The sequence below is a fragment of the Mytilus trossulus genome, chromosome 13 (assembly GCF_036588685.1).
Source record: "Mytilus trossulus isolate FHL-02 chromosome 13, PNRI_Mtr1.1.1.hap1, whole genome shotgun sequence".
Classification (NCBI taxonomy): domain Eukaryota; kingdom Metazoa; phylum Mollusca; class Bivalvia; order Mytilida; family Mytilidae; genus Mytilus; species Mytilus trossulus.
The window spans coordinates 30,354,380-30,498,558 of NC_086385.1; the positions used below are offsets into that span (position 1 = coordinate 30,354,380).

General features: G+C 32.7%; 2 protein-coding genes across 3 annotated transcripts; one reads left to right on the forward strand and one right to left on the reverse strand.

Moving 5' to 3' along the window:
• Positions 1–12,440: 12,440 nt before the first annotated feature.
• Positions 12,441–29,143, forward strand: LOC134694231 (chitin synthase chs-2-like). The gene is made up of 11 exons (XM_063555230.1): positions 12,441–12,552; positions 13,825–13,918; positions 16,152–16,329; positions 16,961–17,192; positions 18,029–18,229; positions 19,114–19,511; positions 20,546–20,710; positions 22,072–22,268; positions 23,478–23,593; positions 28,410–28,585; positions 28,784–29,143. The coding sequence occupies exons 1-11, from the start codon at positions 12,441–12,443 to the stop codon at positions 29,141–29,143; spliced, it is 2,229 nt and encodes a 742-aa protein (XP_063411300.1).
• Positions 29,144–55,213: 26,070 nt separating this feature from the next.
• Positions 55,214–97,336, reverse strand: LOC134695408 (uncharacterized). 2 transcript variants are annotated; one of them, XM_063556646.1, is made up of 3 exons: positions 97,086–97,336; positions 73,968–74,367; positions 55,214–58,138 (listed from the first exon to the last, which is right to left on the reverse strand). In XM_063556646.1, exons 1-3 carry the CDS (start codon positions 97,173–97,175, stop codon positions 57,372–57,374), a joined length of 1,257 nt encoding a protein of 418 aa, XP_063412716.1. In that variant the 5' UTR covers positions 97,176–97,336; the 3' UTR covers positions 55,214–57,371. The 2 variants fall into 2 exon arrangements, with proteins under 2 accessions (XP_063412716.1, XP_063412717.1); XM_063556647.1 differs by lacking the exon at positions 97,086–97,336 and adding an exon at positions 83,068–83,230.
• Between the last annotated feature and the right edge of the window lie 46,843 nt (positions 97,337–144,179).

Sequence of the window (144,179 nt, forward strand, 5' to 3'; positions counted from 1 at the left end):
TTAAGTTTCAAAAGTAAGCAATTTATTAGACTCTTTATCATGTCGACTTTTACGTAAAACAGTTGACTTCTTGTGTAACAGTTCATTCAAATATTTTTGGAAGTTATCTTCCGAGGTCGACATTTTGCCATGCATTCACTCGTAATAACATATCGGTATTAAATGTCTTAAATGAAAAAATATGTGTTTACTATAGTTTTGACTAGTGATAAAATTCACTGTGTGAAACTGCTTATTTTATTTTGTTAATCTTGTTATTACTAATTTTTAATGAAAAAATTACCTTTGGTAGTGTCTTTTTAATGACGTGACAACTAGACGGGTTACATAAAGAGGTTAGCATAAATGTACCTGTTAATTACCCCGACCATACGCGTACGGTCCGACCATACGCGTATGGTCGGACCATATGAGTATATACCCATATGGTCATGACCATACGCGTATGGTCCAAATACTCATATGGTCCGGAACATAGACAAACTTATCGAATCACTCAAATATCTAAAAATATTCAACTCGTGACCAAAAAACACTGATAATTATCCAATGCGTTACATGCATTTGTAACTTGGTGTGTTTTGCGGTCACTCGTTGTTTATTTTTTTCTGTTTGAAGTCTTCGATTAGATGCTCTATAATTGTATAATTATATAATATTATGATATAGAATAGAAAAACAATAGAAACATTACCAGATGAACAGGATTTTAAACTACGTAATGTTTACGTTTTAACAAATGTGCAGCACAGTTTTGTTTAAAAAAAACAACACATTTATTTATTAAATGTATCTACTCGGCTCTGCTTCACAACATATGCTTGCCTACATAAAAAGTGAATCTGTTTTATTCCCATCTTAATTTTAAGATGAGAGTGAATATCAAGCAAAATAACAATCTGAGGAGTTTAAAGCCGTCCCGCTAATGGAAGATATTCTCATTATGATCATGGATTTCTATATTCTGGAAACCATTGAACTTTCCTTTTGTACAGGTAAACCCGATTGACGTCATTTGGAATGTATCTCCCTCATGCAAAACTATGATTCCTTTCACGGATTTGGCTATACTTTTTGGACCTTTTGGATTATAGCTCTTCATCATTTATATAAGCTTTGGATATCAAATATTTTGGCCACAAGCATCACTGAAGAGACATGTATTGACGAAATGTGCATCTGGTGCAAGAAAATTGGTACCGTTAATTTTATTTTCATGTTTCGGCTTCAAACATTAAATCGCATATTTAAAAACTTTGTGGATTTCAGAATGTAATGTAATGATGAATAGTCGAAATAGAGATCAACAAACTAAAGAATGACCAATTACAATATCGCAATATAGTCTCACGATGTTTGATAAGCCAATGAAATCAACGCATTCGAAACAGAGTTACGGCTCAGCGTTTCGCATCATATGGCTCAGCCTAATAGGAAAATATTTCTCATGTGAAAAATATAACATGCCACTATCATTTGAATGATTAAATAAAAATATAGAGAAAATAGTCGGTCATCATATTGATAATTCATTAACATTTCGTTGGTATAAATATTTCAACTATATATCTGAATAGATATTTAAAAACGGTTACCTCTTTTATTCATAAAATACATAACGAATCCACCAAATTCAGGGATATTATTATCAAACTAATCCTTTTAATGTAAAATAAAGGCAACAGTAGTATACCGCTGTTCAAAACTCATAAATCCATGGACAAAAAACAAAATCGGGGTAACAAACTAAAACCGAGGGAAACGCATTGAATATAAGAGGAGAACAACGACATAACACCGAAACGTAACACACACAGAGAAACGGACCAAGCATCAGACAAAACACCACGAGAATAACAAATATAACATGAAAACCAAATACATGAATTTGGGATAGACAAGTACCGTGCCACGGCTCATCTCAATATCTCAAAAAATAAGAGAATACACAAACGACTCAACGTTAAAATGCAACACACACATAAACGAACAATAGTGTGATTCTATGAATTGAAAACTTAATTTTAAAACTATTTAAAATTCACTAAAGAATAATACACAGAATATTTGGCACACATAAATTCTTATTCAAAATTAAAACCAAACAAAATAAAATAAATGTACTTTCTGCAATGAAGATAGTTATCAAATATACCAGGATTATAATTTTATACGCCAGACGCGCGTTTCGTCTACATAAGACTCATCAGTGACGCTCAGATCAAACTAGTTAAAAAGCTAAATAAATACAAAGTTGAAGAGCATTGAGGATCCAAAATTCCAAAAAGTTGTGCCAAATACGGCTAAACCGAAACCGAAGATATTGGACACACATTTAGGACATGCTATTAAATAGTAGATCTCTTGATAAGACTCATGGACTGGATGTATAACCAAACACTGATAATGATTCCATTTAACATACTTTTAGATATAATTTTATTCGAAAACTTTGAAAAAAACAGAAAATAATAAAATAAAAATCTAATTATACTTTTATCAAAATTCTTCATCTACAGAACAAAACTGTGTGAAAATCAAGGCTAAAAAACTATCTTAAAGATAATATGAATACTAGAAAAGAATAATACCACACATATGTATGCCAAAATTTAAATCACATTAAACATTTGTTTTATTAAAGAAACATAATTTATCAACAAGATCTTAAATAAGTTGTGAATCAATCGACTAAAGAAACATATATTTATATAACATATTTGTCTATGATTGAAACACAAATAATTTTAGCCTTATACAATAATTAAAGCAACGAATAAACAATAAATACAACCATCTATTGTTTATTATGACTTTGTTTGTAATATTTCAGATAAACCAAATACTCCGCTTGACAGTAAGGTGGTACCCAATACCTTTATTATAATTACTTTTGCTCGTTAATTTTTTTTTTTTAATTTTGACAAAATTTTCATTTTTACTCTTTGAAATAAATATACGCATTTCAATAAACTTAGACCAATCACTTTCTTTGAATAAAACAATGGTTGGATACATAGCAGTTTGACACTAATTTTGATCATTAAGAAGCTTAAAAGATTTCCTTAACTATACATCTTGATTAAATCGTTTAACTGATTTTACCGAGTTATCTCCCTCTGGTACCACCTTAAAACATGGGATCATGTGTAAGAAAAAATAGGAAAACAGAGGACGAAACAACAAGTAAAGAGTGAGTTTATTATTGGTTCATTATACACTAAAACCCCGTTATGTCTATTCTTTCATATATCTGTAAACTTATTTCATGTATCATTGGCCATTTATTCGTTGTTGTCAAAATCAAGAAATAATCAATCAGTCCACTTTCAAAGCTGTACAAAACCATTAACTATAAGGAAATATATATAAGCACATTGCCTGGTCTACCTTACGCAAACAAAACAATGATTTTATTTAATTGTTGTATTTTGATTTTTATTCGTCCTTAATGATTTAATGTTAGTTTAACTGATATATGTAAGGCCGTGTTCACATTGACCTAAATCCGGTGTTGTGTTAGTGTAACTCACACGTAAACTAAACACAATTGCGTTCCCATTGATAAAACTCAATGTTTACATGTAGTGTAAATCATGTTTTACCTACACACAGTCGATAGTCAATGTAGGCCTTGTGTAGGTTAAGTGTACACAAAACTAGGCATTAAGGACATTAGTTTTATCGTGTATATATTTAAGGAGGAAACTATTTTTGATAATTATTAGTTGAAACTATTTTTGAGTAAAATTGATATTTTTGATAATTATTAGTTGTCCAAATTTTACAGATTTTTTTTGTTAGAAAAAAATAACGTACTTTATTAACCCCTAATCAAGACTCAAAACAGCATAATTGCCGAACCCATAAGGCAGCAACCAATTGATTTTCGGGGTGTGTGTGTGGGGGGGGGGGGGCTATTATAGTCGAGTATAAAACATAAAGGCTAGGGGGTAGGGTGGTGAGCTATGGATTTTGTTTTGGAAAGAAAAAATGTTTCCAGTTTTTGGCCCTGAAAAAAAATTTGTTTGTTTCACCCTACTGAGCTGCCACTATATACATTGTATAATGCTAAAATTGATTTCGACTTGTCACCAAAATTTGTCCTGAAAAAAATCAATAGCTCACGCCCCCTCCCCCTCCACAAAAAAATGAAGTAAATAGTTGCTGCCTAATTCATTTGAAAAGGTCTTCCCGAATCGACCTGACGTACACAGAAATATTCCCCACTGGTCTTTACTCAAAAAACGATTCACGCACAAATGCATGACTTAAAACAGTGTGAGGTAAATGCTATGTTTGTCTAGTATCTCAGTTCTGTTAAATAACACGTAAAATAAATTAAAAAAACGTTACCCTATTCCTTTACCAAATACTCCTCGGAGAAGAAATACCATTTGAAACGAACAGAAAAAATAAAAATGTAGTGATCCCTAATATCTCAATCCTTTTTCCCGGCTGTAAGCACGCTGTTGCAGCTAACGTTTTCTAATGCGTTATCCAGACATCTCTAGTATATTCAAACTACTGCAAATTATACAAAAATGGCTTTCATAAAGTAACAACCACTTGACTTTAAAAAAAGGTGGAGGGTTATTTTTTTTTATCTGAGTCAGATTTTTTTTCGCGCGTACGTTTTTATTCCTTTTTTTCCGATGCTGGTGATGAAATACTTTTTCTTCAATATTTAACACTATAATAAAATTAACGGTACCAATTTTCTTGCACCAGATGCGCATATAATGTATGGGGAAACACTTGATTCAGAATATTTTTTTTATCATCTGTATGACCTTTTTTTTTTTTTTATCAATTTGGGGATCGATATATTTCCATTCCCATCCCCCACTCCCCTTTTGAAGTCAAATGGTTGTTCCCTTACCGCTAGAAAAATTTTCCAAAAATTTTGAATTCAGTTCTACGTAATGAACATTTAAATGACATATAGTTTACAAGTGGGAACAAATCTTATGTACAGGTAGCTAAACAAGGTGTATAGATGTGAACAAATGTAATGTGAAACCAGTGTACACTACACTAAACTAATTGTAAACATGTTTACTCTACACGGCGTTTGGTGTGAACACGGCCTAATAGCTACAGTTTAATGTTGTGTTTCTGTTGTTGTGCTGACATGAATTGTCTCTGATATGGTTATACTTATGAATTTACTGTTTACAAATATTTCATTTTTTTTTAAATAATAAGGCTTTCTACCTCAGGCATAGATTACCTTAGATGTATTTGGCAAAAATTTTAGGAATTTTGGTCCTGAATGCTCTTCAACTTCGTACTTTATTGGCCTTTGTTTTAACATTTTGGATTCGATGAGTCTTTTGTAGACGAAACGCGCGTCTGGCGTATATACTAAGTTTTGTCCTGGTGTCTATGAATAGTTTATTGTGTCGTAGTTCTCTTATATTTGATAGGTTTCCCTCAGTTTTAGTTTGTAATCCGGATTTTTTTTTCTCAATCGAATTACGAATTATGAACAGCGGTATAATACCGTTGCATTTATTTCTACCATCCCCACAACATTTGAACTATGACCATTGTTTCAAAAATGTGCGTTAATTTTGTCCAGAGATTTTAATTGATTGAGAAACTTCTTAATTAGCACAAACAGTTTTAGTTTATACTGTGAGCACTTAATTTTATCTTTGTGTTGTAGCGATAAATATGTCAAATGCATCGTAAAGCAGATACAGAAAACACATACACTGTTTTCACCCGAAAAAGGTTTGAAAATAGTTTTTGCAATATTCCTGTTTGTGCTTGTGATTGGATCTGGATTTGTTGCCAAAATCACTCTTCATATTTTGTTATGGCACATCAATCCACCAATGATATCCAACAGTTCAGACATGAACAAACTTTGTGGTCTTTTGGAACCTAACTGCTCCTCCTGTGGAAATGGGAATACAACTACATGTCTTGCACAATCGGAATCATCTCCTGTGATAGACGAAACATGGATCTGGGCTTTATATTTGGTAATAATTGCACCCTATGTATTTACATTTCTCTCAACATTGATGAGAATCATCTTTAAGACAAACAAGGAATTGAAATGGAAGCTATTAGTTGGTGTGAGTATGAATTTAAAATACTTAGACATTAAGAATGTACGTACAGGTCTGACAAAAACAAACAAAATAAGTTTTGTATTAAGCTGATTTACTTAAGATGGATATAGGGTGGAGCATGCAGGGTTGATAAATAATTACATTCGTTTTTGTCGTTTGATTAGCTATGTGATTAAGGACTTTCCGATTGATTTTTTTCTCGGAGTTCAGTATTTTTGTGATTTGACTTTTAACTATGAACAGGTTTTCAGTTATTGGGATCAATACTCTTTGATCTATAACAAATATTCTGTATTTTTGCTAGTTTTTATATGAGCTCAGGGCCAATCTGAAGAAAATGATGTTTACAGTTTGCCACTTATGTTGAGCTATTACTGTACGGTCTCACCTATGTACGTATGTTAAACCCTCCACATTGGCGATGTGCATGTGATCACGTATTAGCTTTTAATCAAGGTATTGTGTTGTGTAGGTCCAGATAAAAGCATGTTAAACAGTTATTTCCAATATCCGCATTACATTTTATGGTAAACTTTACTTCTCTGAAATTTTTGTTTCTTTTGTTAAGATAATCCGTTGACCTCTTCATATGAAGAGTTGATTTTTTCCCCAGTTGTTTGATATTTCGGTTTACAGCGAAGTCTCGGTATTCAAAGAATTTAGGGCCTCGGAGTTCGAGTGATTTAAGAAGTTACTACTGTAATAACTAGCCAATCAACACTGAGGTTGTGAGTTCAAACCCCATACTTGCGGGTGCAATCAAATCAACGAAATTAAAAACCTTCTACAACAGTGATATACAAAGCATTAACTGTGTCAAATATTGTTTTAAATATTAAGGTTTAATTCTACATTTTGACTACTAATTATTACTTTATTGTTTTTTGTTCATCCACTCAGAATCGACTCGACTCGTCTTATCTAGTTTTTATTTTATTTCTATTAATCAAAATTTGTTTTTTTTCTCTTTGTATTATACATTTATACACCTAGTTGTATCTATATGGTGTTGTTTTGTGATGTTTTTGAAGTACACTAAAAGTCAGTACTTGAAGCATCATCGTGCATGCTTTCTATTATTACAATCTTTCATATAAATGGGTTAGATTTGTTATCATGTAGTGGTTCTGTTATATGGGTCAGTATAGATAATGCCCCCTAAAAGATGAACTGAGTAAATTTAGTACGTAAGCAAGCCATGTCTGTGTAGTGATATTGGACATGTTTATTTTTAACAAATTTCAACACTGAAATTAACAATGTGTGCTGATTTGAAGAGCAGACATTGGGGCCCACAGTCTGAATTATGTCTTTTACATGTATATGCTAAGAACTAAATTTTCCATGAACGTGTTGTGTGAAAAAAGAAGAATGTTAATCTAGAGAAGCCGCACCACAAAGGATTTTCGGGTTATGATAAGTCAATGAAAACTGAATCTGTCGTCGTATCCTTATTTTTGTTAACAAAATGTCTCCGTTTCGAAACGGGCCATCATATATATCAAATATATATAAGATTCTCAGGAAGAGGCTATCATTACAGTCTACATGTATCTGAAATGTATTGCGCATATTGACGCTACTGAACTAAGTAAATTCGTGATAAGCAACTAAACTTTTAATTGACACACAAAAAACAACCCACAAAGCTGCAAGAGTAAATTGTTAATACTGTTTTTGTTACATCAGCTGTTTCATAGTTATGTTTATGTTTAAAAATATATTTTTTGGGGGAAATGATGATGAAACCATATGTTTCTAAACGTATACTTAATCTACTGATTGAAAAAAAGAATTAAAGGACATATCTAAAGAATGGTTTTTAACCCAACAAAATAATTGCTATTGTGGTTATATATATTATTATACATAATTCAGATACTAAAACATATCTTTCATAAGTTTTACTAGTATAACTTCAATTATTCGTAAACACTCTTTTGCTACACGCGTATTTACAACGTTATGCGTTGTTTTACATACTGATCCACTGCATCCTTGCATTGTAATTGTCATTATGCTCGTTAGGCAGTTTTCGAGCATCCGTCTATAGTCCATTGTGAGAGATTGGCCAAATGTCCCCAAAGAAATATTCAAAATGAAAGTCGTTGGAAATTGCCGGGATTATTCCAGTTTCTTTGGAAAGATATGCATATCATTCTTTACACGTGGCATTCGTCATATTTCTCATGTAATAAATACCCTGTGATAAGTCTTATTCGATAGGTCATATTCGGGGGAAAAGGGACCTGGATTGTATTTACGACAAATTGTATTTATCCGTCGATATCTGTGAAACAGATATTCTTTAACGGTCAACTTACTCGTGATTACGTCCTCAAAAGCTTCGAAGGAATAATTTTAACTCTTTGAACTATTAGTTTGAAATATCCTTTTTATCAGTAACGCCGATCACAGAAATAATGATATAAAATAATGTAATGGAATATCATTTTAAAAAGAAGAGGTATAGTCAATATTCAGACACTAATGCTACATAGGAAAAAGGAAAATTTAAAATAAGGAAGCTGAAATCATCTTATATTGTCGATTTCTAGATTTAAGTTATGAAAATGAGACAGGCTTACCTGTATCTTAACTGTGTTGTCCTTTATTTCAAGTTGGACGGCATAGATGCGTAAACATTGTCACCAAACTATGAATAATTTAGTGAACGAGGACATAATTTATAACAGAACGTGAAGTTAATGGATAATTCTTGCTTGTTATTATCATTCATAAGAAGCTCATGCATAAAGAAAGCCACATATTCAGAAGGGAAAAATTTGCAAGAAGATATCCACAGTTTGCTGTTATGGAGATATTGATTGTTTATTAAAAACAACACGGCCTGAAAATGTTACAAGAATGTTGTCAATCAAGTAATCAAGCATCTTGACTATCTTAGTTTCAGAGAACTTTTTGTCGAATCAAAGCAATATTTTACAAGTTATGATTAATTCCTCCCTAAGACAGGATACTTGTATATACGTTGGTCATTCCCTTTTTTTATGAAACAAAGTAGGACAACTTGTGTCCGTTAAGTCATAATTGAGAAAAAAACATTGTTTATCTAATTCAAAGTTTTAATACTATTGCGAGAGGAAATAGACAACGACTTTGTGAACTCTGACAGATCTATAGAAATTGTAAATGAAGGTATCCATAAAAATATTGCGAAACCACATTATTACTAATATAAAAAAGCATTGTGTAATATTTTATTTTTTTTTATTTTCAGGTTCTTTTTATTGAGACATTACATTCGCTTGGTCTATCAGTTCTAGCCTTTATTGTCTTGCCTTCTTTTGACCCTGCGTCCGCTTCAGTTGTATGCCTTGCAACGGCATTTTGTCCTTCTGTTTTTTATATGTTTGATAAAGTAGTCCGTAGATGCTACAGTTTTAAAGGTTTTGAATCTTTAACAAAGATTAGATGTCTTCAGTTGGTATTATCTTTTGCAGGATTAGCTCTTCAATTTACTGGATATGTGTTAATCATATTGTACATTAAGATTATTTGGATTAAATATTGTTTTGCCTTTGCCGCAATATGTGTTTCAGTTAAACACTGGGAAAATTATATAAGTATGACACCAACGCAAGTGGAAGATAAGAAAAAGAAGAAAAAGAAAAAAGAAAAAGAAAAAAAGAAAAAAGAAAATGAATATTGTCCACCATACAAATTTAAAAGCACTTTTCATAAGCAGAGAACTAAAGTAACGTGTTTGGTTAACTTGTGGAAGATAATTTTTACTTTTGCTGCAGTTAATATCATATTTTTAACTAGAAGCAATAACCCGAAAGACGGGATTCAGTCACTTTTTGACATAGGTAACGCTCTTTTGAAATCAATCTATGGTGAACAACAATTTGGAGATAACGTAACATGCAGAGCAAATATACCGTTCCTTGTAGCTGTTATAAATATAATTTGCGATTACATTTGTTATAAAGCTGCCAAAACGTCTTGTGCAATTTTCTGTCAGCGGTTTGGTTTTGGACCCCCGATTATTGTTCTGCCACTTCTATCTTGTGTAGCATTTATAAGTCTGATGCATAAACCCGATATTATACAAATAGAATCGTGCGATCTTTTTTTCTCCGACTGGTGTATTAAAGGAAATTATTCTTTGTTATCATCGTGTCGGGATTTGGTCATTGCTTTTATTGTTTTGAACATTTCTATTTTGTTTACAACAAGACATGTCTGGTATGTCAATGGAAAAAAAATGGGAGAAACAGACCGGTAAGTAAAACAAAACTACTTTATTGAACAATGGTTCAAAAATGTCGTTGATTATCTAACAATATTGTAATGAATTATTTTTTAACAATTCAATATTTGATAAAAAATGAAATTTCTAGTTTGAGTGCTTTAATCGTCAAATGTTGTTTTTTCATCTCTAAAGCAAAAACTAAACGTACTCTCAATGATTCTTATTTGTTATTTGTATATATAACATAGTAGACTCGGGAAATATAAACATTGTGTTTTCTTTTATAAAGATTATTTGTGTCGCAATTTTACTGCGGAGTATTTCTCGACTTATCTCTCCTTCTTAATAGAAGAAGACATGATGACGAATATGACATTATACATAAAAAGGTACGTACTATGTTCTGCATACAGTATATATCATTGTTTAAAGGTGATTTTGTATTTCCTTTTTATCATAGATCAAATTTATTCGTTCAGTGTATGCTCATTTATATAACTACTTTGGAACATTCCCCATTTCTATTCTTAATTTTAGTCCAATGCATAGTACTGCACTGATCTCTGCATTCAAAAACATACCGATGTTGGTATATAATTCCGATTTATGCATTCCAAAAAGAAACTTATTTGAAATCAGCAATGGTGACACAAACGTTATGAATTTATCTCACTGGTACTTGTTTATTATCCAGAAAGAGGATAACAAATGGTTTTTTTTCTTTTCAATTTTATTCAAATTAGTTACCGATTAATTAATCATAAAATGTACATATTATGCTTGGTCAACAATCACTTATTACAACCCAGCTATTTAAACACATTTATTGTAGGGATCTGACACTCAACAAAAGGAAAAAAAGAAACGTATAAATCTATACGCCTGCTGTGCAACAATGTGGCATGAAGATGAAACAGAAATGACACAACTTTTGCACTCAATATTTAAGTAATGCTTATTTATTTCTAAACATTGTGTTTTGATTAATTTTTTTATTGTAAAAAATCCACTCAGGTACATATATTTGACTGCAATACATAACATTGTCCCTGTTTTGCTTACAAGTATTTGACCAACCGTTCTATTTTCAGTTTTGAAGGCCAGTTGCAAGTCGTACTTACGATTGTTTTTTTTTAGAACATAATCAAGAATTTTAAATCTTTGTTCGTAGAAACAGTTTATGCATTTTAATCTGATTAAAAAAAGACAAACTACACTGAAAATTCTTAATTCGTGCTATTCATTATTTTTCACCTACCAAAATTTCCAGACAAAAATGACTCAAACATATTTTTCTATTGAAAAGTCTTTTAAATTTGACACTGCATTGTAACAACTGGAATATCTGTTCGGAATACTCATTAGATTTTGACTTCGATTTTTGGTGTTTTTAACGCCATTTTTTAGCACCAGATTGGGGCAATTCCGTGACGGTCGATTCGTAGAAAATCACCGATCTTTGTTAAAAAAAACCTGACATTCCTATAAAAACTGACATTCCTATTAAATAAAGATTGAAGTGGAATGCACCAGCACAAGCGGGATTCGAACTCACAACCTCAGTGCTGACTGGCTAGTGATTACAGTAGTAACTACTTATATCACACGGCCACCGATGCCTCCGATAAACATAAGAAAAGACATTTAAAATAACAACTCATGTTCTGATCGGGGATTCCTTCTTTGATTTGTATGTACTTGTTAGTGTTTATAGAAACATCTACAATAACAGACATTGTATGATTATTGATAGTACCTATTCTTAAATATTGCTAAGTTTTCAATAAATGTATTAACCTTTGTATGCAAATTTTTCCTCCATTACGTTGAATCACACAGGTTTCCGTAAACTTTGACATAACAATTCAAAAAATTTGACGTCACAATAAAAAAGTTATTGTTGCTTGACGTCAAAATGTTATTAGGAGGCGATCTCAGGTGATTTGGAGAGAAAACTCAGCTAAATACAAAAAGTGTAAATACGTTTATTATAGGTTGTCTTGCCTGAATATCAATTCATTACCCGACTTGTTCTTCAACGTAACGTTCAATTTTCAATACGATAAATATGTGTTGTTCAACTGTTAACACAGTAGGTTTTTTTAAGACTGGATAAGAAAAAGTTTGAGAATGACATGTTAGAGAAAACAGCGATAAAAGCTAAAGAAAAGAGAGCAGAAAAAGATGGAAAAAACGATGAAAAGAAATATAAATGGATGGATGATATCGAAACTTTTAATTTGGAAGGTATGTAGTCATCCAACAAGCCATCAAACAGTTTAAATGACAAATGTTATATGTGTTGATGGTGCACCAAAAATGGCTCTCACTAGATAAAAATAAAAAGAAAATACAATAACAAAAAAGAAGAAATTAAAATAATTCATTTGATTTGAAATGCTAGTAATCTATACACAAACAGTATATATCACTATAACAGAAATCCACACATAAGTTACTTTTTTTTAAATTGCCTATACATGCATAATTATGTGTATTTCTTTGTTATAATCCTGGTACTTTTGATAACTATTCGACATTGACTAGATGTATAGGGGAGGTTGAGATTACATAAACCATGTTTGTCACGGTCGTTTTTATTTGCGTCTGGACAAAGTCAGGAGCATCTGGTCTTTGTTAGTCTTTTTTATTTTTTTTTATCAATTTTAGTGCATTCATATGTCTTATAGTTAAGTATGACGTCCACTTTCAAAGAACTTTTGTATATTTTTATTAAAGGGGCCGGCTGTGGGTTTTTCTCGGTGCGTTGAAGAAAAATTGATGGCCTTCAACTGGTATCTGCTCTTTGGGGGAGAAATTGTCTCATTAACATATTTTCTATTTCCATTCTTAATTTCATATAGAAAAAGCTTTTACATGTTTTAGTTCTGGAAGTAAAACCAAGACATATAATGGTTTTGATATTTTTTACGTAATATATCATAACAAAAACCTTGTTGTTTTATTTCAATCAATTGTGTAAATGAATTAAAATATTATAACTTGCTTTAAATCTTGTATATTCAGTTCCTTTAAGTGGTAATCTCTTACTTTTCCGTTGAGGAAAAAGTAAAATCACAAAAATACTGAACTCCGAGGACAATTAAAAAAGGAAAGTCCCTAATTAGATGGGCAAAATCAAAAGCTTCAACACATCAAACAAACAGATAACAACTTTCATATTTCTGACTAGGTACAGGCATTTTCTGTTGAAGATCATTGTGGATTCATCCTGATTTTTTTTGCTAGCTTATCCTCTCAATTGTACGACAGTCACATAAAATTCAATAAAATTTATTGATTTAATTTAAAAAAAAATTGAACTGTGAAATTAAATTTTAATTGAGACATTCCATGACCAAATCTCCCAACATTTTAGATATCTTGTTAAAATGCGATAATTTTTAAAGACTGAGTTTTGGTATTTTTATTCAAGTGTTTGAGGATAACTATTATATCTTTGACAGTTCATCATCAAAATGTTTTCTGTTTATATTATTTTTCTGTTAATCGTAACAGCTCATATTTTCTTTGATGATGCTTTCGACGAGAATAAACTGGGACATGTCAACAGTTTTGTAAAGACTTTGATAGATGTTTTTCAAGAAGTGAGGTAATCGTTTATACTAATTGACAATTATATTATTACATTTTGTTTTAAGTATAAGAGAAAATTGTACCTTAAAGTATCGCTAAATTTGATGGCGTTTATAATCTGAAAGATCAAGAGCCAAATTCCAAAGTTTTGTATGCAATCAACTTATCAAAATTTAAAAGTTTATCATTCGAACATTTAGAAGCTTATATACAAACTTTTAAGTTAAATGACAAAAATACTGAACTCCGAGGAAATTCCCAAAAGAACGTCTCTAATAAAATGGCAAGTGTTCAACTACATCAAACGAATATATTCAAATTGTCATATTCCTGACTTGGTACAGACATTTTCTAATGTAGAAATTGGAGGATTACACCTGGTTTTAAAGATAGCTAAAGTTCTCACTTTTATGACAGTCGCTCAAATTTCATAATATCAGCTAAACAAGATCCACTATTAGTGTTTTTATATGAATATATAAATCGAAGGAAATCTCTAGAATAAAATAACTATAATGAATATAACTCCGATTCCAGCAAAAAGAACAAGGTCCACTTTTGGTAAGCGTGGCATTGATTTTCAAGTTTATTATTTAACATGATAAAGGTCACATATATGAAATTACATGATGCTTATACCCAAATCACAATAAGCAGTGATCGCACTACGATCTCTGAAAAAAATGAACTCAGGTCGTAAAAGAAGCAAAGCAAGAGCGCAGTAAGGTCATGGTAAGGTCGCAACAGTTGCTGTACTATCGTAGCGTGAACGCCGTTACTACTATCCCACTACGACCATACCGTTTTCATTGTAACCTATCAATGCCTCTGCGTTTATACTACGCTGGTCAAGACCATAGTATGATACGTTTACGCTCATGCCGTCCTGGTCACGCTCGTCTTAGAACCTGACTACGTTCATTCTACGACTACTTCTAGTTCTAACTTTTTGTCATTGTCACATAAAATACATAAAAGCTCTCGAGCTTTTGTTTGTCTGTTTGAATAATGTAATTCATGTCCCTAATTTCCAACAGTTCAACCATGTTTGACACATCTGTACTATTCCAACTATAGTTCAATAAAATATCGCCATGAAATCTTGATGGATCAGCTATACGGTGTGATTCAGGTTTTAATTGGTTGATCCGATATTTCTACTGGATCAGGATATGTATCAGAGGCATCCCAGACTCTATCTCTGCCCTACCACTATCACAACGAGTTCTGGTAGATTTTGGTGACATGTCTGTGTTGTTTTAGAGAATTATATGTTTTAATGACAATTAGAATTAATGAAACATTATTCACACCTTGTTGACATTATTGTTTAGAAAGTTGTTAGATCGAGGTGTGAACATGGCTAGATCGTAGAATGTTCTTGGTAAAAGCGCGCTTAAATTGCAGAACACGTGTGATAAAATCGTGTTGCAATCACTCAAATCTTGGTATGGTCAAAGTGAAAACGCATGAGCGTATTAAGATCGTGATAATCGTAGTGGGGTCGCAGAAAAAGCATAGCGAGAAACGTGGTATAATTGTAGCCGCATTGTTGTAGAAACTTAATGAGGGCGTAATCATGGTAATGTCATCATAAAAACAACGAAAATGTTCATGCCGCTAATACCGCGACCTCGTCACGATCTGAATATATTTTAGATCCCGTTGAGCGTGATGCGATCTTGTGCGATAGTGTGACTGGGGACTAACACTCTCCTCATAATAGTACATTTTGTCTTTCATTGTGCTTATATATTTTCTCTGTATGCAATTTGTGCTTCTGTTATGTTAGGTGTTCATTTGTTTTTGTAGTGATTCAGACTATTACACAATGTTTTCTGCTATACCTCTAAGGTTATTGGAATTTTCAGCTATTTTGTCTTTTTGGTTTGGTCACTCATCCTTGTGAATATAATGGGGTTTTATGCACCTGCCATACAAGTGAGAGGTTAAACTACCTATATAAAACCAGATGTAACTTTACCTACGCGAATGCATATACAAATTCAGGAAAATGATAGTTGTTATCCAATAGTTTGATGTGTTTAAGATTTTAATTTTTCCATTGATTAGGGACTTTTCGTCTTTCCTCTGATTTCAGTTTTGTGATATACTTTTGGAATTTCAATCACTTTAAAGTTGATTAACTGATGTTGAGCGTTTCCGATAAAGATGAAACAAGACATGCACTACGGACCAATGGAATTTAAATCGTTCTGTTTTATATTTTTGTATATTTTTTTCAAAAGAGGTCAATTTAAAATGGAAAACAGTCACCTACCTCGTGACTCGTCCGATGATAATCTAGAAGAGTATTTCAGAACTCCGTATGGAGGTAGAATGCACTGGAAGCTACCATACGGGAACACAATAATTGTTCATCTAAAGGACAAACAGAAAATAAGACGGAAAAAACGTTGGAGTCAGGTATTACAATTAATGTGATTTTAACTTAAAGAGAAAAGCTAACAATAACTTTAAGTAATTGTGCTTAGTTAATCAAGGTAATACATATCTCTCTACCCATTATAATATACAACCAAATTATGTCTCCTTTACCTGACGTTCATAGGGACTTTTGAATTGAATTGAAAAGTTGATTAGTATTATAATTTCAACTTTTAGTGTCTAATAAAGCTAACAGTAGTATACCGCTATTCGAAATTTATAAATCGATTGAGAAAAAAAAACCAAATCCGGGTTACAACCTAAACCTGAGGGAAACGCATCAAATATAAGAGGAAAATTACGACACAATAGAAACACAACATTAAAATGTAACTTACAGAAACGAACTATAATATAACAATGGCAAATTCCCTGACTTTATGCAAAACATTTTAAGAATATCAAATTATGGGTTAAACCTGGTTTTGTGGCATGCTAAACCTTCCGCTTTAATGGTAATGTTCAATATAAAATTAAATTGACAACATTATATGACAGGACTACATTACAAATAAATGTGGGGGAAATATAGGACAGAGAAACACACGAATATAGTCAATATGGAAATGAATAAAGAACAGTCTCAACATATTTACTATAATCATTTCAGATTATGTATCTATATTACATTCTTGATTGGTGTTTGACAAAAGATTTCGAGGGAACGAAAGGTTCAAAGGAAGAAACTAGACATATTAAAAAAGAAGCAAAGAAATCATATATATTGGTATTGGATGGAGATGTCGACTTTGAACCAGAGGCTGTGTTGAGTTTAATGAGACGAATGAAAAAATCTAACCTTGTAGGTGCAGCGTGTGGGAGAATCCATCCCATTGGTTCTGGTAAAAGTTTAATCGTTTCTATCTTCAACAAAGTCCTTTTATATCTTCTTTTTTTACAATAATGTTTTATCATTAAAGTTTAAGCGCTGTGCATTTTTCTCTCTTTTTGAAATGCATCTTATGCATGAAGATGAATAACAAATACACGGATCTCAAAGGAAAATCTAAATGTACCGTCCTTTATGAACGGCAAATACAAAAGCTCAAATATATCAAACGAATGAGAAACAACTTTCATATTCCTGATCATGACTGGTTACCGGTATTTCTTTATGTAAAGCAAGGTAGATTAAGCCTTATGTTATAGCTAGCTTAACCTTTCACTTGACAGTAGAATATATTTCAATGATATTGACAACAGTGTGCATGATTAACATGATTAAGTTGTTGATAATTTCTAGCCTTTTGGACAATTTTCTCATACAACGGAACAGAACACCTATAACTGTATGTGAGAATAAGGAAGAGCTCTATCTATTTATAAAGTTATTCTATTTCTTTTTTATAATCAACTTTATTGTTCTCTATTTTTGTGCACACATAGTATGTCCAACACAAATGATTTGGGATAATGTAACAGTGCATGTATCTTATCTTAGTAATGGTATTTAATGTACTAGTGTTCGTTTATCCAAAGTCTGTTTCTCAAAAGTCTGCGTTTGTCTGCTCTATGGTCTGGTTTTTGTCTCTATGGCGCATTCCCCATTTCCCTTCTCAATTTTATGTTTGCCAAAATGTACAAATTGGTACAATTTATTCTAGAAGTACATATTTTCAAATTGTTTAACATTTTTTATGATTTAAAACCCCCACATGTATACACGTGTTTGTTTCAGGTCCTATGGTATGGTATCAGATGTTTGAGTATGCAGTGAGTCATTGGCTGCAGAAAGCAACAGAGCATGTCACCGGTTGTGTTTTATGCAGTCCTGGCTGTTTCAGTCTGTTTCGGGGTTCTGCAATATTGAAAAATAATGTTCTTGAGAAATATACCAAAGAAGCATCAACTGCAGCACAGCTTGTCCAATATGATCAAGGTAATATAAATGTATTAAATTGTAACACAAACATTCACATTATCCCCCTCTCAAATTTGTAATCAAGTAAAAAGTTAAACACATATTTTTCTATTTCTCTTTAACAAACAGTTAAATTAAAAATTAAAAAAAAACGAGGACAATTCAAAACGGAAAGTACCTAGTAATCAAATGGCAAAATCAAAAGCCAAAATATATCAAACGAAAACCATTGAACATTGCAGTAAAACAAAAGCAGTTAATTTTTATGCCCCACCTTCGACAGTAGAGGGACATGATGTCCTGTCTGTGCGTCCGTTTGTTCGTTATACTGTCCTTCTGTCAATCTGTCCTTTCGTCCTGCCTCAGGTTAAAGTTTTTAATCAAGGTAGTTTTTTTTATACAGTTGAGGTCCAATCAATTTGAAACTCAGTAGACATATGCCCTGTGATATGATATTTCTAATTTAAATGCCAAATAAGAGTTTTTACCCCAATTTCACGGTCCACTAAACACACAAAACGATAAGGGAGTGGGGCATCCGTGTACCATGAACACATTCTTGTTTAAAAATATATTTGATTTAATTGTATTACGATGTCACCATACATGGAATATCGTTACAGAATATTCAAAGTTAGACCATATTTAGAGATATGGAACGCCATGGCTGACTCATGTGTCATATTCTATTATATGCTGTGGATATTTCATAAGATGAAGGTGCTTTATTTTTTTTATTTTAAACAGCTATGGCGTTTCATACAGATATATATTATTAATGATACTTTCATATAGAGTAAAATGTCTGATATCATATCTATACATATTCATAGTATTATAACATTTGTCTTTATTGTCGTACATATGAAAGGGAAATTAGAATGAGTTTTTGTATTGACAAGGTGAAGACAGATGGCTATGCACTTTAGTGTTAAAACAAGGATGGAAGATAGAATATTGTGCAGAGTCAGATGCAAAGACGTTTGCTCCTGAAGGTTTTACTGATTTCTACAAACAACGACGACGATGGACACCGTCAACGTTAGCAAACATAATTGATCTGATTCTTGACTGGAAAAATTTAACAAAAAACAATGAAAATATATCAATGTTATACATCATTTATCAAGTTTGTCTTCTCATATCTACCTTGATAACACCAGGAACAATATTTATGCTCATTCTCGGCGGTATTATTGTTGGATTTGACGTTATCCCTCCTTGGCTAGCACTGGTTTTAAATATAGCCCCTGTTGGCATTTTTCTACTTATGTGCCTGTACACTTCAGAAGAAAGACAAGTAAGATTTTCTGTATACGTTTGATTATAAGTAAAAGCGGAAATGTAGAATAACCGTATAGTTTATATTAACTCCTTAAAATATATAAATGTTGGCCATGTTGGTATTTATCGTGATAATGCCAATTTCCATTGGAATGTTTGATATATGGTGAATATAGTTACTCTAAACATATTTGTCAAGGGCATATCCGTCTGCAAGGAGTCACTTGGGCTTGTGGTTTTTCAGGTAACATGATTGGGAACCTTTTTTTCACATACTCATGTCGTCTTATAAACGTGTGCGCGTAGTCGTCATAGTTGTATAACAATAATGTTTTAAGAAGGCTCCATTTTTCAGAAACTAGAAGTCATAATCAAATTATGTTGATATATATACTCATAAATGAATATGTTAGAAGTATATCCTTCCATACGAAGTTTCTCAACCTGATCATCATTTCTCTGAATGTTTTTATGATAAATCAACTTTTCAGTAACAGTTATTTATAAGTCAACACTATGGTGTAAAGAAGCATGGTCGAATGACACGTATGCCAGGGATAATGTAAATTTAACGTTGTTTTCATTTGTCAGCGACTAATTTTCTCAGAAATTTCAACGTAGATGTAAGGATTCAACAATACGGAATCCAAAAACCAGTAAATATATCATGACATTTTATAACACAATTCAAACAAGAAAACAAAAGTACCGATTTAAATGTAAAAGCAGTTTCTGTACACTTATTCACAGCCAACAGAAGTCACTCTTTTAAAGTAAATTTAAGCAGTTTGTTATTGTACTTATTTTTTGTTAATTTGTAATTTCGTTGTGAAATTATCCTCAATATATTTATCCTTTTATTTTTAATTGTAGTGTTATTTTTTATTCTAGTTGCTTATTTTGCAGGCATGTAGACAGGGTTACTTATTTCTAACACTTCTGATTACATCAATATTATTTGTTTAGCTTCCCTGAGTGTGAGAGTGTTAACAAATAATTCTACAACTGGATGTAGTTTTTTTTTTATATATATATATCTTTTTTATATAGATACAGTTTGCTGCAATTTTATCATCCATATATTCGCTTGTTATGGTGATTGTTTTGATTGGCGTGATACAAGAGGCAGTTGATGAGGGATGGTGTTCTATTACTGCTATATTCCTTCTTTTTGTGGCTGGAGTTTTTATAGTAGCCACGCTCCTACATCCTAAAGTAAGTACAAATGGTATTTTCTCATATCCTCAAAATATTTAAGTTACACGTATTCTATACATATATTTATCATATACTTAGACTAAATAACATATGATTTTTACCGTATGATAATAGCATTAAATTAAAGTATTGTCCATATTCTTCGAATTGGTGCTTAGCGGGCTGATATGAAAAGTTTATCACATGCTTCGATTGTTATCACATGCCTTTCCGTAACGTTATCACATGGCATTCCGGTGATACTCGGCAAATTCCGGAAATACACCTCAATGTTATGTTTTCAGTGATAAACATTACAAAGTAGTGTACAAAACAATTTTTCCAATACTGGAAAGTATATTGTGTAAAATAATAAAATTAAATTAAAAAACAAAATTAAAAAACAAAATTATTAGATAAATGCATTGTTTTAAGTTTTTCTGAAACATAATTTAGAAAGTTGCTTTAAAAAGTTGTCTTTTCCAAACAATGTTCATTACGTATATTAGTGATTTTTTTGTCGATTTTTCCATATTAAAATGTGTTTTTTCTCTCCGTTGAGGCATATCAGTGATAGAAAGATTTCATATTGAATATTTCAAAATGTTTCAAAAGGATCAATATATGAATCTGTTATTTTTCTCTACTGTTGAAGAATATGATAAAAAGATCATAACATGTCATTTTTCATATCGCATGTATTATCAGCCCTCGGTCAATATCAGCCCTCGAGCCATACGGCTTTTGGGCTGATATTGAACCTAGGGCTGATAATACATGCGATATGAAAAATGCCATGTTACAATCTGATAATATAGCTAATAGTTATTTTTGAATGACGATAATCTACCATTAACAAAATAATCTGTCCGTTTTTTATTTTTTAATACAACGTCAAATTTTAATGATATAAATATCAAATTTCAGCAGTATAACTGACGTGCCGTGTTCTTGTCATGTAGACTGGTAATTTCATTGATTTATTTCTTAACTTTGCCATGTAAGCGGGATCTTTGGCTAGCCATAAAACCAGGTACAATCCACTATTTTATTTTCTGAAAATGTGTTGTACCAAGCCAGGAATCTGACAGCTGTTAACAAATTGTACGTTTCTATGTATCATGTGTATGTAGATGTTTGCTTTTTGTGGCACTTCAATGTTTCTTTTATTCCGTTCTTTTCTCCTACGATTGAAGTGTTTCCCACGATTTGTCTGTAACACGGATCTTTTTTAATTTAATATATGACTTTGGAACAACGTTATGCGTCTAGTTCCATTATGAATGACACATATATGAGTCTTATGGAGACGAAACACGCTTCTAGCGTACTAAATTATAATCCTGGTGCCTTTGATAACCATATGCTGTTTTTTCTAGGAATGGTATTGCCTACTTCCAGGATTACTATATTTTGTTGGAATTCCATCAATGTCAATGCTTATGGTTTTTTATTCACTTGGCAATCTTCATAAGATATCATGGGGAACACGAGAAACTGAGAGTGATGTAACTGATAGAAATAAAAATCTGAAGGAAGAAAATGGATATTTCTGTAACTTTGGTAATTTCATTACGTGAGTATACATTCGTTGTTCTTTTGACAATACGAATTGTCTTCATAGACAGTCCAAACTGTTAACATCGGTTTGAATACAAATCTGCTGGCCAAGTATTTCAAAAGGGGACAGATACATTTTTATACACATTTTATGAGATACAATATGATGTGGTTTGAGTGTCAATGAGACAACTCTCCATCTCAGTCCCATTTTGTAAAAGAGAATGATTATATGTCAAAATGCGGCCTTCAACACGAAGCCTTAGGTCACATTATACAGCAAGCTATAAAGATCACAAAAAATGACAACTGTGAAATCATTCCAACAGGAAAACAAACGGTCTTGTCTAAATAAAATCGGAAAACGAAAAATATTAACGAACAACACCAACAAATTTCACTAACTGAACATCAGGGCCATTACTTTGGACAGACGCAAAGAAATGCAGCGGGTCTGAACGTTTTGATAAGGGCCAACCATCACCAAACCTGAAACATTAGTATAACATCACAACATACTGTGGATTCATTATTATTCGTTGAATACAAATTTTCGTGGATTTCGTGAGTACATCCACACCAGGAATTTAGATATTCAACGAATTGCAAATTTGCTGTTTGATTAAATGCATAACTTTTGATAACTACGAAATCAAGTAACTAAGAAAATGCAAGATTTTCTAAATCCACGAGAATAAGTACCCCAAAAAATAAATGAATCAACAGTAGTTAGACGAACTATAAACTATCAATTCAAATAGCTTATCTGAATCTAAAGGCATATAAATAATATTAAAAAAAAATGAACATACACTGTAAAAATTTGATCCATGACACAATCATCGAATAGGAGGCTCGTCTAGTTACAGCGACACCGGGCCTATTGGGTAAAATGGCGAATCTTAAAAGTAACGTATGTATTAAGACAACGATTTTTTTATTATGTCATTATAATCTAATAATAATAAGTTTAAAATCAGCATAGACAATATATATATATAACTGTCTGAAAAAAATGCTGTATATATTCTGATATTTATGATTATGAACTATGATCTATTCATTAGTTAACTTCCCTCAAGTGTACGGTACACAAATAATAATGTATTGAAATTTTTGTTCCAATATTGTGGATACTTAACATTTCATAAACAAAATATTAGTACATATTATACCTTAGCCTTTAGAAGTAAATTATGTTTCTTTTTTTTTTTATCAATTTAAGCTGTATGCTATGTGCGGATAACACCTACCAAAAAGCAGATTTCCTGAAGGCTATTGGACAGACTAGAGTACATCATATAGATCAATATAAAACCACATCCACTCAGACAGATCAAGGTAACTTTTAAAATTCGAATAGACCTTGACATCGTATCACATTTTTAAACCTGATAAATTACAACGAAATGAAAATAGTTCTCCCATTTCAACAGGTCGGGAACACGACATTATACGGAAATGCCTGAATAAGCATACTTATGTTCTCGCACAATTTTATGATCGTTGTAGTTTATTTACGTGTGACGTAATTAATTTTTATTTATGAGTTTGACCAATCCACTAAATGACTAACAATGCATGATAGACTAATACGTGTTTACAATCAACCAAGAACGATAAGTAGGTAGTAATATCCTTTAACTTTACTTTCGGATATATAGATGATATTCTTTCACTAAATAATTCAAAATTTGGTGACTATGTGGAACGCATCTATCCTATCGAACTAGAGATAAAGGATACTACAGATACAGTTAAGTTGGCCACATTTCTTGACTTTTTTCTTCTATAAATTGAAAATGAGGATCGGTTGAAAAAAAACTTTACGACAAAAGAGATGATTTCAGCTTTCCAAATGTGAACTTTTCATTTCCAAGTAGCAACATTCCATCAGCACCAGCATACGTGGTATATATCTCCAAATTGATACGATATTCCCGTGCATGCATTTTCTATTATGATTTTCTTATTATGACGTTTCACAAATAATATTGGATATGTTCCTTACGTCGTAACTACAATTCCATCCCTTTCATGCATGTGACCTACCGAATTAGACTATTTACCGGATTTGTCATCACATAAGCAACACGACGGGTGCCACATGTGAAGCAGAATCTACTTACCCTTCCGGAGCATTTGAGATCACCCCTAGTTTTCGGAGGGGATCGTGTTGCTTATTCTTTAGTTTTCTATGTTGTGTTATGTGTTCTATTGTTTGTCTGTTTGTCTTCTTTCATTTTTAGCCAAGCGTTGTCAGTTTATTGATTTATGAGTTTGACTGTCCCTTTGGTATCTTTTGTCCCTCTTTTACCATTGTAAAGTTAGCCGTCGATAACAGCTATGGGTCGTGAGGGCAGCAATTTTCGTATAGCTAGTGGAGGGAAATTTGTGATCCTTGAATTTTGTGTTCGTAAAAAAGGCGAAGAAATATTCCAATACGTGACAGTGTAAACACAATATAGAAGAAATTTATTTGCCATATTTCTGTATATAGAACTTCTAATCTATTCCCTTTGTTCTGAAAAAGTGAAGCAAACAACTGTAGTATCATTTTGTTTTTGTCTTTGTAATTTTTGTAACGGGCTCGGCCATTTGCCAAACTGAATAAAATCATAAATGATGTTATCTATGTTTATGTGCGACAAGGTGGGAATTCGATATGTTTTGTGAAAATTACAGCGTTGGATCTAAACCTATAATATTTCCTTCATTTATTGGATACATTTCTCTGCTTTTATATACATGTATTATATTTGGCCGTTGTTTTTTGTTTGCTTTTTTTTTAAATTGTTTTACACGAGTCATTTTGTGCCCTTTATAGCTTACTTATTAGCTATGGTCCTTTGACTACTTTCTTTACTAAATTATGCTAGATTATATCTTTGTTTGAAAGATGTTTCATTTGGCACTCATTCCTAATCTTCTTATTTCTATATCATGTAAATACAAAGCACATTTAAGAAGAAAAACAAATAATAGGTAATAAGGCACCCACTATGACCCAGAGGCTTTAAATATTGGAGCTATTTCACATACGTCAATAGGATAGCAGCCAAACGATAAAAACACCTCTGAGGTATATATTTGGATAAAACTAGTAACAGACGGACTTCATCGATCAATGAAACTATACAAAATATATTAAGCTATTTACCGTACCCCCTTTTATAACACTTTTGTAAAGCATACTAATTATAATGATGTTCCTACTTTTAGTTCACGTGCTGATTAAAATTTTACAAATCCAGTACAGATAGAAGTGTTGAAATGAAAGTTTTCATGTTTATCAAGACAGACATGTTTTTAAATGACATTATAACGGTTTAAAAGAACAAAAAAAAATCATACTGAACAGTGGTCTTTTTATTTAAAATTTCACATGCCGTGCAATTATTGCACAGGTACAATGCATATCAATGGAAAAAATACCTGTTCAACAATTTTACTAAGGCGAAAAAAAGTCGAAAAGTAAGGCCGTAAAAAATACTTTTTTAATCTGAGCATGCAAATTGAAATTACCTTGTGCTTGGGAACTAACTATGCAAATATACTCTGACGTAAAGAAATTCAGAGTTCTTGACCTGTTCAACTGTAGGTCAATATTTCGATAGTTTTGATGCTAACTAAGAATAGAAATCATGAAAGCTTGAGACAGACCCACCATTTATCAATAATGTTGATAAAAAATATCATATGATAAGTGTTTTGATATCCAACAAAACTATACCAATGTTACTGCAACAAAGTCTTTTTCAACAGTAAGAGTCATATGAAACGAGTAACCAGTAAAAATAATGTTAACCTTATTTGTCAACCAATGCAAACATATATCATAAACTAAGTCTTCTGTGCACGATTTTATAAAATTTTTCTCATAAATTTTATATAATCGTCTAAAGATATTTTAATCGGTCAGTGTTGCTGTAAAAATATAGCAGCTAATTAATTGTCGTGTTTTAGAGCTAAAGTGTGATGTTTGTCACCCGTTTGTAAACAATCAACAAAATAGCATGGATATTCAGATTAGCGCTTGCATAACAGATAAAATCTTGATGACGGAGAGATGTTTACCGTTGATTTTCTATTCGCACTTGTGTATTGCGATCACAAAATTTAACGCAAATGTCACGTTGCATACGAAAAACGTATCGTCGAATAGTTTTAAAAAGTAAAAAAAAAACTAAACTTCTTCTAAAATTATAGAATTTTCATGAGAAAAAAAGTACGTGTTAACAAGTTTTATGATAAAAAATAGCCATGTGGTTATAAAAAAACATGTACATCAGATGGTTTTTTTTAACTTGAAGTTAACCTTTTTCAAATGATTCATGTTGCCAAGATTTGGGATAATCTAAGCTCTAAAATGAAAACCGACGAGCTGTGATAAAAGGTTTAAAATTATCTCGACATCACCTGGTCATATATCTGAAAATAGCCTTTTTTAATGTTATGATTAAGAGATGTGGTATGATTGTTAACGTCACACCTATCCACCACAGTTCAAAGTGGAAGTAATTAACTATAAACAACTTTACGGCTTTCAACAATGAGAAAATCCAGATACTGTATAGTCCGTTTCGAAAGCTTGACAAAAAAATGAAGTGATTCAATTTAGAAAACTAATTGCCTAATTTATAACAAAACAATTTACGACACAAATATATATATAAACTTGAAATGAACAATCAACATACAAATATTACAGGCATATTAATATACCAACAACAACTACTGAGCTACATGTTCCTGACTTGGGACATGCACAAAATAAGGAACCTGAAAGTATTACTTTATCCACGGAAATTGAAACCCACAAAAATAAATTGAATCAACTGTATATATATGTTAAAATTATTTAATATGCAATTTGAAGTTGAACTAGTAATATTATTCATCAGAATACTTGATCACTTAATCAATTGGCTAAATAGTTGTAAACATCACAAAACGTCACATTAAACTTAGTAAAATACGCAGCCATATTATGACAGTTATACCTTTGTTATTTAGATATATCTTTTATCCACTCGCAAAGAGAAGAAGAGCAAGCATGAACATTTTGTACTAAAAAGTAAAAACACAAAAATACTGAACTCAAGGGAAAATCAATTAGGAAAGTCCATAATCACATGGCAAAATCAAATAGCAAAACGCATCAAAAAAGAATGGACAAGAACTGTTTTATTCCTGACTTGGTACAGGCATTTTCAAATGTAGAAAATGGTAGATTAAAGAAAGGAAAGAACAGCTTCAGCATCAAAACTTATTTCGTTTTGCTGACTTACAAAATATCAAAAACTCAACATTAACTTAATTAGAAGTACAACAAACACATGCATGAGAAATGAAGAAAATACCGTCATTTAATTAAAGCAGATAATGACTTGTTTGTACTAAATAACATAAATACAAGAACCGTCTTGTCATTAGGATAGGTTGTTAACGACTTCTGTGGAAAAGTTGATTTGTATTACGTTTACGAGCTGGAAAATTACGTCGACGTGAAAAATAATCACCATTCTAGGTTTTGTTCCCGCCTAACATTCAGAAAAGGCCAATCAGAATTCTCTTACTTTTAAAATTAAAAGAAAAGAGATTGATGATATAACCGAAAGTAATTGTTTAAAACAACAAAAGCCTAAACTTGGCCTTACACTTTACCGATGTAGCTTTGCTTTTGATTTGTTGTTTATCTTAGCGAAGTGAGTTTTGGTAAACATGGGTTATGATAAAAAAAAGTTATAAGAACAAACAAAAGACACACAACACCTCATATAATATAACATAAAAAGAAAGATTGAGCAAAGCTATTTGCAAGTTTTTCCAGCTTTTTGCCAAGTTCATGCCAAACAAGTTTAAGATAAGAGCAATGTTTTAATAACTGTTGCTTTGACTTTGCGTCTGTTTTGTTTGATGTTGTCTTACATTAGTTTTCCTATATTTTCCTTTTTTTTGATTGTTATATCGAGTGCACTAATATATATAGAGAAAATTTACCATGTGTGTGTATATTCAAATTGCACATTCAAGAACATTCTGATGTATTCATGTAATCTCAACCCATTGGATTGAAAACAGTAAGCAATTGTTCAATCTATTAATGTGTGATTCGGAAGTTTTCAAATAATACATTTTTTTTCATTCCACGCAGTGCATAATCAAGACATACCAAGTGATACCACAGAAGAAAGAAAATATCCAGTATTTGACGAATCAATTGATGAAATTCATAATACAGAGAAAGAATTTTGGGAAAATAGAATACAAAAATGTTTAAAACCACCAAAGGAAGATAAGGACCGCGCTGAAAACATAAAGCGAAAATTAGTAAGCTTGCGTAATCGCACATGTCTCTTTGTTTTTCTTCTAAATGCCATTCTAGTTACTTTAATGTATAGCCTTACTCAAGCAAACTCATTCTCAGATTCTTTATCAATTATATTCGTTTGCTACGGAAAGGATTTTAAAATTGCCCCTATAGCAATTTTGTTTACCGTTGTTTTTGGTTTTCTTTTGCTTGTCCAGTTTATCTGCATGGTGTACCATAGGTTTTCTACACTTGTGCACATAACTGCCAATACGCCTGTCTGGGAAAATGAGGAATCCAAACTTCGGAAAATATTTGAAAATGTTGGACAATATATGACAACAAATAACCAAGATCCCCCAAAAGAATCAGCAGCAGCGACAGATAAAAATAGAATAGTGGAAACGGTTTCATTTCAAGAGCCTAAAGTAAAAAGCATGAAACGAAAGGCAAAGGATTTAAAGAAGGCAAAAGATGAGTATATAGATATAGCGGCTGACATTTGGTTAGAGCAATTGAGACGAGAAAAAAAGCAAAAGTCGGAAGAAATTCCTGGTCCAAGTGTGAAACGTGAATAAACAAGAATGTTTCCATACAAAACTGATGTCCCACTCGCACTATCATTTTCTGTGATTAGTGGACCGTGAAATTGGGATAAAAACTCTAATTTGGCATTCAAAATAAAAAGATCGTATCACAGGAACATGCATACTAAGTTTCAAGTTGATTGGACTTCAACTTCATCAAAAACTACGTTGACCAAAAACTTTAACCGGAAATTTGCACATCATTTTCTATGTTCAGTGACCCTTGATGTGGGAGTCAAAACACTTATTTGGCATTCAAGTCAGAAATATCATATCATAGGGCACATGTGTACTGAGTTTCAAATTGATTTGACTTCAACTTCATCAAAAACTACCTTGACCAAACATTTTAACCTGAAGCAGGACGAACGGGCAGAAGGACAGACGGACGGAAGATGGAACGAACGGACGCACAGACCAGAAAACATAATGCCCCTCTTCTATCGGAGGTGGGGCATAAAAACGCGTATGTCTAACAAAAGAACTTAGCTTTAACTTTATTTTATAACAGCTACCCTTTTGCAATAATTCTCTTACATGTCTTATACCATCATTCAACATTTGTGATTACAGATACGAGTATGAGTTTTCATCAGAATTGATCAGCTTGGAAACATATATCAACGAAAACGACACGAATAAAATGATTGGAATTTACAACATTAAATAGCGTGCAATTTAGAATCGAACGTCTTTCATGATTCTTGCAAAACGAATACAATGAAGAACAGTATCATAAAAAAAAATTACGCTTCAGTTTAAGTTTTATTGTAACATAAATTGGATTTTTTCGTTTAATGTTTTTATGAAATAATTTGCTTAAAAAGTGTGGTGAGGGAAAACCATGGTATCTTATATGCAAATTATTGTTGTACCATACTTTGCTAATTAAATATGAAACTCAACTAGAATTCAAAGGGAAAAAGGCGGAGCTTCAGCCATGGTATAACATATTCATTTTCATGTTATTCCATGGCTGAAGCTCCACTTTTTTTTAAATGTATACGCCTCTTAAATATTAAGGAAACTGTTAAACGTACTAAAAGGTCAAGATCTTCATTTGTTTTCATTTCATAACAAAAAGCAATAAATTATGTGTACCCAAGTCTTAAGAAACCTTTATCAAACTATATAGGAATGTTACGAATTCCCCTCATTTGGAATTTACTAATTACTAAATGTTTCTTCTTTAAGTTGTGAAAAAAATGAAATGTGAATCTATCATTTCCTTTGCGAAGATCCAATTAAATTTCGATTTAAAAAAGGGGGTACCTTTAGAAAAAGGAATAAATATCGGCTACAAATATCTGCGAAAAAACATGATTTTTTTGCGATCAATTAGGGGAACGTACACTATCTACGCTCCCTTGATCCGCTACTGTTTGAATACAGTGTTTTGTCATCAAAATTGTGTTTAAATAATTAATATAATAATCGAATTAATAAAATAACGGAAGAAAGTAGTTTACGAAAACTATAAATGTATAAATATGCATTTTTCAATGAGATGAAATTCTGTAAAAAAATGAATAATTTGTATAATACTTGAAAACAAAACAAAAAACTATTTTTACCGTCATTAGAATAATTATTTAATCCTTGTCCGACGCTGTAATCCGATATTTGTGTTTACCTCAGTCTGGTGACATTATGAAATTACTTGCGCAAACAACCATACACGGGGGGCAAAACTAAATAAAAATCGGGAAAATCTGACATTTTCTTTCTTTTTTTGCAAATTCAGGGGTTCTATTACATGAATTACACAGAATATCATACACGAGGCACAAAAGTGACTTGTGCGAGCTTCCATTTCATTGGATAAAACTGTAACATGATCAATTTACAATATTAGTTGAAGGTCTTGAAGCTGTCAATCATTTTATTTATATTACAAGTTTTATATACCATGTGTCTTACTCATTAACATATTTAAACAAACTCATCCTTCGGATTCGTTTGTTTAGATATGTTAACTCGTAAAAACTATGGTATATATAGTACTTAGATGATGATAAGTTTGATATTTATATGTTTATATCAGTTTTAATTTGTTGTTTTTGTTAGAAATAGCTTATACATGTTATAGTAGAATTGGATTGGTATGGATATATTTTTTTTTATCAAACATTAACCTTTAACCATGATGACATTTAAGTTACGATTAGAGTTTTTCAGGTTTTATTTTTTGTTTTGTTGCTGCAATTTGATATCATTTCAATCGTCAACTAAACATTTCTCGTTTCAAGTTGTTACTCCGCAACAATACAGAATTAGACTTATTTCTTATATACAATGATTATTCTTCCAAAACTTGATTTCAATCGTAAATTATCCTAATTGGTAAGAAATCGTGTTGAATTTGATAATTTTGCAATATTCGAAAAAGTCATGGCCTTTGAACATCTTTTAAATGTAACTTTCTTTGAGGTCAAATGACATGTTTTAATCAATCTAATTTAAACAATGCAATGACAATTATTATTCTAATAACTATTATATTCATCTTTTAATTATTATTATTGAATTGGTGATGGTAGAAGAGTGTTATGAATAAAACTTAATCAGTATTATTTCAACTTAATTTATTTCCCTCGGTGCACTTCTTATTGTACAGTTCGAAAATTATAAGTTTCATAGCGTGCTAGTGACATAAAAAAAAAATGAAAACAACACGTTTAATAATTGCTTACGTGCGACGCGCATTACTGGATTTACCTTCATAAGGAACGCTCAAAGTCAAACATTTGAAATCCGAAGACGTATAAGTACCGAAACCGTTGAAGAGATATATATGTGTTAAGTAAATTCTAAATGGGGCCAGAGCGAATTGACCCCATACATATTGTATTACGACACAAATACACTGTGTAATGCATTTATCTTACGGACTTTCTTGACATGTAGTATTAAGCTTAGAGGCCTATCAAAGTTATCAAGTCTTCAATAGTTAGATAGTTACTCGATCGTCTGTTAAAAAACCTTTAAGATTTTTTTTTTCAACAGCCTTATATGAAAAAACACTATCTCAATACTGTTCCTCGTTACCAATCATTCCCTTAGAAATGTAAAAAAGAGAAAAATTAAAAAAAATATTTTACATAAATATTGATAACAGGAAACAGAAAAATAAAGGCAAAAGTAGTATACCGCTGTTCCAATCTCGTAAATCGATGGAAAAAAAGCAAAATCGGGGTAACAATTTTAACAATGTTAAATTGTTTTGAATTTTTTTGCTATTCAAAGTTTTTGTCTATCTTTTATAATTTTAGAGACCATAGACAAAACATTAGGAAGATTGCAAAATTCATCTCAGATCCAAGTCCTCATTTTATGACTGTATATGAGAGTCGCTTTGGTGGGGATGCCTTTTTTAATTTGTGTAATTTTTTAATATCTTAAGAAATTTATCTATATCTATGTTTTTGCAAAGGTTCACAATTTAAATTTTTGTTGGGGAAAAAGCCAGAAATTCTTCGCATTCTTATCAAAACAGTCTAGTGTGTAAGGGTATGGATGGTATGTCTTCATTTCTGTATTGTTTGTATTTAGACAATATGTCATTTTTCTATTTATACTTTTTTTATCCATTTGGGCTAAAAACTATTTACTTTTTGTCAACTGCTCTATTTGTTCTTTATTTTTAAAATCAAATTAATTTTTCTCTATTCTTTCCTTTTTAACCCGTTTTCCGTAGCATCTCTAATTCCTTATTCTGAAAACATCATCTAGACCCTAATATAATATTTTGAATATTTTATACTTGACGTTAATCAATGTTACATTGTTCATTGGCATAAAGGTCTTTGGTCGAGAAAGTCGATCTAATGTATTTTATTAACATTTTTGGAATTTCTTGTATAACGAATATTTAATGAAAAGCATCTTTATTTTATTTAAGGACTAGCAAGATGATTTTTTCTCAGACCACAATAATGTATTATGGACTTTCAATATTGATATCAATTGACACTGCCATTCTGTTCATTATTTGTTATCTCAAAAATATATTTCCGATACAGTGGGTAAAAACAAAGGCAGAAGCTTAAGGAAAAGCAGATGAAAATATATACAAGAAAATGTATTCAATGATCTTGATTAAACGCCCTAATGACACACCCAAAAATTTGCTTATATTCAAGTGTAGAAAGTGTGCGTGAAGGAATTGCAAGATTGGTATAGCATCGGATGTTTGAACTTCGTTTGGTAAAAGCGATGCTGTCTTATTTGATCATACTGTGAGTGGGGATAAAGTTCAGAAAAAATCATTCAATCAGAAATGCTTTTTTTATCTCATATGAATTTGGAATATATACAGAAAGACACTTGTTATTTTCTTGATAAAGGGTTGCTGCTCACAAGGAAGCTATTAAACCAAGTGTTTCAATTGGTATTGAAATCATCCCTTCGTATATTTTACGGACGCCATCACGAGTTGATTGACCGTTTTGGAATAACCGTTTCACAAATGATATCGAATATGTTCGTTACGTTGTATCTACAACCACCTTCCCTTTCATAAATGTGACCTACCAAATAAGACTATTCAACGGATTTGTTATAACATAAGCACACGACGGATGTCACATGTGGAGCAGGATCTACTTACCCTTCCGGAGCACTTAAGATCAACCCTAGTTTTTTGATAATGTTCATGTTGCTTATTTTTTGGTTTTCTATGTTGTGTTTGCTATTGTTGTCTGTTTGTCTTTTTTCATTTTAGGCCATGGCGTTGTCTGTTTATGTTCGATGTATGATTTTGACTGTCCCTTTGGTATCTTTCGTCCCCTCCCCCCTCCCATTTTGTTAAATAAAGAATGGGTCAATACATTTGATTAGGTATTCAGCTATTGTCTAGATGCTGATATATCTTTTCCGTACGGAGAAATGGCAAGTACAAATATACAAACAGAGAAAACATACAAAAGAATTTTCCTGCAAAAGTCGAAAAATGTTGATTGGATAGATAGCTATCGTAATGCTTTATAAAAAAAAACGAATGCATTAAAGAGATGATGTAAACACAAGATGTTAACGTATTTGGAGGATGCGGTGAAAAGTTTCCTACTCTTTGGAATGATGACTTCTGTTTCAACGATTTAAATAAAGTTTATAAATTTTACTTGGCATTTGAAAATTCTTAATGTGAAGACTATGTCACTGAAAAGGCATAACGGTTCTATCAGGACGGTTTTGACCTAATCCCAGTGAACCGAGGAGCTCCGAATATATAAAACATTTCACCAAAAAGGAACCTTTATCTCCTCCGTAGACTTTGCATCGCCTAAAGAACTAGCTTTATATCTGAAACATGTAGGAAGTGATGAAAGTTTGTACACTTGTTATTTGAAAGCAAAAGATAAGTTCTTCTCAAGCTCGTATTCACAACAAGAGATGTTGCAAACTCTTCATTCTGCATTTCCTTTCAAGTATCCAGGGTGTCAAATTCAGTTTAGTGCTTCGTTTATACCCCGCGCGTTTCGTTTATAAAAGACTACACAAAACATGTTTAAAGGTCAAATAAAGTACGAAGTTGAAGAACATTGAGAACCAAAAATTCCCCCAAACACAAAACAAAACTTAAGTATAAAAAAAAATCTTAATGGTTGCTAATGAAACAAAAATTACAACTGTCAATAGGATTTTTTTTTTTAATTGTAAAAATTTGCATTGAAGAACGTCACTTATCTACACAAATTAAATTGTATCCAAAAAATACACACATCTTTACTGAGTCCTCATACTTCTGTAATGCTTTGTCATGACTTGTTACAGATGTTTATGGACTTTCCGATATAGATTTTCCTCTGAGTTCAGTATTTTTGTGATTTTACTTTTTACACAGTGTCCATTAATGGCGGATAAAAAAAGGTCTTATTCTTAGCTGAGGAAAATAATTCATTCTGAGAATATTTTTATGGCGCTAGGGCCAGATCTTTTCGAAATGCAACACATTTGATTGACCTGGTTTGTTTTAGAAGAAGCCAATAGTACAGCAATCATTTCTAATAATTAAGCAAATGTCGGTTATCTCTAATGAATAAATCATTTTGTTGACCTCATGTTGTATTGATATACAATATAGCTACAGCTGTCATTGTACATTATACAAAAATATATATTGGTTTCAGTAAACAGGAATTGACGCAATACAAAAACAAAACCAAAAAAAATAGAGTAAAGACAAAGCCAATACACATTGTTCAAGAAGCATTAATTGCTTTTGATGCAATGTGATTCTAAATTTGGTACAAGATTTTGAAACTGGAGGGACAAATTAAAGTAAAAAGTATTTATTTTCAAACTTTTTTTGCCTTCATTGTTTTAACAGACATACTTTTTGGAAGTTTAAAGGACGCCATTGTTTGGAGCACCTGAGAAGGCAAAGTTCCTTAATGTTCGTGTTGATGCGTCTTGCAATTTCTATGCAGTTTTATAAGGCCATGTTCGGTTTTTTTTACCTTGATATTTTTAGGTTAGGATTCGGGTTAGAGTTAGGGTAAGGGATAGTGTTAGCGTTACAGATTGGGATAAGATTATGGTTCTGATAAGTGTTAGGGTTAGGGTTAGGGGAAGGGATATGAATAGGCCTGGTGATAAGGTTGGTGATAGGTTGCAGGGGCGGATCCAGCCATTTTAAAAAGGTGATGTTCCCAACCAAGAGCAAAAGGAGGGGTTCCAGCTATATGCTCCCATTCAAATGCATCGATCTGCCAAATAAAAGCGGGGGTTCCAACTCCCGGAACCCCCCACCCCCTGGATCCGCCAATGGGTAAGGGTTATTGTTAGGGATAAGGTTAGCCTAACCCTGTATTGTCTATTATGCTTTGAATTATGATTTTGAATGTATCAACCAAATAAAAGGGGTACGGGAAAAAATCGAATACTAATAACAACACAATGCAATGCAAATAGACCACTTTCGAGTTCATCCGTCACCGGCAAAAACTCGTCAATTATACACGCTTTTATGACGTCATTTACCAGATATAGGGGCTCGCCTGTATCCCTGCACTATTTACGTTCTTCAAGCGTCTTAGTGATCGTCTTTGTGCAGGATAAACTAGAAATAATGGTTGCTCTGTAGGTACTTACTGACATTTCCCTAATGACAGCAGTGTTGATTGTCAATTTTGAGAATTCAATTTGCCGAATAATTCGTACAATATAGAATTATAGTTTTCCAACCACTCGCTCAACATTGGAAGGAAGTGACGACGCCCCTAAACGCACAAATGACGACGATAAAGGCGCGTATAATTGACGAGTTTTTTCCAGTGACGGATGAACTCGAAAGTGGTCTATTGGATCGTCATCTATTGGCCGTTTCAGAATCTGAAGAATCATGGGTAATTTCATTATTGTTCCCCAAAAATAAAAATTATGTCACTTCATTTGTTGAATTTCCATTATTTATGACATGTTTAACCAATCACGACGTTTTGGTGTACAGTTTTGAAAATATTACCCAAGATGCTTTAGATTCTCAAACGGCGAATTTGTTTCATTAGTTGTTCTTAATAAAACAAAATATTGTTTTATAATGATATACAATGTTATACATGATAAGACAAATGATATACTCAAGATGTTACTTTCCACACATCCTGTTAACCACCAAAAGCTGTGTTCACGTCAACATGTGTGAATTAATCAGCGACCTTTTTCAAGTTAAATGACAAGAAAATAATACATGGTAAGCTTTTGAAAACACTTCAGTAAAATATTTTTTATAATTTGTATACAACAGGCAAAGAACACTGATGAGTCTTCTTGCCATTAAGGCGGGAGGTTTGGCATGCCGCAAAACCAGGTTCAACTCACCATTTTTATCTTAAAATGCCCTGTACCATATCAGGAAATGGTCATGGTTATATAATAGTTTTTATTGTGTGTGTAAACATTTTAATGGTGTGTTTCTGTTGTGTCGTAGTTCTCTTATATTTGATGCGTTTCCCTCAGTTTAAGTTTGTAACTCGGATTTGTTTCTTCTCTATCGATTAATGAATTTCGAACAGCGGTATACTACTGTTGCCTTTATTGTAGACGAAACGCACGTCTGGCGTAAATACAAAATTTAATCCTGGTATCTGTGAATATTTTATTCTCAACAAGCAACGTAGATTACGAATTATGTTTTATTCCTTGCGTGTAGTTATGACCGGTCGTCAATACTTTATTCTGTGCAATTGTCGTTAAACGAATGTCAAAGGTCAAAAGGACACATTTCACTTTAACAGTTACCATAAATACCCCCACCTACATATCACGCCGTCAAGGGTTTCCCATGAGTCAATTATTTGTTCTGCCACCTTCTTCGCCAAAACAATATATTTTCCGCCACTTTATTATTTTTTTCGCCAAGAAACTTAAATAATATATTTCTCGTTTACAATTTTCCTTTTTTTTTTCTAAGCAGTGGTTTTTAATCAAAACAAAGGCTTTTATCACTTGAAATTGATCCCTTATTTAATTAAGGTGTAGTCATTACAGTGAAGGGTTACTCTCATTCGAGGGGTTGTTCCCAACCTTTTGCATAGATTTCTTCATAACAGCAGTTTTCTTTCCTCGAACTGTATAAACATCGCCCAAATCTTGTTTACCGACTCGCCCTACCTTTTAAAAAGTGAAAAATCAAATCGAACAATCAGTCTGAAAACTCACATATTTACGAAAAAGGTTTAAACCCTCCCTGAATAAAATTCTGACAACTCGCCCTACTTTTAATCTTGCTTCCTCTAAGCATGTCAAAGTACTATTAATTTGTATCCAGTCGTCCCGGTGTAGTGGTATTTGTCGTGGCTTGATATGTGTTGAGTTCGAATCCCAGGATATACACTGGAATTTTCTCCGTGAATTTTGATAGATAGTCTTTTCCGTATAATCAATTGTAAGTTTTATAATGGATTTGACATTCCCGCCAAAATGTTACAGAACAAAGGAAAGCATGCATAACAAAGAAACTTCAACTGGGGTGATCTGGTAGGGGTGATCCGGTTCAGATCACCCCTGTTAGAACAAAGGAGCTGGGATGTAATTTTCTGGACTATCATGAAAAAAGGAGAGGAAACATTAGTTTGTATCGAACACATCCGTTTCAAAGTGGTTAATTAATCCTTTATGTGACATATGACAAAAGCCATTTAAAATTTCATGTCAAACAATACAAGCAACACATGTAATGATTAGTCCTTTGTTGTCGATAGCTATTAAATACAGCTGCATATTGATTTTCTGTCAAAATCTAAACGAGTTAAACGTGAATTCAGAGTATTGTCCGATCAGGTTAAGTCCGCAAACCCGAAAAAAAAATTCAAGATAGATGAAAATAAATCATTGTATATATTTCTTTCGCTAAAGTTTTCCGCAATTTATGGCATGGAATTGGTTGCAAATATTTAATATTTTTCATTTAAATGCAATTTTTCTTATTAAATTGGTATATTTCTTCATTTAAATGCAATAATTTTTTATTTGAAAGTTTTTTTTTTAATTTAAATGCATTATTCTATATTCAAACGGTATAGTTTTTAATTTAAATGCAATAAAAAGAAAATTCAAATGGTATTTTCATCCAAAGGCATTTGTTTATTCAGTTGGTATAAAATGTCATTTAAATGCAATATTTTTTATTCAATTGGTATAGTAGATTTTTTTTTATTTATATGCAATAATTGCATTATGGGAACTTCTTCGACGTTATAAGGTCAAATTTGCAACAACGTTTGTGATTGGTTGGTAATTGTTTGGATTTGTCCCCTTTCTTTTTAAACTTGAGTGGCCAAGAATTAAAAATGGCGAGAACATATCGCTCCTCTAACTTAATTTGACGTTCGTACACTGGCTGTTAATGCCAATAACGGCAAGGTCGACCATTGACCATTTGCTATTTGGTATCTGTATTGTTGGTTTGTTTGTGTAGTTTGAGATGACCCCTTGTTTTTGTCACTGTAGTGTAATCCTAGGTGTAAACCTAGTTTCCGCAAATGTCTACTAGTATGTAGTCCAAGTATATTTTATAAAGTATAAAATGTTGATTTTAAAAAAAGTATGAACTACTTATTTTATAAAAGTATAAAATATCAATTTTATAGAAGTATAAAGTCTCAATTTTATAGAAGTATAAAATATTGATTTCATAGAAGTATAAAATATTAATTTTATAAAAGTATAAAAGGAAATATTTTAAAATCATTACTATATCTCTTATTTATGAAGTATATCTAAAATGTTACGTTATTTATAAAACAAATGTCAATACTGTAATGTAAATAACATTTTCTCTGTAAAGTTTAAAAACAAATATAGAAATAATGCATGAAATTTAAACAGGTATTAACTCATTTACATTCTACCCTCTATCTGGGAACAGTAAATCTAACAGTCAATATATATATATATATGTTCCTGTCTCTATGCAAAACTAGAAAAACTAACAACCTAACTCATGGACCAAATAATGAACGAAAAACAAATATGTTACACAGCAACATGTTACAGGCACTTGAATTAGGACAGGTCACAGAATGTCCAATGTACAATTCCAAGTCTATAACCTTTATCTGTTAATTATGCTGTGATATAAGCCCATTAATTAATCACAGTTTCTTTTTCTAGAATCTACTTTTCCTAAATATGTCGCCGAATTAGGACGTGTACCTTTATATACACAAAATAGACATTCAATCGTATACTGTAAATTCAGAAATTATTGCGTGCATTTATTATTGCGATGTTGTCATTTTAGACTTAAATGCGACTCTAATTTTTTTTCGATTTTGAGAAAAATCCTGTTAAATTCATATTAAATATTTCATAATGCGAGTTTAAATTATTGCGTTTAAAACTCAGTCGCATTTTTCATAAGTAACGTTATAAGATGATTGCTGCAATATAAAGATGGATGAGTTGTGTAGTCATATTAGAAGTGGATATTTAAAGTTTATTCCTTCTTATATATTGTTCGACTCGTGTTGCTTAGTCTGTTGTGTTTGATATTATTGTTTGTAGACTGCTGATTGGAATTTGATCAAATAGGCATACATTTAATGAATTCCATTATCTTGAAACACATTTAATCTCTTAAATGATGAACATGTTGTTATATATTCAATGACTTCAATGTGTAACAATTCGCAATTAACATATTTGAATAGATTCGGCAACGTCCGTGTTGTTGCCTGTTCAAAACCATAGCATGCGTCAAATAAAAATAATTGATGCAAGTTATTCTTTATAGTAATTGAAACATGGGTAGGCATATTCGCGCGGACAAATATAATCACGAAGATAATGCCTATTCATGTTAAAACTACAATAAAGTATAGCTTTGCATCAATTATTTCTCAATCATATGCATGAAATATTGACATTAAATTCCTACGTGTAGACATTCATTTTATTTAATTGTTTCTCTCAAAATTATCAGATTTCTAGTATAACAAATATCTAAGGTATATCATTTTTAATATATTTCAGGTCTAACAAGATGCACTTTTCTCAAACCACTATAATGTATTATGGACTTTTAACACTGATGTCGATTGGCACTGGCATATTGTTCATCAATTATTATCTCGAAAATATCTTTCCCATACAGTGGATGAAAACAAAATTCACAGGAATTGCAGATAAAAATATATACAAGAAAATATATTCAATAACTTGGAATAAACGACCTGACGTCATATCAACAGGTCTGCTCAAATACAAATTTAGGAAGTGTAAGTTCAGGAATTGCAAGATTGGTGTAGCATCGGATAAAACTTCACTTAGCAAAAGCGATGCTGTGTTATTTTATCATACTAGCCTTAAAGGTAAGGTGCCAGCTAAGTCAGCAAATCAGAAATGGGTATTCATCTCTGTTGAATCTAAAGCATATACACACACAAACTTTAAAAAAAAAAGAATGAGACAATAAATTTGATTGGGTACTTAGCTATAGATCAGATGCTGATATATATTTTCCGTATGGACTACTGGCAAGAACGAAAATACAATCCGACAAAAAAATAAACAAACATTTTCCTTCAAAAGACGAAAAATGTTGCTTGGGTACAAAAGTGTAGTAAGCCATTGTAATGCTGTATCAAAAAGGTACACATACATTAAGAAGATGAATAAAACCATAGATGTTAACATATTTGGACGGTGCGGTAAAAAGTGTTCATCTCCTTGGAATGATGATTCCTGTTTCAACGATTTAAGTAAAGTTTATAAATTTTACTTGGCATTTGAAAATTCTCTATTTGAAGACTATGTCACTGAAAAGGCATACCGGTTCTATCAGGACGGTTTTGACCTAATCCCAGTGTACCGAGGAGCTCCGAATATAAGAAACATTTTACCAAAAGGTACCTTTATCTCCTCTTTAGACTTTTCATCGCCTAAAGAACTAGCTTTATATCTAAAACATGTCGGAAGTGATGAAAATTTGTACACTAGTTATTTGAAAGCAAAAGATAAGTTCTTCTCAAGCTCGTACTCACAGCAGGAGATGTTGCAAACTCTTCATTGTTCTGTTTGTGAAAAACTCAACTCAGGGTTTAAGCGAAGCATTAAATTGAATTTAACACACCGGATATATACTTGAAAAGGAATGCCATATTCCCACAGACATTTAACAATATGATATGCAATGTTATAACTCAAATTGATGCGTTGAGGCAACTGTATCACTATATATTTTACCAAGAAAAAATAAAGTTGGGGAAGAGAAAGCAATACATGATATACAACATGTACAAATTTGTGTTTGTAATGACCCTTAGCATTGACTTCTCCCCCTTAAAACAATCATATCTTGTTATAAACACAAAGATAGATTGAAAATAATCATACCAGCTTTGTTTTATTTACAATGAACAAAGGATACAGAACTATCATGTTTGAGGAATTGATCAATCGAACCATGTAAAAATACACCACACTGGTTCAAAAAGTTCTGGTAATCATTCATATAGGAACCAAAGGTTTACCTCTTGTTTCTTTATTCTTATAAGACATAATTCATGCAGGAATGTCTCAACAAGAATAATAACAAACACTACAATGACGCAATATTCCGTAAAGTTTTCCTTTATAGCTTATTAATTGAATAATACAAAAGATCTGTCAAACTGTGTTTTTTATTGTTGCTTTAAGGATACCAAAAAATTATACAGTTAGTGCTTTGAAAATGTTTACTTACATCTACGAATTGTTAATGAGCCAAAGTTGATTTATTTTACAAGAAAAATCATTTTCATTGTATAATTCCTATTGTCAACTTTTCTCTGACAGTCTTTCATATATATAGTATAAATATTTTCAATTTGGTATGATCATGATGATACTTTAGATCTTGTGTGTCGTATCATGATTTTCTTAAGAGAAAATTATTTCTGATAAGGAAGCAATTGAACCAAGTATTTGTTTTTGTAAATTGAAGTTTTCATGTACGTTTTGTTTTTTATTGTAAAGTTGTGAATTTAAAAAATATTAGTATTGTCGACTATGGCAGAATAAAAAGTACCATTTTCCCTTTGCTCCATCATTAATATAGCGTAGTATGCGGGTCGGAGCTGGAACTGCAGGAGAGTTTACAGCAGGGATTTAAACAATAAGCAAAACCATACCAATTAATTAGCCATAAAATGTACAGACATGAAATTTTGAAACGGTTCGAACGAGAAAACTAACTTACCTGAGACAGTGATGTAAAAACAAATTATACTGGAATGAACAATTGTAAAATTAGCTGAAAATAGCTTGATTCATCTGATTCACACGAAGTAAAACATGATTCATTGATAGTCTGATTGACACGAAGTAATACATGATTCATTTTTACGTCTGATTGACACTTAGCAAAACATGATTCATTGAATAGTCTGATTGACACGAAGATAAACATGATTCATTGGTTAGTCTGATTGACACAAATTAAACATGATTCATTGATTAGTTTGATTGACACAAAGTAAAACATGATTCATTGATTAGTTTGATTGACACAAGGTAAAAAAATATCTATAATACTAAAATTACGAGGTCCAATTTGTCAGCCGTCATCTCGTAAAAACGATGAATCAAAGAATTCAACTTTATATAAATACTAATATTCTACAATGGTGTTGATTAAAAATTACACCACTCCAGGCCCATTTGTTTTCCACGTAATTAATATTGCCAATAATTAAGAAGTTCCGGGTCGAGTCCGACACCGATACCAATAGTATATTCAACTGTTACCTATTACCTTATCTGTACGTTCCGCATCTGACAGGCGCACCACCAAACGGTGTATTTAGCCTCGGAATTTTTCTGTATACTGTTGAGTAAAAAATACTCCATTCCAGGCCCTTTTGTTTTGCAAATTAATAATATTACCAATAATTGATAGGTTCCAGGTCGACGGGTTCAAACAGAAAGATTTTGAAAGAAGAGAAAAATGTGCATCTTATAATTGGCATGACTCTATGAGATGACAATACCAAATACTAAAATAAGGCATACGCATAGTTATATACTTCAATTTAGTCACGGAACCGCGATATCACGGGTGTGTTCTAGTTCATTATAAAATTGAGAATGGAAATGAGGAATGTGTCAAAGAAACAACAACCCGACCATAGAAAAAACAACAGCAGGTCACCAACAGGTTTTCAATGTAGCGAGAAATTCCCGCACCCGAAGGCGTTCTTCAGCTGGCCCCTAAACAAATATATACTAGTTCAGTGATTATGAACGCCATACTAATTTCCAAATTGTACATAAAAAACTAAAATTAGAATAATACAAGACTAACAAAGGCCAGCGGCTCCTGACTCTGGACAGGCGCGAAAATGCGGCGGGATTAAACATGTTTGTGAGATCTCAACCCTCCCTCTATACCTCTAGCTAATGTAGAAACACATAACAGTACGCGCATCAAAATTCAGTTCAAGAGAAGTCCGAGTCTATTGTCAGAAGATGAAACCAAAGAAAATAAACAAAATGACAATAATTCATAAATAACAAATTACTACTAGCAGTTAACTGACATGACAGCTCCAGACTTCAATTTAACTAACTGAAAGATTATGATTTCATCATAAAACATCAGGCATAATCCTTTCCTTTGGGGATTTAGTATCATACCATCATAACACATATGAGAAGAATATAACCCGTGTCATGCCAACAATTGGTTTTTGAATAAATATTGACTGGTTGTTATTCATCGGGATGTGAACTACATTTCAGTAACTGCAAGTTCTCTCAGATTGCTACTTTGTCCTCTGTCTTTTTTTGTGTATTTGCGTTTCGTGCTAAACTTATATGTTTAGCCATTTCAAAATTATTATACAACGTGGTGTTATATGATGCTGTTAAACAACTGTTCAAGGCTAGTGTGACGAATAGACGCTCTCAAACAGTTTTAACCCCGCCATAATCCTGACTTGGTACAGGCATTTTTAAATGTAGAAAATGGTGGATAAAACCTGGTTGTATAGCGCTAAATGAAACCAAAGAAAATAAACAAAATGACAATAATTCATAAATAACAAATTACTACTAGCAGTTAACTGACATGACAGCTCCAGACTTCAATTTAACTGACTGAAAGATTATGATTTCATCATAAAACATCAGGCATAATCCTTTCCTTTGGGGATTTAGTATCATACCATCATAACACATATGAGAAGAATATAACCCGTGTCATGCCAACAATTGGTTTTTGAATAAATATTGACTGGTTGTTATTCATCGGGATGTGAACTAGATTTCAGTAACTGCAAGTTCTCTCAGATTGCTACTTTGTCCTCTGTCTTTTTTTGTGTATTTGCGTTTCGTGCTAAACTTATATGTTTAGCCATTTCAAAATTTTATACAACGTGGTGTTATATGATGCTGTTAAACAATTGTTCAAGGCTAGTGTGACGAATAGACGCTCTCAAACAGTTTTAACCCCGCCATAATCCTGACTTGGTACAGGCATTTTTAAATGTAGAAAATGGTGAATAAAACCTGGTTGTATAGCGCTTAACCTCTCACTTTGTACGACAGTCTCATCAAATTCCGTTATATTTACAATGATGCGTGAACTAAACCGACATAATATATAAAATAGTCAAAATATGGGTACATCAGTCATCATCGTGTGACAATTTAAAAAGAAACAATTTTTCGTGTCTGACGTCAGAATATTTATACGTCCCAAATTTTTGTCGTTCAATGTGTATACCAACATTTAAAAAATTCACATGGGCAACGCTTCCCAACAGGGTCAAAAAATAAAAAGTATATAAGAATTAATTTCAGAAATAGACCAACATTTAAAATAGTCCAAAAGATCTATAGAATTATTTTAGAATTTTTCTCCTTGAGAGCGCTTTCAGGTGCCTAGCATGTTGCCTTGTCTTATTCAATATATTCTGAAGAAGAAATGCAAAACATTGTTTAAACAAAACTGTGATTTGATATGATTATTTTCAAGTTCACATCACCGATTAACATATAAGTAAGTCGAAGTGACCAATCCTAAAGCTTTTTGTCATATTTACTTTTCGTTTATTGTTTTGGTATAATTTTGGTCGCTATGTGTCTGATTTTATAATGTCACGTAACACGGTAGGTAAAGTGTCCGGCTGAGATCTTATTTTTTCAGTTGATATTAAAGACGATCAGATCGATTAACTGCTCATTCGCAAATATAGTGGTTTTTTTCACGACTTCATCATATTCGGATACAATACATAATTTATACGTGTTTTCCGTTGCTCGATTTTTATATACATTAGACCGTTGGTTTTCCCGTTTGAATGGTTTACTACTAGTAATTTTTGAGCCCTTTATAGCTTATTACGTGGTGTGAGTCAAGGCTCCGTGTTGAACGCGGTACATAAACCTATAATGGTTTACTTTTATAAATTGTTATTTGGATGGAGAGTTGTCTCATTGGCACTCACACCACATCTTCCTATATCTAGTTTCGCACAGTCAAACTATCCTCAATTTCCTGGAGTTTTCCCAATAAATCACAAAACATATTGCAATATTGATCATATTTCACCATTTTCGATTTAATTCTATTTTTTCTACTGGAAACAGTTTACAATAACCATGCAGTATAACGATATATATATATGTCACGATATCACAGTAGCATGGGTTCGAATGTACATATACTTTTTAAAATCACTTAAAGTCCACATAGGCCAATGGCTTACAATCATAAAACATATAAACATAGAATGAAATTAAACAATAAATATACATTCTACAATGAAAAAATTCATAAGGGTTCCGCGGAACCCAGTGTCTCGCCTACTTTTGCTGTAACTCCAAGGCTCAACAAAAATGAGGAAAACAATCAATAAAAATATTCCTCTTGAAACTATCTTTTGATTGTAAGAAGCTTCTGTCAAAGTTTGGTAAAAATATCAGGATAGTTTATAAATTGAATAAATGTTTTAAAAACTTTAACTGCAGACTTTATGTAATGTTAATTGGAAAAAAAAAGTCCATTTATAAGTAAAATACAGATACACAGGTACCAAATATTAACAAAATTTTCTTTCTAGATACTAGCTTTTGATCATAAACAAGGTTCTGTCCAAGTTTGGTACAAATTTAAAATAGTATAAGAAAGTTATTAAATTTAAACAAAAATTAACACCAAAGTGAATGTGTTGTATCCTAGCAGAAAACCTAAGTCCATTTAAAAGTATAATACGGAAAAAATGGATTAATTAATGATTAAAAACAAGCTTCTGTCCAAATTTGGTAGAAATCGAGTATAGATTAAGAAAGATATTCAAATTTTAAAAACTTTAACATCCAAGTGAATGTAATGTTTCCCCGCAGAAAAACTAAGTCCATTTATAAATAAAATTTGTAAGGGTTCCGCGGAACCCAGTGTCTTGCCTACAAAAATGAGGAAAAAAATCAATAAAAATTTTCCTCTTTATACCATCTTATGATTAAAAGAAGCTTCTGTCTAAGTTTGGTAAAAATCTAGGATAGTTAATAAATCTAATGAATGTTTTGAAAACTTTAACTGCAGACTGTATGTAATGTTAACTTAAAGAAATTCTAAGTCCATTTAAAAATAAAATACAGAAAAAATGGAGTTATCTTTTTACAAAATTCACTTCTGGATACTATTTTATGATCATAAATAAGCTTCTGTCCAAGTTTGGTACACACCCAGGATAGTTTAAGAAAGTTATTAACATTTTAAAAACTTTTACCACAGAGTGAATGTAATGTTTTACCCGCAGAAAAACTAAGTCCATTTAAAAGTAAAATACAGAAAAAATGGAGTTATCTTTTTACAAAATTCACTTCTGGATACTATTTTATGATCATAAATAAGCTTCTGTCCAAGTTTGGTACACACCCAGGATAGTTTAAGAAAGTTATTAACATTTTAAAAACTTTAACCACAGAGTGAATGTAATGTTTTACCCGCAGAAAAACTAAGTCCATTTAAAAGTAAAATACGGAAAAAATGGATTTATATTTTTACAAAATTTACTTCTGGATACTATCTTATGATCATAAACAAGCTTCTGTCCAAATTTGGTACAAACCCAGGATAGTTTAAGAAAGTTATTAAAATTCTAAAAACTTTAACCACAGAGTGAATGTTATGTTTCCCCGCAGAAAAAAACTAAGTCTATTTATAAGTAAAATACGGAAAAAATGGAATTTTATTTTTACAAAATTTACTTCTGGATACTATCTTATGATCATAATCAAGCTTCTGTCCAAGTTTGGTAGAAATCCAGTATAATTTAAGAAGGTTATTAAAATTTCAAAAACTTCAACCACAGAGTGAATATTTGTTGACGCCGCCGACGACACCGACGACGACGGAATGTAGGATCGCTTAGTCTCACTTTTTCGACTAAAGTCGAAGGCTCGACAAAAAAGAGACTATCATCCTATTTTCCCTTTTTTAAATTATCAACATATATTTAAATTACAACCCCCTCCCCCTTTCTCTAATTTTTATTATCAACATCTTTTGAAATAAAAAAAATCCCACTATTTTATTTTCTATTTTTATTATCAACATCTTTTTAAATAAAAAAAAAAACGTCCACTCTTTTCTATTTTTATTATCAACATCTTTTTAAATAAAAAAAACGTCCACTCTTTTCTATTTTTATTATCAACATCTTTTAAAAATATCTCCTATATTTCAATACATAAATGTAACTTTTAAAATTTTCTTGTCGCTAATTCTTTTTTTCTTGTCGCTTCTTGTCGCTCATTCCTTTTTCTTCTTGTCGCTTCTTGTCGCTAATTAGTCAATCGGAACAACTTGGCCTTTCTGGTTGCACGAAGCTATTGTAATGCGTAGCAAGAATGGCCGAGTAGTTACGATTGGCTAATTAGTGAGACCCTCTCCTACAGTGGAGGAAAGAAACACAAAAACAACAACATGGCGTCGCTTATACTGCGCACTTTAAACAAAACCAGATGCTCCGCAGGGCGTAGCTTTATACGACCGCAGAGGTTGAACCCTGAACCGTTGGGGCAAGTATGGACATAACATTCAAGCTGGATTCAGCTCTAAATTTGGATTGTGATTAAATAGTTGACACAGCATAGGTTTCTGACACAGAATGAATGTGTTCTAATGAAATTAAAATTTTTGTTTTCTCTTAGAGCAATTCACTATGCTGTTGAATATTATTCCTCTCAAAAAAATGTTTGAAGAAATTTTCTTTTTATTTATGAAATTTCAAATGAGAAAATATCACATCCCCCTTTCCCTTATTCCAAAACTAATCTCAATTAAAATTTCTAATGGAGTTTGCAACAATTACTACTCATTTAAATACATCATAAAATATTAAGATGTAAAAAAACTGCTTGTTATCACTGAATGGTAAAGATTATTTTAATTTATCAGTTGGTAGTAAAAAGTGAATATATACATTGTATATTGTATATATAACAAAGATTTAAGTTGATTCTGGACAAAGAAAGATAACTCCAAATAAAAAAAAATCTTACAATTAGATATTTCTTGCTTACTATTCTGGACAAAGAAAGATAACTCTAATTAAAAACAAAATTGCTATTTCACAATATTTTGCAATACGATATTTCTTGCCATTGCGCAATACTGTGCAATTGAAAAGACTTGCTATTGCACAAAACTTAATATAATAATTTTAGATCCTGATTTGGACCAACTTGAAAACTGGGCCCATAATAAAAAATCTAAGTACATGTTTGGATTCAGCATATCAAAGAACCCCAAGATTTCAATTTTTGTTAAAATCAAACTAAGTTTAATTTTGGACCCTTTGGACTTTAATGTAGACCAATTTGAAAACAAGACCAAAAATGAGGAATCTACATACACAGTTAGAATTGGGATATCAAAGAACCCCATTTATTCAATTTTTGATGAAATCAAACTAAGTTTAATTTTGGACCCCGATTTGGACCAACTTGAAAACTGGGCCGATAATCAAGAATCTAAGTACATTTTTAGATTCAGCATATCAAAGAACCCAACCGATTAATTTTTTGTCAAAATCAAACGAAGTTTAATTTTGGACCCTTTGGACCTTAATGTAGACCAATTTGAAAACGGGACCAAAAGTTAAAAATCTACATACACAGTTAGATTCGGCATATCAAAGAACCCCAATTATTCAATTTTGATGAAATCAAACAAAGTTTAATTTTGGACCCTTTGGGTCCCTTATTCCTAAACTGTTGGGACCAAAACTCCCAAAATCATTACCAACCTTCCTTTTATGGTCATAAACCTTGTGTTTAAATTTCATAGATTTCTATTTACTTATACTAAAGTTATGGTGCGAAAACCAAGAAAAATGCTTATATGGGTCCCTTTTTGGCCCCTAATTCCTAAACTGTTGGGACCTAAACTCCCAAAATCAATACCAACCTTCCTTTTGTGGTCATAAACATTATGTGTAAATTTCATTATTTTCTATTTACTTTAACTAAAGTTATTGTGCGAAAACCAAGAATAATGCTTATTTGGGCCCTTTTTTGGCCCCTAATTCCTACACTGTTGAAACCAAAACTCCCAAAATCAATCCCAACCTTTCTTTTGTGGTCATAAACCTTGTGTCAAAATTTCATAGATTTCTATTAACTTAAACTAAAGTTATAGTGCGAAAACCAAGAAAATGCTTATTTGGGCCCTTTTTGGCCCCTAATTCCTAAAATGTTGGGACCAAAACTCCCAAAATCAATACCAACCTTCCTGTTGTGGTCATAAACCTTGCTATAAAATTTTATAGATTTATATTCACTTTTACTAAAGTTAGAGTGCGAAAACTAAAAGTATTCGGACGACGACGACGACAACGACGACGACGCCAACGTGATAGCAATATACGACGAAAATTCAAAATTTGCGGTCGTATAATAAAAACGTTGAGAGAGCACGCCTATGCATCTAAAAGACTCATATTTTCATCAAAATGCATGAAACAGCAATGTGGCATAAGTGAACAAAAAAAAATGCGCTTGAAAGATAAAATTGAATATTACATTAGCACACACAAATATAATATGGTCGCTGCTACAGCTGAAGTTTGTGAACTGAAGTTCCATGAAAACGAAATTGTAAATAGACTAGGAGAATCATTTACCAGTAGGAATAGTATATGGCAATTCCCATGGAAGAAAACTGAAAAAGAGAAACCGTTTGTTTCTGAAAACTCGGAAAATATATTTTCAAAAGGGTATGATGCCCTTGAGGATTATGTTCATGGAAATGGTGAACTATTTGCAAATGACCATCAGATATGCGCTGCTTTCACAGCTCTGGAAAGATTTTATAACAAAAAAGGTAATGCTCCAACTATCCTCAATCTTGACGCATAAAAATGTCATAATCAAAATCGAATTTTCTTTATACATGTATAGCAAAACACATTTTTTTCCCGTTACAGAAGTCTCCAGGCTAATCTTACGCATAGTTTAGATATCCACAAAACATTTCCCCATACCGGAAAACGATGCTACTTTTTTTCTCTCCTTGGAGTACGTAAAGTTAGCATTTTTGCCCCCCTTACGATATTTCATGTAAGGGGAGCCAGTATTATCTGAAAACGCATCAGATGGTATAAATCCCTTATATAAACTTTGATGCCAAATTTCAGAAAAACTTGATCTGTAGTTCCTGAGAAAAATGTGACGAAAAATTAACAACATTGCTATTATGTGTTAAAATATGTAAGTGTTGGGTAAACAGGAAGATGTTAATTGGTGAATCTGAAAACACATCAAACAGTATAGCTCCCTCATATAAACCTTGATACCAAATTACAGAAAGCCTTGATCTGTAGTTCCAAAGAAAAATGTGATAAAAACTTACAACTTTGCTACTACATGCACGAGTTAAAATATGTAAGTGTTCAATAAACAGGAAGTTAATGAGTGATGAATCTGAAGATGCATCACATGGTATAGCTTCCTCATATAAACCTTGATACTAAATTTCAGAAAGCTGTGATCTGTAGTTCCTAAGAAAAATGTGACGAAAATTTACAACTTTGCTATAATTTGTTAAAATATGTAAGTGTTCGATAAACAGGAATTTGCTGAGAGATGAATCTTAAAACGGATCACACGGTATAGTCCCCTCTTATATTCCTTTGATACCAAATTTCAGAAAGCCTTGATGTGTAGTTCCTAAGAAAAATGCGACATAAATTTCATGGGACGGACTGACGGATAGACAGATAGAGGTAAAACAGTATACTCCCCCTTTTTTTAAAGCGGGGGTATAAAAATTGCTTACACATTACAACTCGACATGATCGAGCTCTGGAACAAATATAAAATCATTCATTTTCATATATATAATAGCCAAAAATGTCTGACAAAAAAATTCCTTGTACAAAACTATCGACAAACAGGAAGTGGCTGCACTATTGATCTAAAAATAACTTACACATTACAACTCAACATGATCAAGCTCTAGACCAAATATAAAATCATTCCCTTAAATAGAAAAGTTCGATGAAAATTTTTCCTTGTACATTGAATAGTTTAATTTGAAACTATCGGCAAACAGGAAGAGGTTGCACTGCAGACCTAACCAGATGCTCCGCAGGGCGTAGCTTTATACGACCGCAGAGGTTGAACCCTGAACGGTTGGGGCAAGTATGGACACAACATTCAAGCTGGATTCCGCTCTAAATTTGGATTGTGATTAAATAGTTGACACAGCATAGGTTTCTGACACAGAATGAATGTATTCAAATGAACTTAAAATTTTTGTTTTCTCTTAGAGCAATTCACTATGCTGTTGAATATTAATCCTCTCAAAAAATGGTTGAAGAAATTTTCTTTTTATTTATGAAATTTCAAATGAGAAAAATTGAACCCAATTTTTTAATCACATCCCCCTTTCCCTTATTCCAAAACTAATCTCAATTAAATTTTCTAATGGAGTTTGCAACAATTACTACTATTTAAATACATCATAAAATATTAAGATGTAAAAAAACTGCTTGTTATCACTGAATGGTAAAGATTATTTAAATTTATCAGTTGGTAGTAAAAAGTGAATATACATTGTATATTGTATATAACAAAGATTTAAGTTGATTCTGGACAAAGAAAGATAACTCCAATTAAAAAAAATTCTTGCAGATATTTCTTGCTTACTATACTGGACAAAGAAAGATAACTCTTAATTTAAAAAAAATTTGCTATTTCACAATATTGTGAAATTAGATATTTCTTGCCATTGCACAATACTGTGCAATTGAAAAGACTTGCTATTGCACAATACTTAATATAATAATTTTAGATCCTGATTTGGACAAACTTGAAAACTGGACCCAAAATCAAAAATCTAAGTACATGTTTAGATTCAGCATATCAAAGAGGCCCGAGAATTTATTTTTTGTTAAAATCAAACTTAGTTTAATTTTGGACCCTTTGCACTTTAATTTAGACCAATTTTAAAACTGGACCAAATATTAAGAATCTACATACACAGTTAGATTTGGCATATCAAAGAACCCCAATTATTCAATTTTTGATGAAATCAAACAATGTTTAATTTTGGACCCCGATTTGGGCCAACTTGAAAACTGGGCCAATAATCAAAAATCTAAGTACATTTTTAGATTCAGCATATCAAAGAACCCCAAGGTTTCAATTTTTGTTAAAATCAAACTAAGTTTAATTTTGGACCCTTTGGACCTTAATGTAGACCAATTTGAAAACGGGACAAAAAATTAAGAATCTACATACAGTTAGATGCGGCATATTAAAGAACCCCAATTATTCAATTTTGATGAAATCAAACAAAGTTTAATTTTGGACCCTTTGGGCCCCTTTTTCCTTAACTGTTGGGACCAAAACTCCCAAAATCAATATCAACCTTTCTTTTATAGTCATAAACCTTGTGTTTAAATTTCATTGATTTCTATTTACTTTAACTAAAGTTATTGTGTGAAAACCAAGAATAATGCTTATTTGGGCCCCTTTTTGGCCCCTAATTCCTAAACTGTTGAAACCAAAACTCCCAAAATCAATCCCAACCTTTCTTTTGTGGTCATAAACCTTGTGTCAAAATTTCATACATTTCTATTAACTAAAACTAAAGTTATAGTGCGAAAACCAAGAAAATGCTTATTTGGGCCCTTTTTGGCCCCTTATTCCTAAAATGTTGGGACCAAAACTCCAAAAATCAATACCAGCCTTCCTTTTATGGTCATAAACCTTGTGTTAAAATTTCATAGATTTCTATTCACTTTTACTGAAGTTAGAGTGCGAAAACTAAAAGTATTCGGACGACAACGACGATGACGACGACGACGACGACGACGACGCCAACGTGATAGCAATATACGACGAAAATTTTTTCAAAATTTTCGGTCGTATAAAAACTGCTTACACATTACAACTCAACATGATCAAGCTCTGGACCAAATATAAAATCATTCCCTTTCATAGAAGCCAAGAAAACTTTGACGAAAAATTTCCTGGTACATTGAATGGTTTAATTTCAAACTATCGGCTAACAGGAAGTGGCTGCACTGCAAACCTTAAAATTTACATGTTACAACTCAACATGATCAAGCTTGGATTAAATATAACCATTCCCTTTCATAGAAGCCAAGAAATCTTAGACGAAAGTTTAATATGCAAGGTCTTTTGGACGGACACACAGAATGGCAGAAAGATGGAATGACAGAATGACGGAATGATGGACGGAGTAAAGGAGGAAAAGATCAAGAAAAATACAGTTTTTAAGATTTGTTTAAATCAAAACAGTAGCAACTTTATTATCAATTTCAAAGAATACATATTAGTGAAAAAATACAGAACAAATACAAGTAAATATACATTAAACAATAAGTGTTTAATTAAAAATACATACAGCTGAAGATATTCAATGGACTGAAGGACATGTTAAATCCTTAGGTTATCACGTTTAGCATTTACCCCCCCCCCCCCCCTCTTTTTAAATAACATAAGTTCAAAACAGAATAACGGAATGTCATAAAAAATGTGCTTCGCCGAGCGCAGCTGGGTATGACTGTAGAGTTCCAACTCTGAACAGTTGGGGCAAAAATGGACACAATATTAAAGCATGATACCGGTCTGAATTTGGATTGTATTAAAATATTTGACATTTTTAAGGTTTCTGACAAAGAATAAATGTACATGTAGTCAAAGATCTTGAAATTGGTTAAATCATTTGGGGGATGGGTGTGAACTTTTTTCTACTTCAAAATTTATCGAAAATTTCCATTTGGGGAATTCTTTTTTTCAGGGAAAAGGGGGGGGGGCGTATTTTATTTTTCTCAATTTATTTTGCTAATTCTTTGTAAATATTCTTATTTAATTACTTAATGTACATGTAGTCAAAGATCTTGAAATTGGTTAAATGATTTAAAATAAAGTTCAATTGAAGATTTCTTACTGTTGTCAAGGACTATATACGCCCCTGCTGTTGTGCAATAGACTGTGTTGTTGCGTAATACTAAATAAATTTGTTTTCAGACTATACACAAAGAATTAGCAAAATTAATTGAGAAAAATTAAATAATCCCCTCCCCCGAAAAAAAATTTCCCCTAAATAGAAATTTTCGAAAATCTTGAAGAAAAAAGTTGACACCCATCCCCCAAATTATTTTTTACTACTTTGTTCTTATTCAATCTGTTTTCAGACTAAAAACAAAGAAATAGCAAAACAAATTGTAAAAAAAAAATTTAAAAAAAAATTAAGAAAAAAAATTCCTTTTCAGTCGGAAACCCAGTTGAAATTAAACAAAAGAAATGGTACTCTTGACTAGAGAAGTTAAAATGGTCTCGAGATTGTTTATGACTGTTTCTATGGCTGTTAAAAGTTAATTGTAATTGCATAATTGAAGATTTTTTTCGTCTTATTTATTTGTTTTTATCAATATAAGAGTCCAGATTAAAAAGATATTTCATAACTTATAGATTAAAGACGAATTTCAGTAAAAAGGCCGATTAGAGTAGGTACACAAACAAGTGGATAAAAAAAATCCATACCCTTAAATTTCGCCGAAAAAAATCCATGAAAAGATAAAAGATGTATCTATTGAAAGCTTAAATTTCCCTTCTGCCCCCTGCGTCAATATTTAGAAAAAAAATCCTAAATATTTTATCGCAATTAAAAGTCAGGTAGACCTTTTGAAAGTTGGGCGTGTTTGAGTTTACTGTTTTGTCCAAAAAGCATATGGCTGCCATCTTTTTGAAGAATCAAACTAGATACATGTACCCCTAGGAACATCAGAACCAAGTTTCCTAAAAATCCTGCCAGTGCGTGGATTTTTAAAGAAGTTTACAATGGACAATCATGCAAGGAAGGATATGATTTTCAAAATATACTAGGTTAATGTAGGAAGGATAGGACATCCCAAGATACATCCCTGTACCATTTTACATGATTCTTCATCAATTAAAAGCTGAAATCAGACCTCAGATGTTAAACTTAGTGAAAGTCCATCGAACCTAACTAGAGGTTCCCCCCTTACCTTGCACACAACAAGTAGATAACAGAATGTTGTTATCAACTGCTTGTGTCACAACTGAAAAACAAATATCTGTGTAAGGCATCAGTGATTAATTAAGGTAGATGGGATGTTTATTTCTGAGCATCTCTGCTGCGCATGTTGAAAAAAAATTTGTTTAGAAATATTTTATGATAATAATTAAAATGAAACAGAATATTTTATTCTTGAAATTTATTGATTCTTCTTTTTTTAAATAAGTGTTGTTTAGCATATTTTAAGCTTTCGAAAAAAAAAAATAATTCTAAAATCAATGGAAAATACCCCACGTAATTAAATTGAATTTGATAGGAAAAATCATATTTATTTTAATTTGTCAAGAAAAAAAGGCCTGTAACTCTCCATTTGTATTTGATATTTTGAAATTATTCCCCCCTTGAAGTTAAACAAATTCTGTCATCTAATATTTCTCAATTAGAAAAAATAAGTTCTCCCCTATATATATAGAATAAACCCATATAAAAAACTGTTATTTCTATTAATTTCAATGTATTATTAAAGACCAGTGACCCCCAGATTTTTAAAGTTGAAAGAAATTGACCCAGAGGTCTTTTAAAGAAGTTTCAGAAAAATCTATACATCTCATCTACCTTAAAGTCATATGAAACGAGTTGGTGGAAAAAATTATGTTCACTAAATTATTCGTCCAATACATGCACATACACTAAACTAAGACCTTTGTAATATATTTTCACTTTTTATATTGAGTCTGTAACGTGTAATTTACAAACAAAATAATGTGTTCGTTGATTTTATATGGAAACCCTCTTTGCTTATTAAAGTCTGAGAAAACCTTCCGATGTTCTCCGACATGTTAATATTGACAAACAATTGACAAAAGCGTGCTAAAAAATCACGTGCTTTATTAGTGTGACAATTAAGCTGTGTTGATTTATCTACTTTCACTTTCAATTTTACTTGCGCAGTAACGGCTTTCACATTGTTTACGAGAAATCATGCATACCGAAAAGCATTCGGTGAATCTCGGAACAATTACTCACTGGAAGTAAATAATTCAGAAGCCGTTCATTTCATGAAGTTTTACATTGAAATATAAGAGTTTTCACAAAAACAAGTGTATGGATAAAAGTTTTATACTATAAACTTACTATTTAGTTAAAAAAATCATGTTCAACTTTTTTTTTTACAACTCGTTTCATATGACTTTAAGTTTTCATAGTGACTTTTCAGATTTTTTTCTCCAACTCACAGCTGTCTTTGGTTTTGATTATGCATTTTGATTTCCTGGCCCATTTTAAGACTCTGAATATGAATGTACACATTGTATTTAACTCTTTCAAATCAAGTTTTGGTGGATTCTGAATACCTCTAAATGTCATACTGGGTGTACTTGCAAAATGAAGGTCTTTATCCTTTTTTATAATAACTGATAGTTGAAATGATGTAGGTGAGACAACAATGCCAAAAACAATATCTTGGAAGAACAGTTTAGACAACATTTGTTGAATGTTTTCAACAAGTCCATGTGACTCCTGATAGACAGGTTTCAGTTCAAATACTAATGGGAACATACCAGGAAAGGCTGGAAGGGCAACACAAAAATCTGGCACAACTTTCTTGTGTGGTTGTGATAAATGTACAGGATGTACTTCTGGTGCTAAATCAGCTGCTTCAGTTAATCTTGTTGATTCGAGATTTAAAGATGAAAGGCTGCTTACTGAAGATGAAGAATTACTGAATGAACTGCTAAAATAGGGTTCTGCATTATACTCCATCTGAGTAATTGAATTATCTAAATCACCAAAAACAATTTCCATGACAGTGTTGGTGTTGTCATACTGAACTGGAGCAAAACCACTTATGTCAGCTGACCCATCAGCACCGACACATTTCAAAAGGATTTTTATCAATTTATCTATCCACATTTTAGCATGGCCGTTCTTCATATCAGTCCGTAATGCTTGCACAAATGCTGATACATATGCTGTTTGTTCTGAAAATATATATAATAAAGAAATGCATGAAATGGAGGAGTAGTAAACAACAGCTTTAATCCCCTCCCACCACTGCTCCCTTTCTTTGCAAAGCGTGTTATAACAAAAAAGTAGGGCAAGGTCACCTTATTTTGGTACTGATATAATCATCCAGTTGGTTAATACCTAAGATGTATCCACTGACCAAATATCCTCCTTCCCTGACTTGTACATGGGGTAATATGGACCTTACAGGTAGGGGAAAAACTTGCTGTAAGTTTATATGGATAGATGAGAAAAACAAGTTGCTTGTTGAAAAATAAAAATGTGCTTTGCCGAGCGCAGCTGGGTCAGTCCATTTACACAGTGCTTTAGTGGTATAGCAGGGAAAACATATAATATTTTTTTGTAAGAAGCAATTGAATGCTGCAAAATGGGCAAACATGTTGATTATATAATGAACAGATAGTATGAATAATTATATTTTGATAGGCTGTCAACTTTTTTTTTAATAAAGATTATATTTCAAAAAAGCCTCATTTTTGCCCTTTTAAAATGGGACAAATTATACATCACCAAGTAAAAGATTAAAAATATGTTGAAAAAATATAAAGTGAATGGTTTTTATTCATTTCAGCTAGTTCTTAATAGTGTGTTTTTTGTCGTAAACTACTTGTTTTGTGAATTTAATTGGTGAAAATGGGTGATTTTTAATGTTTTAATATGCAGTTCATTTGTGATTACTGTCCGTCAAATTTATATTTACAGAAAAATATTTGTAATGCATATACATTGTAACAGCTGTCAGTTGAAAGTTAATGTATATGAAAACAAGGACCTTTATAGTTGACCTATTCATATTTGGATTATATTGCCCCTGTTAATTCTTCTATGAGAGAAAAAAAGAAAGAAAAAAACTTCTTTTAAATGTCCGTCAACATTAAGGATAACAAATGTGCATTTCACTTTCATTGTTATCCGTTGTTTACAGGAGTCATTATTAAGGACAATTGCTTATATTGAAAGTCAGCATCACTGCATTGTTATATACAATTATGATAACGTAGGGTAGAGGAATCTGCCGAGATTTGCCAATTGTACTTTGTCCGTCAACACTTCACAGCATTATAACATATGAACAATGTATCACAAATGAACATGAAATCGAGAATAAATTGTCTTATACCTGTTTTGATATCCTTTAAAAATATAGTTCTTGAAAACAGAGAATATACGTCTGTTACCAAATACCAAAGTATGATAAGACCACAAGGACCTCATTAGGATATGTGCACATTTGTGATTTGACTGTTTGACATTTTTTCTTTTGTGATTCTTGACCATAATATTGAAAGTCAAACATCACAATTGTTTTAGATTGCATGTTACTGCCACTTTGGGATACATGCAGAAAATTCTTTTTAGAATTATTTTTTTAACTTGGTGAAGATTTCTCATCTGTAACTTGGAATTTCAATCAGTACCGAAAATCATGTATTTAAATTGTTATCACTTAATAGTAACATATGTGATGATGGTGCTGTCAACAATCATGTATGAACATTTGAAGCTTATCATATCCCGATGGTACTTACAAATAGAAATATTTATTTCTTTGGTTCATTATAATTAAATTAAAAAACGTTATTGAATCTTGATGTTATTATAAACTTATTCATGAAACTAGAAGCAATGGGCATATGTGATGTTGTCAATAATCACACATGTTATTGATAAACAACAAGTGTGGACACAGACCAGCATGGATAGTATCCAGCATTCTGAGAGTATTGCATGGCAATACATAGTCCCCTACCAGTTAAAATTCATTGTTCACAAAAATCAAATTCCAAGGACCATTACTTTGCAAAACAAAAGGCTCTCAAGAGCCTGAATCGCTCACCTTAATTTTTTTGCTTAAATCTTTCATCAATGATTATTTTGGCTTTTCAATTTAATATATAAATATTCTTGAAACTGATCATATCTTCTTCAAAAGCAAAAAAATGCATTTTACCTTTATGTTCTATTTTAGTCATACAGGCTATGTTTCTTGATGTACAAGGAAATAAATATAAAATTTATACTAGATACTCTGAAACTCAGCCTGAGTTTGGCTGAAATTTATTCAGCAGTTTCAAAGGAAAAGATTTTTTAAAGTAAGCCAACAAAAAAAAAAATTGTGAAAAATGTCTTTAAACATGTTAAAGGGCAATAACTCCTGGCCCGAGAACACAGTTATTTCGTAGTGCATTTCTTTTAGACAATAAATTCAAATTAAAAAAATGGCACCTGCTCTTTCTCAAAAAGATTTTTACAGTGCAGTGTACTACCAATGAGACAAATAATATCAAAATTATAGAAACTTCTACCAGCTCTAACTCAAAATATTGACAATTCTGTGTTAAGGGGTGTTAAATTCAGTTTGACAGCTTCAGACGTGCTAAAATTTGACCTTTTAGAACTGGACCAATTTACTTCTTAACATAAAGATTCAGCCCCGAATTTTTTTTTACATGTAATAACATCCCTCTACTTGATATTTCATGCATTTAATATCAAGAAATAAATTGGGAAAGTGTATCAAATAAGACATGCAAGTTATACACTTTTTACACTAGGGACTATATTCGTAGACAACGAAAACCAAAGGACGATAACTGTGTCCTTGGACCTAATACCTTAAGGGGTCAATTGACAATTTTGGTCATATTAACTTATTTGTAGATCTTACTCTGCTGATCATTTTTGCTGTTTACAGTTTATCTTTATCTATAATAATATTCAAGATAATGACCAAAAACTGCAAAATTTCCTTTAAATTACCAATTAAGTGGAAGCAACCCAACAATGGGTTTTTCAATTCATCTGAAAATTTCAGCACTGTTAGATCTTGACCTAATGAACATTATTACCCATGTCAGATTTGCTCTAAATGCTTTAGTTTTTGAGATATAAGCGAAAAACTGCATTTTACCCCTAAGTTTTATTTTTAGCCATGACGGCCATGTTTTTTGACAAAATAAAAAATAAACCACAAACTTTATTTTAGACACCCTACTGATCATTTAGTTGAAGTTTGGTTAAATTGGTTCAGTAGTTTCATCAGAGAAGATTTTTTTAAGTTAGCAAATATGATGAACAAATTATGTAAAATTGTCATTAAAGGACAATAACTCCTTAAGGGGTCAATTGACAATTTTGGTTATATTAACTAATTTGTAGATCTTACTTTGCTGATCATTTTTGCTGTTTACAGTTTATCTTTATCTATAATAATATTCAAGATAATGACCAAAAACTGCAAAATTTCATTAAGTGGCAGCAACCCAACAATTTGTTTTTCAATTCATCTGAAAATTTCAGCGCTGATAGATCTTGACCTAATGTCGTGAGTAATGAACATTTTTACTCCGTCAGATTTGCTCTTAATGCTTTAGTTAAAGAGATATAAGCCAAAAACTGCATTTTACCCATATGTTCTATTTTTTGCCATGGCGGCCATGTTTTTTGACGAAATGGAAAATAAAACACAAACTTTATTCTAGATACCCTAAGGATCATTCAGCTCAAGTTTGGTTGGAATTGGTTCTGTAGTTTCAGAGGAGAAGATCTTTCAAATAGTTTACGACGGACGACGACGACGACGGATGCCAAGTGATGGCAAAAGCTCACATTTCCTTTTAGGAAAGGTGAGCTAAAAAACAAAATGTGGAAAACCAATTATTTGAGTGAATTTTTCCAAGGACCATAACTCTGCAAAAAATCATCAGACCGTAACAAAATTTAAACTTGATTTATAACTTGTCATGGTTAAACTATATGGCAAATATGAAGTCAATATCTTGAAACATGGTTCAAAAAAGTGCGGAAAACTGATTACTTATGTGATTTTTCTAAGTCCAAGGGCCATAACTCTGCAAAAAATCATCCAACCGGAACAAAATTAGAACTTGATCTGTAACTTGTCATGGTTGTACTATATATACCAAATATCAAACCAATATCTTAAAGCATGATGAAAAAAGGAAGGAAAACTGATTACCTATGTGATTTTTCTAAGTCCAAGGGCCATGTTGGTAGGGGACTAAGTAGGGGACTAATAAAATTATTTAAACAGACCGTTTGTTGCCATAGAAAAATAAGATGTGGTACGATTGCAGATATGACAACTCTCCACCAGGCCTTCAAGCCATAAAACTTTGCTCAGTGCTCGGAGCACAAAAATCATGCTCGAAACATGAAATCCAGCAATTTAATTGGTTGATTTTCGAGTCTGAGTACAAAAATCATGCTCGAAAGTTTTATGACCGTGAGGCCTGAGATCAACTGATGTTGAAGTTAATAGCAATTTTAGTTCACCCTTTGGCTCCAACACCACACGGCAAGTTGCAAAGGACCCCAAAATGATAATTTTTTAGAAATCCTTGTAATGTAACTGTAGTTCCTGAGAAAAATGTGACGAAAATTTTCAACTTGGCTATCATGTGTAAAATGATGTAAGTGTTCGTTAAACAGGAAGTTGTTAAGTGATGAATCTGAAAACGAATCACACTGTATAGCTCACTCATATAAACCTTGAAACCAAATTTCAGAAATCCTTGTAATGTATAGTTCCTGTGAAAAATGTGACCAAAATTTTCAACTTGGCTATCATGTGTAAAATGATGTAAGTGTTCGGTAAACAGGAAGTTGTTGAGTGATGTGTAAAATGATGTAAGTGTTCGTTAAACAGGAAGTTGTTGAGTGATGAATCTGAAAATGCATCACACGGTATAGCTCACTCAAATAAACCTTGAAACCAAATTTCAGAAATCCTTGAAATGTAGTTCCTGAGAAAAATGCAACGAAAATATTTATGGGACGGAAGGACGAACGGATGGACGGATGGACAGACTGACTGACAGACAGAGGTAAAACAGTATACCCCCCTTTTTCAAAGCGGGGGTATAAAAAAAAAAATATGATAAACAGCAACAAATGACAACAGGGACAGACACATATGGACATTGACATTGAAGGTCAGTTGAGAACTAAACTTTACGACAAAAAAGATGATTTCAGATTCCAAAATTCGTCATGTCTTTAGTTTTTTTATGTTTTGTTTTTTAGACTTTTGTTTTGTTTTTTTAACTTCTTTAGTGTTTTGACATGTCATTGTCAGTTTGTTTTTGGCTTATGAGTTTGAATCTCCCTTTCGTATATTCTGACTCTCTTATATACAGATCAAAATGTTTGCTACAAGATTAGTTTCTCAATAAGTTTCTTACACTGTTGACAATATTGAAAGTACATTAGTTCATAGCAGGAAAATGCTCCTCCAATTACCACATTCTTATATCATGTACATTGTGTTTCATTTGCATTGATATGTCCTATTTGTGTATAATTTATTAGATTTAGAATGGGGTCTCTTATAATATTACAGAATGGAAGTAGAACATCATAAATATTGTGATATTAAATACTGTAAACCAACTTATTTTTCGCGGATACTTTATTTCGCATTTTACCCTTTCTTGACCACTTTGCGGCTATTTAATTTCGCGATTTTCTAATTTACTTGATGAAGTTTATTAAGGTAAGGTCAAAGATTGACATATTCGCGACGATTTATATTCGCGTTATTTTTCTACTCGTGAAAGTCGCGAAATTAAATCGCTCGCGAAAATAAGTTGGTTTACAGTACTAGATTATAAATCATAAATATGCATATCATATTGAATTGCAAAACTAACAAGAATGTGTCCATAGTACACAGATGCCCCACTCGCATTATCATTTTACATGTTCAGTGGACCGTGAAATTGGGGTCAAAACTCTAATTAAGCATTTAAATTAGAAAGATCATATCATAGGGCACATGTGTACTAAGTTTCAAGTTAATTGGACTTCAACTTCATCAAAAACTACCTTGACCAAAAACTTTAACCTGACACGGGACAGACGGACGAACGAACGGACGGACGGATGGACGAACGGACGCACAGACCAGAAAACATAATGCCCCTCTACTAGCATAGGTGGGGCATAAAAATCTTAGGATAAATATCCAAACTTAATTACTTAGTTTTTCAATTAACTTGAAGTAGAAAATCAAAAGATAAACATAAATGTTGTAAAAAGTCACATATGTTATACAAGATGTCAAAATGTCAAGTCACATATGTTGGGGAAAAATGGCTTTTTTTTTTCTTTTTCCTTCATAATTTCATTAAACCTGTGTTACAAATATAATTTCCATTATATTTATAAAATAAAAATTGTTCCTTTATGGCAATACTTTTGAGAGGATTTTTTTACAAATAATAAAGCAACTGCCAAAATATCTGTCACATATGCTATTAGCTATAATGAAGAAGTGAAAAAAAAATCATTGCCCATCTTCATTTGGCTAATTGTTTTAATTTAAATGACATCTACTTTTGTTTCTCATCATTGTTGACTCAGCTTTCAAAGTGTAGAAGATTTCATAAATATTTCTTTTAAAAATGGATATTTGACATGTCACATATGTTACAAATGTTTATTGGTAAAAGAAGGCGTTCAAAATCAATTTTGTAATAGTCAAACTATCTTCTGTTATATTTTTCTGGATGCTTTGGTATATCCTTTTTCTGAATCAATTTTTTTTTTCTCAACCTGTGTCACATTCTAAAATATAACTGATGTCCCATTTTATGTCATGGCTTAATGGACAGACCCAGCTGGATACGACCACAGAGGTCCAATCCTGATCAGTTTGGGCAAATAAGGACACAATATTCAAGCTTGATAGAGGCTGAATTTGGATTTTAATTAAATATTTGACACATGATAGTTTTCTGTCACAGAATAAATGTAGTTAAAGAACTTGAAATTGGTTAAATGATTTGAATTTATTTTCAATTGAAGATTTCATGCTGTTGCGCAATACAACCCACAATAAAAAATCTAAGTACATGTTAAGATTTAGCATATCAAACAACTCCAAGAATTCAATTTTTGTTAAAATCAAACTTGACTTAGTTTAATGTTGGACTCTGGACTTTATGAAGACCAATTTGAAAACAGGACCAAACTGGACCAAAAATTAAGCATACACTTGCTTTGTCGTCCACAACTTATGCACAAGTGCCGATATTGGAATTCCCAAATTTTAAATTCTAATGAGAGTGCCATCTATCGAGTGCCATATATGGCAATGAGCCACATTGCAACACATACGGAAATTCGTAATGCGTCAAACAGTGCAACACCCACACAACTACATACACAGTTAGATTTGGCATATCAAAGACCCCAATTATTCAATTTTTGATGAAATCAAACAAAGTTTAATTTTGGACCCTGAATTTGGACCAACTTTCTTTTGTTTTATCAAAAGACTTGCAAATACATTCAATTGAAACAAGAGTGGTTACAGATTAGTGTGGATAGTATTTAGCATATGAGAGTTTTGCGTAAAACTGTGAGTAAACTCACTAAGGATACCCCAATTCCATATTTAAGGCAAGCTTGAGACATCTCTGAATTTGGATTGTGATTAAATATTTAACACAGCATAGGTTTCTGACACAAAATGAAAATGTCACCACTATTAGGACGTAGTTTTTTTATTTTTAGTTTTACGAACCCTCCTACCCTAATTTTTGCAAAATAGGAAAAAAAATAAAATTAAAAATGTTGATTTTTATTTTTTTTTTCTCCTCCGACCCAGTGTTTTTCATGCAAAAAATAAATAAATTTTAGTTCATAGCTGCATGAAAGAATCTAAATTTATGCTATTAGTGATTAAGGGCAAAGTCAAAAAAAAATGGTCCAGATTTATTTTTTTTGGTCAAATTTCAACATTGTTTTAGACCATTTTCTTTTACAGTATCTTGATATATATACATTTAAGTTAATAAATCCAAAAGGATATAAAAAAGTATAAAGAAACAAAAAAGTTCTGAAACTTTATTGACATAACACAATTGAAAAAAAATAAATTAAGTATACCTTTTGGGAATATGATTTCAAACAAATACTATCAAATATTCATTTTTTTTTCGCCTCATTTGATTGCAGAAATCCAAACATGACTTTTAATGCAAAAATTAATAATCTCATCTTTGATTATAATTTTTTTTAATGATTTTGGCTATTTTTTGTATCAATTCATTTAAAGTTGATTGAAAAAGTTTTTATTAAAAAATAAATCATCAATAAGTTGATAAAAAACCTTCTCCTTATCAAAATTAACCCTTTTTTAAATTCACTAACGAAAAAAAATGATAGATAAATCTTTTAATAAAAAAGATGTATCAAACAGAAAATACATCAAACAGAAAATACATCCAATTTCCCCTGTTTCTGTTGCACTCCTGACATTTTATACATGGAACTAAAATACAGAAACTAGAACAAAATGCTCATGATTTTTTTTAATTTTTTCATCATTGCTGGTTTAGAGACCTAAATTTGTAATTTCTGTTTTACCTTATGCACCTTATGCACTTCAGACCATATTTAAATTGATTTTTTTTATACGTTCTTATACAATTGAGGGTAAGTTACCAAACTATGAGCTTAATTCCATTAAATATTCATCAGAATTGTTGTTTGACAGCTTAAAAAGAGATCTGCAATGTTCAAAAATTTTCAGAACTCATATTTTTTTTTATAATTATTACCTATATAAGGTACTTTATTTCCCCTATCTTGTTGCACTCCTGACATTCAATATATATCATAACAAAATAGTTTATACATCATCAAAACATACCATGATTTCTAGATTAAGTGTTTATATACATTTATGCCTTTCAGATTTGACATTTTATTTTCATTTAAACAATATTTTTTTTAGCTATATAATACATATCACTTATTGTATACATAAATTCACACCTCATCACATTTCACTACTATATTTTTTAAATGTCAGTGATTGCAATGGTAAAATGGGCTGAATGTTGTGGCTTGATGTGTAGAATAATCCTGCTAAATATCTTTGGAAAATTTCAAGCAGTAGAAAAATTACATTAAAAAAGATGCCAAAATTGTCAGGAGTGCAACACTTTTTCTTGATAAGAGTTTTATTTGAAAGACACAGAAACTTGTAATATGATGATATGTTCATATATTCTTATATATATTATAACTAGTATGTCTTAGGGATGCTTTCATCTCAGAATGAAGCTTATCCATTGAACTGTTTGATACAGATGCGTTTTGAAAAAAAAGTTGTGCCATGTCAGGAGTGCAACACAATAAATAATATTTCTGAGGAATAGAATGATTTTTGCTTAAATAGCTCACACCTAAAAATAAACAAAAGTCAATCCTGTATAACAAACATGTTCTTTTAGAATTTCAAAGCAGGACTTATAAATTTATTTATTTAAATAGATTTGTCCCAATCAAAAATTCTTGAATGATGATTTATATAATTATAGAATTTTGGAAGCTGATTCTCATAAACTGTGCATTTTTATGAGAAATAACCATATTTCAGTTTCAAAAGTTTTATAATGGTTTCATGAAATACTAATTAATTCATTATAACTGTAATAATAAACAGTTAATTTTGTTGAACTCCTGACATGAATTTACCACAACAAAAGGTTTTTGCACATATTCAATATTTTTTATCTTAGAAAGTTTCGCAAATTTTGAGTTCATCTTGCTTATCCAACCTTAAAATAAATAAAAGATGGAACAGATAGTTGATGAAACTAAACTTACTTAACTTATTCATGTTATTTAAGAATAAAATCAGACAGACTATGGGATCAAAACACACCATTAAAGTCAACGTCAACTATAACTTTGATGAGCAGAAAATTGAGAAAAAACTGAAAGAAGATCCACCTCCAAGACACACGAGACATTATATAACCAAAGAAAGAACAATAAATGTTAAACTTTATAACAAAGACCTTAACATAAAAACAAAAACATAGATATAAAAAATGGAGAGAAAAAAACACAAAGAGATTGGCAACAGAAGAGAAAATTAAATTTACACAAGCCCAAAAAAAATCTTAACCCACAGAAAAATGTCCAGTCGATAAGTATAAGTACAGGTACAGAAACATCATCTAGAGAAATCAGAAAGAAGACTAAGCAAAGGCAAAATTTGTCCTGACAAACCCAAATCTTCGCTTAAACAATTGAATACATCATAGCCACAGCTAAACCTAGGTAGTTGTAAGAGCTTATCAGTACTGATAGAAGTGTTCTAGAAATTGAATGGTGCTGACATGGAAACAAAGTTGAGATAACCTTAATAGATCTGGAAACTTGAAAAGAAACTGGCCTTTTCAAAAAGAATAGATGCTACCTAAAAAGACTTAGAACTAAGACACTCTTTGAAAATGTCAGTTTCTTTTCAACAGTTTTCAGATATTTAAGGAGTTCCTCATCTTTGTTTATACTTCAACATATTTAAGACTCATCCATTTCTTGTACACAGCTGCCATCAGTTCTCATTAACTCTGACAACCACTTTGGTATAGCTGTGGATATGATGTGCTCAATTGTTTTAGCACAAGATTTAGAATGGTCAGGCAGATACTGTCTTTTTCTTTGACTTCTCTTTCTGATTTCTCTAGGTATTGTTAGTGCATCTGTACTTTTGCTACATGACTGGACAATTTTCTGTTGGTTTGCAACTTTTTCAGTTTGTGCCAATTTTCTTCTTCTCTGTTGTTGCCACTTTCTCTGTTTTGTTTTCCTTTTCCCATATGTGTTTTAATTCTGGTCAAAGTCTTTTGAATTAAGTGTTACATTGTTTTGTTTTCTTTATTCTTTCTTTGTTTATATTTGTCCAGATTGTCCCTCAAATTAGGATCTTATTTCAATGTTTTTTTCAATTTTCTACTCCTCTAAGTTGAAGTTGTTGTTAAATTTGTATGCACTTAGCCTGTCTGATATTACTCTAAAGTTTAGTTTCACAACCATCTTTCCCATCTTTTATTCACTGACAGGTTGGCCGTCTTAAAATTGAACTCAAAATGTGATAATTGGTTTGTTATGGTAAATCCATGTCAGGAGTGCAACACAATTATTAGTTTGTTATAACAATTATAATAATTTAATAAGAGTTACATGAAACCATTCTAAAACTTGTAAAATGAAATATGGTTATTTCCTAATCAAATGACAAAGTTTAAGACAATTTCCTTCCATAATTTGAAAATTATTTGAATATTTAGCATTAAAATATGTTTGCCTGTGACAAAAAACAGTTCTTGGATCTAAGTCCTGCTTTGAAACCTACCTTTAAGAATTTATTATACCTCATACATGTAGTCTAAATAGTTAGAAAACATGTTTAGATGCAAATAAGTCACTAGGAGGTCAGATTATCGTAAAATGTAAGCCCAAGAAAATGTCATTTTAAAAGTGTTGCACTCCTGACATCAAAGAAATGGTTCTTAAAGAAAAATTCCTTGTCTATCAGACTATTCTTTGGGTGCAATCTTGTATCTAGTATAGTATCTTTTGAAAAATAAAACAGAACCATATATTTGCTTTTGCATTTTTTAAGTGTGAGTCTTTAAACTTCAAAGTTGCACTCCTGACACTCATAGGGAGGCCTTATTTACTTGACTTTCACACATTATTTACATCAATAATCAGGTAAATAAACTATTTATTCTAGAAAGGACATATTTTTTTAACAGTATTGACTGTTGTTTATGTTTAGGTGTATGTCATTTGAGCAAAATTCATTCTATTCCTCAGTAGTACTAATTTTTGTGTTGCACTCCTGACATGGCACAACATTTTTTCAAAACACATCTGTATCAAAACGGTTCAATGGAAAAGCTTCATTTTGAGCTAAATTCATTACTAAGATATAACAGTTTTCAAAAAAAATAAGAATTTATGGCATATCACTCCTTAAAACAATTTGCTGTGTCTTGAAAAAAAAGTATTTTTTCAAAATGTCACAAAAAAGCGTTGCACTCCTGACAATTTTGGCATCTTTTTTTAACATAATTTTTTTAATACTTGAGATTTTCCAAAGAAATTTTGAAGGAATATTCTACACATCAAGCCACATCATTTGAAATCAAATTATCCAATAAAATTATCAGTATGGTTGATAAATATTGCAATATATGCATTTATTTTGACTTTGCCCTTAAGTAAGTTGTTCATTGATTTTCAATTCAAACCTTGTCAAGATAAAAAAAAATAGTTGTTACACTAGGAGAAAATCTCCTGGTGAAATAAAAAAAAAAATTGATATTGATGGTTGGTATTAAAACTAGAGGCTCTAAAGAGCCTGTGTCGCTCACCTTGATATATGTGAATTAAACAAAGGAAGCAGAGAGTTCATGACAAAATTGTGTTTAGGTGATTGTGATGTGTTTGTACATTCTTACTTTACTGAACATTCTTGCGGCTTACAATTATCTCTATCTATAATGAACTTGTCCGTGTAGTTTCAGTGGAAAATGTTAGAAAAAATTTACAAATTTTATGCAAATTGTTAAAAATTGATAATAAAGGACAATAACTTCTTAGGGGGTCGATTGACCATTTATTTTGACTTATTTTTGAGTCTTAAATTGCTGTACATTATTGCTGTTTACAGTTTATCTCTATCTATAATAATATTCAGGATAATAACCCAAAACAGCAAAATTTCCTTAAAATTACCAATTTAGGGCCAGCAACCTAACAACGAGTTGTCCGATTCATCAAAAAATTTCAGGGCAGATAGATTTTGACCAGATAAAATTTTTTACCCATTGTCAGATTTGCTCTAAATGCTCTTGTTTTTGAGTTATAAGCCAAAAACTGCATTTTACCCCTATGTTCTATTTTTAGCCATTGCGGCCATCTTGGTTGGTTGGCCGGGTAACAAAACACACATTTTAAACTAGATACATCAATGATGATTGTGGCTAAGTTTGGATTAATTTGGCTCAGTAGTTTCAGAGGAGAAGATTTTTGTAAAAGATCATATAGATTTACGAAAAAAGGTTAACAATTTACTATAAAGGGCAATAACTCCTAAAGGGGTCAACTGACAATTTTGGTCATGTTGACTTATTTGTAAATCTTACTTTGCTGAACATTATTGCTGTTTACAATTTATCTCCATCTATAATAATACTCAAGATAATAACCAAAAACAGTAAAATTTCCTTAAAATTACCAATTTAGGGGCAGCAACCCAACAATGGGTTATCTGATTCATCTGAAAATTTCAGGGTAGAAAGATCTTGACCTAATAAACAATTTTACCCCATGTCAGATTTGCTCTAAATGCTTTGGTTTTTGAGTTATAACCCTGGTTGGTTGGCCGGGTAAAAAACACACATTTTAAACTAGATACATCAATGATGATTGTGGCCAAGTTTGGTTTAATTTGGCCCAGTAGTTTCAGAGGAGAAGATTTTTGTAAAAGTTAACGCCGGACGCAGGACGATGACGGGAGACGACGGATGCTGGACGCAAAGTGATGAGAAAAGCTCACTTGGCCCTTTGGGACAGGTGAGCTAAAAAATCAGCAGCAGCAGCAGGTTTTTTTTTTAGTTTTTTCATCCTCCTACCCATTGGTTTTGTCAAAAAATTTCGTAAAACTAAAACTATAATAACTATGGCCTTAATGACTTTAAACTAGAGGCTCTAAAGAGCCTGTGTCGCTCACCTTGGTCATTGTGAATATTAAACAAAGGACGCAGATTGATTCATGACAAAAATTGTGTTTTGGTGATGGTGATGTGTTTGTACATCTTAATTTACTGAACATTCTAGCTGCTTACAATTATCTCTACCTATAATTAACTTGGCCCAGTAGTTTCAGAGGAGAAGATTTTTGTAAAGCATTACAAAGATTAACGAAAAATGGTTAACAATTGACTATAAAGGGCAATAACTCCTAAATGGGTCAACTGACCATTTCGGTCATGTTGACTTATTTGTAAATCTTACTTTGCTGAACATTATTGCTGTTTACAGTTTATCTCTATCTATAAAAATATTCAAGATAATAACCAAAAACAGCAAAATTTCCTTAAAATTACTAATTCAGGGGCAGCAACCCAACAATGGGTTGTCCAATTTATCTGAAAATTTCAGGGCAGATAGATCTTAACCTGATGAACAATTTAACACCATGTCAGATTTCCTCTAATTTAAATGCTTTGGTTTTTGAGTTATAAGCCAAAAACTGCATTTTACCCCTATGTTTTATTTTTAGCCATGGCGGCCATCTTGGTTGGTTGGGCGGGTCACCGGACACAATTTTTAAACTAGATACCCCAATGATGATTGTGGCCAAGTTTGGTTAAATTTGGCCCAGCAGTTTCAGAGGAGAAGATTTTTGTAAAACATAACTAAGATTTACGAAAAATGGTAAAAAATTGACTATAAAGGGCAATTACTCCTAAACGGGTCAACTGACCATTTTGGTCAAGTTGACTTATTTGTAAATCTAACTTTGCTGAACATTATTGCTTTTTACAGTTTATCTCTATCTATGATAATATTCAAGATAATAACCAAAAAACAGCAAAATTTCCTTAAAATTACTAATTCAGGGGCAGCAACCCAACAATGGGTTTTCTGATTCATCTGAAAATTTCAGGGCAGATAGATCTTGACCTGATTACCAATGTTTACGCCATGTCAGATTTGCTCTTAATGCTTTGGTTTTGGAGTTATAAGCCAAAAACTGCATTTTACCCCTATGTTCTATTTTTAGCCATGGCGGCCATCTTGGTTGGCTGGGCGGGTCACCGGACACAATTTTTAAACTAAATACCCAAATGATGATTGTGGCCAAGTTTGGTTTAATTTGGCCCAGCAGTTTCAGAGGAGAAGATTTTTGTAAAAGTTAACGACGCCAGATGCCGGACGACGCCGGACGCCAAGTGATGAGAAAAGCTCACTTGGCCCTTCGGGCCAGGTGTGCTAATAAAAGGAATATACTTTAAAATAAATAATAATGATTAAAAGTTATCTCTCTGCATTTTTTAATTTAGTGTGTGAAAAACAGTAAAATAACTTTATTTAGATAAATAAGGTCATTATCTCACTTTAAATACTCCATACCAAGAATATCTTACGTAATGCACATTCTCTGGTCATGTACTGCAATTGTGCATAGTTTCATTAATATTTCTAGTCATTTTAGGAGGAGTTGTGTTTATAAGACCTATTGCCACATATTGTGATATTTAAACAAACTTAGTTCAATTATCTCCCTTGAAAAAAAATCTGACCAGATATATCCTCCTTCCTGCCCATCCTAATGTTGTGTACAACAACTGTGTAAAAGTTTCATCAATATTAATTGATCAATTAAAGTGTAGTTGGGCTTACAAGACCTGTTGCCATTTATTGCTATATTAAAACTAAGTAAATTCAATTGTCTCCCTTGAAATAATTCAGACCAGAAATATCTTTACCTTATGCACATTCTCAGGTGGTGTACTACAACTGTATAAAGTTTTGTCAATATTGGTCAATCGGTTAAGGAGGAGTTGCGCATACAAGACATATGGACAGACAGACAGACAGACAGACAGACGGACGGACAGGGTGATTCCTATATATTATTCCTGTATAATAAGCAGATAAGCATTTGTATTTAATATTTTTTAAACAAAGAGAATATAGCTAGAGTAGGCACAGGTGGGCTGCCCACAGTGGGCAAGTGGAAAAAGCAAAATCCACCTGAGCTGCAGTGTAAGGAAATAGACTTCTGTCTTTTCCCAAAAAATGAATCATTATTGAATATTGTTCGAATAATGTGAATCAGATGTATATTTTTTCAGTTATTGTCTGGAAACCAATTGTTGACATCCGACCTAAGAACCCCAACCATCTTAAAAACAAAACTAAATTAATAATATCTGTTACCTAAAGACATCTTTCCAAATGCTTCTACCAAGTCCTCATCAGTCTTTGGACTTTTTTCAGATGACCAGAATTCTACTCCCTCAATTTTTTCATACTTATAGTCAAAGAGTTCCAAGCAGTTAACAATCTCCTTCCAATAATCCTCACTTATTTCAGAATTCTCAAACGATTTTAAAAAACTGTCTATATATTTATAAAAATTATCCAAGGATAGTTGATGGAAGGAGTTATAACAATCATAAATCAGATATGAAGCCTCAGACTGTTCCTTTTCTTTGGAAAAAAATGTTACACTTTCAATTGTACTGGACTGTGACATTGAACATTTTTTGTCTTTTGAATGATCTAGGCATAATATCCTGAGCAGCAAGGCTCTTTGATTGTAATTTGCCTTCCATGCCTGAAAGCAAAATATGTTTGATAATAAAATATGTATTAGTATTTATATGATGTATACCTTAGAACTTTTTAAAATATCTTGCAGATACAATGGGTATCCCAATACAAAGTCTGTGAAGTGATCCAAATTATGCAGAGCAGCTAACATGACTGCAAAAGATGTTTAGCATTTTAAAACTAATTTTATTCATATTTTGAGGGTCAATTTTTCCAAACGGATAACTCCAAAAATGTTCAATAAACAGAAATTCACGTTTCAATTAAGGATGTACTTAGGTGAGGTTTTGGAAATATTTGTCAAATGTTTGGACTCCTTGGGTTTTTCCCTAAGATACAGGGTTAAATATTTTGCCCCATAACACCCACTTTTCTTTTCATAGAAATCTTCAAATAGCTTATAAAAGGTCATTAACAAAATTTAAGCAGATTGTATATTTCCTTTCTTATGATTTCAGACCCAAATAATACTAATGCTAAAAATAAGATAAAAGTCCGCCCGGTTAGAGAAAGCCTTTCCAGCCATTATTTAAACATCAAATATTGCGAAAAGGAATTCCATAACCTATAAACATTTTTAGCTTATTTTAGTTTATTTAAGACATCCTAATGATAATTCAGTTTATGTTTAGTTGAATTTGGTACACTAGTTTCAGAGGAGAAGGTTTTTTATAAGACTCAGGGATGATTCCAAGTGTTTTCAAATGGGTCCCTTGAATATCAAATTGGGAATTTTTATCCCAATTGGGATTTTTTTATGCCGATACAATCTTAGACGAAATAATATCATTTTCCTGTAAAAACGGAAAATGTATATTTAGTTTCACCTGTACATGTGTACACTGATTGAAGAAGTTATTGGATTGAGACCAGGGAAGTTGTAATACATAAGTATCATTGCACATGATGCACAATCATCTTAACTTTGGTAAACGAGGCCTCTTACAAAATCATATATATCAGCTAACATAAACCTAATGGCCAGCCGTTTAGCTATTTATTCGAATTTCAAATTATCTCATAATATATAAGATATCGTATATAATATATAAGAGATCTCATTTAATATAAATATATGAGATATCTTATATAATTCATTTTTAAAAGCTATCTTATATATTATATGAGATATCTTATATATTTAATAGATATCTTATATATTTAATAAGATATCTTATATACTTAATAAAGTTTTAAAACTTTATAAGATATCTTATAAAGTATATGAAATATCTTATAAATATTTTTCATATAAGATATCTTATATAGTTAATTGGATACTCATTATACTAGTATCATATTTAGAAAATTATATAAGATATCTTATAAATTATATGAAATATCTTATAAATTATATGAAATATCTTATAAAGTTTATGATATATCTTGAGGTTAGATTATATAGCAAAACGGCTGCAATATTAACCACTGAAAAAACTAGAGGCTCTAAAGAGCCTGTGTCGCTCACCTTGGTCTATGTGCATATTAAACAAAGGACACAAATGGATTCATGACAAAATTGTATTTTGGTGATGGTGATGTGTTTGAAGTTCTTACTTTACTGAACGATTCTGCTTCTTACAATTATATTTATAATGAACTTTGCCCATTAGTAACAGAGAACTATATTTGGTAAAAATTTACATAAATTTACCAAATTAATGAAAATTGATAAAAAATGACTATAAAGGGCAACAACTCCTTAAGGGGTCAATTGACCATTTAGGTCATTTTGACTTATTTGTAGATCTTACTTTGCTGAACATTTTTGCTGTTTACAGTTTATATCTATCTATAATAGTATTCAAGATAAATAAAAACGGCAAAATTTCTTTAAAAATTTCCAATTGGAGGGCAGCAACCCAACAACCAGTTGTCCAATTCATCTGAAAAATTCAGGGCAGATAGATATTGACTTGATTAACAATTTAACTTCTTGTCAGATTTGCTCTAAATGCTTTGGTTTCATAGTTATAAGCCAAAAACTGCATTTTACCCCTATGTTCTATTTTTAGCCGTGTCGGCCATCTTGGTTAAATGGCCAGGTCATCAGACACATTTTTCAAACTAGATACCCCAAAGATGTTTGTGGCCTAGTAGTTTTAGTGGAGATTTTGTAAAATATTACTTAGATTTATGAAAAAATGGTTAAAAATTGACTATAAAGGGCAATAACTCCTAAAGGGGTCAACTGACCATTTCGGTCATGCTGACTTATTTGTAAATCTAACTTTGCTGAACATTATTGATGTTTACAGTTTATCTCTATCTATAATAATATTCAAGATAATAACCAAAAACAGCAAAATTTCCTCAAAATTACCAATTCAGGGGCAGCAACCCAACAACAGGTTGACTGATTCATCTGAAAATTTCAGAGCAGATAGATCTTGACCTGATAAACATTTTTATCCCATGTCAGATTTCCTCAAAATGCTTTGGTTTTAGAGTTATAAGCCAAAAACAGCATTTTACCCCTATGTTCTATTTTTAGCCATGGCAGCCATCTTGGTTGGTTGACCAGGTCACGCCACACATTTTTTAAACAAGATACCCCAAAGATGATTGTGGCCGAGTTTGGTTTAATTTGGCCCAGTAGTTTCAGAGGAGAAGATTTTTGTAAAAGATAACTTTAATTTACTAAAAATGGTTAAAAATTGACTATAAAGGGCAATAACTCCTAAACGGGTAAACTGACCATTTCGGTCATGTTGACTTATTTGTAGATCTTACTTTGCTGAACATTATTGCTGTTTCCAGTTTATCTCTATCTATAATAATATTCAAGATAATAACCAAAAACAGCCAAATTTCCTCAAAATTACCAATTCAGGGGCAGCAACCCAACAACCAATCGACCGATTCATCTGAAAATTTCAGGGCAGATAGATCTTGACCTGATAAACATTTTTATCCCATGTCAGATTTGCTCTAAATGCTTTGGTTTTTGAGTTATAAGCCAAAAACTGCATTTTACCCCTATGTTCTATTTTTAGCCATGGCGGCCATCTTGTTTGGTTTGGCGGGTCACGTCACACATTTTTTAAACTAGATACCCCAATGATGATTGTGGCAAAGTTTGGTTTCATTTGGCCCAGTAGTTTCAGAGGAGAAGATTTTTGTAAAAGTTAACGACGACGGACGACGACGACGACGGACGACGACGGACGCCAAGTGATGGGAAAAGCTCACTTGGCCCTTCGGGCCAGGTGAGCTAAAAATCATCCATTGGGTATTTTTTTCAACAGATCATCTGTATAAACTTACCTTGATTTTAAAATGGATTTCAGATTGAACTGGCCAATTGTCGAATTAAGAAAAGCAATTACAAAAGTTTATTACTTTAAATGATAAGATATTTAAAGCAGTGAACTTTAAAATTATTTGGATCATTTTTATATCTTTTGAAACAGTTCCATAATGATGACATCGTATTTCAGGGAGAGGGGGGGGCTCATTTCATGAATGGTCTATCATCAACATTATTTTCAACAAAAACATAACGGGCGATCTGCTTTTACGAGATCTGCGCCCATTAAAATTTATTCATCACTGTTATACAAAAATTTGAATTTGCTCTTTGTCGAGGTCTGCTTTGACACCCGTTTTGTCAAAAAGCATGTTTTTGACCAACCTGCTGAGCGATCTACTCATATGAGATCAAATACTGCCATAATATTTTAACCAATTGAATCCGGCTGCTAAAATTGTTTACCTCATGTTGACATAATTAAATCGTTGTTAATAAAATGCGATCTTAGTCAACATTCTTATGATATCCGGATTTTACTACGTTTTGACGACAAACTATGAAAAAATATAGTTGCCGTTATCAGTGACGGAAACTTTTTCGGAAATACCAATTTTTATTTTATTTTTCTGAATTGGGAATTTATATTCACATACATTTTTTTGGGGCCGCTGACCAATTTAAGGGCCGCTGAGCGGCCCTAAACTATATAGTGGAATCATCCCTGCAGACTAAAAGTTAGCTAATATGATGAACAAAATGTGTAAAATTGTCATTAAAGGACAATAACTCCTTATGGGGTCAATTGACAAATTTGGTCACATTAACATTTTGTAGATCTTACTTTGCTGATCATTTTTGCTGCTTTACGGTTTATCTTTATCTATTATAATATTCAAGAAAATAACAGAAAATAAAACACGAAACATTATTCAAGAAACCCCAAGGATCATTCAGCTTAAGTTTGATTGGAATTGGTTCTACATGTTACGTTTCAGAGGAGAAGATCTTTGAAATATTTTACACCAGACAGACCGATGACGATGACGGACGCCAAGTGATGGCAATAGCTCACATTTCCTTTAAAGAAAGGTGAGCAAAAAATGGGTCAAAGTCTCAAATGGCCGGTATGTTATAGTAATGTTTGTATTAGAATCTTAATTGAACTGTATGAGGAGATAATTACAATAAAATTTACATAGTTTCCAAGTCTGGAAACAATAAAGAAATAATTCCACTCCATAATAGCTTTTGCACAACTTCAACAAATGAAAAGTTTCAGGAATCTGGGTTGATTAATTACGCAAAACTTGCCCCTTGCCCCTTTCAAGGGAAAAATTTGGTTGAGTATATAGGGAATCACTGAAGCATGACTGGAGCGAGCCCCCCCCCCCCCCCCTTATGAAAACTTCTGGAACCGCCACTGACTTGTTACCTTTTTTTGTAGGTTTGCTGAAAAATGACTAATTAAGTTTCCCAACGTCCATATTACATGGTTGTGAACGTGATAATTATTTGGACTACCCAATATCTACAGGCTTTACAAAATTCTAAAATTACTAATGGCTTGTAAAACTTACTTGGCCCAATTGGAACAACTCAGCCTTTCTGGTTGCACAAAGAAATAACTTATATTGTACTGTGTAGCAAGAATGGCCAAGTAGTTACAATTGTTACTTGGCCCAACCATTTTGTGATAGCATGTATACAATGTACCATACAGACATGCTTACAAGTTACAGAAACATTTCAGCCTTCTTTTACTTTAAGCCAAATAAGGGTCCCTATACTAGAGTTAAGGAGCATGTATGGCTATGTTTTAGGTTAGGGTAATGGGTTTAGAATAGTTTAGTAGAGCTCTATATGAAATTATGGGTTTGGGCCACTAAAGTATCAGAATGCCAACATTTTCCATCTATTATTATTAAAACTTGCTAAAAAGAAAAAAAAATAATATAAAGATATTAAAAGAGAAAAAAAGTTAAGGTTCATCTTTACACTTTGTCAAAAATGACTGTGTTTACACCATGAAATTACATCTGAGTACAGACAAAACTGTATAATTTAAAAAGTTTTAAAGCCTGGCAGCACCTAGATATACAAAGGTTGTATTAATTTTTTGTTTAAGAAAATATGAAACTATTCTGGATTTGGCTAAACATTTTTTTTCCTTACCACAGGTGAATCCGGGTTTGTTCGCGCCCAGCCGCGTTCGCTCCCAGTCACGTTCGCACCCTACACGTTCGCGCCCTTTTTAAAGATAATTCTAATCGTATTTCAGTCAGTGTATTGCTATAAAATATAGATAATATTTTGTTATAATTGTTTTAGAATAAAGTGTCATTCTAAAAGGAGTCTTGTGAATTATTTTGAAGAAATGAATAATTCAACTTGTAAAAGAAAGGCAGAAGCTAGTTACAGAACAGCTTTCAAACATATGTTATATCATGTGCTTAATTGTCTAAAAACAAATGAGATCAAAGGAACCAAGCTGTTAAAACAATCATCTTTTTTTTTCATTTAATATCTTTCATTATTTTACTCATACCAAGCTAACTACTTGTCTTACTTAACACCAAAGCTGGCTATAACAACAATCCTAATTTTCAAACATATAATAATAACAAATTAACTTTTTAAATACCAATTAACAGTAATCATTTAAATAATTTTACCATTGAATATATATATCTTTATTCTCACAAACCAAATTACAAAGGTATAGAGATAATTATACATATTTCAAAATTACATAAATAAATAATGTACGAAAGTAGATAGAGGCATTCACAATTGTTCACCCAGAAAAATTCAATCTGTTATTGATCTCCTTAATAAGTTTACATAGTTCGTTCAGTTCTGAACATTTTTTTGAATTCATTAAATCATAAAACTTCAATGTATTTGGACTATTTCTATAGTAAAATGCAATACATTGTTTTCTACAGTTATCAAAAGCTGAACAATTAAAAATGTAATGGTATTCATCACCAATGGCATCTGAATTACATAATACACATTTTCTGTTTTCTCTTTCTATTTTTTGCCATCTTCCAGTTTCTATTGGAAATTTCATGTTCAAAGTTCGAAATTTAAAAAATAAGGATATTTGCCTATCATCCAAAATATTAAAATATTTTTCAAACTCCAAAGTATCTTTAAATAAACGATAATTTAATGCTTTTGGTGATTCCTGTAGGCTTGCTAGCCATTTTTGTTTGAATTGATCTATTAAATTCTGTTTGATGGTTACATGTAGCCATGTTTTATTTACAAAAAAGATATTGTCCCATACATATGACAAGCCACAAGTGTCTAAAATTGACTTGACTTGTTTTAACCATAAAATATTTGTACCATATTTGGCATTTGCTAAGTTATACAAAATAAAAGGCAATTTGTCAGGTTTTCCGGTTACCAACTTGAACCAATAATTTATCATTCGTAACTTAATTGAAATATCAAATGGATATCTTCCCAATTCACCATAAATCATAAAATCAGGAGTAGACTTTTTTACTCGAAGTAATATTTTACAAAATTTAATATGAACCCTCTCGATTATTGAATTATTTCCAAAACCCCAAACTTCGCACCCATACAGAAGTATTGGTTTAACAATTTTATCAAATAGATCAAGTTGGCATTCAATTGACAGATTATGTATTCTACCTTTTCGAATAATATCGTACATAGCATGTGTTGCTTTTTCACATTGCTTTTTTTTAGCTCTTGAAAAATTTCCTGATCTAGACAGTAATACACCAAGATAAGTAAATTCACTCACAATATCTAGTATTATATTATTATACTTAAAAACAATATTTTGCGGTAGTCTACCTTGTGAAAAAATTACAATCTTACTTTTTTCCACATTTACTCTTAGTTTCCATAACTCACAATATTCATATAAGGAGTCCAGTTGTCTTTGTAAATCTATCTGAGATTCTGCCATTAAGACAGTATCGTCAGCATATAAAATGACAAACAATTTTAAATAAACATTTAACTCTTTTTCTAACTCATCAGAGATAGTACACAAACCTTCTATATTATTATTCTGTAAAAACAATTCCAGATCGTTAAGATAAATGGAAAAAAGCAAAGGAGAGAGATTCTCTCCCTGTCTAACACCAATGGAACAAGGGAAAAATTCAGAAAAATCTGATCCAAAATGAATACGTGATTTGATATTATTGTACATGTTGACAATAACGTTATACATTTTTCCGTTAATCGAATGTTTAATAAGTTTTGACCAAAGACCAGACCGCCAAACAGTATCGAACGCTTTCGCAAAGTCAACGAAAGCACAATATAGTTTCTTTTTTTTCCTCTTTAGCAACTCAAATAAGATGTGAATAACAAATATATTGTCTACTGTGGAATAACCTTTTCTGAAGCCAGCCTGGTTTTCATTTAATAATAAATAATCCTCTAAGAAAGAACTCAATCTAAGATTTAAAACAGATGTGAAAAGTTTTCCCAGGCAGCTGAGTATAGTAATTGGTCTATAATTTTGGGGATCAGATTGGTCACCCTTGTTTTTATAAAAAGGTATAATATTTCCCATAAGCCATATTTCAGGCAAAGTACCAGAATCAAAAATCATATTAAAAAGTTTCACATAAACGGGTACAAAAATGTGCGATGTGCTTTTAATAAATTCGTTGATTATTAAATCATCGCCACTAGCCTTTCCGTATATAAATATAAATCAGCTATCCACCAAAAAACAAAATATTAAATAGAATTTCTATTTTTTATTTATATAAAGGATAAATATAAAATTACAATTTTCATTATACAAAATCTACTTATTAAAAATAGGGCGCGAAAGAACCCAGGGTGCGAACGTGTGGGGCGCGAACGTGTAGGGTGCGAACATGTTATGGGTGCGAACGGACCCGATACCACCACAGGTGATCCTAAATGATAATTATTTAAGGTCTGTTTCCTCAGGTAATGATTGTAAATTGTAGCATGCTTTTTGCATGAATGATAGGACAATAGAAATCTACTCAACAAAATTAGTGGACTGTATCATTTAAATCTCAGGTGGGTTTTTATTTTTCCATCTTCTGTGGAAAGGAAAGAAAATGTTCAGCAAAATTCATAAAAGATTTTAACATTTTAAATGACAAAATGGATGCAAGAAATATAGATCTAGGTGCTGCCAGGCTTTAAAATTTTTAGATTGTACAGTTTTCTCTGTACTCAGAGGAAATTTTATGATGACGTAAACACAGCCATTTTTGACAAAGTGTAAAGATGAACCTTAAGTTCATAAATAGGGGGGTCGGACCTTTATCGGGACTCCAGGATTGTCCATTTTCCAGGCCGAGGTTACGGGATTGAAATTTCTTTGTATTTGGGTCATCAGGATTTCATGTTAAGCCCGGGATTACTGGATCAGGACCCCTCCCCCCTCTGAATTATCTTCTCAACATTTACATGTGTGAACTTCGTCCAAAGCCGTTTCTTTCTTTACAAGATGTGTATTCCGATTCTTTCTACAAGATCGTTAATGTGCCTTTGTAATCGCTATATCAGGCATATAAAAGAGCTTGGAAAAATATCAGATGCTAACAGTGTCTCCTTCTTTCTCAATGATCAATCTCCATTTTGGATCGTAAATATGTATTACTGCGCATGACCCCCAAAATATTTACATAAATCTTGCGATATCAATTACTTCATTAGAAAATTACCAATTCGCATCCTTTTAAAAATAATATTATTACCAAATTGTTCGTACTTACTTAAATCTATACAATTCATTGCATCATATTTTTACAAAAATCTTCTGACTATATTTTTCATTGCGGTGAGTCGGTTTGAAATTGGCGGGAAATACCAGATCTTTAGGATTCGTCGAATACCCGAAGAACAAATCAGGTGACAATCAATACGATATAGCAGTTCCTCTTATTCCGGAAGATTTTGGTGTTTTGATGTATAAATGCAAATTACTTGTCAAGAATAAAATAAAACCAAATTGAATTTCCATGAACGATGGGTCTAAATCTTGACAGTTTTATCTATTTAGTCAATTTTTCAACATATCATGAACAACTTACAAGCCACTTAAGGTTGAAATATCAAATAAAAAAGGGGAATATTTCATGCGGACTTCTGCGAGACTATGGCAGTTGAGGAATTGACCTCTTTACTTTAAAAACACAACTTCATCAAAGGATTAAAAACCATAAACACAACACAGTTCAATTTATTATATTCAGTATCAATGTTTTATTACAAATTTTTATAGCATTCACTAAATGAGAGTAGAGTTATTTACCTAAATCATGATTAGATCTAATTCATGCATTATTCATTAACCTAAAATGGATTATTCCAATACCATTAAAAGGTACTACCTTTTAAAAATCCCTGTAATAAAGTCTGGGGAATTTTTATAAAATTTTGGCCAAATTGAACACAAAATGCTCATTTTCTATCAAATAAACTGAAAAAATTGATAAGTATTGCAGTGAATGAAATTTCCTAAGTTAATATGCGCAAAATGGTACCGTCTTTTGACTAGTATGTTGTTCTATTTCCATATTATCGCACTTTAAGTTTTATGAACTCACAGGCCTAAATAAGGGTACATAAACCTTAAAGACTAAGTTTCATACCTTAACTTCTTATCTACCACAGGCACCTTTACATCTCACTACTACACACTGCAGATTAGATAACTACTGCAGCTGATTTGTAGGCTAACTACCAGAGATAATTTGCATGGCGAAATGTTTTAAAACTGTGTTAAAAATGCTCTTATATTTTCGTTTTAAATATATATAAAATCAAAATATATAACATGCCTTCAATCTATTTCTTTCTTGTTATTTAAAATATTATAAAATGCCCCAAATGGAAGTGTAAATTCATTGACTGTGTGGAATATGTCAATGCCTCGTTATTTTGTTCGGGTACCTGATTTTTTCCGCCTCAGACAATATAATGAGACTCCATACAATTATAATTTCACTTTAGATGATATCTGACTGCGTTTAAGTTTCAAATTCTTCATCTCCATTGTTTAATTCAAAGAATGATCAAGCTCATTTTAATCCGTTATTGTTTCAATTGCTTTCTGCATACACAAACACGTGTTGAAAACAACAAAATGTAATGTACACAAACTACCTGTGTCAGAAAAGGAATATACCATTCGAAAGATTATTCATTTCTTAAACCGAATTTCATTGGTTCATTTCGGGATTCCCTAATGTTCTTGTACAATCTAAAGAGTTTTAACAGTGGTAACATTTTACGGAAATATCCGTCAATGGGATTGCGCATGTGTTTGTTTACAGGGGACATATCAGTTAATGGGAATACACGCTAGATTTTGCAAGCGGATTAATCAGTCACTGCGAGTAGAACAGTGATAAAAACCGCGTATATATCCGTCAGTGGTAGATAAAGAGTTAAAGAAGACATATGTGTATGTCATTTTGTACCATACACAAAATCTATAAGAAAGCCATTTTTTACCATAATGGTAACCTTTTCGTACAACATGGGAGATCAAATTGCCATTTCGTACCATACCAAAAATTTATTTGTTTACCATTTCGTACCATATAGGAAATTTAAGTGTTTGCCATTTTGTACCATATATATAGGAAATTTATGTGTATGCCATTTCATACCACATCAAAGATTTTATAGCTATTTTGTTATATGATTGGGTGCATGTAATTGATGTCTCAAAGGCATATACTTCACATGCTTTTTTATCAAATAAGAAAACAAAAACAAGGTGCAAATTCTAATGCAAACAGACAAATTTGTGGCTTGCTTCATGATAAATGTTACAGTGTTCTCCCCAAGGCCTTAAAGCACCGCGGCCCCGCGGTGCTATATTTCTTGACCGAGGTGCTATCGGTCTTGCCGCGGTGCTATAATTTTTGACCGCGGTGCTATATTTTCCGGACATTGTATTCGAAATAACGTAAATCGGTATGATTTTATACACGGTCTAAAATTCCGGGCGTTGTTTGAGCTGCACCTTGATGTTTACCTGATGAAACTTGTTGATTGGAATTAATCACTTGATTATCACTTGTAACAGAATTCCTTTATGTTTTAATTGATTTTGGATTAATTTATGACTGGAGATTATAATTTTATGGCGTCACTCACCACCCAAGCGTTGACCAGTGACACCGGCAAATTTACCTTTGTACACAAACAGTGCCGACTGTTGTACACACGTTGTTGGATTGAGAATAATTTTAAGGATCATACATATTTTGATTCTTTATGGAGCACGTGGTCCAAGCTTCACTTGACATAAATCTGATAAGATACGGAAAATTGGGGAATCAAACTCACAATGTCGGAGCCAAGTTTTTAAAGTCGGAAAAAACCAACTAGATCATTGTAAAATAAAGGGCGAGATAAGCCCCCACCAACATCCCTTGTAATTTAAAATTGTTATTAACTTTGTATAGACAGTGATTGACAGAAGACCAATCCCTGGTTAATAATTACCCAAGATAAGAAAGGTGTCCATCCCTTCCTTCTTAGTTTTAATATAATTTTTTCAAGTATTTTTCAAATTGTTACACAAGATAAACAAGAGGCTCTCAAGAGCCTGATTCGCTCACCTGAAACGTTTTGCTTAAACCTTTCACAATTATTATTTTTGCTTTAAAATGCCATTTAAATGTTGATCATATTGATTATTTGTAGATCTAACTTTGCCAAACATTTCTGCTGTTTACAGTTTATCTTTATATTCAATAATATTCAAGATAATAACCAAAAACTGCAAAATTTCCTTAAAATTACCAATTTAGTGGCAGCAACCCAACAATGGATTGTTAGATTCGTCTGAAAATTTCAGGGCTGATAGATCATGACCTATTGAACATTTTTAACCATGACAAATTGCTTTTAATACTGTAGTTTTTGAGATATAAGCCAAAAACTGCATTTGACCCCTATGTTCTATTTTTAGCCGTAGAGGCCATGTTTGTTGATGGATCAAAACTTCAGATACAATTTAGAAAGTAGATACCCCAACGAACATTCATTTAACGTTTGAGAGTATTTGGCCCAGTTGTTTCAGAGGAGAAGATTTTTTAATTTAAGCAAGTTTGATGAACAAATAGAGCAAATTTGTCTTTAAAGGGCAATAACTCCTGAAGCGGTCAATTGACAATATTGGTCATGTTAACTTTTTTGTAGATCTTACTTTGCTGAACATTTTTGCTGTTTACAGTTTATCTTTATCTTCAATAATATTCAAGATAATAAACCAAAACTGCAAAATTTCCTTAAAATTACCAATTTTTAAGTGGCACTGCTGCAACCCAACAATGGATTGTTAGATTCATCTGAAAATTTTAGGGCTGATAGATCTTGACCTAATTAATATTTTTACCTCTGTCAGATTTGCTCTAAATGCTTTCGTTTTTGAGATATAAGCCAAAAACTGCATTTGACCCCTATGTTCAATTTTTAGCCATGGCGACCATGTTTGTTGATGGATCAAAACTTCGGATACAATTTATAAACTAGATACCCTAAGGAACATTCAGTTAAAGTTTGGAAGTATTTGGCCTAGTAGTTTCAGGAGAAGATTCTTGAAATAGTTTACGACGACGACAGACGACGACAGACGACGACGACAGACGACGACGACGGACGCCAAGTGATGGCATAAGCTCACATGGCTATGCCAGGTGAGCTAAAAAGGTATCCTTTCCTTCCTTTCTTAGTTTTAATATAAACCTTTCCAGTATTTTTTTTATTTAAATTAAATAAGAATAAAACTTCTTGTGAAATGAAATAATTTTATTTACTGGTTATTTATTTGCTGTGAATTGCCTTAATTTAACTTTAGTTATTATGCCTAAATGTTTTATATAGAAAGTAAAGAATAATTAGCCTTTAATCAGTGAGCACTTGGAAATTTGAAAACAACAGTAACTTTCCTTAGTGCTTGTCATATGTTATGTATTAAATCTTGTTTTATTATTCTTCAACTTGAATAAATAATATAAAATCTTTGTTGCTTTTCAATTATTAAATCAGAAAATGTCAAACTTAGAACAGGGTTAAGAAGAAAACAATAAAAAGGATGCAAAAACAAACCTTTAATACACATGTAATATGGGTATAACCATATTATGAAAAAAACACCATAAAAAAACGACACGACACGTCACAAAAGTCAACACGTTTATCCAACTTGTCACGCGCTACCATGGTGCTATCCAAAAATCCTTGGGAGAACACTGAATGTTAGCTTGTGCCCCTTTCTCTGCATTTCCTGGTAAAACAACGTTTAATGACTATAAAAGCATATGCTGATGATTATTCTTTTGTTGTTTAATTAACAACAAAATTTTGGAGTAAAAATAAATAATTAGCGATAAACACTGTCCAAACCCATAGCTTAATTGCACCATTTGAAGTTACCATCTAATTTTTAATTATTCCTATCATATTCGTAAAAAAAAAATAACAGATGATTATTTTTTTATGAATTCATATAAATATGGGAATTGATATCTAAAATAAATAGTATATAAAACATTTATTTAAACGAAATTATTTAGTAAACATAAAAACCAATTTTAACATAAAAACAAGATTCCCATGTAATTTCTAATATATTTCTCATGAACAAGTAATATGGTACAAAAAAAAACATTTTTCCAACATGGTAAGAAATGGTAAAGCATAATTTTATGGTAAAGAATTATTTCCATAATATGGAACGATATGGAAAAGCATTTTTTCCATATGGTACGAAATGGTAAAGTATTTTTCCATGTGGTACGAAATGGTCCTTTTATGGTACGAAATGGTTTATGTTCATGGTACGAAATGGCAAATGCATGGTACGAAATGGTAATTTTGGGTATAAAATGGCAATGGTATGAAATGGTTATGGTACAAAATGACTGAATATCTTTCACGACCCACTTTGTCATGTTTGTTGATTTTAAAATTAATCGGAGACATTTTATGGGAAATGAGATAAACACACACAATATAGATTTGTCAGTCAATCGATTCATATATCAAAATGTTAAATATCAAATTAGATGCAAGTTCTATGTTAATAAGCAGCAAAGTCTTATGTGGTCAGACTGCATCGTATGAGCATAAAATTATGATTATATCCTCGTGTATTGTATTTTCGACCTACTAACATATTTTTCCAAAATTCCCTGTTATATGTTTGAACAATTAGACATACCTAATATTTTAAGAGTCGCTAGTATACTTGTGCATAAAATTATTGTATCGGAAATATATTTCGATCTTGAATTTATTTTTTCATTTGAGTTCATTAGATTGATGGCACCTTTGTTGACAAAAACAAGCGTCTTGTGTTTTCGACCTATCTAAAAAACGGGTCAAAAGTCGGAAACGACATGTCGTACATATCCAGAATTGGTTTTAAATTTGATACCAAAGTTTATATCAAAGTGTTAGAGGCGATTTAACTTATGACTTAAAAAATTAAATGGTTAAAAATACAACTATAAGATATAAAATATTATTTTGATGTCTTTTTTTTGACAATTTGTACAAATTTCAGAATGAGGCACTTTGGAAGACTTGTATGGTCTTGTATACATTCATGTTTTTGTTAAATACTTTGGTTAATCCATTGTGAAGTGAGGTTGGTGAGTATTGTCTGTTGTTTCCACTGACACTGTTTTTTCTGTAAATAAAATTTAACTGATATTTTTTTTTTTCGGTAAAAAGCTGTAAGGAGCAAGCATATTTTCGTATTCAAATTAACTTTATTTTTTTTTATTTTTATTATTTATAACTTCCAATTTACAACATAATATACACAAATATAATAGCAATATATAATATATAAATCTATAGATATTATCTAATCAATACATCTTTCTATTAGGAAGCAATTTTTTTTTAATTTTTTTTTTAAATATACAAATATAAGATAAAGAGTAAAGCAGTTTGAACACCGGAGAGAGAGAGATAGAAAGAGAAAGAGAGCGAGAGAGAATAGTGTGGTGAGTTTTCAATATAATTCATCTAGAAATTGAATTCTATTTTAGTATAGTAAATACAGCATTTTCATTTATAACATGTATATACATTTTTGTACTTAACTAAGCATGCTAAGTAATATATCAAAAGCATTCCATTCTCTGAGAAACTGATGTTCACATTTGTTTTTCATAGCAATATTTTTGTCCATTGCATACACATATTTTATCTTTTCTTTTACTGAGTTTATTGTCAGTTGTTTTTTAAAACATCTGGAATTATAAATATATTGCTTTATGGTAAGAAAAATAGTATTTTCTGCATTGCCTTTTGATATTTTTGCAGTGTTACCAAACAAAAAAACTTCTTTTTTAAAAAGTACACTAATTCCATTGGTTAGAAACCAATTTTCAATCTGTTCTAATAATAATTGTGTATGTTCACATTCCCAAAATAAATGTTCTAATGTTTCAATTTCTCTATTACAAAATGTACAATTTGGATTATCATAAATCTTAATTTTATGAAGAAATTTGTTTGTAGCTAAGATTCGATGATTGAATCTAAACTGTAGCCACTGTAACTTAGTATTATTTGTGACAACAAATGGCAGTTTATAAATTTTTTTCCAATGATTTTGATCAAAGCCAAAAATTTCAGTCCATCTTAACTGACTAGTGGGAACACTTCCATTTTTATTCAAAACAATATACATATCTTTAGATCCTTTTGAACTTTTAACAAGTCTTTTAATAGCAGATGGAATTAAAGGTAGTTCTAATTTGTGATTTTTTCCCACAAATGATTTTGATGCTTGATGTATAGCAGATATAATACTATTATATCTCATGAAATTCACATTTATCTGATACATTTCTTCTATCTTTTGATGAGAGAAAAAGGTCCCATCTTCATTTACAATATCATTTATAAATCTTATACCATTTTCAAACCAGTCTTTATAAAAAATAGGTTTATTTGCTACCTTTATATTATTGTTAAGCCAGATTGGACTAGCAAGAAAGCATTCCCAACTGTCATATTCATCTTTTTCTCTAAGAAGTTGCCATGCTTTCAGAACATCTAGCCAAAATTTATTTTTGATATGTTGCTGTAATTTTTGGATATAAACACTTCCACAACCATAAAATTTTTCAAGTTCTACATGAACATTTGACAAAAAAACATTCTGCCATTTGTTGTCTGTTTTAAATAATCTCCTTATCCATGTACACTTCAGTGCTAAAATAAATGCACTAAGATTTATCATTTTGAGTCCACCATCTTCAATATCATTTTGTAAAACATCTCTCTTAATTCTATCAATTGGTGAACTCCATATAAAATTGTACATAAGTTGAATAACATTTTTTAAAATATCATCACTTGGATTTGGTAAGGATATAAACAAATGATTTAAAATAGGCAATATCAATGTCTTTACTACAGTAATTCTACCAATAACAGTAAGATTTCGTTTTGACCATTGTCTTATTACACATTTAATTTGTACAATTTTTTCATCATAATTAATTTTTACAATTCTATCAAGATTAACATCAAAGCTTATACCTAGTACCTTAAAACATGTTTCTCCCCATGTAAGGTTTCTATTTTGGCATAATACCTCATTACTATACTTTTTATTTCCTATCCAAATAACTTGTGTTTTAGAAAAATTAATATTTAAACCAGATATATTTCCAAACCAATCTAATTCATTTAATGCTTCATTCAGAGATTCTTCTTTACCATCTAAAATAAGAGATGTGTCATCAGCAAATTGTGAAAGTTTGTGCTCAACTTGTGTAATTGTAATACCATTTATTTTATCATTATTTCGTATTTTTAATGCTAATATCTCAGCACAGAGAATAAAAATATAAGGCGACAAGGGATCACCTTGTCTACAGCCTCGTTCTATAGAAAAAAATTCTGATAGATGTCCTCCCTGGTTTACAGCTGATTTGATATTGTTATAAAAAACTTTAACCCAATTAATTATTGATTCTCCAAAATTGAACAACTTCAAGACACTGGTTAAAAATTCCCAAGAAATCGAATCAAATGCCTTTTCGAAATCTATGAGCAGCAAAAGTCCTGGAATATCTTTTTCCTCAGTAAATTGCATAATATCATAAATTAAACGAAGATTTTCTCCAATATATCTCCCACTTATAAATCCAGTTTGATCGAAATCTATCAGTTTATCTAAAACTGTTTTAAAGCGTTTTGCTATAACTCCAGAGCCAATTTTATATACTGTATTTAATAAAGATATAGGTCGCCAATTTTTTAAGAAATGTCTAGGCTTATTTCCCTTCGGCAGGCATGTAATGATTCCTTGTTCAAAATTAACTTTAAGTATGACAACTTACCAACTGACAGTCATGTCACTTAAGGGCATCCGATACAGTGTCTCGATATAATGTCATTTTTATAATTTTGCAATATATTGTAGGCCTTGAAGAGTTATAAAATAAAACACGAAATAAAACATAGGTCACCGTGCTTGTTTTTGAGAAAATTGAGGCTAAAAATTGGGGATTTGTGCAATTTTGTAAAAAAGTTGGGCAATGCTATAAAATTTTTGGAGCAGATATTCTTCGTCGTAAATTATTAAGATCGGGTTCAATCTGAAGCTGTGATAAGTGACAATAAGTGAAAAAAACAATCCCAACACGAATGACTATACAATTGTTCAAGCCTAACTTGACATTGCGGACCAGGTGCTCAAACTGGTATTTTTCTAAACCTAAAAATATGGAAATAAACTGTTTCTGAAAATGTCATTTTTATCATTTTTCTGCATAAACTGCATTTTGTCATGCTTTCTCAAAATCTCAAATAAAAAATATATGTCACCGTGCTGGATTCTATGATAAACGCGATTTATTCTAAAAATTGCGTTCCCCCTTTGTAACCTCAATGTTAGCGCTAAAGTGCACGACGTCGTTGGCAGAAAATTTCGACGTTATCTCTGCAAAATTACCGGCGACATAGAGCTACCTAAAAATTTGTAAAATTGTTTTTGGAAATAAAATCATGTGAATCTTAAATATTATACATCTCTTTTTTGTGGTCGAAGTGAGAAACATTTCAAGAAAAGTTAAAACGGACTGTTGATAATTTTTACGGCTTTTAAAATTAAAGACTCTGCAATTTAGAATTTGACATACAGGTACATGTACTGTACTCACTCATGCTGCATAAATTTATAAATACCATTTGTTGACCTCTAGAAGTTGCTTTTTGTTTTGTTTTGTTTGGTGGGCTGCTGTTCCATTATAATACTCCTTAAAATCCCTTTATTCACATTTTCATCACTTTTTATATGCCCGTCTTTTAGACGGGACGTATTATGGTATACTGTTGTCCGTCCGTCGTCCACACTTCGGACAATAACTCAAAAACACTTTCACCAATTTCCATGAAACTTAAGTAAATTGTTTATATCTATTGACGTAAGCTCCCTTTCGTTTTTTTTTAATTTCAGATTTTAAGTTTTGGATTTATGGGGCTTTATTCATAAAAAAGGGGGTCTGTCGTCCACACTTCGGACAATAACTCAAAAACACTTTCACCAATTTCCATGAAACTTGAGTGAATTGTTTAAATCTATTGACGTAAGCTCCCTTTCGTTTTTTTTTAATTTCAGATTTTAAGTTTTTGATTTATGGATCTTTATTCATAAAAAAGGGGGTCTGTCGTCCACACTTCGGACAATAACTCAAAAACACTTTCACCAATTTCCATGAAACTTTGGTGAATTGTTTATATCTATCGATGTAAGCTCCCTTTTAATTTTTATAAATTTCAGATTTTAAGTTTTGGATTTATGGGGCTTTATTCATAAAAAAAAAAGGGGATTTTTAACATTCGGACAATAACTCAAAAAGGCTTTCACCAATGTCCATGAAACTTTGGTGAATTGTTTATATCTATTGATGTAAGCTCCCTTTCAATTTTTATAAATTTCAGATTTTACATTTCCGTGTTATGAATTTTTATGCTTAAAAAAGGGGGGATTTTCCCATTTTGGGACAATAACTAACACTTTCACAAAATTTTATGCAACTTTGATAAATTGTTTATATCTATTGACCTTAATAGTGCCAATTTTTTTGTGTATTTTTATTTTTTTTTTTTTTGGGGGGGGGGGGGGGGGTTATTTGACAGGGCTCACACTATTTCTAGTTGATCATATAAATTCATTTAAAGCATAAAAGACAAGTAAAAAGAGCAACGGGCGTATCATGCGCTAAAGCGCAGCCCTTTATTAGAATTTCACATTAATTCATAAATTTAAACTTTTGTTCGGGTCAATGATTACAATTGATTAAAATTGGGAGGCTTCTTAACAGTGTTAAAATACACAGTTTTTATAGCTGACTATGCGTCATGGGCTTTGCTCATTGTTGAACCATACGGTGACCTATAGTTGTTAAAATTTCTGTGTCATGTTTGACTCTTGTGGAGAGTTGTCTCATTGGCAATTATACAACATCTTCTTTTTTATATATGCTAAACATGCTAAAGGAGGCCATTGTCCAGACAGAGAAACTTTACCCTAATTTAGAAATTTTTGAAATGGCAAAAACAATTGGATTAATAGCGAGAGGACCGGACATATTACCTAACACCAGTTAAGGGGGGGGGGGGATCCAAATACTTATCTCATTGCGTAATTTTATTGGTAAATAACTATATGATATTTTTTCACCAAAGCGAGACGCATTGCGGGGTACATAAAATATCGCATGTTCATTCCTTTGTCTGTCCTACCGGTCCTTCTGGTAAGTAAGTTTTTTCACATGTACAATTCATGCCAAATTTCTATAAAACTTATATCGTATGGTCACGTTCGAAAGTTAGTGCATATCAACTATTCTTTAAAAGAATTATGCCATTTGAAAATATTAATTATATTGGAAATTGCAATTGTTTTTGCTGTCATTCCGTCATTTCTCTAATAAACTTCGTTGCGTGAGGTATAAATATGCTAAACCTTGATAACGACGGACAGACGGACGCCGGACTTTGTATACCATAATACGCCCCGTCAAATTTTTGAAGGGCGAATAAAAATATTGTTGGCTATTGCCTTTTGTTAGACAATAGACAATATAGACAATATTTTATTGGCACAAACGCATTTACAATAAATGGTAATGACCGAATGGATAAACAATTTGCTATACATGGTAGTAAAATACGAACAATTATATATATATGTGAATAAACGATTAAAGGTATAATGAAAATCTATTACAATAGATTACTTCTTGCATTAAAACAATTTGTTACGAAAGAGGAAGATAATTTTAGTGCCTTATAGGATGTATTATTAAGTATGAGATTTATTATATTTTTATCACACAATGTGGTTACACTTTTTCCTGTAATATTAAACATTTTTAATACAAAAGACTCTCTAATACTGGAGTAACCGCTACAGTGTAGCAACATGTGCTGTTCATTTTCAATTTCGCCACTTTTACAGATTTCACAAATTCTTTGATCTCTGGGCATTTTTAAATATCTTCCTCTTTCAATGGCAAGGTTATGAGCACTAACTCTTAATTTACATAATGATGATCGATCTGATCTATTTTTTAAAGCATCAACATAACCTGCCCGTTCATTAATTTTGTAGACACTCTGGAAAAATATTAATTTAGAAGATGCTGAAATATTTGCATGTTGTTCCTGAAAACCCTGATCAGTTAGTCTTTGTTTTATGAAACCAAACAGGGGTTTAATAGTAAGGTTATCATTTGACAAATAAGATAAACCTAAGTTTTGAATAATAATATTTAACTTTTTAACCCATGGGTTGCTTTTTTTTGTAGCATTATATATTTGGTGAACTAAACTTCCTTCTGAAGTGATTAAATGATCCCAGAATTTAATGCTAGATAACATTATCCTATTTTTCAATGGCAGTCTTGCAAGTTCGGAACGACATGCATCATTCCAGGCCTTACAGTGTACTCCCAAGATTTCTTTAATAAATTTTATATGCAACTTTTCGTAGGCATCACTGTCTTTAAATGTCGAAATAATCCCCCAGATTTCACTACAATAAAGGAGAATAGGGGCTACTAAGGAATCAAAAAGTTTTTCCAGAAGTTTACAAGGGTTATCTAATCCTATTGTTTCCTTTATTTTAAAATACGCTTTCCTAGCTTTTTCCATAAGCGAAGTGATGGCGACATTAAAACTGCCATTATATCTAATATTTATACCCAAGTAACAATAAGTATTAACTGTCTCTAAGGATTTGCCATTATAATAAAATTTGTTCAGAAAAGACTTTCCGTTTGAATTAAAAACCATTACTTTTGATTTCTCTGTATTGACTTGCAATTTCCAAGAAGAACAATAATTACTTAATGTATTGAGACAAACCCTCTTTGCTATCAGATAATAATACAATATCATCTGCATACAAAAGTGCATTTATGTTAGATAAAATACGTGCTACGTGGAGGAAATAGGAACTTTGTTCTTTTATCAAAGTTGTATCATTGTTAATATTAGCGGCATACCATTATTTATTTAACATAAATAAATTGAATAAATTGTTCAGCTAGGAAGTTTACTTCTTCGTGTACCTAAATTTTCGGTATTAGTTTTAAAATATCATTGTTTTTCTAAAAATATATATAATAAAATGACAGAAAATCGGATCCGGACCAAAGATGATTTATGATAATAAAAATGATAATTCAATTTGACATGCATTATATAAATAAGACCAAAAGTGTCAGTCGGCTTGAGATTGCTCGCTATACGATATTTTGTTGAAAATCTCACAGAAACAGTAATGTGTTTTATTTCTTATGATTTTATTAGACTGTTATCCTGTTAGAATCAAATGCACTAATATATATATGATGTAGAAGTTAGCATTAGAATTAGAAATTGGAGTATCGAAAAAATCCACATTACGTTTCGTATTACGGAAAATAACATGCATTAAGTCCCGCAAAAAGTGACGTTTTGGGGGAATTCAAATGCTTAACATCGCGCCAAGAGTTAACTCCCTTGAAACTGTATCGGATGCCCTTAATGACCTTGAAGTTAACTTTGCATGCAAAAAGACCTCTGCCATAAGATTAGAAAATTCGTATATTTTAGACCGATTCTTTTGGAAGGTAAAACTAGTATTTGTGAAAAGGGTACACAAATGTAATATCAAATTAAAAACCGTAAATACTTAATATAACAACTTTATTTGAAAAATGTTCATCCCACGTGGTATCATTTGCTATTGTTACTAAGTATAGCAGCTGAATATGACGTCATCCGGGCATGCGCAGCATACGGGAGGTGAAATTAGAATTAGGTCGAAAACGTCAGACGGTCGAAAACACAATACGAGACGATACCCGTGATTATACTGTTGAGATTTGAAGAAAAATACGAAATGTTACATTCATATACAAAATGTTCAAGTAAAAACTTACATAGTCCAGTTCGTTTAAGTCTTTACATTCAGTAAGACCGATTTTATGTCTTTTCCCTGCCGCTGACCTGAAGTCCTTTGACGACGACATCTTCTTCTTCTTCTTCTTCTTCTTCTTACCTTATGTAAATCCCCCCAGTCTAGGAGCACTCGGATGAGACCGATAATTAGTTAATAACACAGTTATCTGTACATTTTAAAACACATAAAATCCTTTGAATATTTTAAACACACAATATGGGTTATAATGAAGTAATTATTTACGTAGGCGACAATTGTTCATTTAGACAAATACAAACATCTAAAGACAGTTATAAATATTCATTTTATCCACGAACAGTTATAAGTTGGAATCATCTGCCACAACAAATAGTATCATGCAGTACAGTAGAGGGATTCGATCGATCAAGAGTATGATCTCAGAATCTGCTCTCATCACCATATTCTATCCCTAACTATTCTGTTATCAAATGTATATAGTTTTATCACAATTTATTTTTTTCAAATGTACATACGTTATGTTGATTTTTTTTATTTTGTTATTTTGGATTTTTTGTTGCTAAATTAGTGTAAATTATAAATTTTATAGTCGACGCCCGGCGAATAATCTTCAATAATTGAAGGATCGCTAGAAACCTAAAGAAGAAGAAGAAGAAATTATAAGTTGTGACAAACGGAATAATTTTGTTTAAATTGTTCGATGATTCCTCGGTAGTTTCGGATCGTCGAACAATCATCGAACAATTTAAACAAAATTATTCCGTTTGTCACAACTTATAATCCGCGAGATTATGACATTTTTAGTTTCATGCGACAACTTGATTGAAACAAATTTACACAAAAGTGAAAGAATGGACAAGGTCTTTCAGAAAAAGAAGATTATCAACAGCAAAAGACAGTCGAAAAGTCTGAAACGATATTTAACATCTTCAAAATTTGACTTTAATGAAACTGTGCCAATTGTAAAAAAATGTACCGATAAACGATCTATGACTTGTCCAATTGAAATTTAATAGAAGAAAGTTAATTTATTTCAAAAATGGAAAGCATTTTACTGTGAGGCAAAATATGTCTTGTTAAAGTTCAAACGTCATCTATTCTCTCAAATGTTCAAATTGTGAGGAATTCTATGTTGGAGAGACAAAAAATGAACTGAATGACTTTACATAGACAGCAAACCAACCATTTAACACTCATCAGGGCAAACGACCATTTCCATCGTTGTTCTAATGGACGATTTAAAATATTTCCATTGTATATGGTCAATCGTCAAAATGATTTTCTCCGGAGGAAGAAGGAACATTCTCAACCCGGGATTAAATGATAAATGATATTCCAATTTTAAGGCGAAGTGTACGTAATTAAACTCCACAATGGATTTTTTTTAAATTTCACATACGAATTCTGCTTGAAAAATTACACCAGAAAATGAAATAAAAAAAGGGGGTAACCGTTTTCGTTTTTGAGATACGAGCCGTTGAAATTAACTACATGATACACCAAAATTACAAAGACGTTACGCTCGATGTTGGTGTCACTTTTGGTAACGTCGTATATTAACGTCAAAATCATATTATATAGACGTTTTGTAATATTGACGTCTATCAGGTATATTCGTTAAACACTTGGTTTTCAGTTAATGAAAGGTGATATGGGTGTATGCCAGTTGACCTCTAGACAAAGGAAATATAAGATAAATGCGTATGATGTTTTGTGAAAAGGACGGAAATTGTGGGATTTACGCTACATTCAAATCCACGCGTATGCATTCATGCATAATTTGTTTTAAAATAATGTTTACCGGTTGAAAAAAATCAAGATTGTTTTTATTATGAAAATCGTACTGAAGAGAAGAAACGCTTTAAAATCTTAGATTTTTTTAATACTTGATCTTTTTATTTTAACTTTAAATATGGTTGTAGGGAGGTTCGGTATAATGTTTTTTTATATCAACCTTAAAGTAGTTTAACAAATTAACTTTTGCGTATTTTCAATGATTGTAAGACTTTAATATCTGTCAAAATTCTACAATGACAGTATTTGATTGTCAAGTTCGATTTTTTTAGAATGGGGTGGTTATAAAAGGCTCGCCTCCGGGTGCAGGAATTTCTGTAATTCGTCGGGTTGTTGACATACCCCGTTTCAATTCTCAATTCATATTTTATGTTTTACTTTGTTCTGTATTTGTTTTGTATTTATTTTCTCTCTCTCTCTCATTTACCTGTGTTTGTCGTTGATGATATCTTATTTAATTGTTTTCATTTGGCGCATTCTTTATTTCTCAAAGAAATTATTTTCTGTTCCTTAGAATACAGTTTAAGTAAAGATGTACTTAAGTGTCATGTGATTTTCTCTCTATTGATCCAATATTGTCCAAAGCAATAATATCTATTACATTCAAGATTTTAAAATTTTATTTTATTTCTCCAATTGATATTAAGAGAAGTGATTTAGAAATGTATGACGCGTAATTTATCTTTTTTTCTCGCGTTAGATGAATCTTGTATTAAACAGTGAGTTCATTGTTTGTGATATTTAAGAGAAATGCAAAATTATTTTTTTTTAGGGGCCATCTGAAGGACGCCTCCGGGTGCGGGAATTTCTCGTTAAATTGAAGACCTGTTGGTGACCTTCTGCTGTTGTTTTTCTATAGTCGGGTTGTTGTCTCTTTGATACATTCCCCATTTCCATTCTCAATTTTATTTATTCGAAAGAAAATCACACGATACTAAAGTAATGTCACGGCACAGGATGTAGTGCTCTCATCCTGTGCCGTGACACATTACGAAGCCGTGACACAATATAAATGTCAAATGAATGTTAATGAAGCAGATAACATAAATTAACACATTCCAAAATATTTTCATTCTCTTCTTCGGTTAGAACGAGCGTATTTTTTTCCAAATATTGTCTTGGCATACATACAATACGGAAGCGCTTGGGACAATTGCTTTTTGATTTTTCAAAAGACTGTCCTGTAAACCGTGATGTTTTTTTTTATGAAATAATGTCCAATAATTACAGTGGTTCTTTCAGGGAAAGTTGGGCATTCTTTTACTTTAAGGGTCCCTATACTTTAGAGGTAGGGTTCATTCATGGTAATTGTTAGGTTTATAGAGGACATTTTAGGTTTGGGTCTATTTTGACTTCCAACGAAATGCCAACCAGAATCAGTAAATAAACAATAGTCACGGTCAAGGCACCCGTCGCAATAACACGACACGGTTCGAACTATAGTACCGTTTGTATATTTTTTTTTTCCTACTCGATGTATGGTCTGTATACCCTTTATCGGTTTAAATGATTTTCTATCTTAATAGGAATTTCTTCTACATATTTAGAAATTCTTCGTTTGCAAGCATATGACCATGGTGTTGTTAATCGTGACTGCGTGAATTGAAACAGTTATACAGCCGAATATATCTGAAATTGTCCGCGTATATAACGGCAATATCTACTTGATTTTTCAAAGGTCCACCTGCGGCATATTGTGGACCCTTTCTATGACAACTTTCAAAATAATTCATAATTATTTGAAATGTTTATATCCAAATTCGGCTACAGATTCTACTAGGATAACAATGCAATGGCCTATAATTGCATTTGTCTTCGTCATTAGAACCTAAGTCTTACTAGTGGACAGGTCAACTTAAAAATACCAGACACCGCTATGTTTGGAAATTAGCTGTATGTATAACATATCTCCATATTTGATTGTTTACATATATCGATTTGTGTCCGTGTGTCCGTATTCGTATACATGTATGTAATAACACAATAATGTATACACAACGTTCAACTTTCTTATTCAATACTTTAATTGATACGAATATCCATTATGTATGATATGCTAGTTGTACTTTTAGGCGATTATCTCCACTGAAGATATTAATTTTGTATATGCATGTATAATTTTGTAGTTGTTGGGTTTCTGTTTCATTAGCTTTAACAAAAAATGACATGAAAGAGAAAAAACATTTGAAAGAAAGAGTATATTCCGAATTTAAGTTTTAGATGTTTTTGTAACAAAATAAATACGTTTCAAAAACGCCATAATGCCAAAAACGGTTTCATGTAATGGTGAACGTCAAAAACGTCAAATAAGCGACGCTGTGACATTTTGGTAGACCATCATGTGACCACTGTATTTTGATAATTTGTACATTAATCTTTATCCTATTTATATTGAAATGTTCCTTCGGTTTGAGAATTTCCGATTATCGCTTAAATTTTCTTCTTAATTATACAGTTTTCACTTATTTCTAAAGATTTGTATTAAGTTGTTTTCAGTATTTTAGAAACAAATTGAAGATGCCATTTTTGTGACATTTTGGTAGACACCCTTTCAATGCATTAGTAATCGAAATAAATTGACAAAAATATAAACGAATGCATACTACCGTTTCTTTTTTATTAGGAATTTATCATATTGGCTTCATTTCTCCGTTTTAAAATGCACAATTCTTTTTTTCTTCGTTTTCTTTAAAAACCATCGAAATTACTAACGTTAAACGTTAGTTAAAAGTTTTGTGACGGGAGCCCTGTGGGGACTCATATGCAAAATATGATTTTATGTAATGCTATAAAAGAGACTGCGATATGAATAAATGCGGTTCAGATGTTCTAGATTACCGGACATGTAGTATTTTCTGACTATATAACATGCTTTACATAGTTTTACTCGGTATTGATATAATCAAGTAGAGCATGATTTTTTTAAACGTTGTTGTGACAGTGTTTTTCGGGTCTTTGATTTTGATTATGATGTCGAAGTTCTCATTGAATTCGTTCTTTTAAATTGGGAATCAATGTTTTTAAAGCATTTTCCAAGTTTGTTTTAAGTAATGATATTTGATATAAAGACTTTGATGAAAAATAATCTCGCTATCGATCGATTCTCACCTGTTATGCCGCAAAAGGCTTATATTTTTCCTTCAGTGTCTACAAGCTGAAATGGCTTTTTCCATGGTCTACTCGATTCGAAAATGGTGTCAATTGCGTTATACAAATGTGACATCACAAAGCCCTAACGTTCCTCTTCCAACTGGTATACAATTTGTATATTATATTTACTTGTGGGTATCCGAAGATAGGAGGAACCCTCAAACACAATATTAGTATGTTACCCGTCTACACGCAAAAACATATGATTTGTCTCGTTTGTGTTTGGAAAGCTTATTGACAAAAGTTAATAAAAACTAATGAGCCACCGAAAAAAATAATGTTTTAAGTGCTCAGAAGATTTTAACACAAAAAAAACATTTGATATTCCCGGTATTTTTCTTATTTTAAGCAGATTATTGGTCAGAGGTACATGAAATCAGAAAACGTCACCAACATTGAGCGTAACGTCAAAGGATATATAAGGAAAATCATCAAAATTAGCAGATATTTTTACATAATCAAGATTTTCTATTTTGTTCGACAATGGATTTTCTTCAAAAAATGATATACGATTTAAAAATGAAAGACGAATCCATCGGTGCAAAGAAAGTCCTTAGCAACCGTATTAGTTTTTACGCTACTCTCTGTTGAAGTTTATTTTTTTGGCCGGAACATTAAAATTATTTGGCGACGTCATTGTCTGCAGTAACGTCGCCACAACTGCTACGTCGAAAATATTATACCGTGCAATGTCGTAGCAATGGTGTGCGTGTGTATTACTCATCTTCCTATGTATTACAAATAATCTAAGGCTATAAATTGATAAGGAAATAAAGTAACTAATTTTAAAGAATATTTGTAAATTAATTTACCGCAAATGAAAGAAATTTACCGTAGACTCTAATTTCATCTTTTCTATATTAGAGTGATTTCCGAACCTTTAAAGTTTTTCAATGCTGGCATGGATTGTTTAATTCTTTCATGAATCAAATATCGAGTTTGAATTTGTCCCGGTTAACACAGTGTTTTCAGAATGAGTTGATCGGCTTTAATACTAAGATCGGGTATACACCTCGTTTTCAATCCTTCTTCTGCATGTTTGTATTTAAAATAGTAGACCTATTTTCTGCATATTTGCATGTTCGTCATTTCTGCATGTTGTTAATCTGAGGTTTTGCACACAATATAGTCTACATTATAAACCTATTTCATTAGTCATGTTTACACACATGCTCAAGACGCATCTCTGCTAAAACATATTTTATTTTACAAAATTTCCAATCTCGATCACTTTCCCTTTTCTTTAACTAAATGACAAAGAATGATGTAATGTTTGCTGAATGAAGATGAAATATTTCTTTGTTCCATGCATTATTTGTTAAAAATCCTCATTTAAGGATTTAAATTGATTGATTGATTGTTGGTTGCTTAACGTCAAGTGGCAAATATGTCATGCATGTTCAGGACAAGTAAATAATAAATACAATAGGAAGATTTGTTCATAACAGAGGCCATCCGAAATGATGGTCTGGGAAATTTGGAGTGCCACTAGAAAATGAGGGAATATAGGGACAGAAATTTTGCCGCGTGCAACATTCCACATACTCAACCCTTAAATTATAGTTGTTGCAATGGTTTTAAACGGGCATAGAGTGTGGCACTCTCTTTACACGAGGCATCGAATTTAACGTTACCATTCTGACCGGACGGGACTGCGAGCTTGATAAATCCTGCACAGCCAAACGGACGCTCCTCTTCGGCAAATGTTTTACTCCCGGTCGGGAGAAGACCAAGCGACCATATCTCGTTTCCCCAGTCACCCTTGGGGTAACACGGATTTAAACAATAAGCATAATGCATACTATGAATCTTCAACTATTTTAGTTGTTATACATCCGTGGCTTTAAAACATGTTCTGCCTTATCTAGGTTAATCCAGAAAAGCGCTTCATTTCATTTCATCTTCAGATTTTTTTAGACCGCAATGAGGTTAAACAGAAGGACTCGATTATGTATACATTTTTAAAAAAATAGAAAAGATCGGAGTATTTGGTATAACTACCCGTCGCAGATATTTCATTCTTGTATTGTATTCAAAATGAAAACCTTACACCTTATATGACCCTTTTCAGATCGACGTAACTAGTCAGTGCAGTAACGATCGTAACTTACCATGCATGCAGTGTTATGCAAAAAAATTGATTAGGGGAACGCTTTAAAAAGCGATGAATATAGAGTAATGCTTTACATTAACTGGTGTAAAATTAATTATATAAGAATGCGGCCTTATGAGAATTATCATGGTCGATGCTTTAAAAATTTACCTAATGAAATGTTATAAGAATGTACTCGGTGTAATGCACGGAGATTATTCATACTGTATTGCTACACGGGTTTACCTAGCGAAGAGCCGTACGAATATAGCCTCTGCACAATGCAAATGCATAGCTTTTCTATTTTTATCATACAAAACAATAAAGAGACGTGGTATGACATCCTATGAGTCAACTACCCGCCACTGGTTAAATGAAGTCGATGTAAGCAATAACTATCAACATCCAAACTCTTTTCAACAATTAAAGGGACAAAAACATAATGGGTAGGCGACCAAAAACCCCGATATGAAAAATGCAAAAAAAATCCAACGAGAAAACCAATAGTCTTATTCATGAAAAAAAATAGTTACGAAAAACAAATACCATGTTGTGAAGTGACAGACTTGAACCAAAGTGAATAACAACCAGTAAATTATTAGTCCAATAATACAAAACTTTGGAGTTTAAAATGATTTACGTTCAACGATTTTTATCGGATACATTTTTTTGGGGGGGGGGTCAACGTTGATTATAAAAAAGTAATATTCTATAAAAAAAAACGTTATATGTAAATGTTATGAAACTCCAAATTCTTACATTATTGGACAAGTAATTGGCAGATCCTTCAGCGAGTTGGACCCCTCCCCTTTTTGGGCCGATGAATGGGGACATAGCTTCTCAATTCTTGTATTATCATGAGCTAAGTGAAAGCATAGAGCTAACCGAGTGCGAGAACTTCCTGGATAATCATCGAGGTCATTTAAGCATCCCTTGTAGTAAACTTCCGTTAAATTCAAAAAAAAATATCTTTAAAATGCTATTGAAATGTATTAAAAGTCTGAACTCATTTCACCTCTACTTCCACTAAACATTAAATTACAGTTTCAAGTGCCACAAAACTTTTCTGACTTATTCTACTCATTCATAATCTTGAATTGAGACTTGGGAATAAAACGTTACTTCAAAATTACATTTTTTTTTCTAATTTGAAATGATGCACACAGGCACAATAAAAGAAAACAATTTTGCTATTTCTTCGAAATTGGAATTTGAAAAAGAAGAAATGACGTGTAATATTTTTATCATACATGAATCCTGTGTATTTGTACTTTCAATTTCAATTTGGTTCTAAATTTAGATTCAGTTTTCCCATAAATTTCGGACGGAATAGAAGACACCTCTTTATTTTCTGCACATGTAGAAAAAGTTTAAAACTGGAAGTTGAATGACATAGTTTTTACTTATTCTAAGATAAATGTTTAGAGTGATCACTTTTTAGGTTACTATGAGTATTTTTTGGGGGCCTTATTTGTTAATTTTCGTCTTTGTTCTTCCAACTTTTAAGTGTTGCCCTAGTTCAAATAATTATGACGTCTGGCAAGGCTATTTTTAATTTTTTTTTGGGACGCCTTCCGTCGTAGGAAGGCGTCCCAAAAAAAACAAATAGCCTTGCCAGACGTCATAATTATTTGGACTAGTGTTGCCCTAGACTAGTGGTCAAATTATATTATCTTGGTATCGTCTTATTTTCTAAATGGATAAAAAACATGTCCTAAAATTTTCATTTGCACAAAATACGAACAAGTCAATGTTTTTTTATTTTAAAAATTAATTTCACATGTCATTCATTATTAGTTCGGTAACCTAAAACTTTATGTTGAGTACTGTGTGTTTTCGTTCAAAACTACGGCTTTTAAAACGATATTGTTGGGTCAATTCAGGTTTCATTTTAATTAATTTGATATCAATAGAAGTAGAATCGTCACATGTTTATTTATAATTCTGTTGTGAGGCGTTTTTACAATCTGTAGATATCACAAGTTTTGTACACACGAAATGCCTTTCATGTCCATGCGTCTAAAACAAAACAAAATCAACTTACTAGTATATTAAGTCAGGCTGCACGAAACAATAGAATGCTTTGATTTCTAACTGGAGTAATTCATGTAATTTCTCATGATTAGGTTTTTTAAGACAGCACGGCGTGCTTGTTGGATTTATGATATACCGCACGAAGTATTTTCTCTTTCGTGTGTCCTTTCTTGCAGTAAGGGAGATAATTTGCGTAACTAACGTCGAACGTTATTAATCCCGTATTCCGCTAGGGGCGTGCAATTACGTACACTTCGCCTTAACGTAACATTTTAAAGTCTTAAAATGACAATAGTAGTGTCCCTTGTATTTGTTAACGTCATACTATTGTTAACGTCAATCAATTGTTTTATTTATATACAAGTCACATTACCTGAAGATCTGCGGAAGCAGTGAAAGTACTAGTAAAAAAGTGATGCATTGAAACCGTTTTTATCTTTTAATAATTTTCTTATATGTTACCAGCATACAGACTTTACTTAACTTTTTCTTATATATATATATATTTGCGAAAGCAAATTTACAGATCTAACATTGTTGGGTTGATGTTTCTGTCACCGGGGAAATAAGGGTGACGTGTGAGGTTGTGCAACAAGAGCCTGAATGAATGGCCTCTTGTTACTGAAATTTTGTGTGATGCACCTGATCACACAACGAACGATTGCTGTGAATAGCAAGGAAAACTCTGAATACTGAAACTTTGGTGAAACTAACTGCGGATACTCTGGAACTAGCGATGAATAAACCAATAATTCAGCATGGAATACTATTACTTTTATTACAGATGGACTGTGTTCAGTGTAAAGTCCTGAGTCCAAATCTTGCTTATAGAAATTATAAACAAGTATTTATACACAATTGAATTAACAAGTATGGACATAACAAATAACAATTAATTTGAGTAATATTGTTCACTGACAAAGATGAAATTATTTTTAGAACTTGAAGAATAAATATTAAATGATAATCTGATTATGACAATTAAGAACATACAGTCATTATGAATAAGGTAAAATGTCACTAATTAGCTAACCGATTGAAACATGTCACTCAATGTCCAAACTGAGAATTAAATGCATATTAAAGAATGTTGATCTTAAGTCCTGGATACGAAATGTAAATAGAAATGAAATTATAAAATATAATGAATAATAAAACACAGATAATTAATGTCTAAAATGTCAAAATTGAGAATTTTATATTAAAATCCAAACTAATAAACGAAGCTGCTTTTTCCACTGTCACATATGCCTCTCCTCCCAATTAAGTCCGTCCTCGGACTTAGCACTATCTGAATCGGCCTCCTCTGCGGTTGTTATAGTGTCTGTTGTTGTTATTGGGACGCTGTTGGTTTTGACGGGATACAAGATGTAGTTCGTGCTTATGGTCCTGAAGTTGAAAAGTCAATTGAGAAATCGAGTCCGCTTGAAAATTTACCTTTGAACATAGGTCTGCTTTTTCTTTTTCTAATGCTTGTTTTTCATTTTTCAATGATTGGATTTCATCCGTAAATTCGGTCGAACGCATATAGTAAAGATCTTGCACCATTTTAACAGTCCCGTCTTTTTCGATTACTTGGTCCTTTAATTCTTGAATTTGATCCACATATTCCTGTACGTTTATGTGCGAAGCACTTTCTTCTTTCTGTTGACGCAGGTTTTCAAGTTCTTGCTTGAACTGGTCTCTTTCTGATACGATGATTTGCTTATTCTTTAATTGAATTTTGAGTGCCTCGATGCACTTTTGCTGTTCTAGATTTGTATTCCTTTCCTTGATAATTTTTTGTTTCACACTTTTTAATTCTGTTTTGAGCACATTTGAAATATCCAAATATTGAATGAACGGTGAATTACGCATACCAGAGAATGGTAAAGCACGGATAATATTTTTACACTGAATATAGCTGTTTATCCTAGCTGTATCGCGCTCTTTCTGTTTTCTGGATTTCACACTTACTGATTTACTTTTGCTGTCCTTTGTAACTTTAGAAAAACACTTACTAGAATAATGTCCGAATTTTCCGCACGAGTAACATCTCTGATTGAAAGAGTTACAAATATAATGTTTGTGAAATTTGCCATACCTTCCACATGCTGGACTATAACCTGACTGGATGTTCCATGGTCTCCATTGAGGTCGGAAGCTGTACTCCATCACTGAATATTGTTTACGCTTCTTGTCTGGGAACTCGCTTGGCTGCTTGAGGTCTCTGGATCGTGTGCTGAGCATAGAAGTCAGCACGCCGTCGTCTTCCACCAATCTGTCACCGGGGAAATAAGGGTGACGTGTGAGGTTGTGCAACAAGAGCCTGAATGAATGGCCTCTTGTTACTGAAATTTTGTGTGATGCACCTGATCACACAACGAACGATTGCTGTGAATAGCAATGAAAACTCTGAATACTAAAACTTTGGTGAAACTAACTACGGAGACTCTGGAACTAGCGATGAATAAACCAATAATTCAGCATGGAATACTATTACTTTTATTACAGATGGACTGTGTTCAGTGTAAAGTCCTGAGTCCAAATCTTGCTTATAGAAATTATAAACAAGTATTTATACACAATTGAATTAACAAGTATGGACATAACAAATAACAATTAATTTGAGTAATATTGTTCACTGACAAAGATGAAATTATTTTTAGAACTTGAAGAATAAATATTAAATGATAATCTGATTATGACAATTAAGAACATACAGTCATTATGAATAAGGTAAAATGTCACTAATTAGCTAACCGATTGAAACATGTCACTCAATGTCCAAACTGAGAATTAAATGCATATTAAAGAATGTTGATCTTAAGTCCTGGATACGAAATGTAAATAGAAATGAAATTATAAAATATAATGAATAATAAAACACAGATAATTAATGTCTAAAATGTCAAAATTGAGAATTTTATATTAAAATCCAAACTAATAAACGAAGCTGCTTTTTCCACTGTCACATATGCCTCTCCTCCCAATTAAGTCCGTCCTCGGACTTAGCACTATCTGAATCGGCCTCCTCTGCGGTTGTTATAGTGTCTGTTGTTGTTATTGGGACGCTGTTGGTTTTGACGGGATACAAGATGGAGTTCGTGCTTAAGGTCCTGAAGTTGAAAAGTCAATTGAGAAATCGAGTCCGCTTGAAAATTTACCTTTGAACATAGGTCTGCTTTTTCTTTTTCTAATGCTTGTTTTTCATTTTTCAATGATTGGATTTCATCCGTAAATTCGGTCGAACGCATATAGTAAAGATCTTGCACCATTTTAACAGTCCCGTCTTTTTCGATTACTTGGTCCTTTAATTCTTGAATTTGATCCACATATTCCTGTACGTTTATGTGCGAAGCACTTTCTTCTTTCTGTTGACGCAGGTTTTCAAGTTCTTGCTTGAACTGGTCTCTTTCTGATACGATGATTTGCTTATTCTTTAATTGAATTTTGAGTGCCTCGATGCACTTTTGCTGTTCTAGATTTGTATTCCTTTCCTTGATAATTTTTTGTTTCACACTTTTTAATTCTGTTTTGAGCACATTTGAAATATCCAAATATTGAATGAACGGTGAATTACGCATACCAGAGAATGGTAAAGCACGGATAATATTTTTACACTGAATATAGCTGTTTATCCTAGCTGTATCGCGCTCTTTCTGTTTTCTGGATTTCACACTAACTGATTTACTTTTGCTGTATTTTGTAACTTTAGAAAAACACTTACTAGAATAATGTCCGAATTTTCCGCACGAGTAACATCTCTGATTGAAAGAGTTACAAATATAATGTTTGTGAAATTTACCACACCTTCCACATGCTGGACTATAACCTGACTGGATGTTCCATGGTCTCCATTGAGGTCGGAAGCTGTACTCCATCACTGAATATTGTTTACGCTTCTTGTCTGGGAACTCGCTTGGCTGCTTGAGGTCTCTGGATCGTGTGCTGAGCATAGAATTCAGCCCGACGTCGTCTTCCACCAATCTGTCACCGGGGAAATAAGGGTGACGTGTGAGGTTGTGCAACAAGAGCCTGAATGAATGGCCTCTTGTTACTGAAATTTTGTGTGATGCACCTGATCACACAACGAACGATTGCTGTGAATAGCAATGAAAACTCTGAATACTGAAACTTTGGTGAAACTAACTACGGAGACTCTGGAACTAGCGATGAATAAACCAATAATTCAGCATGGAATACTATTACTTTTATTACAGATGGACTGTGTTCAGTGTAAAGTCCTGAGTCCAAATCTTGCTTATAGAAATTATAATCAAGTATTTATACACAATTGAATTAACAAGTATGGACATAACAAATAACAATTAATTTGAGTAATATTGTTCACTGACAAAGATGAAATTATTTTTAGAACTTGAAGAATAAATATTAAATGATAATCTGATTATGACAATTAAGAACATACATTATGAATAAGGTAAAATGTCACTAATTAGCTAACCGATTGAAACATGTCACTCAATGTCCAAACTGAGAATTAAATGCATATTAAAGAATGTTGATCTTAAGTCCTGGATACGAAATGTAAATAGAAATGAAATTATAAAATATAATGAATAATAAAACACAGATAATTAATGTCTAAAATGTCAAAATTGAGAATTTTATATTAAAATCCAAACTAATAAACGAAGCTGCTTTTTCCACTGTCACATATGCCTCTCCTCCCAATTAAGTCCGTCCTCGGACTTAGCACTATCTGAATCGGCCTCCTCTGCGGTTGTTATAGTGTCTGTTGTTGTTATTGGGACGCTGTTGGTTTTGACGGGATACAAGATGGAGTTCGTGCTTAAGGTCCTGAAGTTGAAAAGTCAATTGAGAAATCGAGTCCGCTTGAAAATTTACCTTTGAACATAGGTCTGCTTTTTCTTTTTCTAATGCTTGTTTTTCATTTTTCAATGATTGGATTTCATCCGTAAATTCGGTCGAACGCATATAGTAAAGATCTTGCACCATTTTAACAGTCCCGTCTTTTTCGATTACTTGGTCCTTTAATTCTTGAATTTGATCCACATATTCCTGTACGTTTATGTGCGAAGCACTTTCTTCTTTCTGTTGACGCAGGTTTTCAAGTTCTTGCTTGAACTGGTCTCTTTCTGATACGATGATTTGCTTATTCTTTAATTGAATTTTGAGTGCCTCGATGCACTTTTGCTGTTCTAGATTTGTATTCCTTTCCTTGATAATTTTTTGTTTCACACTTTTTAATTCTGTTTTGAGCACATTTGAAATATCCAAATATTGAATGAACGGTGAATTACGCATACCAGAGAATGGTAAAGCACGGATAATATTTTTACACTGAATATAGCTGTTTATCCTAGCTGTATCGCGCTCTTTCTGTTTTCTGGATTTCACACTAACTGATTTACTTTTGCTGTCCTTTGTAACTTTAGAAAAACACTTACTAAAATAATGTCCGATTTTTTCGCACGAGTAACATCTCTGATTGAAAGAGTTACAAATATAATGTTTGTGAAATTTGCCACACCTTCCACATGCTGGACTATAACCTGACTGGATGTTCCATGGTCTCCATTGAGGTCGGAAGCTGTACTCCATCACTGAATATTGTTTACGCTTCTTGTCTGGGAACTCGCTTGGCTGCTTGAGGTCTATGGATCGTGTGCTGAGCATAGAAGTCAGCACGCCGTCGTCTTCCACCAATCTGTCACCGGGGAAATAAGGGTGACGTGTGAGGTTGTGCAACAAGAGCCTGAATGAATGGCCTCTTGTTACTGAAATTTTGTGTGATGCACCTGATCACACAACGAACGATTGCTGTGAATAGCAATGAAAACTCTGAATACTGAAACTTTGGTGAAACTAACTACGGAGACTCTGGAACTAGCGATGAATAAACCAATAATTCAGCATGGAATACTATTACTTTTATTACAGATGGACTATGTTCAGTGTAAAGTCCTGAGTCCAAATCTTGCTTATAGAAATTATAAACAAGTATTTATACACAATTGAATTAACAAGTATGGACATAACAAATAACAATTAATTTGAGTAATATTGTTCACTGACAAAGATGAAATTATTTTTAGAACTTGAAGAATAAATATTAAATGATAATCTGATTATGACAATTAAGAACATACATTATGAATAAGGTAAAATGTCACTATAACTAGCTAACCGATTGAAACATGTCACTCAATGTCCAAACTGAGAATTAAATGCATATTAAAGAATGCTGATCTTAAGTCCTGGATACGAAATGTAAATAGAAATGAAATTATAAAATATATAATGAATAGTAAAACACAGATAATTAATGTCTAAAATGTCAAAATTGAGAATTTTATATTAAAGTCCAAAATAATAAACGAAGCTGCTTTTTCCACTGTCACATTTAGACAAGTTGTATATATATATATATATATATACAACTCGTCTAAACATCAACCTAACAATGTTAGATCTGTAAATTTGCTTTCGCAAATATATATAAACGAGTCTAAATTGAAAACTACGTCCAAACCTATGATTGCGTTGGATAAAAACCGCAATTTTTATACTTGTGCATATCAAACAAATTTCGTTAACAGCATAAACAACATTTTCCAAAAGACCAAAAAAGTGAAAAGGTATATTTAAACAAAACGCATTTGACTAACAGGTCGAACAACTGATGTTTTTTAACCCTGCTGACTGCCATTGGCGATTGTCAAATAAAATTGATCACAAGATGTTACAAAATGGATCTTAAAAAAAATTAAATACTAAACAGAAAAACTTTTTATACTTGTGGCCGCGATGTTATGCCACAAACATACGGTGTCAATATATCTTAGTACACCAGATCCGGATTTCGACAATAAATGTCTCTTCAGTGATGTTAGGGATCGTAACGGTATTTGGAAGGCCATATAAAGAGTATCCTCATTTTTAGAAAAAAATACCCTAAGTATATATATATATGAATTCACTGAGTGCTTTCTCATACGGTCTTTCGAACCGAGTATATCTTTTCAATTTCATTTCATGCTATTTATAGCTTTGTTTTAACAGCCAGTAATACTTTAATTATGAAAAAAACACGTTTTCTGATTGGCTGAAATGTTTTTGTCAATCAGCTCATAAACATAAAAAGTAAAAATCACCAAAAAAGCCATGCGGCTCTTGGGCTGATATTTTACCTAGCGCTCATAAATGCGATATGAAAAATGCCATGTTATAATCTGATAATAATTTATAATTTATAAATTGACAACTTCAAATGATTGGTAGTTGGTTACTTAACTTTTAGTGGCCAATATTTGATGCAGTTCAGGGTGAGTACTAATTATCACTAATAACAATGGACAGGTCTTGCAGTAGATACCGATCGGAATAAAGGTCGGGAAGTTTAGACTAACCTGAAAATTGATAAGGAGGGTATATTGGATAGGGACAGAACCTTTGCCTTGCAACAGACCATCGATTGACCATTCAAATAGTTGAGCAATTATTCTCCGTCATTCGGCACAACTCGGTCGATTTCGTACCTTGACAGAGAGCACCGGGTTCACCCGAGAATTGCCGATTGGGTTCTTCGTTTGTAAAGAGTGGTGTGCGTGCCACTGTCTATTCACGCCTCAGTCTGACCGGATGTACTGTGTACTTGTACTTTGCTCAGCAGAGTTAATTGTCGTACGATAGCTCACAAAAGAGCAAATAACAAATACTGAACTAGTTTCCCTTAATTCAAAAACCGAATATCCCGTTTGCTTTCATTCGCTATAATACTCGCTATTGAAACATGCGCAATTATTAAAGCCCCTCTAGGAGGTATCTAAGTCAAATATAGAGACATACATTATTATTAGCCACATTTAGAGCAAAGTCGACAAGTTAGTTCTGCATAAATTACGGTTAAATAAAATCCATCGAGTCAGATGGCTATGTCTTTTCGACGGATATGCCAACTTCACAACAGTTATTACAAAAATACGACCAGATTAATTTATAAACAATTGACAGACTGTGTCATTTCGACTAAAAACATCCTTTTAGTATATATAAGAAAGTAAGGTCTTTATATTTTCAGAAAAATAGACAGCAGCATGGCATTCACCATTTTTGCTATAGCAAGTTTAAATTAAATATCCGGCAGTGAGTTCAGTTCCTTTCCGGACGTACTCTACAATACTCTATTTGAAATATATAAAAATAATATCAAACTATTTTTTTACATCGGTCTTCGTTTCAGTCTTTATTCAGAATCTTACTCGAAGCTTAATTACTCAAAAAAAATATATAGAGTATATGTCATTCGTCTAAACTCGGTCGATCACCAGCGAATTCACTCGATAATTGCGGATTGGGATAAATGTCACTCGCCTAAACACTGCCGATTCCTCGATACAAGGAGAGTAAAGATTTCACTCGAGGATTGCTGAATGGGATATACGTCACTCGTTTAAACTCTGTCGATCATCTTCCTCGATACAAGGAGAGTTAAGATTTCATTCGAGGATTGCTGAATGGGATATACGTCACTCGTTTAAACTCTGTCGATCATCTTCCTCGGTCGAAGGAGAGTATCTGATTCACTCGAGGAACGTCACACCACTATAAAACTCGATCGGTCGATTCCGTTCCTCAATCGAAGGAGAATATCAATTTCGAGCAAGGGTTGTTGATTGGGTGAATTATCATTGATATGGTTATAATAATAAATTAACTGTTTACAAAATTTTCAATTTTTTGAAATACTAAGGTTTTTCTACCCCAGGCATAGATGTATGTGAAGTTAGAAGCCGGTTCGTTATTCGTTATTCGATATTCAATATCCAACTGGCTGCTAGCAGCCGGTTGGATATTGAATTATCCTCGAATATATACCCTTTTCCGTGCGACTTATTTGTCTGTATGTAATATAGAGTTTTGTCATAAAACGACTTCAAAGATGTACTTTTGTGTATAATGTTTCTTACGACAAAAAGAAAAACCAATAAGTGAATAACTCTAGAAATATTTTTAACTATAAATAGAAATATATATGGAAAGCCGAAAAAAAATTTCAGTCAAAAAATGTCCAAATTTTAGGACAAAGGGCACAGGGTGATGGTGAGAGCCCCCTGATATCTCAATCTTTCTGATATTTAACAGACATTTAGTCAATACGTAGATACAAACGTGACTAAAAGGACTTTGGGTACACTTCCTGTCTTCTATGTTTACGGAGCGCCCAAAGTGCCAGTTTGGATATTCAAAATATATAGCGAAAACCTACCCGAGACCGCATAAATGAGGTTGAGACCCCCCTGGTCTTTCAATGTCCATAAAATTCAATCAAATCATTGGCTCTGTATATATAAAGATTGTGTAAGATGGATTTACCAGAAAAACGTCATCTACAATATTTACGGAGGGCTAAGATTGTCACTTTTCAGTCAAAAAATTTCCAAATTTTAGGACAAAGGGCACAGGGTGATGGTGAGAGCCCCCTGATATCTCAATCTTTCTGATATTTCACAGACATTTAGTCAATAGGTAGATACAAATGTGACTAAAAGGACTTTGGGTACACTTCCTGTCTTCTATGTTTACGGAGCGCCCAAAGTGCCAGCTGGATATTCAAAATATATAGCGAAAACATACCCGAGACCGATTAAATGAGGTTGAGACCCCCCTGGTCTTTTAATGTCTATTAAATTCTATCAAATAATATATTATATATATGTCTCGTTTACATTTTATTATATTGTACAGGTTATTACTTGTACAAAAACATTGTACAAATAATTACTTAAGTATGATGCCATCATACAAGTTAGTACATGTGCAATTACAATTGTACATGTAATTACTTGTCTAATTTTCATTGAGAAAAAGATAATAACTTGTACATGTTGTACAAATCAGTATTCTTCCTAGACCTGTTTGCTGTTCCCCTTTTACAAATAATTATTACTAAATGCAAAAGTATAAACTTGTAACATTTCGGAGTACCTTTTAAATAATAAAAATGTCAGTTTGATAGGCATAACTAAAGTGTAACGATGGAAAACATTGTAGAAGAGAAATTTAGTGATGAAATAGATAAATTGAAACATGGCAATAATAATTCTAATTATGTAATTCAGTAAACACACGTGAATGATACAGAGAGACCAGAAGGAATGTAAAGGATGCAAAATTAAGTTTAAAAAAAACAGCACTTGAAAAACAATTCTTGAGACGGTGTGATGTTTTTGAACGTTGCAGAAATGAAAAAAAATATTTGCTAAGGAGACGAAAATATTTGTATAGTTGATGAACTGTACCCTATGGTTACAACAACACATTCTGGAGTTGGTCATGGAGGCAAACATAAAACTTATAAGGAGTTAGAAATATAATAATGCCAATATCAGTAGAGAAATTATCCGGATTATGAATCTAGTGTGTGAACATTTTCAACATTCGCTAAGAGCAGTTAAACAGAGTGAACAATCTGGCAACCTTGTTTTGTGAAAAACCGGCATTTAGGTCGACCGCTGAGTAGCGTTCAGCTTTGAGCGTGACATGGATAATTTGCAATCGACAGTGATTGAACACGGAAGCACTATGGGTTTTGTCATTATCTGTGTCTGTTTGGAAGGCAACGATGATATATCCAGCTTTATATAAACTTTTTGTGACCACTATTGGCAGCTATGCGACATTTAAACTGTGAGGCTTGGGGAACTGATTTGGAATCGCACTGTCTCATGCGAAATCCACAGTGGATCTTGGATTTATTCTGGATTGTTTTGTACAGTTGCATCTTGTTGTCGTCTGCAGGATTGACGTGAGGGAGGAACCAAGAGATCGTACACTGGATTATTTTTGCCACGTTATTGACGGCGGCTGCCCTTTGAATGGCATTTGCATCTGAATTGCGAACGAATGGGAGTTCTTGCTTGAACCCGTACACTATTTTGTTGTAATCATTCCAAAATATGTTTCAGGGGGATGGCAAACGAGTACGATCCTTTGTTGGTGGGCTTGGTGATAATGTATCTACGACAGGCTGCAAATCCAGCGTTCTAAGTTTTGGCATTGATATATCGATGGAAAAATCCTTATACCACAGTTATTTGAGACCCTGCGATTTGTAGAAGTCGTTGTGGTAGGTTAACAATCCTAGCATAGTGATGGCGTTGCCGGCGGTCGTTATTGTGTTCAATCTGCTAGCCGGAGAGTTGATAACATATAGTTTTGAAGGTATACATAATACCATTGTGAAGGAGATCAACGTCTGCATATGCAGTGCCGTCGTGTTTTTTGAAGTCGTCATTCTACCAAGAGATAACGCTTGGTTGGGTGGAGGAATAGGTCCTGCTTTTCGATGTTGATTCGGATCTCCGCTCCAGAGTTGGTAAGTTGGGCGCCGGCTTAAGGTTCGTATTCGTGAACCTGGTATTGATATTTTTTTAGACTTTTATCGAGGTCAACCCTTCTGTCATTGTGAGGATGTCAGACATTATGTATTTATTTATAGCATTGGACGAAGTCGTGGATGGTAGCGATGCCACGACCAGAGATGATATTGTTTAACTGGGTTTGGTTGTGGTTCTTACTGCGTTTAACACTGAGCTGTTGATTGTGCTTGCTGCGTTGGACACTGGGTTTTCGAGGGTGGGTCACATTGTCAACGACATGGTCGACGGCTTCGGCTACCACCTTTTCGACTCCTATCATGGCTGCCTTGGTGGCAGCGCTCATATCCTTACTTTCCAATTCAAAGTCTTGGCAGCAGAGGAGGTAAACATGCGACCAGCGATACCGGCGATAGTGTCATACAAACTTATACCATCGTATGCATACTTCCGAGCAAAACATTTCTACTTTCTTAACATTTATTTACAGAATACTACTATGGGGTTGCTTTTATCCTTGATGCTGATGTGTTCACCTTTCTGCATGGCATCGAGGATCGCCACAATATCGTTGCGCACATCATTGTTTCCCGCACGGTAGGCAGCGTTGCACGGATCCAAGCCATATAAGAGCTGGTCAAAGTTGGAGAGTAGAAATACGGTTTGCAGTCCGCTACAATGCTTATCGTGCTTGTAGATGTGCGACACAATCTTCGTCCACTTGTAACTCTTTATCGCCTTCGGGTTCTCGAAAGGGTTAATTGCCTTGATACATGGCACCGGAACTGTTCAGAATCTCTGCTTAGTCGACAAGGTCTCAAAAACTTCGGGCTCTAACGATTCTGGTTTCTTTTTCACCATCAATTCCCAGAGGTCAAGGGTTCCTTTGAACCTCGCACCATCCACGAAAATATCATCGTCGTCAAAAGTAACTGGTTAGCTTCCGATGAAAATACCATCGTTTTCAGATCGCGATCCAAAGGTGTGGTCCGCGGAAGAATTGTTACTGAGCTGCAAATACTGCTGTGCTCGAGGTCCAAGGATGGTGTCTGTAGGTGGTGCAATGGGTAGTGGGTAGCCACATTGGGTTGAAAGGAGAGAGGGCTGTCACTGCTGCAGGAAGGTATACAATCGTTTTGGTGATCGGTGAAGCTGCCTCTCGCTGAGCCTAAACAACAGGCTTAACACCTCGGAAAGGTCCCGGTTGAGTCCAATTTTCTCGAGGCGATGCTGCATGTAAGTGGCTTGAATTTTCCGCTTGGTATCTTGCAACTCCCTGACGAGCGCCTCACACTGTTTAGTGTCTGTAATCTTTATAAACGTCATTTATTTATAGCGTTGACGTGAACCCCCCTACGCGATGGTTTGAACACCTCTTAGCGTTTGTTTGAACACCCCTAAGCGTTGGTTTGAACAGTGGTACCTTTCCTGAAACCAACAATTGAGATGAAAAGATCGAGCGATCAATCTTTTTTGATAAACACTACAATAATTTATGGACCTATGGGTGGTACGGATAGGAAAATACGGACTGTCAAACAGATAAATGCCATATAAAACATGCTAAAGTCTAAATGTTTATACAAACCCACTAAGAACAATGAAGAATGTTATTATTCTTCAATTATCTATTTTATTGAACAAAAACTTTCATATTTAAAACATTCCCCATGACCATAATGCGAAACTAAATTTCTAACTGTGTATTGCTACCTTATCGTTTTTGGTTTCAACCTTATCGGTTAAGCACTCAAAGTCCGCGTACACCACAAAAGGGACTCTCATAGGGTGTTGTTGACAAAGGTCAGCTGGCCTGTTATGTCCCTTCTTTGGGCAGCTCGATCTTGACTGCCTTGTGGTTGACGCAACAGTTTTTGTTGGTCTCCAGGACTTTCTTGCTATAAAAGTGGTTCTAGCACCTGTAGCCTTCGATCAGCATTAAGTCAAGTTATCTCTCCCGCTGTTCACCAACGTCTGAAATATGCAGCGGGTATACTTCACTATCATATATTCCAAATACATTAACCGCTAGGGTGGAATTGGCCTTATCAAATTTATCAATATCCTTAAGGCTAACCAGATTGAGCTCTGTGTAACCCTAGGCCTGTCCGTTTGTTTTGGGTCTACCTCGTTATGGTGCAAGGCCGAAAGTATAGCCTACTTGAAACACTTCTCGTCATTATTTTTCACATTGATTACACCTTTCTTTCGCCAGCTAATCAATGTACTGTGACCCACCCAGCGTTCGGTGTTTGTTAATATTGAAGTTTTACAAATGCATACAATGTCCAGCCACTTTTTTCAGAGGTCCGATGTGCAATCTTTTCTCCGATCTTTTCATCCATCTCCTCAAAGGTTTCAACCAAGTCCGTGGTTGAGGTGAAAATCAATTTTATCCCCAATCTCTGTCCTATCTTCTCTGATCTTTCCCTGTAACTTCTCCAGCAGTCGCTGTTTCGACATCCTGCTCACCCCAATCAACCCATGCTGTTTGGCCTGGGTGATAATATCCTTCCTCGTAAAGGGTTGGAACAACGCTCAAATAATGTTGGTCTTCGTTTCAATCAACTGAACCATCTGATCCTTCTCATCCGGGAGTACAATCGGAGGTGGTTCATTTTAGCAATACCACTCAGGGCTTTGACGCTTTCAACAACTAATTGCAGCTATTTTTAGCTATTGGATTCATGTCTTTATTCTCATAATCCAAAATAAAATCAATGTAGGTCACCCAAAACCACTATCCCCAATTCAATGGTTTTTCGACCCGGTTTTTGATCTTTCGATCCTACCGTTCTTATAAAAAAAAAAAAATTCGTGCTGAAAAGTGACAATATAAGCCCTCCATTGATATCGAATATGACAATATTCTGGGAAATCCTTCTAATCCAACCTTTATATATACAGAGTCTATGATTTAAATAAATTTGATGGACATTGAAAGACCAGGGGGTCTCACCCTCATTTAAGCGGTCTCAGGTAGGTTTTCACTATATATTTTAAATATCCAACTGGCATTTTAGGCGCTCCGTAAACCTAAATTGAGATATCAGGGGGCTCTCACCATAACCCTGTGCCCTTTGTCCTAAAATTTGGACATTTTTTTACTGAAAAGTGACAATCTTAGCCCTCCGTAAATATTGAAGATGACGTTTTTCTGGTAAATCCAACTTATACAATCTTTATATATACAGAGTCAATGATTTGGTTGAATTTTATGGACATTTAAAGACCAGGGGGTCTCAACCTCATTTAAGCGGTCTCGGGTAGGTTTTTGCTATCTATTTTGAATATCCAACTGGCACTTTGGGCGCTCCGTAAACATAGAAGACAGGAAGTGTACCAAAATTCCTTTTAGTCAAATTTGTATATACCTGTTGACTAATTGTCTGCTAAATAATAGGAAGATTGAGAGATCAGGGGGGCTATCACCATTGCCCTGTGCCCTTTGTCCTAAAATTTGGATACTTTTTTATCTGAAAAGTGACAATATAAGCCCTCCATAGATATCGAATATGACAATATTCTGGGAAATCCTTCTAATACAACCTTTATATATACAGAGTCTATGATTTAAATAAATGTGATGGCCATTGAAATACTAGGAGGTTCTCATCCTCATTTAAGCGGTCTCAGGTAGGTTTTCACTATATATTTTGAATATCCAACTGGCATTTTAGATGCTCCGTAAACATGAAAGACAGGAAGTTTACCCAAATTCCTTTTAGTCACGTTTGTATCTACCTATTGACTAAATGTCTGTAAAATATAAGAAAGATTGAGAGATCAGGGGGCTCTCACCATAGCCCTGTGCCGTTTGTCGTAAAATTTTGACATTTTTTAGCTGAAAAGTGACAATCTTAGCCCTCCATAGATATCGAATATGACAATATTCTTGGAAATCCTTCTAAAGCAATCTTTATATATAAAGAGTCTATGATTTAATCAAATGTTATGGACATTCAAAGACCAGAGGGGTCTCAACCTCATTTAAGCGGTCTCGGGTAGGTTTTCGCTATATATTTTGAATATCCAACTGGCACTTTGGGCGCTCCGTAAACATAGAAGATAGGAAATGTACCCAAATTCCTTTTAGTCACGTTTGTATCTACCTGTTGACTAAATGTCTATTAAATATTAGAAAGATTGAGAGATCAGGGGGCTCTCACCATAACCCTGTGCCCTTTGTCCTAAAATTTTGACACTTTTTGACTGAAAAGTGACAATCTTAGCCCTCCGTAGATATTGAAGATGACGTTATTCTGGAAAATCCATCTAATACAATCTTTATATACAGAGTCAATGATTTGATTGAATTTGATGGACATTGAAAGACCAGGGGGGTCGCAACCTTATTTAAGCGGTCTCGGGTAGGTTTTCGCTATATATTTGGAATATCCAACTGGCACTTTGGGCGCTCCGTAAACATAGAAGATAGGAAATGTACCCAAATTCCTTTTAGTCACGTTTGTATCTACCTATTGACTAAATGTCTGTTAAATATTAGAAAGATTGAGAGATAAGGGGGCTCTCACCATAACCCTGTGCCCTTTGTCCTAAAATTTTGACACTTTTTGACTGAAATGTGACAATCTTAGCCCTCCATAGATATTGAAGATGACGTTAATCTGGAAAATCCATCTAATACAATCTTTATATATACAGAGTCAATGATTTGATTGAATTTGATGGACATTGAAATACCAGCGGAGTATACGTAGCAACCTCATTTAAGCGGTCTCGGGTAGGTTTTCGCTATATATTTTGAATATCCAACTGGCACTTTGGGCGCTCCGTAAACATAGAAGATAGGAAATGTACCCAAATTCCTTTTAATCACGTTTGTATCTACCTATTTACTAAATGTCTGTTAAATATTAGAAAGATTGAGAGATCAGGGGGCTCTCACCATAACCCTGTGCCCTTTGTCCTAAAATTTTGACACTTTTTGACTGAAAAGTGACAATCTTAGCCCTCCGTAGATATTGAAGATGACGTTATTCTGGAAAATCCATCTAATACAATCTTTATATATACAGAGTCAATGATTTGATAGAATTTGAAGGACATTGAAAGACCAGCGGGGTCGCAACCTCATTTAAGCGGTCTCGGGTAGGTTTTCGCTATATATTTGGAATATCCAACTGGCACTTTGGGCGCTCCGTAAACATAGAAGATAGGAAATGTACCCAAATTCCTTTTAGTCACGTTTGTATCTACCTGTTGACTAAATGTCTGTTAAATATTAGAAAGATTGAGAGATCAGGGGGCTCTCACCATAACCCTGTGCCCTTTGTCCTAAAATTTTGACACTTTTTGACTGAGAAGTGACAATCTTAGCCCTCCGTAGATATTGAAGATGACGTTATTCTGGAAAATCCATCTAATACAATCTTTATATACAGAGTCAATGATTTGATTCAATTTGATGGACATTGAAAGACCGGGGGGGTCGCAACCTTATTTAAGCGGTCTAGGGTAGGTTTTCGCTATATATTTTGAATATCCAACTGGCACTTTGGGCGCTCCGTAAACATAGAAGATAGGAAATGTACCCAAATTCCTTTAAATCACGTTTGTATCTTCCTATTGACTAAATGTCTATTAAATATTAGAAAGATTGAGATATCAGAAGGCTCTCACCATAACCCTGTGCCCTTTGTCCTAAAATTTTGACACTTTTTGACTGAAAAGTGACAATCTTAGCCCTCCGTAGATATTGAAGATGACGTTATTCTGGAAAATCCATCTAATACAATCTTTATATATACAGAGTCAATGATTTGATTGAATTTGATGGACATTAAAAGACCAGGGGGGTCGCAACCTCATTTAAGCGGTCTCGGGTAGCTTTTCGCTATATATTTTAATATCCAACTGGCACTTTGGGCGCTCCGTAAACATAGAAGATAGGAAATGTACCCAAATTCACTTTAGTCACGTTTGTATCTACCTATTGACTAAATGTCTGTTAAATATTAGAAAGATTGAGAGAGCAGGGGGCTCTCACCATAACCCTGTGCCCTTTGTCCTAAAATGTTGACACTTTTTGACTGAAAAGTGACAATCTTAGCCCTCCGTAGATATTGAAGATGACGTTATTCTGGAAAATACATCTAATACAATCTTTATATATACAGAGTCAATGATTTGATTGAATTTGATAAACATTGAAAGACCAGCGGGGTCGCAACCTCATTTAAGCGGTCTCGGGTAGGTTTTCGCTATATATTTTGAATATCCAACTGGCACTTTGGGCGCTCCGTAAACATAGAAGATAGGAAATGTACCCAAATTCCTTTTAGTCACGTTTGTATCTACCTATTGACTAAATGTCTGTTAAATATTAGAAAGATTGAGAGATCAGGGGGCTCTCACCATTGCCCTTTGTCCTAAAATTTACCATTTTTTGACTGAAATTGTGTTTTTTGCTTTCCATATATATTTCTATTTATAGTTATTGATATTTCTAGAGTTATTGGTTTTTCTTTTTGTCGTAAGAAATATTATACACAAAAGTACATCTTTGAAGTCGTTTTTATGACAAAACTCTATACTACATACAGACAAATAAGTAACACGGAAAAGGGTTTATATTCGAGGACAACAAGAAATTACGACAGCTTGAAAGGTTATTTATAATGATTCCTACGTACCTTATCAGTCCTTTTGACTATGAAAATCATGCTTTTTATGATATCAAATATTTAATTTTCTTATAATTTTTCACTAAATTTTGAATATCAAACTGGCTGCTAGCAGCCGGTTGGATATTGAATATCGAATAACGAATAACGAACCGGCTGCTAACTTCACATACATCAGGCATAGATTATCTTAGCTGTATTTGGCAAAACTTTTAGGAATTTTGGTTGTCAATGCTCTTCAACTTCGTACTTTATTTGGCCTTTTTAACTTTGTTGGATTCGAGCGTCACTGATTAGTCTTTTGTAGACGAAACACGAGTCTGGCGTATTTAACAAGTTTAGTCCTGTTATCTATGATGAGTTTATTTGCACTTGTCAATATAGCACTCGACAGGAAGCCAACCAAGTAAGCATGATTTCAACATGTTTGGTTGACGCTACTTACAGATTTCATAGAACCAAATCCTAGAATAAGTTCTACATCACAAACAAACCTGAACTGAAATTAAGAATAAAAAAACAAAATGTGTCTATTCACTGAGAACTAAGATCAAACCAAATTGTGTAAACTCCTATATTACAATGTCCATTTGACTGTTAAAATCATTATTGTCCGCTCATCTGACCTTTGCTTCGATTTGTTTTTCAACACAATAGTCGGTATTTGTTTGAACACGCAAAGCACAGTGAAAAAGCTGAGACCCATAGGCGGGTGTATCTAGAGACATACCATATCAAAAATACAAAGCCGATTATGATTTAGGAGTAAACATAGCAAATAATTTATAAAAACTATATAGGATATGGATCCAAATTATATTATCATATTTTGTTGATTTTCAAATTGAAAACCAACTACGTTTCCATAACAGTGTATGCTTAAACACTCATCTGTACTTCTAGTACATTTACTCCAAATAATTTTACCTGCTAAAGGTGATGACGACGATATACGCCTGTTCAGTGAGTTGCGAATTTTTTGTATTATGTGTCTCTGGTCTAACGGATGCATACCCTATATCCTTTCTTTTCTATTTACGAATGGAGAATCATGGGGTTAGAAAATATGCTGATTAGATTATGATGGGCAAAAAATACCAAGAATAGAGAAAAGGGGCCTAAAATTCAGAAATTCTTAATATTATGCAGCTCATCTTACAGTTTTGAAAATTCCAGGGTTTATTTATTGATAAATCATTATACACCAATCTAATCCTGACCTGTATGACATCAACTACAAGACACATTAATACACACACACTCATATATATTTACATCTGTATAGTTGATTTAGATGTCTAAACATCTATTTTATATTGAAAATAGTCAATCGATAGTCAATCGATAGATCAGATTAAGGATTAAAAAAAATGGCCTATGTCAGACAGTGGGCGATTTCGGGAATAGCCAAGATCGTAAAGGTTATTCTGTTTGCATACTAACATTTAGCAAAATCAAAAAAATGAACCTATAAAGTTCCTATAAAGTACACAAGACGGGAATCTCAGAGAAAATGACATACTGATCTCGTTTAGGTGAAAATTCATTTTTGCCATTTTTGCTGTGATAAATAACATGTTTCATTTCTATTCAGAAATCAATGAATATAACGTTAGCAATGTGTGGTTCAAAAGTAAACATAAGTTATAATAATATGTAAGAGCATGACTTCAATCTACTTTCAAAATAGTAACTTAATTGCACCTGTCAATATAACACTCGACAAGAATTCGAAGCCAACCAAATAAGCTTGGTTCTAATATGTTTGGTTAAGGTAACTGGTTACTACTTGCATGTCCACTACATATAATTTCAATATCTCTGTAAAACTTTAAGATTTTCAGGAACCAAATTCCAGTATTATTTTTTCTTTACAAAACAAACCTGACTATCGTTCAAGTGAGAGGTTAAGCGCTTTTAAACCGGATTCAATCCACCATTGTTATCCATTCGTTTGATGAGTTTTTCTCAAGGTGGAGGTTGCTTAAAAAATCAATTCCATACACTTGGTAATTTGTAAACATAGCATCTTCTATTAGTCCAGTTTTTTATACCTAATGTTTTACCATGTTTTAACCCTAATGTTCTTCCTTTTTCTTGAAATGCCCTGACTAAATCAGGAATATGACCATTGTTATATTATAGTTCGTTTCTGTGTTTGTTACATTTTAATGTTGTGTTTTCTTTTGTGTCGTTGTTCTCCTCTTATATTTGATGCATTTCACTCAGTTTTAGTTTGTAACCCGGATTTGTTTGTTTTTTTCTCTATCGATTTATGAGTTTTGAACAGCGGTATACTACTGTTTCCTTTATTTTTAATTCTTTGACATTCCTTTTATTTCATTTCCCTAAACATATTGAAATGAACATCGATGAACAAGGTCGTCAAACGTCACCGCTAAATTACTGTTGATTGACTTTTTACTTTGACAGGAGTAAGGAGTACAACATGTATCTACCCGTGCGGGTTATGAACCAAACTCAAGACTAAAATGACATTTCCGCATAGAAAATATTCAGTAGGTTTTTTTTATCTACACTACCTAAACTTAGTCCTTGAAAAAAAATATTTAGACCTCAATCAAAGTCTATCAGGATAATGCAATTATTTGTAGCATGTCAAAAATTATATTGAATTTTGAGTTATCTCTCTTTGTATAAACATACACATCTAAATAACATTCTATATTTTTATCTGCAGTTTTGCAAATGGAAATCTGATTTTGAAATTTTGTTTAATCATTTGAATTTGAAATATAGTTTTATTGATTATTCATAAACAGATGTTGTTTACTTTGAAGACTTTCTCTTGTGTTCATATTTTGATTTGAGAAATGTTATGAATTGTTATATTCAGAAAGGGAAATAATCGTGTTCTTATAGCTTTAATAAAGCTTTGGATAAATTAATGTTTCTATATTTGAAAAAAGCAATCTTTATTTCAAGTTAAATTTAATTGAATTTATATCTGTATTTCATTAGACTTATGATGTTTTGTGTTTTTCTATTTTTCCACAAACATTGCACTATTCAGCGTAGCCAATAATTAATGTTATTTTCGATATATGTATAATGTGAATTCGAATATACGATAACAGTGTGATAAATAAATGAATCTAACATTTGCGCTTTCTTAGGCTAGTTTTATCGTTTTCGGAGGTTACATATATATCACGTATATTTAATAACATAATGTGGTTATAATTAGAAAACTATTAATATTTCGTCATATTTTTTTTATTTTTTTGGCTTTCAAAATCTTAAACGGGGACCAGCTGTCAAATTCATGTTCACCGATTTTAATAAAATTCTAATTTTTAATTTATAACAATGTAAAACATTTATCTTAACTATCAAAGGTATTAAATAAATATTAAACAGGACACGAGCATGAAAATACGTAGCTTCGTGTCGTGTGTATTTTAGTTCAGACGCCATCTACTTAATTATCTAGTTGACCTCTAATGCCATGCGACGACAATATAAGCGATGTAAACATAAATACAGATATAAATAGATTAAACAAACTCGTGCTGTTGAATTATTATAGGTCTGTTCAATTTCATATTATAGATGAAAAAATAAATGTTAATCATCGTGTTTACCTGTACAAGATTGATTTTTTGTGGATCAACCAGTCAGTCAAATGATTTATCATTGTTTCACTTTCAATGTTAACATTCTGTTCCTTAAAATAACACACACGTGTAATCCATCTCAAGCTTAGAGGTTAAAAGGAAGTTCGCATGAATACAGATTCAATGAGGTCAAATTATTTACTTGCAAGTGAATAATTCATAATCAATGTTTTATTTTATTTTGACGAAATTGTACCATACTAGCTGCGAAAAGCTAATTATAACTTCATTATTTGCATTTCATTATGAATTGAACTAAAAAGAAGGATATTTAATTTATTATGCCTCACGTAGCTTATGCCCCTTTAAAAACAGTAATTGCAGAATACCAATTTAGTTTTGTGAGCTTGTTAGTAATTTCGCGAAAACATCTACAAATTCAGAATTTTCATATGAAGAAACATAATAAAACAGTTGTATTACCTACCAAAAGTAGCGCAATGTTCTTCATATTTGTGGTTATCCACACTTTAGCAAGCTTTCATTTCGTATTTTAAATTCAAATCAGAGACTTATTATATTTTTACCTTATGCATATCCTATTGTGTTGATATTTTTACAATCATAATTGCAACATTGTATGTTAATAAAATCTGTTCCGATTTGAATCCTTTAGATTTGTTTTATCGAACATGAAATGTAAACACACTAAAAAAAAATCACAAATTAATTAGGTATTAAACCAGATTAATCAAATAAAGTCAACAAACTAATTCGTAGTAAGCACACTTTAGTGGCATCATGACAGCGTGTCCAACCCGATTGCAAGAACTTTCACTCGGTTCAAACATAAAGCATGCAAACTAATATTTGCTGCTTCTTCCCTGAGCTTGTTAAGTCAGAATAACGAGTGCGGGTAGGGTGAAGTTTATAATTGCTAGCTCAAAATTCCCATTAGATCATTATAATCGCTGACAAAACTTAAACTAATGGTTTAACAACCAAAAAGTTCAGTAACCTTTCTAGATAAAATTACCTATTGAACGAAAGATCATTTTCAACCTTGGGATAGGTTGTCATAACACAAGGTTAAATAAGACAACTTCCTGTTTACTAACAAACAAATATGCAAATACCCTCAATGACTGAATCGACGTCGTTATAAAGTCTCAATATAATGTATATTTATAATTTGCAAGTGCAATACAGTATATATAAACTATACTCCCTAAAATCATGCAAGGTGACATATATACTGTGCATCGAGTGATTTTACTTTAAAAAAAAAAAAGAAGATGTGTTATTTTTGCCAATAAGACAACTATTCACAAGAGACCAAAAGACACATAAATGAACAGCTATATGTCATAGAACTGCCTTCAACAATAACCGATGCACATACCACATAGTCAGCTATTAAAGGCCCCGAAATCATAAATTTAAAACAATTTAAACGAAAAAACTGACAATCGTTTAAAAACATAGTCGCACACGCCAAAAACTTGTTTACTAAAGCAATTTTGTTTAAAAAAAAATTGAAGAAAAAAATATATCGACAGCTATTTTTTGGGGGGAGGAATGGGGCATATTGAGGGTTTCGTTGCTTCCTCAGAATGTGGCTACCCATTTACAAGCAATTTGTCAATTTTAGTCACTAATCACGGAAGTTGCCAATCGACATTTGATGTGAGAAAAACATAAATTACGTTTTAACAAGATGTAATTATATAACTGTGTATGTTATCACATTTGAATAGAATATTATCGTGTAGTATTATCGTTATAGTCTATACCGTGTCATTATTTTTTTTAAATCTCATTCGTTGAATTTGGTTTCAAAAGAAAAAGACATGACTTATACGCGGACCGCATTGAGGACCCCAAATTGAGCTGTGACGTAAACAGTTATTTAACATAACCGTTCGCTCGCAACAGTAGCAGAATTCAAGGAGACTATAGACATTTAGTATATGTATATCGCTTCTTGTCGTCTTACTTATGTGACAGTCGCTTTGAATTTCATTATATTGACAAGGATATACGATTTTTAATATGACTATCTCATCTGTACGATTATGAGCCTGACTATCATATATGTACGACAAAGGCGCTACTTTGCTTAAGGAACAAGCAGTGAGGAAAAACATGACGAAAACAATATTTCACATGCAGTTTACATTAATTTGTGATTAAAATACAAATATAAAATCAGGTTTTTACACAACATATATATCTTTACATTGGCATATCAAAGATGCATAATTTGGCAGAAATAGGTTCTTGAATATAATGACGAGACACCATTCGATTAAAATAGTAAATTTGAGGAATGTGCTTATTTCAGGTACCTAGATTGACTTCGATGTGTAAACAAAACAAACAGACTTAATTGGTAACAACCCCACAATCTCTACAGTTGTTACCTGGCTGGGGGGTCTATCTCTACAGTTGTTACCTGGCTGGAGGGTCTATCTCTACAGTTGTTACCTGACTGGTTGGTCTATCTCTACAGTTGTTACCTGGCTGGGTGGTCTATCTCTACAGTTGTTACCTGGCTGGATGGTCTATCTCTACAGTTACGATCGGTTCGTTTTAATTGCAACAATCATCTGCCATTCAATATACTTTTTTCATAAAAAAAAACTCTTAACTCCGGAATTTGCATTTTTTTTATAGATTACATACTTTGTGGAACGACATTTTGGTTCTGGCAAAAAAGTTAAATAAAGCTTTAAGGTGGTAAAATTGTGAGTGGACATTAACTATTTCATGTTTTCTAATTACGACAACTTTACTGGAATAGTAAACCTCACCTCCAAGTCGCGTCGGTTATATGTTTGATTTTATTTCCGTCGGTTGATCTTAACTTACAGAGTACCAGGATATCTGACCAAAGAGAACATTTAGGTTACATGTAGAAAAACTATATAATATGGAGTCAAAAGTCGTAAATTAAGCATCTCTCTGTGCATGATAAATAAAGGCAACAGTAGTATACCGCTGTTTAAAACTCATAAATACATGAACAAAAAACAAAATCGGGGTAACAAACTAAAACCGAGGAAAACGCATTAAATATAAGAGGAGAACAACGACATAACACTAAAATGTAACACATACAGAAACGGACCGAGCATCAGACAAAATCCCACGTGAATAACAAATATGACTTTAAAACCAAATACATAAATTTGGGATAGACAAGTACCGTGACACGTCTTATCGCAAAGTGAACTTTCACTCAAACATAAGAGAAAACAAATGACGCAACTTTAAAATGTAACACACACAGAAACGAACTATAATATAAGAATGGCCATATTCCTGACTTGGTACAGGACATTTTTAAAGGAACGAATGGTGGGTTGAACCTGGTTTTGTGGCATGCCAAACCTCGCACTTTTATGGCCATGTGAAATACCAGAGGACCACAATATAAAAAAATGGAGAACACAATTGACATAGAATCACACGAACAACGTTGATTGGACATAATGAAGTTTAAATAAAAAAAGATGAGTTGGTTTTGTAAGCAATTAATAAAATTACTTTTAGTTAGGAATAAAACATTTATCTATTCCTTAGGTTTGTTTAAGCTTTTGATTTTGTCATTTGATTATAGGGACATACCTTTTCAAATTAGGAGTTCAGTTTTTATTGATTTTACCTCCTTGTATAAACTACTTATATTGCTTTAAAGTAGTTGTTCTTTTATGAGTTTTAGATACTGTAGAAACGAAGATAGAACAGGTTGCCTATCACTGTCTCTTGGCTTTAAAATAAGTGACATATGTTATAACATATATGATGTATCAAACAAAAAACAGAGATGTGTAATGTTCCTGGTGCATTATCCATTTCAGAAATCAGTGTAGGAATATATCAAAAAACTAACAACTGTACATGCATTTATTTACATAACAGCATATAAATATAAGCAATTATATTAGATATATTTATAATGGTTTACTTAGGGCTACTGTCCTTATCTTGCTATTTATCAAATTCAATACAGCTTTAGTAAAATTTCTAAGAGTGTAGATTTAAACCTGAGCACAACATTTACATCAAAGAAAACACAGTATCCTTTCATAAATAATTAATAGCATCTGTTATATAAAATCAAAGTATTTACATGTTTCTGCTTTTGAACATATTTTCCTTGGAGAACCCTGACAAACATGGTTGAAACTCACATATGATGAATGAAAAAGATAAAAATTTGCTATTCTTAATGAACATTTATTATTGTCATAGAAAATTATAGATTAAAGCAATGTCCCTATTTTTTGGTGGCAGCTATGTGACAAGTATAGCTTTCTCTTAAATGTTAAATTTACTATTCTAATAAACTCAAACTCTGAATGTTTACACTGCCATTACACATAAAACATTTAAACAAAATCATCCAAAATGTACAAACAAAAATAAGTCTGAACATACTACACTACACATAAAAAGTATATACACAATGGACATATATCATTTACGATGTATCTGGTTCTTCTACATGTATGAAACGGAGCAAAAAAGAAGCCCACTTAACACCATAGAAGGTACCAAAACATGTTTTCAATAATAAATTTGATTGTATGCAGGTACTTGGTCATCACTAAAACTTTCATTAAGTACATATAACTAAAAAAAATGTTCTCTAATAAACCACATTTAACCATGAAATAGTCTAAATCAAACTTGATCTCTATAAAGTTGCAAGTTGAATAAGAGGCACCAAATAGCCTAAAAAACCCGCTTCAGTGCGTAGATCAAAAGATATATATGGTACATAAAAAAGAAAGTACAGCAATCAAGATTCCTGCTTTGACATTATACAATTTAAAAAATATCTCTTCAGGGTACATTAAAAACAAGAGTTTTCATTTTTAATTCATTGTACTCCAAACTTTAAATTGTGCTATAAGAACAAAGTCTACCCTAAGGATTATTGAATTTGAACAGTTTCTGTTGAAAGTCGTATGACTATTATTAAAGAATGACAAAAACCTTATACCTGTAATTCGAAAAAAATACATTTTCATAAAAAAAAAAGAACAAATGCAGCCCTGAAAATTTGAACAGGATTGGCAGGATATGACCTGTAAAAATTGTATTTGGTCTGATGATTTCTTGTTACTTAAATTATACATTGCATTGAAAATTTTGAGGATTCATCATTTGGTCCTGTGAATGCCAAACCTCAATTTCCAGGACTGCAATAAGTCCATTACACAGTGGCAAAGAATCATTAGCTATCATATTAAAATGACAGTTATAAAAAGAGCTTTGGGTGTTACATTATGAGATTTTCACACCCAGCTGCCAAGTTCAACAAAGAGCCAAAATTATTGACCTATAATTTAACTATAAAAAAACAAACCAAAATTTGTTTTGTTTTTCCTGTATATAACGTAACGGTACCCAAATTTCAACGAGTACCCAAATTGCACCTATTTAGCAAAAATAGCAGTGGAAATCTTACAATATTTCCTAGAGACTAAACAAGTTGTATGTTTATGATCCGATAGTATGCACGTCTTCCAACATAGGTTAATATATTTAGACGTTACAAACGTTTACAGTATTTATCAACAGAGGAAGTGTTTACTGAAAAAGCTAAATTTACTGCAACGTCGCCATGCGACGTCATCAAAACGTCATCTTTTTAAAATTAGCAAATACAATATGTTTCAAGTATTCATTTCTTAACAAAGGAAGAGTAAGCTTGGACAAATATCCAATTGTTCAAAATATTAAAAGACAAGAATGTGTCCACAGTACACTGATGCCCCACTCGCACTATCATTTTCTATGTTTAGTGGACCGTGAAATTGGAGCAAATTCTCTAATTTGGCACTAAAATTAGAATGATGTTATCAAAGGGAACTTTAACCTGAAATTTGCACTATCATTTTCTATGTTTAGTGAACCGTAAAATTGGGGTCAGAACTCTAATTTGGCAGATCATATCATAGGGCACATGTATACTAAGTTTCAAGTTGATTTGACCAAAAACTTTAACCTAAAGCGAGAAAGACGGACGGACGCACAGACCAGAAAACATAATGCCCCTCTTCTATCGTAGGTGAGGCATAAAAAACCAAATACTCTGTTATTCGACTTCTTCCGATGCAAATTTGAGCAGGGATGCAATTTGGGTACTCCTCATTACAGAATCATTGATGGTTTGGAGATTAGTTCAGACCAATTTTTCTAGGATTTCATGTGAATTGAAAATCAAATTGGTGTACCTATATAATAAAGAAGGATACGGCTACAAAATAAACACAAAATGGAAATGTTTGTCTTGATCATAAAAAAACGCAGTTGAAAAAACAGTCAAAATAGGTGCAATTCGGGTCTTCTCTACAAACCAAGATCTTCCCTGATTTTTCTTCTGGTTCCAATAGAGTCTACCTAAAAAAAATCAAAAAGACTTTTGATAAATCAAATTGGCATATTATTAATCTATTGAAATTTTATATTAATCATAAAGACAATTATTTTGTCATGTCTGAGTGTAACAAATGCTTTACAATCAGGAATTTTCAATTATCGATCTCCCTTATATTTGGCAACAGTATAAAGAAACCATGTATTTTTATAAAGAAGAGTGCACACGCTGAAATGTCTCGCCTTCTTTACTAATCACTGATATTATGTTAATAACCCTAAATATAACATGTATAAAGCTTTATTACAAGTCTCTCCTAAACTTAACATTTACCAACTTATTTAAGATAACTGAACATTGACCAATGAACCATGAAAAAGAGGTAAAGGTCAGATGAACCATGCCAGGCAGACATTTTAACAATTCTTTCATACAAAAAATAAAATTGACCTATTGCTTACAGTTTAAATATGACAGACCAAAACACGAAAACTTAACACTGAGCAATGAACCGTGAAAATGAGGTCAAGGTCAAATAAAACCTACCCCACTGACATATAGATCATAAAACATTTCCATACACCAAATATAGTTGACCCACGTACAACAAACGTATTATAAGTGAATAGGTAACGAATAGGTAACAAATAGGTAACAGGGTATTAACCGCGCGCTGACCCGGGTTCATGCGCTCTAATAGGGTCATTTCATCTCTAAGAACACATTGTTACCACCAGAGACATGAACACAATTAAAAAACGATTTATTTCAAGGTGCAACGTATACCTCGTGCATTAAAAGCAAATAAGGAACAAATAAGTAGCAGGGTATTATCTGAGAACTGGAACGGGTACATACGCGCTAATAGGGGTATTTAATCTATAAGAACACATTATTACCACCAGAGATATGAACACAATTGAAAATCCTTTTCTAAAACATGCAACGTACAACAAACGTATTAAAAGCGAATAAGTAACGAATAGGTAACAGTGTATTAACCGAGCGCTTGAACGGGAACATGCGCGCTAATAGGGTCATTTCATCTCTAAGAACACATTGTTACCACCAGAGACACGGACACAATTGAAAATCCTTTTCTTAAAGGTGCAACGTACAACAAACGTATTATAAGTAAATAGGTGACGAATAGGTTACAGGGTATTTACTGAGCGCTGGAACGGGTACATGCGCGCTGATAGGGTCATTTTATCTTTAAGAACACATTGTTACCACCAGGGATATGAACACAATTGAAAATCCTTTTCTAAAAGGTGCAAGGTACAACAAACGTATTATAAGTGAATAGGTTACGAATAGGTAACGAATAGGTAACAGGGTATTTACCGAGCGCTGGAACGGGTTCATGCGCTCTAATAGGGTCGTTTCATCTCCAAGAACACATTGTTACCACCAAAGACATGAACACAATTAAAAACGATTTATTTCAAGGTGCAACGTATACATCGTGCATTAAAAGCAAATAAGGAACGAATAAGTAACAGGGTATTATCCGAGCGCTGGAACGAGTACATATGCGCTAATAGGGGTATTTCATCTATAAGAACACATTATTACCACCAGAGATATGAACTTAATTGAAAATACTTTTCTAAAACATGCAACGTACAACAAACGTATTAAAAGCGAATAAGTTACGAATAGGTAACGAATAGGTAATAGTGTATTAACCGAGCGCTTGAACGGGTACATGCACGCTAATAGGGTCATTTTATCTCTAAGAACACTTTGTTACCACCAGAGACACGGACACAATTTAAAATCCTTTTCTAAAAGGAACAACGTACAACAAACGTATTATAAGTGAATAGGTAATTAATAGGTAACGAATAGGTAACAAGGTATTTACTGAGCGCTGAAACGGGTACATGTGTGCTAATAGGGTAATTTTATCTCTAAGAACACATTGTTACCACAAGAGATATGGAGACAATCAAAAATTCTTTTCTAAAAGGTGCAAGGTACAACAAACGTATTATAAGTGAATAGGTAACGAATAGGTAACAGGGTATTAACCGAGCGCTGGAACGGGTTCATGCGCTCTAAAAGGGTCATTTCATCTCTAAGAACACATTGTTACCACCAGAGACATGAACACAATTAAAAAACGATTTATTTCAAGGTGCAACGTATACCTCGTGCATTAAAAGCAAATAAATAACGAATAAGTAGCAGGGTATTATCTGAGCGCTGGAACAGGTACATACGCGCTAATAGGGGTATTTAATCTATAAGAACACATTATTACCACCAGAGATATGAACACAATTGAAAATCCTTTTCTAAAACATGCAACGTACAACAAACGTATTAAAAGCGAATAAGTAACGAATAGGTAACGAATAGGAAACAGTGTATTAACCGAGCGCTTGAACGGGAATATGCGCGCTTATAGGTTCATTTCATCTCTAAGAACACATTGTTACCACCAGAGACACGGACACAATTGAAAATTCTTTTCTTAAATATGCAACGTACAACAAACGTATTATAAGTGAATAGGTGACGAATAGGTAACAGGGTATGTACTGAGCGCTGGAACGGGTACATGCGCGCTAATATGGTCATTTTATATCTAAGAACACATTACCACCAGAGATATGAACACAATTGAAAATCCTTTTCTAAAAGGTGCAAGGTACAACAAACGTATTTTAAGTGAAGAGGTAACGAATAGGTAACGAATAGGTAACAGGGTATTTACCGAGCGCTGGAACGGGTTCATGCGCTCTAATAGTGTCATTTCATCTCTAAGAACACATTGTTACCACCAGAGACATGAACACAAATAAAAAACGATTTATTTCAAGGTGCAACGTATACCTCGTGCATTAAAAGCAAATAAGGAACGAATAAGTAGCAGGGTATTATATGAGCGCTGGAACGGGTACATACGCGCTAATAGGGGTATTTAATCTATAAGAACACATTATTACCACCAGAGATATGAACACAAATGAAAATCCTTTTCTAAAAGGTGCAAGGTACAACAAACGTATTATAAGTGAATAGGTAACGAATAGGTAACGAATAGGTAACAGGGTATTTACCGAGCGCTGGAACGGGTTCATGCGCTCTAATAGGGTCATTTCATCTCTAAGAACACATTGTTACCACCAGAGACATGAACACAAATAAAAAACGATTTATTTCAAGGTGCAACGTATACCTCGTGCATTAAAAGCAAATAAGGAACGAATAAGTAACAGGGTATTATCCGAGGGCTGGAACGAGTACATATGCGCTTAAATGTGTATTTCATCTATAAGAACACATTATTACCACCAGAGATATGAACACAATTGAAAATCCTTTTCTAAAAGGTGCAACGTACAACAAACGTACTATAAGTGAATAGGTAACGAATAGGTAACAGGGTATTAACCGAGCGCTGGAACGGGTACATTCGCTTTAATAGGGTCATTTCATCTCTAAGAACACATTGTTACCACCAGAGACATGAACACAATAAAAAAAAGATTTAGTTCAAGGTGCAACGTATACCTCGTGCATTAAAAGCAAATAAGGAACGAATAAGTAACAGGGTATTATCCGAGCGCTGGAACGAGTACATATGCGCTTAAAGGTGTATTTCATCTATAAGAACACATTATTACCACCAGAGATATGAACTTAATTGAAAATTCTTTTCTAAAAGATGCAATGTACAAAAAACGTATTTAAAGCGAATTAATAACGAATAGGTAACGAATAGATAACAGGGTATTAACCGAGCTCTTGAACGGGTACATGCGCGCTAATAGGGTCATTTCATCTTTAAGAACACATTGTTACCTCCAGAGATATGAACACAATTGAAAATCGTTTTCTAAAAGGTGCAAGGAACAACAAACGTATTATAAGTGAAGAGGTAACGAATAGGTAACGAATAGGTAACAGGGTATTAACCGAGCGCTGGAACGGGTTCATGCGCTCTAAAAGGGTCATTTCATCTCTAAGAACACATTGTTACCACCAGAGACATGAACACAATTAAAAAACGATTTATTTCAAGGTGCAACGTATACCTCGTGCATTAAAAGCAAATAAAGAACGAATAAGTAGCAGGGTATTATCTGAGCGCTGGAACAGGTACATACGCACTAATAGGGGTATTTAATCTTTAAGAACACATTATTACCACCAGAGATATGAACACAATTGAAAATCCTTTTCTAAAACATGCAACGTACAACAAACGTATTAAAAGCGAATAAGTAACGAATAGGTAACGAATAGGAACCAGGGTATTAACCGAGCGCTTGAACGGGAACATGCGCGCTAATAGGTTCATTTCATCTCTAAGAACACATTGTTACCACCAGAGACACGGACACAATTGAAAATTCTTTTCTTAAAGGTGCAACGTACAACAAACGTATTATAAGTGAATAGGTGACGAATAGGTAACGAATAGGTAACAGGGTATGTACTGAGCGCTGGAACGGGTACATGCGCGCTAATATGGTCATTTTATATCTACGAACACATTACCACCAGAGATATGAACACAATTGAAAATCCTTTTCTAAAAGGTGCAAGGTACAACAAACGTATTTTAAGTGAAGAGGTAACGAATAGGTAACGAATAGGTAACAGGGTATTTACCGAGCGCTGGAACGGGTTCATGCGCTCTAATAGGGTCATTTCATCTCTAAGAACACATTGTTACCACCAGAGACATGAACACAAATAAAAAACGATTTATTTCAAGGTGCAACGTATACCTCGTGCATTAAAAGCAAATAAGGAACGAATAAGTAGCAGGGTATTATCTGAGCGCTGGAACGGGTACATACGCGCTAATAGGGGTATTTAATCTATAAGAACACATTATTACCACCAGAGACATGAACACAATTGAAAATCCTTTTCTAAAACATGCAACGTACAACAAACGTATTTAAAGCGAATAAGTAACGAATAGGTAACGAATAGGAACCAGGGTATTAACCGAGCGCTTGAACAGGAACATGCGCGCTAATAGGTTTATTTCATCTCTAAGAACACATTGTTACCACCAGAGACACGGACACAATTGAAAATTATTTTCTTAAAGGTGCAACGTACAACAAACGTATTATAAGTGAATACGTGACGAATAGGTAACGAATAGGTAACAGGGTATGTACTGAGCGCTGGAACGGGTACATGCGCGCTAATATGGTCATTTTATATCTAAGAACACATTACCACCAGAGATATGAACACAATTGAAAATCCTTTTCTAAAAGGTGCAAGGTACAACAAACGTATTTTAAGTAAAGAGGTAACGAATAGGTAACGAATAGGTAACAGGGTATTTACCGAGCGCTGGAACGGGTTCATGCGCTCTAATAGGGTCATTTCATCTCTAAGAACACATTGTTACCACCAGAGACATGAACACAAATAAAAAACGATTTATTTCAAGGTGCAACGTATACCTCGTGCATTAAAAGCAAATAAGGAACGAATAAGTAGCAGGGTATTATCTGAGCGCTGGAACGGGTACATACGCGCTAATAGGGGTATTTAATCTATAAGAACACATTATTTCCACCAGAGATATGATCACAATTGAAAATCCTTTTCTAAAAGGTGCAAGGTACAACAAACGTATTTTAAGTGAATAGGTAACGAATAGGTAACAGGGTATTTACCGAGCGCTGGAACGGGTTCATGCGCTCTAATAGGGTCATTTCATCTCTAAGAACACATTGTTACCACCAGAGACATGAACACAAATAAAAAAACGATTTATTTCAAGGTGCAACGTATATCTCGTGCATTAAAAGCAAATAAGGAACGAATGAGTAACAGGGTATTATCCGAGCGCTGGAACGAGTACATATGCGCTTAAAGGTGTATTTCATCTATAAGAACACATTATTACCACCAGAGATATGAACTTAATTGAAAATCCTTTTCTAAAAGGTGCCACGTACAACAAACGTACTACTAATATCAGTGAATAGGTAACGAATAGGTAACAGGGTATTAACCGAGCGCTGGAACGGGTACATGCGCTTTAATAGGGTCATTTCATCTCTAAGAACACATTGTTACCACCAGAGACATGAACACAATTAAAAAACGATTTATTTCAAGGTGCAACGTATACCTCGTGCATTAAAAGCAAATAAGGAACGAATAAGTAACAGGGTATTATCCGAGCGCTGGAACGAGTACATATGCGCTTAAAGGTGTATTTCATCTATAAGAACACATTATTACCACCAGAGATATGAACTTAATTGAAAATTCTTTTCTAAAAGATGCAATGTACAAAAAACGCATTAAAAGCGAATAAGTAACGAATAGGTAACGAATAAGTAACAGGGTATTAACCGAGCCCTTGAACGGGTACATGCGCGCTAATAGGGTCATTTCATCTCTAAGAACACATTGTTACCACCAGAGACACGGACACAATTGAAAATCCTTTTCTAAAAGGTGCAACGTACAACAAACGTATTAAAAGTGAATAGGTAACGAATATGTAACGAATATGTAACAGGGTAATTACCGAGCGCTGGAACGGGTACATGCGCGCTAATAGGGTCATTTTATCTCTTAGAACACATTGTTACCACCAGAGACACGGACACAATTTAAAAACGATTTATTTCAAGGTGCAACGTATACTTCATGCATTAAAAGCAAATCAGGAACGAATAAGTAACAGGGTATTATCTGAGCGCTGGAACGGGTACATACGCGCTAATAGGGGTATTTAATCTATAAGAACACATTAATATCACCAGAGATATGAACACAATTGAAAATCCTTTTCTAAAAGGTGCAACGTACACTAAACGTACTATGAGTGAATAGGTAACAAATAGGTAGCGATTAGGTAACATGGTATAAACCGAGCGTTGGAACGGGTACATGCGCTCTAATTGGGTCATTTCATCTCTAAGAACACAATGTTACCACCAGAGACATGAACACAATTAAAAAACGATTTATTTAAAGGTGCAACGTATACCTCGTGCATTAAAAGCAAATAAGGAACGAATAAGTAACAGGGTATTAACCGAGCGCTTGAACGGGTACATGCGTGCTAATAGGGTCATTTCATCTCTTAGAACACATTGTTACCACCAGAGATACGGACACAATTGAAAATCCTTTTCGAAAAGGTGCAACGTACAACAAACGTATAATAAGTGAATAGGTAACGAATAGGTAACAGGGTATTTACCGAGCGCTGGAACGGGTACATGCAAGCTAATAGGGTAATTTCATCTCTAAGAACACATTGTGACCACAAGAGACATGGAGACAATTTAAAATCCATTTCTAAAAGGTGCAACGTACAACAAACGTATTATAAGTGAATAGATAACGAATAGGTAACAGGGTATAAACCGAGCGCTGGAACGGGTTCATGCGCTCTAATAGTGTCATTTTATCTCTAAGAACGCATTGTTACCACCAGAGACATGAACACAATTAAAAAACGATTTATTTCAAGGTGCAACGTAAACTTCGTGCATTAAAAGCAAATCAGGAACGAATAAGTAACAGGGTATTATCTGAGCGCTGGAACGGGTGCATACGCGCTAATAGGGGTATTTCATCTATAAGAACCCAAATCTTCCACAAGAGCACAAGAGACAACAAAACAATTGAAAATCATGTTTTAAAAGGTGTAACGTAAGATACACGTATTATAAGCGAATTATAAGCGAGTGATCGAACGAATTAAACAAGGTAATTGCATGAACTCCCTGCTTACATGTTTAACTCCACCACATTATGTTAGTATGTGCCTGTCCCTAGACAAGAGCCTGAAATTAAGTACTTATCGTTTGTTTTTGTGTTACATATTTCTTACATATTTTTTTGTATATTAAATACGGCCGTCAGTTTTGTTGTTTGAATTGTATGAGGTTGTCATGTCTGGGCCTTTTATAGGTGACTACACGGTTTGGGGTATGCTCATTGTTGAAGGCCGTACAGTGAACTATAGTTGATAATTTCTGTGTCATTTTGGTCTAATGTGAAGTGTTGTCTCATTGGCAATCATACCACATCTTCTTTTTTATGCAAGCGCTAACACGGTGATTTTATCCCGTCGAACCAAGATCCATCTTCAAACATACGGACATAAAGCAGTTAAAAGGTATAACGTATAAAAACATGTAAGGAACAAATGCGTACCGAACATGAAGTAAAAGGATCGGTTGAGCACAAACACATATAAATAGGTCATAAAAAGATCAACAAATTTAGAACTATTACCATATGTAAAAGTATTAACGACTAGATTTGTAATTGCTAGCAATAACGGATGGCACCCTCACCCCTATTACCAGGTGAGCGGCGGCCATTTTGACAATTCCAAAGTCAAAGAGAGCATCTACAGATGTCTAGTAACATTTTTGCAACGTTTCATTCAGTTTGAACATTTTGAAATTTTGGATATTTTTTGCTGTTTCCATGGTTACGGCGGCCATTTTGAAAATTCTCACTTCAAAATCCAACTCTGCCTATGCCAGTCACCATTCCTGTAAAGTTTCATCCAGTTTACTCAAAATTCTTATTTTTGAAATTTTTGACCTTTTTGCATTGTTTCCATGGTAACCAGACCTATTTTGGAAATTCCAACTCCAAATGCCACATCTACCAATGTTGCTCATCATTACTGTGAAGTTTCATGAAGTTTTGAGCATTTTGAGAATTTTAAAAATTTTGGTGTAGTTTCCATGGCAACATAGTAGTTCCAATGATCGCCAAAATCATCCAACACCTGTATATACCGGGCACCTACATTGTTTTGAAATATGATGATTCTGAGTTGAAGCATATCCAAACAGTTCACCAAAAACCAAAAACTGATTTTTTTCACAATTGTGCCGTTTCTATGGTAACGGCAGCCATATTAAACTATTCCATGCCATAATTAAAAAGGGGGAAGGATATTAAAAATCAAATAAGTAACGAATAGGTAACGAATAGTGAAAAGGGGATAGGCAACGAATAGGGAATAGGGAATAGGTAACGAATAGGTAACGAATAGGGAATAGGGAATAGGTAACGAATAGGCAACGAATAGGGAATAGGGAATAGGTAACGAATAGGGAATAGGGAATAGGTAACGAATAGGGAATAGGGAATAGGTAACGAATAGGTAACGAATATGGAATAGGGAATAGGTAACGAATAGGGAATAGGGAATAGGTAACCAACTTGACGCCCATAATACAGTCAAAGTCATAAGTAAATGCTTAAATGATAAATCTGCCTTGCAATCTTTCCTTATTATATTTTGCAGGTAAACATCATAAATTTAGATATTTTCAAAGATAAACTTTCTATTTTCCATTGCAATCTTCCTTATTTCACCAATATATTGACAAAACGTGTGATGTATTATCGGGAAATGTTTAAGTCAAACTTGTTCAATAGTATTGATACACATTTTAATACTTAACATCAGTCGAGTTAATTCAGGTATATATTTGCATCGGTAAGTATGATTGTTTTCCCATTAAACAACGCGAAACAAGTGGGCATTGTCTCCGATGTGTTCAAACTGCTTCTGTCTTTCATATAAATATTTTAACTAACATTGCTTTCAATATCATTTACTTCTTTATATACATATAATAACTGCTTCTTTAATAATAACAGCAAATTATAAGTCGCATGTTGTGTCAGTGACCTATTAGAGGTTTCCCCGATTTGCAACTGTACCAACCATTGTACGAAGTGGGAGCCGTCATTTAACTTTTGGAAATTATTGATGTATTCACTTAATATCAACGAATATTTTGGGAATCATATGCAGAACAATTTTGAGAATTTTTAGATGTAAATTGGTACTAATTTCATGTGGTTACTTCTTGTATTCATAAGAAACAGTATTGTGTGCACTCGATTATGCTTTCAAGCAACCGTTGCAAGAAACCGTTGGTACGAAAGGTTTATAGTTAAGAGTTATTTCACCGTGAAACTAAATAGACAAAAACATGAAAAAGAAGCTAAATTACAAAACAAAACAAACTTAAAACCTATATAAATCTTGTTCGCAATAATTTTAAATCATTTTA

Excerpts from the sequence above, each read along its gene's own strand:
- LOC134694231 (XM_063555230.1), top strand. The coding sequence starts at position 12,441 with ATGTTAGAGAAAACAGCGATAAAAGCTAAAGAAAAGAGAGCAGAAAAA. Across the intron at positions 19,512-20,545 it reads ACACTTCAGAAGAAAGACAA|ATACAGTTTGCTGCAATTTT; the intron begins GTAAGATTTTCT and ends TTTTTTATATAG. Across the intron at positions 20,711-22,071 it reads CCACGCTCCTACATCCTAAA|GAATGGTATTGCCTACTTCC; the intron begins GTAAGTACAAAT and ends TGTTTTTTCTAG.
- LOC134695408 (XM_063556646.1), bottom strand. The coding sequence starts at position 97,175 with ATGTCGTCGTCAAAGGACTTCAGGTCAGCGGCAGGGAAAAGACATAAA. Across the intron at positions 74,368-97,085 it reads ACTTAAACGAACTGGACTAT|GCATGGAAGGCAAATTACAA; the intron begins GTAAGTTTTTAC and ends TTTTGCTTTCAG. Across the intron at positions 58,139-73,967 it reads ATTTGGAAAGATGTCTTTAG|AACAAACAGCATATGTATCA; the intron begins GTAACAGATATT and ends ATATATTTTCAG.